The sequence below is a fragment of the Sinohyriopsis cumingii genome, chromosome 9 (assembly GCF_028554795.1).
Source record: "Sinohyriopsis cumingii isolate HCF-2022 chromosome 9, ASM2855479v2, whole genome shotgun sequence".
Classification (NCBI taxonomy): Eukaryota; Metazoa; Mollusca; class Bivalvia; order Unionida; family Unionidae; genus Sinohyriopsis; species Sinohyriopsis cumingii.
Window position 1 is genome coordinate 48,235,173 of NC_142969.1, and position 127,845 is coordinate 48,363,017.

Sequence of the window (127,845 nt, forward strand, 5' to 3'; positions counted from 1 at the left end):
TCTAATGTGTAGATTAAAAATGTTGAACATGAATCATGACCAAAAGGCATATCGAGTTAATTGTGCTTTGTTCTCTATGTGTACTCTCGCCATATACGCATTCATTTATGTGCGATCGTTTGTAAATGTCTATTATTTCTCACCTTTTTTGACATCTAATTTCCCATTATGATGTATTCTTTATACTGTTGATTGTACAATTCGTAATATACTTGTAAATAAAATATATGAAAATCAATCAATTAATCAGTCTAGTTGATCTGTCCTACTTTTACTGCCAAGCTAGGCGCTCAGCATTAAAAAGTTAGTGTTGTGACTGGGCAGCCTGGTGTCAGGATAATGTGATTGGATGGGAAATCATGCTACATGTCTGCGGCATGATGACCCAGTGCTAGACATCGCTATAAACTGCCACACTGCGGATATCCTAGCGATATGACAACAAAATCCAAATCACACACACACACACCGTCCAAATTCTATCAGGCGTGACCGGGGTAACCGAGTGGTCAATGGCGCTCAGCTTTAAAGATTACTCACATATCTCACCTCTGTCCGCACGAGCTCCAGTCTAGGCTTAGCCATTCTGGGTATGTCAGAAAGCTTACCAGTAGCTTCCTGTGGTTTTGTGGTTCTTCCCAGGGTCTTCCCAGCATCTTCCTCCATCAAATGTCCTGGCCACCTTGTATAGCCTACCATAGGCACAAAATCCCAGAAGAAGAAGAAGAAAAAAAAAACAATCGATATGGCGCAAACATTTCTAAAACTACTTTTGACGTCAAAATAAATGACATGGTAAGGCCGTTGTATTATACTACTGGTGTTGTGTCTCTCAATACGATTTCTAGTACATTGGCGAAAAACTAAAATCTTCTACTAAATTTCGCTGAAGCTCCGTTTTCCTCAAATACCACTCCACGTTCTCATTTTAGCTTTAGAGGGTTCTCTAGTCCTTCACACGTCCTCCGCGATCCAATTAAAAGAAATGGCCTTACGTTTCTGAGTCAACAACATCCAACGCTTTGTGAATATCTCTCTCTCTCTCTCTCTCTCTCTCTCTCTCTCTCTCTTACTACTAGTACTAATACATTAAAAAAAGCTGCCAGTGTTTCCTAACCTTTGCCGTGAATTTCCCCGACACAAGGCCGAAATAAATATCGGTGCTAGTGATAAACTGAACAGCTTTTTCTCCAATCTGTCATCATCAATTCTTAAAAACACTGAGTTTACAACTTAAAAAGAAAGCCCTGTGTTGTTTCAAAATATCAAGGAGATCGAGACAAACAAACGACGGGGAGACAGACGAAAGAGACGATTAATGTGACTTGCTACAGACTATGCACTTTGTGATATTCAAAATGATTAATTCTTCCATCTCATATGTTACAGAAAAGAAAACATATTAAAGGAAAGAAAGCAAGCAAGCAAACAACAAGGATGTACGTGACTTTTGATTCATAATCAGACTTCCCTGTATCCATTGTTATATCAGACTTGTAATCTTTGTTATAAATAAATAATAAATCCTATCTTCGATACATTGACAGTTGGGGATTGTACGTTTTTCAATTTATAAGGTTTTATGGAAATTGGGCGTCATTCATGGAGCACAAATTGGATATGATCCATACATCACTCTTCCATGTTCTATATATCGATTTGTTCTTCAGCAAGAACAAATTTCGTGTATACACCATCTCCGTTCGGGTTAATTTGGCCTATAAAATGCAAGGCAAACAAGCGTTAGTGTCATTTCCCCTCATATTGTTGTTCCGAACATGATAGCTGCAAACGATACCGATCAGAAGTACTTTGATTGATAGGGCCTTGATACTCGTTTTAGTCAAAGAGACAGATTGACATAAAACAGTACCAAGCTAGTGCGAAGCGGCACAGTAACTAATTGAACTTTGCTGCAGTAACAACTGAAACACAGAATTCAGGACGGCATCAGAAGTAATATACCGAAAGTTTTACTTGATATTTTAAACTGTATTGGTGCTATGCGGAACATATTAGCAATGTTCTATTTCAGGTAAGGAGCTGGCGTGATTTCACACAGGTAAGTGCTACTTTTTCAACTTTTTGCAATGTCCAGAATCTGACATTTACACAAACATTCAAAATTAAAAATTAAAATATAAATTTTTAAGGGCTTAATGGTATGCAGATGCGCAAAAAGTATTTATTTATTTATTTATTTATTATTTATTTATTTATTTTTAGATTAGGGTAATAAAAACCTAAATCATTTTAGCTGCTACACCCCTCAAATTCACAATAGTTGCAACGAATTACAATTCAGATTTTGCAATAAAGTAAAGAAAAATTATTTATTTATTTATGTACTTTGTGCTTATTTATTTATTTATTTATTTATTTATTTATTTACTTGCGCTTACATGCAGAAATTGGACAGATGATTTTTGTCGAAGAGGCGGAAGTAGAGTTCGAAAATTAAAAACAAAACAAACTGAACATGGCAATATCTTTTCATTGTTTTGTGCCTTAGCATAAAATAACAATATGAAACAGTGTATGAGTGTGTCTAAAAATGATTCATGCCCTGCTCGGTCATCTTCGACGGGATTTTTTTAAAACTAAAATATTAACGGCAGAAAAATTGTGAAAGTTATTTAAAGCCACTTCAACGACAGTGGCTGACCATTGCAGATATCCACATCTTTTAATGCTTATTCAGATATCAGACAATGACACAGGAGAGATAATGTTACATCTGGCATATATACGACACAACTCTTGTTTGGATTACATGTACCAAGTCCAGGAAGAAAATATTTGAATTTGTCATTGTACATGAACATTTTGTTTATTTGACCTCTGACATTCTCCAATTGACACAGATGAGAAACCAAGAAAAGCATTCCTTCCAAAATTCATTGACACAGACATGAATATAACTATAAAGTTTAAGAAATGTTATAAGGGAAAGATGGACGGACGGACACAGTTTCACGGATGAAGTTATTTAAAACCGTATGGATAAAATGGATGTTCGAAAAGAGTTTTTTGTATTAATCTCACAATATCCGTGAATATTTTAATCATCCCACCAACCCACCCGAAAAAGAGAAAATAGTAAATACAATAACAAGTTTACTTGAAAATTGGCCTGTTGCTGGAAATTTTTTTTAGACCACATGGATTGCTTACGAATAAGGTGATAATTGCATAATCTTCTAATTTAATTATGCAAATACTCACACAAACACACACAAAAAAACCATAACAACATTCCTTCATTTTTAAAAATAAGATTTTACGAAATATGAGTAAATCTGTTTGATTTTAGGCTGCTGAGCTTGGCAGCGAATTACGTACTGATTTTGAGGGGTTTAGGGAGTTGTTTTTATTTTATTTTTATTATTATTATTTTATTTTCATTATTATTATTATTATTATTATTATTATTATTATTATTTTAAGCAAGCGTTGTATGTTGATGAATACTCCTTACATAAATGTGTGGCCTTGGTTTCTTTTGTTACCTGTTGCCTTTTTTAAATACTAGGTACAAATTCAAAAGAAAAATGTTCCTTATTTTCTGTTATTTTGTTATAATAAATTCACATTTATCAGATATCGCGATATTTTCTTAGCGTATTTAGGCAATGTGATATATTACGATTCCGTGTCGCCAGGGCCGGCGCCAGACCCGGCCAGACTATCTGGCGCCCTAGGTAAGGTTAGATTCTGGCGCCCCCTTCCCCCGGAAAATATCAATTTCAGAATTTATAAACAATAATTTTTTTTTAAAAAAATACGCCCCCCTGAAATCAGCGCCCTAGGCGGCTGCCTAGTTTGTCTATATAGTAGCGCCGACCCTGCGTGTCGCTAATTTGCAATACGAATAATGGTATGTTGTGTAAACTCCCTGTAGCAGCTTTTGGATTATGATCTGGAAATAAATATTTTACTTTGTAAACGAATATAGAACAAATTTGCATCCTAGGTATTAAGGACCTTTACCCTTTCAACGTTTGCATTTTATTTAAGATGGTTTTGACACAACTCTGGCATCTTTTAGCTTTCATATTGTAATGAGAAATTATTAAGTTTTATTCAAAACGGTTTATATTCTGAACATTTTAAAAAGTATGTTTAACTTCGGTATCTATACAACCTTATTATGATATTTGCTTTGTCGAGAAGGACCATATATTAACGTTTATTTCAAAGGGTTTATCTTCCTACTATTTTCAAAATTGTGTCCCCCCTATATAAGTACATAGATTAACACACACACACACACACACACACACACACTTGTAGGATGTTAGTTAATATTTGCATGTAACAAAGAATCGTAACCGTTTAGTTTCCCCAAAAACTTTAAAGACAATAAATAATGTACTATGTTATATCGCTAAAATTTCTAATAATGTCAAGTAGTTGTTCAACATCCATTAGGAAAGTATTTATGGATATACATATCGCGTTATTTGTATCGCGATCCTTATCGTATCTTAACTAAATCAACGACACACACATCAAGTATTAAAGATATTACACTTTCGGTGTTTATTTCTGTGGACATTTTTATGCAGGCGTATCCTCTAGAAAAAATATTGGTAAATTTTGTAATTTAAATGTTTTGATGAACATCAAAAGAACTTCGCACATGTTTGGAATACATACGCTCAGTCGATGAACAAAGTGTGTCGATTCTGAAATGACGCATCATTTTCGGTAACTGGAGTTCTTGATCAATTCCAGAGTCACTCTATTACGTATTCGGTCCATATAAACTTAATTTAGAAATCATGATTTTCGCGGTCGGCGCATTCCTGAGTCAACTAACAACAAAGTCAGTCCATTACAGACTAGGTCACTACAAAATTAATTTAGAAAAGAACAAACAAATCTCTTAAGATCGCCAATGTTTCACAGCGAACATTTAAATTTAGCATTTACCATACATCACATTTAATAGCAACATAAATCTAATAATGTGTGTGTCATAACGAATCAGTGATTTGATTGATAAATAAACAGATATTGTTTGATATTTATTGTAAGGATCGCAAACTTAACTGAAGTTCAGCCTTTCATCAAATATAATTCATACCTTCTATTTCTATTTCATACACTAATTTCAGCGATATAAATTTGTCAAGGGACAATCATATACAGAAGCGCTGAACATAAAGAAATAAACAAAAATTTTAAATAAAAAAAATAAAAGATCGTTGACAAAGGACATTAGATTTACGTTGCTATTGAATAAATCGTAGACCAATAATCCGAATACGTAACGGGCCGAATACGTAACGGGCCGAGTACGTAGTACGTAATCGGTCGAGTACGTAAATGGGCCTTTAAAGGCAAGGAATGTTGGTGGGCCGTCTTTTTTATGGGTCATGAACTCCCTTAATGATAATTTACTAATTACATATTTACATATTATTCAGAATACCAAGGTATTAGCGAACATCCATACAAGATATTAAAATACATCATTTGACCAATCATTTAGGTAGATATGAATTTTAGAGCAAAGCCTTTATGACTATAGGTGTCTTTCTACACATTAATTTAATTTAATTATGCATCCTTAATTGTGGGATCCAAGTTGAAGCGCTTTCCTCTCGTTTTTTATTATATATATATATATATATATATATATATATATATATATATATATATATATATATATATATATATATATATATATATATATATATAAAGAAAAAGAGAGATAGAGATAGAATTATTAATATACACCAGACAGAACGGAAAGTGCTATCGATTCCTTTTATTTCATGGTGTCAGAACTCCGTTCGTGGTTTTGGGCGATTGCAGTTAGTATAATGTCAATGAAACGTACGATCAGAAGAAGAGAAGTGTACTGCTACTGCATGTCTGTCCAAAATCTATGTTATCCAATCCGACTGACGAAAAATTTTACCCGTTAGCACAGTCGTCCGAATGCCCATACCCACCCACACCAGATTGTATAAAATTACATGGTGCACTATACGTCTTTTGATTGTGGCTTCCTCACACACACACACGCGCGCGCGCGCGCAAATGCAAAATCCTACAGACCGGTGTCGGCACTAGGGTTGGTGTCACCCAGTGGGGTAACTCATGGTGTCACCCCCATGGACCCCCTTCCTCCACAAATATTCAATTTTGTTTATAGGCAGTCATGTGCGGCAACTCATATGCAACCCCCATGGACCTCCTTACTGCACAATTTTTTTTACAGACAGTCATTTTGGTGTCTCTCCCTCTGATGGTGTCAACCAGTGCAGTCCGCACCCCCTCCCCCGTACCTCCTATTGATGCCACTTCTACTGACCTTCGTGTTCTTTTGTGGCGTTTCTCGGGTTCTCCGACATTATGAATCTTACACACGATAAGATAAGTTATATTTTGCCTACGCTATCGGGTCTTTGTCGTAGGAGCGGATCATCGAATGTTCATACACCTCTTCGGACCCTTTTGGCTATGGGGAGGGAGCGGAATGTTTCATGAAAGGAGCAAATTATGCGCATTCTCAATGCCACTTTGTTCCAAATGCAATGTTTTGAATAAATGCCGTGTGGGAGAAGATATTGGTTCTTATCAGTTGGTTTCAAGTAAATGTCCTTGTAAAGTTTATTTTCGGGAAGTCTGTTTTTGTGTCTAGTAATAAGGATGATATAAAAAAATGAACAGAAATCCAGTCGCAGAAAACTTCTCTTCCACACTCTTTATTTAAATAACATCATGCTTAACGCAAATGCCCAAAACCGCAAATGGAGTTTCCAAACCAGGAATTAAAATGAATTGTACTGAATACGCCATCTTTAAAAACGTACGGCTAAATCATGAAGACTCAAAACGTGCACCTACATTTAAAAAAATAAAGTCAATATTTTTGTAGAACACGTATTTGTCAATCAACAATTGGTCCACTTAGTTCATTATTCATTAAAATGCCTCTAATTCCTACATTTAAAGTTTTAATTGGTATTGAATATTATTATTATTATTATTATTATTATTATTATTATTATTATTATTAATATTGCTGTTGTTGTTGTTGTTGGCAGTAAAGACAGTTAATAAAGATGCAATGTACGGCTACATCATTTTATATTAAGAAATAGAGGGCGCATTTTTGGCTTCTCCTTGTGGATATAAAAAAGAACTAGACTGCCATTTTATCTTCAGACCAATAAGACGCGGCATCCACAATTTTGAAATAATACTTACATTAGATCTATCATCGTGTAACGTTGTGTATTTAACCCCTTCTTTTGAGTTCATTGTGTGTTTTGTTTGTCTCTGTTGTTTTGTAATCTTGTCATTGACAAAGTCTCGGTCAATGTTGAAAGCGCTTCGACTAGTTAAAATAGGCTCGCATTGTTCGTTGTCAGTTTTATACAGTTATCTTAGCCAATCCCTTATACACACGATCTCTTCTTGCTGGATCTAATCCACATGAAAGTACCATTATTCGCCATATTATGTGCGTATTGTGTGAAACATTCTCACTGTCTCTGACACAACACAATATGTTAGTGATTAAGATGCTAGCCATGTTGTGACGAAACTAAATTAAGATTTACAACTTACGAACAATAAAACAACCAACCCCACCCTCCTCCTCATCCTCCTACCCCCCCCCCCCAAATAAGTATATGCATTCTTATTAATATTTTTATCTTGGTCCAAATAGTTTGAAACACTGTTTATAAAAAATACCTAGGAAAATAGGGAATAATACAAAAGTTTGAAGTTTTATTTCGGATCAGTTCATCCGAACAGGGTACAATACAATTGTTTTGTCAGACTTGTTGATCCTAAAGTGTATAATGTAGTTATTCAGATCAGTTGATCATTCAGATCAGTTGATCCTAAAAGAGTACAATATAGTTTTCATTTCAGATCAGTTGTTGGTCCTTGTAGTGTATAACGCAATTGTTATGTCAGCTCAGATGATCTTAACGGTGTACAATGCAGCTGTTAACCAGATCAGCTGATCCTTGTAGTGTATAACACAATTGTTATGTCAGCTCAGATGATATTTGCGGTGTACAATGCAGCTGTTAGCCAGATCAGTTGATCCTAAGAGTCTAAAATACAGTTCTTATGCAAGATCAGCTGATCCCTACAGAGTATAATTCAATTTTTATGCCAGTTCGCTTGATCCTTTCAGAGTACAATGCAGTATTTGCCACATTTTATCAAGTGTTACACAGCTTACACAAAGAAATATCCACAGTACTTAAAAATGCCTAAGAAATTATAACATCGTCATCACCTCTTTCCAACACTCTTTGATGGCAATTAAGGATTACATTATTTTCTTTGTTTATATAGAAAAAGCTATTTTGATTTATTTTTATTTTTGTTTTTATTTTTATTTATTTATTTTATTATTTTTTTTACTTTTTTGTGCTCTCGTGGATTTGAATAATTGTTGCCAAAAAAGATTAATGTTATAAATATTGTAAGGAACTTTAACACAATGTGTTCGTGGCGTGGTAGCTGTAATATCTATGTGTGACCATAGCATGTGAACTTTATTTGAGTTGTCTTAACATATTTTATGGTTCCATTCTTTAATGCAATAGATGTTAGCTTTGAAGTCTCTTTAATAGTTCCGTGTATAGTCATTTTAAATGCAGGGCTATAATATAAGCTAGCTGCTAGACACACACACACACGCGCGCGCGCGAGGAACGCCATTGACTACTGTAAGCTCACATTAGACTCGATAAAATGCATGTTTCTTTTTAACAGGGTAACATCGGATAGAACATGTATCGTGAAAAGTTGGGGTTTTTTTCTAAATGATAGCCGATGTTTTTAAGTTGCCTCTGATGTCAATAATTGTCCATCAAACCGACTTTAATCCTGAATGTCCTCTTCTCCGATTCTAAACCCTCTTCACTCTTTTAATGCAGCTAAAATTTCAACTCAGCAATCATCGTATCGAAAATTGCCTTGAATGAACAGTGCAAATCTTGTTGCGTTCCATTATCGGAAATGTAATATTTACGATGGCTGTCTCCAGATATTGTTAGTGTTTCTGTAAAAATAAATCCATCGAAGCTTCTATTTAGGCGAAACCAAAATAAAATTCACTGTCTGTGTCAACTTATTTTGATTGGTTTATATATGGCAATACATCAAAATTCAGCTCGCTAGGAGGTTCTCAATACACGCAACCCCACATAGAAGTAAATACCAGTAAATTGGCATCAAGTTCTAAAGCGCTTTTACGATGAGTTTGAGGAATTCGATAATCAATATCTTTGACCGATTGAATTATGAACGAAATCTTTGGAATGCGAAGAAATACCTCCACGCGCGTTGTAACTGCCTTTTTTTGAGATCTCCCACCATGGATTAATACCGCAGACTGAGTCTGGTGACGGAAACAGATAATTGATTAAAAACAAAGTTGGTAGAAATAAAATTGAGAACCGTCCTTTTTACCTGGCGCAGGCGGTGTTTTGGATGTCCATGACAGGCAATCAGTCTCATGTTACTGGCGATACAAGTGTTATCTTTGGCTTAATGTTGTAGAGCTGACAAAGTTAATGATCTATTGTTATTCTTAAGAACTTGTCTGACAAATGTATTTCATTGTGCACAAGACCTGCTTACGATAATTAAAACTATCTTTCTTCTTTCAGAATTATGGAAACATATAGAAGTTTGCAATCTAATAAAAAATAAATCATAGGTGAGAACATTCTCTCTCTCTCTCTCTCTCTCTCTCTCTCTCTCTCTCTCTCTCTCTCTATATATATATATATATATATATATATATATATATATATATATATATATATATATATATATATATATATATATATATATATATGTCTGTGTGTCTGTGTGATTGTGCGTGATCAGATAATTATATTACATAATGATTCTACCCTCGAAATTTGAAGAATGTATGTTTTGAATCTACGACAGCTTATACAATGTGAATGACTATAAGGGGTTTTGATTCTACAACAGCTTATACATTGTGAATGACTATAATGGGTTTTGATTCTACGACAGCTTATACAATGTGAATGACTATAATGGGTTTTGATTCTACGACAGCTTATACAATGTGAATGACTGTAATGGGTTTTGAATCTACAACAGCTTATACAATGTGAATGACTGTAATGGGTTTTGATTATACAACAGCTTTTATTATATGCTCATTTTTTTCCCCGTTAACTTTACATTGTTAGAATCGTTCAATATTCCCCAATACTGAACGTGCGCGACAATACACATATAGCATTCACGTGAATAAAGGAACTACTTTCCATTCTAAAGAAACAATGACGCAGACGCCAGCACTTTTGATTTGTAAACAAATCATATACACTCGCGCAAGAGGCTCTTTACATTGTGGTTGTTTAAATTTGTTTATGAATGAACTAAAACATGTTTCGTGGACTGCAAAAAAAAAACCCAGCTGTTTTGGCACATTCCGCGTTGATACAATGTTACGGATTTAGGCTAGCTACATTATGTAAAAGACGGAAGATTAGGTCCTTACAAATAACATACAAGTGACAAGGCATATATTGTCTTCTTTATCTGGTGATAAGAATGGCAAAATAAAATATACTTACAGTTTTACATCCTGAATTTCCTCAAAATTTTTTTTCTTAATTCTGCAAATCCGAATTACATGAGCCATGTCATAGGTTTTCAATCTGGATTACACATTTCGAAATTGTCCTGTAATTTCGATGATAAGTGCAATTGCATCCTCCTTACTGCACTCAAAATGAAATAAGCATTAAATTCCATAGCGCCTTTTTGATAATTGCAATTGAAAGACTTCATATTTTTCCCACGTTATGATTTCAAACATTCAATGACAGAAACAAAAACACATTTGCAGACGTAAACACGCTTCTCCCGCGCCACTTCAATCCAGTGTATTTCATATATAATTTGCACTGATGAATCCAATCCAAAATCACAAACTTTCGTCGAATCGAAACAAAATACCAAAATATATTCATTCCAGATCAAATGGAAAAGTTGTTGCAATGAGCATTCATTCACAATATGACTGCAAATTTAAATTTTAAATAGGCACGCCATTTTTTTTTCGAAAGTTATGTCGAGCGCGCGACTAAATTCAAATTTATCTGGGCGGAGTTATGTGTGCATTAATAAATGATGTCATCGTGTAATGACAAATATGTGCTTGTGTATTTAGTTTGGAATACGGCATTCATTCATTTACGTTGTTTCTTGTAGTGTATTTTGTTTATATAATTAAACCTTAGGTAGAATTAAAAAAATGAGCATATAATAAAAAGGTTACTGCATTTGTATGGGAAAATATGAACTCGTTTTGTCGGAAGGATATACTGCACTCACAAGTTCGTGCAGTATTCCATCCGAAAACTCGTTCATATTTTCCCATACAAATGTAGTAACCTATAAATACAATGTGAATGACTATAATGGGTTTTGATTCTACGACAGCTTATACAATGTGAATGACTATAATGGGTTTTGATTCTACAACAGCTTATACAATGCGAATGACTATAATGGGTTTTGATTCTACGACAGCTTATACAATGTGAATGACTATAATGGGTTTTGACTCTTCAACAGCTTATACAATGCGAATGACTATAATGGGTTTTGATTCTACAACAGCTTATACAATGTGAATGACTATAATGGGTTTTGACTCTTCAACAGCTTATATAATGTGAATGACTATAATGGGTTTTGATTCTACAACAGCTTATACAATTCGAATGACTATAATGTTGTTTTTTTTTAGTATTTGCTAGCTTTAGCTTAACAATTCCATAAATTTGTGGGAATTTTGTTTCAAAGTATTGTTGTGATGTTCTTGAAGATCCTGGAATTACAAGGAAAACCGGGATAAAATGCAAAAGCACACACACACACACACACACAAAAAAACTGCGTAGGACGATTCCGTATTCATTATGATGTTCACATAAACACTTGAACAACCCCAAAATGTGAATATATTTGATACTGTATGGGTCTGCTCTTTGTAACAAATATATGAAATTTAGATTGTCAGCACATTATTCATGCAAAGTAAAGGTAAACCGACTTTTTAACGTTTCTTTTAAGATGAATTCCAAGAACCTAAATTCGATTGGAAACCATCCTAATCGTATGTTTAGTTAACGCGGACAAAGTTATGTGAGTGTAGGTATTAATTAATTTATCCACCTGTAGTTTTTAATTATGAAGTGCTACGTGCTGCTGTTTTGCTTCTTCATTTTACTGTTCTTGTAGAAATATATTGCCGTCATAATTAAGAAACGAAATAATTAGGAACCATTCACTGAAATATCAGTTTTGCTTTTCCACTTGCGCAATTTCATCTTCTCTAAAAGAAATTACATAACTTGTAGTTTAATTTCTGCCTTTTTATTTAATTACTTGCTTTTATCTTCAAGTGCAATTGACGGATAACATCAAGTCATTAACCCGATGAAAATGGATCCAAAGAGCTCAAATGAACTCTCTTTCACAACTATTTCCACGCTGTATTCACACTCTTCCAGTCTTCGCTTCGCTTCTGCGCAACCGAATAATCATCTCTTTGACCTAACAACCCAGATCAACGCAGACGTTACGTCATTTGCAGCTATAGACAACGTTACGAATACGTCTTATGTTGGGGTTGATACTGAGAAAAAGTATGACGAATACCTTGAATATATTGTTGCCTTTTTCATTCAACAAAAAGGACTATATCTTCTTACTCCACTTGGACTATTTGGAAGCATCGCCAGCCTTGTCACTCTATCGCGTATGAAACTATTTTTTACTTCCGCCATGTACATGGCAGCTCTGGCAATCGTGGATGGAATTTCACTCATGATTAAACTGACGTTTGTGGAGATCAAACGCGCACAAATCTCAATAGGAAGCACAGCGTGCGCCTTGTTTTACTACAACGGCACGTGGACACAGCAGTACTCAAACTGGATCCTCGTTGCAATGACATTTGAACGATTTATCGCCATAAGGTTCCCGCTAAAGGTTTCCAAATTTTGCACAAAGAGAAATACCTTTACAGTATTGTTGATAATCTTATTTGCAATAATGATATTAAACTGCCACTTTTTGTGGACGTTTCACGAAGTTCCGCATCCAATTTTCAAATATGAATGCATGCCAAGACCAGAGTATGCCCCTTTCTTGGCAAAGACATGGTATTGGATTGATGGTGTGTCCTATGCCATGTTGCCGTGTCTTCTGCTTTTGATCTGCAACGGCTGTATCATCCATAGGATCAGGACCTCAACGGGAAAGCAACTGGATCTTACAAATAACATGCACATCAATGCTGGAGAAAAAAACAAGCAGCAAAAGCAAGTTACTATCATGCTACTATCGTTATCTATTGTGTTCATAATTCTAACATTACCAAATTGCATCTTCTTCATCGTCAAGGATGAAATAGAGATCAACAGTAACTATAAGATAGCTCGTTATTACTTCATCTATAATGTGATATATTTTCTGTCTGACATCAATCAATCAATCAACTTTTATTTGTACTGTGTCGCTGGAAGAAAGTTCAGGCAGAAATTTATTGAAGTCTTTACGTGTAAGGAAAATCGCCGACATCATTTATCACGTCTTTATGTGTCAAATGACATGGGTAGACGGACAAGCTCCCCTGTTTCTACCAGCGCAGTAACGGGGGTCACACGTGTTTCCACCTCACCTGCGTCTGATAATCCATCAGTAAAATACTGAACTGTACTTGGCAAAATTAGTCACTTGTAGGTTTTACATAAAATGTATATAATTTGTGTGCAAATATGCTTTTTATTTATTGACAATTTATTTATTATCAAAAATATACGAGTGACCTGAAAATAACAATTGTAGTACGTGAGTTGTCAACTTCTTTTGTTACCCGTATAGCAATGATTTCCATAACGCGGATGCAGGTTAAGAAGAAAACTATTGGCTCCTGTTGTTTAACATTATACAATTGCACAGTTGGTTAAGAAAAGCTCTGTATAGCGCTCATGCAATCGATTACAACCGCGGCTTGTGTTGGCGGAAATTTGGAAATAACATAATGAAATTCGCAGATTTTTATAAGAAATCATATATTTTGTAACATTTCTCTTAGCAAAACTATTTCCCAATAAATAACAAATTATACGATGTGTGTGTGTGTGTGATTCGGATTTTTAACGTAGCTTTAACAATTTTTCAGTCATATCGCTACGATGTCTGCAGCAGGGCAGTTTATAGTGATGTCTAGCACTAGGTCATCATGCTGCATACATGTAGCATGATGTCCCAACCAATCACTTTATCCTGACACCTGGCCGATCAGTCCTAACACAAACCTGTTACTGCTGAGCTCCTAGTGAAGCAGCTGTTAGTACCATTTTTTATATGTCTTTGGTATGACTCGGCCGTGGTTCGAACCCGCGACCTCCCGCATCCGGAGCAGTCCAAAATATACGATGAAATATTAATAAATTAACATCTTTGAAATTGACTAATGGTGACAGCACTGTAAACAATTACCAGTTAAAGAGGTCTTGTCAAGTGAAATTCGCTTTTCTAATTTTTTTTGTTATTTTTTTATTTTTTATTTTTTTAATTCGGCTTCCGTGTAATCCCTATAAATGTGAAAGTCCTTCCATTCAAACGTGAAGAGAGACAGTAGACTGACATGACCAATCTCGCGAGAACTGAGACTTACGGTGAGAACCTAATGAAGTATTTATCCAGTAGCTATGACAACCTTTGAGAACTGTATGGTCCAATAGTATGAGAATACAAGCTAATTAACAACATGTGAAAGCTGCTGAAATCACAGTGACATCTGAGTGTAGAGTTAGTCTAATTTATTCTTAAAATCACTCACAGTGGTCATCTCCTACATATTTTTTGTTGTTGATTGACATGCGCATTGTTCTTCAAAATATGTTGTGATACATTCGAAAATAAATCACAAGTTTTAATAAAACGCAGACATCTTGTATTTTCCCTTTCGTTTGGGTCGATCGTGTTTTTATTTGTTTTCATTTCGGTTAAAGGTTTTCCGTAAGCGTGCCACTACCAACTGTTTTTATTGGTAAAGACTATATCGAGCTGTACCATTTCATTAGCATGCGATATCGATAAAGTGTATGGAGACATTTAAGCTCCCTATCTTGATGTATTTACCGATTATATATATTGATGCGTTTTTCCCTGGCGCCTTTTGAGCATAATTCTATACACGACGCTTTTGTTCGCCAGTGTTTCCTTACGATTGTTACGGACGTTCTGACCTTAAACCGGAAATAATTTTGCCGACACACGAATTCGTGAGGATTGCACGTCAAATTTATCTATTTTAAACATCTGACGTCAATTTATTGACTTTAATTTACTTCTTCAGATCAAATGTCTAGAAATATTCAAATCGGTTTGATGAATAATTGTGCAGGATTATAATTCGTGTATCAATAAAAGTGGCCTGTACCCCATTCACTGTTAACCCAAATCTGAGTCTCCCTAGGTATTGAGCTTTGTTCCTTTGTGGCTTTTCTACTACTTTCCAGTTTCGAATGTATACACTTCCGACATGTCATGCAGTGAATTAGTTCTACAACATAAGACACATCACCCGATATTTTTGTTCGGGGGGGGGGGGGGGGATGGGTCTTTCCGCCTAACAAACGGAGCTCTGAAGCGTGTTTTGATGTCGACTAACTGTAACGAAAGTCAAATTTTCAGGAATATCACACACAACTGGCAACCAATAACGACGCTTTTCTACAAAGTAAAGTTATAATGTTTCTGTCAGACTTTACTTACTCTGATGTCTTTTCTCTAATGACCGCTCCGGTGACCTAGTGGTTGCGCCTCGGATGCGGAGGTCGTGGGTTCGATTCCCACCCGAGTCATACCAAAGACTTGCAAAAATGGTACTAACAGCTGCCTCGCTTGGCGCTTAGCATTAAGAGGTTTGTTTTAGGACTAGTCCGTGTGGTGTCAGGATAATGTGACTGGGTGGGACATCATGCTACGTGTTTGCGGTATGATGCCCCAGTGCTAGACATCAGTATAAACTGTCACACTGCAGACATTGTAGCGATATGACTGAAACATTGTTAACAGTTAGATATAAATAATTCATAAGTTATACATGAAAGCCGCATTAAGAGAAACGACATATTGTTTTGCACGATTGCATGTGAGTAAGATGTGGTCAGAGATTGATGTGTTAAAATTAATAAATATTTTTTTTAATGTTTGTTTTGTATATTTCAAATATACAAATTTATACAACAATACTTTCAAATATGCCAATTTATATAATGCATTTAGTAATGACAATGAAGATATAATCGCCTTATATCCTCATAGCAAAATGGTGAAAACAAAACCAAATGAAGAAGGAATAAATCTGAAAAAAGATTGTATTCGGCTTAATTCAGAGTACCTGTGAAACAGACCTAGAATTTATGGAAAACCTAAAATTTAAAGCAACAAATGGTAACTCAAGTAGTACAGCTGTGCGAGTTGTTGTATCATCCGTAAACATATGGAAACAAATCGAAAGTAGCGTGTTTACAACGTGGTCACTAACCGTACGAGGACCGGATTTCTCATACTTGTACATTTATGGAAAATTCGACAGTAAATCGTTTAGGAAATAGGTTTCATAGCCTCTGGAGGATCAAATTATTGATCGACTTTCTGTTGTGCCACAGCAAAAACTGAATTTTATTTTATGAACATTAAAGATTTTGTCATCAACATAAACAAGGAATGAGAAATTATGAAGTAAACTAAATTTATACAGAAAGCTAAAACACAATAATAGAACCAGGAAGAGGGTCATTGTCCAATTATTAATGTATATAACTATTTTAACCACCTTTTTGTACCTCTGCAATCATCAGTTAATTTCGTTTGCTAGCTAGCTAAATCAAGGAATTAATTTAGTTAGAATAATGAGTAATCCTAAAAGCAATAATTTAGCTCCTAATATATTTCAAAATCAACTTCTAAAGTTTAGATTGTATTATTATTGCCAGGATTTTTAGGAATAATTTTTCATAATAATAATCAGATCATTAGGTCTGTGCTGTAACAGAGCCAGTTGGAATAATTCTCTCAAAGTTCACTTTTTTTTTCAAGTATAGATTAACACACAAATCTTAATTGTTGTCAAGTAGAATCTGCAATCATGTTCATAACTTTTAAATGACTCAGAGTATTTTCGTTATGATTTGTTTTTGAATGTACGTATGAACTATTTTTATGTTGGGTAGCTTACTAAAGAAGCTTTCGTTTTCTTCCTAATTGTTTTGGACTCGTTAGATCAACTGATGAAAATGGTTTATTGAAGCAGAGCTATTTGGATTTATATTTCTCTACGAATTGTTCGCGTATGAAAACAATATTTTAAATACATTTCACTATTTTATTATTAAATGTTTGGTTTAAAATACATCTTGTGTTAAAAACTAAATTAATTTAAAACATCTGAGGTCCTAAGAATGTCTTAAATTTATTATTATGTGTTAAAAATAATGTTAATGTTTTGAAAAAAATTAATGAAAAAGGTTACTTTTAAATTTTTACAAAATATTTTGAAATTTAAATTGAAATAGACTTTTGAACAATGAAGGAACAATACTTCTTTAGACAAAATAGTATACAAATGCTTTGCTTCAGGAAGAGTATTTTTGGGCTGTACAACTTAATACCCCAGTGTGAGGCCACGTTTCGTATTGCAGAAGTTTTTATGCTCCGCTCAAGATTGTGTGCTCTCTTTTTGTTGCTATTGTGTCAAGCATCTATAAGCGTACATACATTTCTTTTTATTTTGTGCCTCATTTCGAAATTCGTTTATTTATCGTGTGCATGAATTCCACAAGATTCAAATCCTCCCTAGAATCATCATGATTTATATGCTGTTTCATTCGTTGAAACAGCAATATTTAATTTTTTATTTCATGTCAAACTTTTAAACTATTCGAGCTAGTCTCTTTACCTGCGGAGTGTATTTTTGACCTGTTTTCCATGTGGCCTATTTTAGATACTGAAGTAGTGTTAAAGATTAAGGAGGATAATTGTCTGATATCATTTTCTTGTTCTTCTAAAAATGGTAAGTTATTATTTGAAATGCATACATTTTTTAGTGTCGATTACCTTTCAAAGCACAAAGGCCCTTTTTGACACACTTAACTACGTTACTTTAGTTTCTTTACTGTTCAGATTTTCTCAATTTTTATTGTTAGTTTAGAAAACATTACCATCAAAAACTAATAACCTAAGATCATCTGCATCAATCTGGAAGTAACTTATAATAACGCCGCTAACACAAAAATATCGATCTCCGTTTTACTCTAATTGTTAAGTTCAATATAGGATTGTACCATTCTTATGTTCTGTAAAATTGTCATAATCGTAATTTCATTTGCACTGTTTATTTACTTTGTTGGTAATGGACTTTATGGTAGTCTGTGTAATTCTGACGTTGGTTTATATATATATATATATATATATATATATATATATATATATATATATATATATATATATATATATATATATATATATATATATATATATAACACTCTAATTAGTGCTGATCTGTGAGTTTATATTTTGAATTGTAATGTTCTCATTTCCCTACACGACAACATTAAATCGCTGAAAATAAATAATTGGTACAGGAGTCATTTGCATACACTACCCATATCATTTCCCTGAATACTTTTGCAAATATGAACTACCCCTATCATTTCCTGCATACTTTGCAATAATAAACTATCCCTATCATTTTCTGCATACTTTGCAAATATGAACTTCATATATGTGAAATCTTCGACTAATCATTTCGTGACTTTGTGGACATTTTGGCGAGGCAGTGGAAATATACGAATTGGTCTTCTTTGGTTTCCTTATAGCCCCTAGAATGTAGCATTCCTGTATATTTCGTTCTGCTCATATGTTTGTTGATAAACAGTTTAGTTGCCATAGTGTAACACTCAACACGCACAAAACAGTTCAACCAAATTTGGTTAATGTCAAGCAAGTTGCATATTTAGGATCCTTACAAGATTCTGAGTTCAGTATTTGTTAGATTACTATGGAACCAAAGTGTAGCATAAACATATATCAAATGAGAGTGCTGCATCATGGGATATTAGCATTATTAGTATACAGTTTCGAACTCTATGATGTAGTAAGAGTATTGACGGGCGGGGACCGAGGGGATATATCATCGCAAGATGCCTATTTAAAAAAAAAAAAGAAATCTTCATGCTGAACAGGACCAGAGACCACTGTATAATGGAATATGTTGAACTGATTTACTACGGAATACGTAAAGACTTGCTTTTATGAACTATGATACTGGCAGAGTCGTTGCATTGACATCAAATTTTGTTCAGCTACAACACCTCCGAGTGGTCTATATACTGACCTTAGTTTATTCAAAGCCATTCCGTTACCTTGGTTCTGCCGGCTATATTTTCCAGCGGTCTTTGATGATCACAAGGGCAAAGTCAATGTGTACTCTTTTTTGGTCACATAAATTTATACGTGTTAAAATTATTGAAAGGGTATTGTAATTTCACAATCCAACAGAATGAGATGAAAATAACTATAAAGTGTTTGTTTGAGCAGTCGACATCTTTGATACTGGAATATGTTTCTTTTGCTGACCAACAATGTCATAATAATTCATGTTCTACTGAATATCCTACAAATATGACAATTGTATATCGCCAGCCGAAGCGCATATGCATCCTATTACAAGAAATGCAAAACTGGCAAAATGGAATTCAACTAAAATGTAGTCAAACGTAATTATACGATTATGTCGTTGATTATAGACTAATCTGTCTAAAGAAGATACTAAAAGGTCCGATTTATCATTCTGATTGAACTGTCCATTAAAAGGAAACAAAATTATTTTGCATTATTTATTATCAGACAAAATAAAGTAATTTTGTCATCTTAAACCACTCTCTCTCTCTCTCTCTCTCTCTCTCTCTCTCTCTCTCTATATATATATATATATATATATATATATATATATATATATATAGTGACCTGTTAGTTGAACTTCTGATATTTACATTTACTTAACTTTAAGCATATATATTCTTTCAAAATAACATGATCAAGATGCAAGATATCGAAATGGAAACAGTCTGACAACCGAAAAATAGCAAGAGTCCAATGTGGGCCTAATCTAGCTCACCTGCCTTACCATTTGTACGGTTGACTCGTGTACTAAGCAGGGACCTAAGTTATAGGAGCATATCACACATAAACTATCTTCCAAACTTTATTTCATGTTGAGTTTGCCTATTTTACACTATCCTGATTCAAAAAATCTTTCTAAAAAATAAATACATAATGAATATGCACAATCTCTTGCGTTTAATCAAGATCTCGATCACATAAACATAGTTGATGAAAAGACTGTTTTGCAAGTTTGATCAACAGTCTAGCGTAGAAACACATTCAGCCAATCAGATCGTACGTTTGGATTACACACGTTGCTTATCAAGTACGAGATCTTGATGATGCAGCTTGAAGTTTATCAAAGTCAGATCAAATCTATGACAGGCAGTCAAATGCAATATCACACCACTATTAATATACCTGGATCCCACTCACTTTGAAGTTGTCAAAAATCTTGAAGACATAAACCCTAATTACAGTTTTGATAAAAATAGAATCAGAATTATGGCTTCAGTGCTGCTAATAGCTCAATTTATCAGATGTGTGGTCAGCTCGTTGATATGCATGGCTCTCGCTTAGTTATCGAACTCATCCAAGATGGTAATCATATAAGAATATATTCTATGTTGATCAATATTATAAGGAAATATGGCCACTAGAACCGTAACAGGCTCAGCCAGTCGGATACAGAATCACATCATTAGTACGAGTGGATCTCGCTCATTATGGAAACTCGTCTAATAATCAATGTTCATGTATATAATCCAAGTTGACACCTGACATTTCCGGGTCATACGATACCAATGTGACCCACGACCATTTTCAAAATATTTTAAAATATAAATAATAGACTCTTTGTGAAATAATCAACAAAATGTTGACAAAATAAAACAAAAACATGAAAACATTTAAAGGCTGGTATATGGGTACGAGTGAGTACTACCATCTGTATTTTAAGAAAGGTACCTGGACCACCAACAAATGACTCCACGTAGGTTTTCATATTTCAAATGTTAATACTATGAACAGCGCATTATATGCTCACACATTGTATAATAGTCCTCTCTGTGGATACTTTACATTTCTGATTATACCCATTTTCTTCTTTAACAGCAATTTGGTATTTTCCCTTTTCATCCCGAAATTTACAGGCTTATTTCTGACCTTAAGTGGAACAGTTCTCATTGTTTGGACACTCTGTGATACAGAACTAATTCTATCGTGCCGAAAACAAGTTTTCAGTCAGTGACTTTGACCTTAGACCTTTTGCCCCTAAATCAATAGCCATCTTTCTTATCCCAAAGTGTAAACCATTCACTAAGATAGGTAGATGCAGATGATGGAGGACTCACGTTATTGTAATCAAACGGTTTTCCTTCTTTCACTCAATGACCTTAACCTTTGACCTTTTGTCCCAAAACCAATAGACTTCTTCTTTACCCCAAGTACAAGCCATTCACAAAAACAGCTAACTGTAAATAAGGGAAAACTCGCGAAATTGAGCTGAAACGGTTTTCATTCTTTAAGCCAGTGATTTTGACCTATGACCTTTTGAGCCCGAAATAAGGTTCTTGCTTAGCACCAGTACAAGTCATCAGCAGTTTGGTAACTGTATGTAGTGTACAACTAAGGTTGTTATGAGCAAACCAAATTGGTAACAAACAGAAGAGCGGATATCAAAATTTAGTATAGTCTGATAAATCAGCCCATAAACACGTTCTGATACTAACTGAACTTTAAGGGATGATCTCGCCTGTTCCTTAAAATGTGACATTTCATATAGACACTCTTGTCAACACAGTTCGGTGCACGTGACTGACACTTACAGGTATTTGTTGCCTCTTCTGAGTCAAAGTCGATTAGTCTTATTATGGTCGTATAAAATCCCAACAGCAAATACAACGATTCGCCATTTTCAAAAATATTCACTAAAAGCAATCATTTTCAAAATTCAACAAAACCAAACGAGACCTTGACTTTTAAAATAAAAATTTCCTTTGCCACAATTTACAGTCTCTGCTCAAGAATTAAATGTCTAATAGTGTTAGTCTCGGGAATTTGCCTACAACTGCATATAGTAATAACCCAATACCGGAGATAAGGAAAGTAAATAATACCAGGGTTGTAAACAATGCAAATTAACACCAATAACAGAGTTTTTGAATCCCACTTAATATTTATTTAAGGCACACTGCAAGAAACCTTCAGGATACCTTTAGTAGAATAAAATAAAACTCGAAATATCTTACAGCATAAACCAAGGTGCCACCAAGGCATTGGAAAAATAGTTAAAAACACCTTGCATCTTTGTTATCTATTTGGTTTTCCTTTAAAACTGTAGGTTTCCTAAAACAAAATTTGAAGCAAAAGCAAATATGTAAAATGCATATGGCAACACAAACAAAGATTTAAATTAACTAATCTAGCAATTTACATTCTACAGTTCTAATATCTTTTCTTTATGTTCTCGTAATAGTGATGTGTTAGGACTGCCCTTATATAAATTAAAGAGAGAATCAGAATATTTAAAAACAAACACCAAACCCTCGTTAAATGCACATATTGATGCAAATTGCATAAACAATAATGCAAATGTTTCTCAGATAATATTTTACACAGCATAAGAGGAAACTGTTAGAGAAGTCGTTAGAGAAATATTAAAAGAGTATATTGTAATCCGTTGTAAGCTAGCATAAGACGATATTTATAAGTGTAAGAGAATGCCATTTTTATATAAAAATCGGCATGGTTTATCTCTTTTGCTAAACAAAGAATAATACAATGTATCTGACTGATTGAAAGTTTTTGTTTATCATACGGATTGTTAATTGGCTGTAAAGTTAACTATTTTAAGTCATTCCAGGAAAATGATAATAACAATATGCACCATACATTCATCAGAACCTAGAAATTTTGTCATGTTTCATTCATTGTAAGTACACTGTGTATTTTATATAATTTATTTTATCCTTGTGAAGAATCAGTGTTGTTTTGCAAAATCTAAATCTAAAATACCTCTTGACTTTGAGTAACGGTTAACGTGAACGTTTCGTTTTTCATTAGCAATTTGTCTTTGATCTCTTAACTACTTATTCTACCAATAGCTTTGTTTATAAAAAATGTATTCAACAACGGAAAAAAATATTTGGAAGGGTTTTTACTCTCTTCAATTCACTCAGCTCTAATTGCAAGTTTATCCTTTCTTAAAATTTTGATGTTCTTTCTGTATTGCTGAATTTAACTACCGTATGAGAAAAGACTATTTATAACTTATACATTTTATTAACAATATTTTCTCCATATTTTCCCTTTCCTTTATGTTATATGTTTCAAATGACTTAGTTGTGCCCCTTATTTCCATTATTAAAATTTCTAATAATAGACGATACATATGTTGTTATACGAAAGGAGTCTCTCTCCCCAGCGAATCAAACACTTGTGTGAGGTTGGCTGGACGTATCTTGTTTTCCCCCATTTCTAAGGACTTCAAGACAACAGTCCTTGTCAAGTGGAAGGTTCCATAACGCAAAGACTTAAAACAATTTTCTTCTAATCAATCAATGACTACAAACTTTACAAATGCATGGTTTTTCCTTGTTTCACATTGGCATCGCTTCTAGTGTTTTCCCATTTGCATAGCTTCTTCGCTAAAAGTCAATTAAAAAAATCACATCATAGAAGATCATTACACACTCACCCTACATGTTCCATTCCACCACCTGCTTTCACAACCACTATTAATGGTATTTCAAAACATAGATAAGATCCCTTGCCAATTATTATCAGCCCCTGTCATGAATATTTCATACTGAAGACACAGACAAACAACGCCTCTAAATTAAGATAGGAACCATATGACCAACCAAATGGAAACATTTTTTCGTACCAAAAGGAAACATTTTACCATGCCAAAAGGAAATATTTTACCTTTCCAAAAGGAAACATTTTACCATGGCGATAGGAAACATTTTGCAAAAGTTAAATATTTTACCATGCCAACAGAAACATTTTACCATGCCAACAGAAGACGTTTTACCTTGCCAACTGGAAACAATTTGCCATGCCAACAGGAAATATTTTACCATGCCGACAGGAAACATTTTACCATGCCAACAGAAAACATTTTATTTTTCTCTGATACCATCTCAAGCTACTAAACACCTATACCCATTTTACGCAACTAATCGGTGCTATCGTAAAGTCTCGTGAATACTGTACGTGATGACGTCTGTTCCTAGAAAATGGCTTGAGCAATATCACTTTTACACCGACTTCCCCTAATTAAACGACTGATCACTAAAATCTAACAAACTCACCAACGTAAAACAAACGGCACATACCCTAGTTTTATTACAATATCAACATATCGATATGTAGTAAATAAAGTACGTCTTAAAGGTCAATTGTTACATTAAAACAGCATCTGAAAACTGTCAGGGACTGGGAATGCCCAATAGGAGAAAAGATTAATACATTCAAAGAATAAAAATATAATATTGTGTACTTTAAACATACTAACCTTACATCAAAGTAAGAGCAACATGCTGAGAAAAAATGTATATATAAATATATATTTTACTAAAACGAGCCATATTTAAGAGGAGTTTATATATGTCTGTTATATACATACACACACACACATAGATAGATAGATAGATAGATAGATAGATAGATAGATAGAAGATAGATAGATAGATAGAGAGCGAGAGAGATAGATAGATAGAGAGATAGAGAGATATATAGATAGATAGAAGATAGATAGATATGTAAGATATATAGATAGATATATAGAAGATATATAGATAGATAGAAGATAGATAGATGGATAGATAAATAGATAGATCGATAGAGAGAGATAATAGATAGATAGAGAGAGATAAATAGATATATAGATAGAAGATAGATATAAGATAGATAGACAGAAGATAGATATAAATAGATATAGATAGATATAGATAGATACATACAGAGATAGATAGATAGATAGAGAGCGAGAGAGAGAGATAGATAGATAGATAGAGAGAGAGAGAGATAGATAGATAGATAGATAGATAGATAGATAGATAGATAGATAGATAGAGAGAGATATATATAGATAGATAGATAGAAGATAGATACATAAAATATATAGATAGATATATATAGAAGATATATAGACAGATAGAAGATAGATGGATAGATAAATAGATAGATAGAGAAAGAGAGAGATAAATAGATAGATAGATGGATAGATAAATAGATAGAGAGAGAGATAATAGATAGATAGAGGGAGAGATAAATAGATATATAGATAGAAGATAGATATAAGATAGATAGATAGACAGAAGATATATATAGATAGATACATACAGAGATAGATATATACATACAGAAATAGATAGATAGATAGATAGATAGATAGATAGATAGATAGATAGATAGATAGATAAATAGATAGATAGATAGAGATATAAATATATTTGATAAATAGATAGATAGAGAGAGAGAGAGATGGAAGATAGATAGATAGATAAATAGATATATAGATAGAGAGATAGATAGATATATGATATATAGATAGACAGATAGAGAGAGAGAGATAGAGATGGATAAATAGATAGATTAGAGATAGATAGTTTAAGATACACGACGAATTTTTTTTAAAAAAAATAAGCTGGACTATATTTTTCTTATTTCTGAATATCTAACAAAATTAGTATTGACATGAAAATAAATTCAGGCTACAGATCGGCTCAGATACAATTAAATTAGTAAAACAAAATAATGTGCACTGCCTGTTTTTAATCTTGGCGAATTACATAAATTTGGCAGATATCTACCATTACAAGCGAAAATAAATCTTGATAACAAGCAAATGGGAAGAGTGAAAACTTTAAAGCCGCAATGCGGACGTTGTTAATAAATTTCATCATTCTTCCAATATAACTAAATTTTCGATAGGAAGGAAATTATATGCTAAAAATATTTTTTTTAAATACCTGACATTAACCGTTCTTTGAAATAATCAAGATATTAGGTGTAAACGAGGTTCAAATATTTAGGTTAGAATTATGAGGGTATTATCTCTACAATCAGTCCCCGAAGTCGCTCGTAATTCCGTTATTTTTCGTGAGTGCTCCAAAAGCATTGATGTAATACATTCAATAAATTCCGTTAGTGACTAATCTATTAAAAACCCTACTCGCACGTGGTGGACAAGTCGATTCGAGAGGGAATAAAAATATTGTTTTTCGCGGAGCTGAGAAGAAAAATCGTGCATTAGATAAAAATAAGACTCGGATGAATATCGGTAATTAGCTGGGGCTCTTGAATACTTTGAAGGGCAAACTTAAGCTGACGACGAGCCCAACTATTGCGGATTTCCCAAATGATTGGTAAGTGTACAACAAGGACCTGCAAGCAAAATGTTACGCCTCTAAAGAAAATATATCCGTAAATGTTAGTCCAAGTACTGCATCATATCAAAACACAAACTGACAATAGCGTATATATATATATATATATATATATATATATATATATATATATATATATATATATATATATATATATATATATATATATATATATATATATATATATATATATATATATATATATATATATATATATATATATATATATATATATATATATATATATATAAATATAAATAATATATATATATTGTTATGTATATTTTATTTAATTATACCTGATTTAATATATATTTATTTCAATTTAATTGTTTGTCAGTTTTTTGTAATAAAAGAAAGGTATTTTTCATTACATGCTATTGTAATGTATTCATTAGAGATGATACCTTTTTCAAAAAATAGTTTGACCTGGACTGTTCGTTTTGTAAACACCAGGTGTTGATCTAGTTCCTGACCTTGATTCAAAATTAGTAGCAACCACGTAAAAAGGTTCTATTTTTTTAAGCTGATTGGTTGTTGTCGAGGTCATGATGGGACTACCTGTTTAAGATGTAAACAATATTGTTTTAAATTCTATTTCTTAGAGTAAAATGATTGGTTTTCGTCAGGGCCACACTGGGGGTACGTGTATTGTAACAAGTGAATCATTTCGACGAGGTTCTATATCACTCCTGGGTGATTCGGCCAATGCTATCCCTATTCAAAGTTTAAATTACACAGGTGATTCTCAGAGTCTTTTATTGTCATGTACTTTACCTTTTTTGAGATTTCTTTTGCTAATGAGAGTGTTCTTATTCAGGAAGTAGAGTGCGGCTATGTTAATGTTCCTCTCCATTGTGTAAATTTGTCATCAGACTTAGTCTCAGGACCCTTGATAGTTGGAACCGTCTATGTTTTACCCGTTGAGGGCATTAATTTATTACTAGGCAACGACCTAGCTGGAGACAAGGTTATGGTTAATCTACTTGTAACTGACAAGCCTTGCCTGGATCAGAAATTCGATCCAATTGAAAATAAATTCCCTAATTTATTTCCAGCTTGTGCAGTTACCAGAGCTATGGCAATGAAAGCTCATGAGAATGATGTCGATAAGGAAAGTATTCCTTTAGCTGACACAGGTATTGGTCACTTTCACTCCTTATTTGGATCAATCAGAAGGTATTGATCACAGTGATCCTCTTTTAACGACTCATTCTCTTTATTCTAATGAGAGTTATAAACGACAATCACTTGTCGTCGAACAGGAAAAAGATCCTGAGATCTCCTGTTTGTTTCAAAAGGCCACTAGTGAAACTGAAGCTACTGACGTTCCTGTCTGTTATTTCATTAAAATGGAATTCTAATGAGAAAATGGAGACCTCCCAATGTGCCTGCTGATGACGAATGGTCAATGAACTATCAAACTGTAGTTCCGAAACCTTAAACACAGGAAATACTTAGTCTGGCCCATGTAACTCCATTGGCTGGTCATTTAGGGATTAATAAAAACTTATCATAAGATTGTAACTCACTTCTATTGGCCACAAATCAAGAGTGATGTTAGTAAATACTGTGGATCTTGTCATACCTGTCAAATGGTAGGAAAACCAAATCAGTAAATTCCCAAGGTTCATCTACAACCTATTCCTGCCTTTGACGAACCATTTACTAGACTTATGGTAGATTGTGTTGGTCCCTTACCGAAGACCAAGTCAGGTAACCGGTAGATTGTGTTGGTCCCTTACCTAAGACCAAGTCAGGTAACCGGTAGATAATGTTGGTCCCTTACCTAAGACCAAGTCAGGTAAACGGTAGATTGTGTTGGTCCCTTACCTAAGACCAAGTCAGGTAACCAATACCTGTTGACCATTACGTGCGCGTCATCAAGGTTTCCCGAGGCAATTCCTTTGAGGAATATTAAAACTTTGATAAAGTCATCTACAATGACAACTGGAAAAAACATTTAGCAACAATTTGGAAATTCTTTAACAGACTCACTGATGCATGTTTGACAATTAATTTATCTAAAAGTGAGTTCTGCCGTGCTAGTGTAAGTTTTCTAGGAGACATCGTGGGACATGGACCAAGTAAAACCTATAGATGCTCAGGTCAAGGCTATTTCAGAGTGTCCCGTGCCTGTTAATAAAAAGCAACTGATGCGATTGTGGGGTATGGCCGGATACTATCAAACATTTCGTTCCAAGTTTTCTATAATTGCTGAACCCCTAAAAAATGTACTGAGTAAGAAAAACAAGTTCTTTTGGACTGACAAATGTCAGGAGGCTTTTGACAAGTTGAAAGTCATACTCAAAAGCGCGCCAGTTCTTACAGCTCCAAATTTCACCCAATCATTTAAACTGTATGCTGATGCAAGTGATGTTGGGGTTGGAGTAGTTTTGATTCAAGAAGATGAAAATAGTATTGATCATCCAGTGTGCTATTTTTCTAAAACATTAAATAAGCACCAAAGAAATTTTTCAACAATCGAGAAGGAATGTTTGTCTTTGATGTTGGCATTTCAACATTTTGAAGTTTACCAACCCCCTTACTTTCATCGGAAAGATGAAAACTAAAACTCAAAGGCTACTAAGGTGGAGTTTGTTGTTACAGGAGTATAATCTTGACATCAGGCACATCAAGCGAAAAGATAATTTAATAGCAGGAGCACTTTCCCGTGTTTAACAATGTATTATTTAATGTACCCTGTGTGTAATTTATATGAGTTCTTTTTAACCTCATGTATAATTAGTCTGTGGTAAAAAGAAAGCTTTATGTATAACTCTTTCTTTTTCTTTATGGGGGAGTGTTATGTATATTTGATTTAATTATATCTGATTACATATATATATTTTTTAATTTAATTGTTTCTTTGTCAGTTTTAATTTTTTATCATTACATGCTATTGTAATGTGAATTTATTCACTAGAGATGATACCTTTTTCAGAAAATAGTTTGACCTTGACTGTTCGTTTTGTAAACACCAGGTGTTGATCTAGATCCTGACTTTGATTCTAAATTAGTAGCAACCACGTAAATAAGTTCTAGTTTTATTTTAAAATGATTGGTTGTTGTCGAGTTCATGATGGGACTACCTGTTTAAGATGTAAACAAATTTTTTTAAAATTTTTATCTCTTAGAGTAAAATGATTGGTTTTCGTCATCGCCACACTGGGTGTACGTGTATTGTAACAAGTAAATAATTTCGACGAGGTTCTGGAACATAATCACGTGACCCCCTTTTGCGTTTTAGAATACGATATAGCCTTTGTTTTGGAGAGATATTCTCAGTGTTAGTTGGGCTCTTACACTGGAAGTTGTATGTTGTGCTGTTTGGAGTTATTCCAAATTACTTGGATTCAAAAGGATTAATTCTTTTTGACTTCAAAATACGTGTTCTCATTTAAAATTCTTGAATAAGGACAGTTTGTAAAAAAAATTATTCAGATTTCCAAAACCGGAGTGATATTTCTTGTTTCTACAAGGAACTGTAGACTTCAACACTACAGATCACAGCATACGTCATCGTCTTCCGTCTTGGATTCTTCGTCGGGACTCAAACGTGAAATCATTAGAACATTTTGTTAATAGGAATTCAAAAAATGTATTCTTGGATTATTTTTAGATTTGATTCTATAAAACCCTAAGTTCATATTGTTTTAATTTTTACAGAATTTTTCCAGGGAAATAAATTATAATTTTTTTCTTCAAATCTTGTAGTTTTCGCTCTTTCTTGTGTTACTGTTTATTCGAGCCTAAACACGTAACATAAGAATATATATATATATATATATATATATATATATATATATATATATATATATATATATATATATATATATATATATATATATATATATATATATATATATATATACATGTGTGTGTGTGTGTGTGTGTGTGTGTGTGTGTATAATTATTTAATCTGTCAAATCCCTTTATCAATCTAAGTGAAATCTTGAGCTCTTTGATTTCTTTAGTAGTCTTTTACACATTTAGTGCTATTTGAGAAATATTAATATTTATTGTAGATTGTCTGAAAAAATGTATGAAACTATGAACTTTCAAAAAAAAATCATTGTGCTTTTGACTACTTAATATTTTCGGGCCGGTCATTTGCAATTTTCATCGATCAGTCGGTCGTTATTGACATTACTTACAGTCTGACTGAGATGAGTGGCGATATGTAAATTTTTAGGGACATCTACACGTTACCAGATTTTGCTTTAAATAATCATTTCCTGCCATAAGATTGGTCTCGTGGGCAGATGAGCTAATCATTTCCTGCCATAAGATTGGTCTCGTGGGCAGATGAGCACGATTACAGTCCAAGCAATTTTTAAGAAACACGCTAAAACACTATAAGCGGGCTTCTAAGATATATATATATCCAGACTGTCTTCTTGAGTATGGTAATCCCATGGGAGAAAATGGAATCGAAGATCAGTCCAAGTTGTAAAATGATGGTTTACACTGATAAAGACATGGTCTTAATGCCAAACATATTTCAAATGAGGGAATTAATCTCTGTTTAAATGAATTCCCCTTAGAAAGACTAATTACAATGCGCAATCCATTTGTATAATACACAATTGTAAAGCTACTTGAAAATATCTGATAATGTTTATGGCGTGTAAATGAGTGATACACTCCTTCGACCCAAGGGACGCTTCATTCTGAGGCTAATTCGGTTACCGTTTGGCTCCGGAATGCGCCATATTAATGTAAAATCAAAATATTAACAGTACTGTATAAACCTTTGAGGATTTTTCCAAATCATCAGCAGTAAGCATTCTCCATGTCCGTCCTAACCTATATGTATAATGTACAATCATGAAATATAATTTAACATCGAACAATTTAATCAGGAAATTTTAACAGAACAAGGAAGCAATTCCGACAATGGAGCAAAACGACTTTGAATTAAAGATTAGGGGGTTCTTGGTAACAAAGAAGGAGCACCACGATAGGACATTGTCCATGGGCGCCACTTGAGGGAGAATGGAAGAGCTGAGAAAAAAGTATCTCTAGATTTTCTACGATTTTCTGAGACGCAGATGTACAGACCAAAATCTGCATTACCACGTTCGATTATTCCAGTGTGTCATCCTGTGCAGACTATCTTTTGTGTTTACGACTTTCCCTCACCAATCACTTTTACGTTTCCGCAGGACTCCTAGATGCTATTTTCTTGACAGCTCAAAGGCAATTAGTCAATTAGATATACGCCTCTAGAAGAATATTTAATCGCAACCTCTCAATAATTTCTCCATAAACCATGCTTATCTCAATCATACAAGTGCTAACGTGCAAATGCATCTACCTAATCAAGTGAGATCATGGACATAAAGGTATTAACATTATGTTTTTATAACTTTTTGAATTAAAAAGTACAGTTACAGCATTGAGTATATAAGATTGCAGGAACCGCAGGTAATGTGCGTGACCTCTCTTGAAAGCTGCCTGACCGATCGCTTCTTTTATTTTTATTTTTTTTTTTTAATTTTTATTTGTTGTTCCTTCGGGGAAAAGTAGTATGATTTGCTTTTCAGTACTGGTCCGCCAATATATTCTGAAACTGACAAAATCTTCCAGTGTGTGTGTGTGTGTGTGTGTGTGTGTGTGTCAGACTCTGAAATATAAACGCCTGTAGTTGTTGGTCTTTTAATAATTTGTTCTAAAGTTTAGAAACTTATCTTCTTCTTGTTTTTTAAAAGCATCCATTAATAATTAAACAATCTCAGCCTTATAAAAGTGGAAATGTTAATTCATTTCTATTTTGCACCGGTAATTCTCCCAAACGAGAGAAAACATTATTACATTTGCTACCGCTGCTACGGTTTTTTTAATTAAAAATTCGTATTCGAGGGTAAATCATGAAACATAATTTATTCCGTCCATGTTTGACAGATACCATGCCCGAAATATTGACTCGCACCAGGCATATCGTAGTGACGCCAAACAAGTAACAAAGTCCGAATAGAACAATTAATCAAATCAAACATTGTTTATAATACTGACTCCACATTAGTGTAACAACCGATTTTTTGTAAATTACAAAATTTCCATTCTTGTAGGCATAATGTACATAGCTCGGTTTGTTCTTTTGGACGTTCAGTCATTTTGCATACCTACCTATCTACCTACCTACCTGTCTAACTACCTACCTACCAACCTACCTACATAACTACCCACCTACGTAACTACCTGCCTGCCAGACTACATAATTACCTAACTATCTACCTACCTCCTTACCTACCTGCCAGCCTACCTACCTATCTACTTACCTACCAACTTACCTACCTATCTACATATATACATACACGCCCGCACGTACGCACATACATGCATACATACATACATACACACACACACACACATACATACATACATACATACATACATACATACATACATACATACATACATACATACACACGAACACACATACATACATACATGCATGCATACATACATACATACATACATACATACATACATACATACATACATACAGTCATACATACTATGAATAATGCGATGCCATAAAAAATGAACGGTTTTAATTTAGTTTTGCTTAAACATTCAGAAGTCGCGCCAATATAAGCAAGTATGACACGATTGTAGAGATCTGGTGTCAAAGAATCGAGTTTAGGAAAGGTTTCTCAAAGACTTCGTGGGAAAATATATTTCATCTGAATTGACTGTGGTTATCGATTCCTGACGAGGTCCTTCGTTTTTAAGTATATTTAAGGGAGACCGCGGGAGAGATCGAATTGAACGTATATATTTGTACGATTTATAATGAAGCCAAATTGTAATTTATTGCAAACAGAAAACCAGAATATCGTTTTCAGCGTTACATGGATGATATAAGAAATAAATCTTTCAAATAATCTGTAGATATTGCCAAGATATGTTGTGGTTTGATTAGTTACTCATAATTCTGACTGCCAAGATAGCCATCCTAGTCTTCCAGTTAACAATCTCTTTCATGTTTTTCATCGGGTTTTTTGTGAAATAATATTTACAAGTAGCTTGTGGTAAATTGTTAGTAGCTGTTGTCATCTGAGTTAGTATTAGCGCTCAAGGTTAGAACATTGAATCATGTTAGAAAGTTATATAGTTGGCACATCAAGTGCAAATTTAGCATTCATATCGACTTTTTGAGAATTACACTACCAATCCAGATTCGAATCTTTGAAAGCAACACTATAAACCACAATAATTTCTTGCCGTTAAATTTGAATTTAATACTGTTGCAAAGATATAATTATTATTACACAATATCATTATACAATCTTTACAGTATAAAGTATTTTCCTGAAATAACTTCCGAGGTAAATTTCCAAAACGTTCGTCCTGTACAGTATATTGGAGATTCAAAATAGGCATTTCAGTAACAAAATTGAAGAACTATATATATATATATATATATATATATATATATATATATATATATATATATATATATATATATATATATTGCATGACAAATTTTCCAACATACTCATGTATCATGCAAGGTCAAAAACGTTATCATTCTTAATGGAAAAGATAAAAGTAAAACAGACAGACGGAAAAATGTTTGCGAATAACACACACACACACACACACACACACACACACACACACACACATATATATATATATATATATATATATATATATATATATATATATATATATATATATATATATATATATTACTGTAAAAGAAACATGGTTTTGCCTTTAAACAGCTTAAATATATATTCTTAATTGAAGCGTTTTAAAATGGCATGAAAATCTAATCGAGACAACAGCATAACCATTCGATATTGCTGATTATGCTTAACCGTCTTTACAAAGTTTCATCAGGAAGTCACAATAATCTGAACGTGGTTAAATATGTTTTAAAAAAGTGTAAAAATGGCTAAAATGGACAGGAAATCTAATTTATCCAACGACATATCATACAAACCTACCTACTCCATTTCACGTTTGTACCTCAGGTGGTTTTTGGTCAATTGTAATTACAGCGTTTAAGTCGAACAATTTCATAAAGTCAACACATGTGTTTAAAAAGTCGGAAAATTTGCGTAACGGACTGAAGATCTATCAGACAACCCCCAGGTTGGCAACTACAGATGATGGAGAAGGCCAGTTATAGGGCATTTATCAGACACAGTGACCTTAACGTCCGACCCACATGCAAGCTACCCGCAAAATATAATTATTTTAGTGTGATTGTGTGCAACCTTACTAACATGTTTCATGGGACAGACGGACAAGGCTTGCAGGCAGTGGAAGCATAAACAAAGACAAAAAACCTTAGAATAGATCAACAACTGAAACTCTGCATTCAACAAAATACGTTAAAACATACATAAGTGGGAGGTAAACCAGCACCAGTTTTGCTTTACACTTCGTTATTTTAACCACTGTGCCACTCACTGCCAACGGCAGCATTCGAGTGGCACATAATAGGCGAACGTTATCAATTACTGGGTCAACCAATATATCGCTCGCTTCAACGGATGAGATTTAACATAGCTATAGAAGCGGTTGAAATTAATATTACCAAACATGATTTAATGGCATTGGACTGTATGGCGCGTTAAATGTTGCAAAATGTAATATTAGTGTTTCATGTGGAATAATTAATCATTTAAATGCTATAGTTACTCATTCGAATGTGATGGTTCTGATCTGTAACTGTTATTATGATCATTCATATTCAACAATTACGTGCATTTTTACAACGTACGCTTTCATTTTACCATAACAAATAAATTTGGCATAAAAACTTACACCAACTGAATCAAATTTTATTCCAGAATGCATAATTGTTTTGCAGTTTAATGACTTTTGTTATAAATGAAAAAGAAAATCCTTTATATAAGTGATAACCTGTATATATAAAAAAATCAAATTTTATTCCAAATCGCATCAATGTTTTAGAAGCTGAATAAATTTATTGCAATTGAGTAAGAAAATTCTGCAAGAAATCTTGAAATGTTTATTGTTGTTGTTGTTGTTGTTGTAGGGTTTAACGTCATTTTTCAGCACACGATAGGCTATACATGGCGGCCAGTATTAATGGTGGAGGAAGAACCCGGGAAATCCCCGGAAATAACCACCGACCCTCGAGAAGCTACTGACAAGCTTTCTCACATAACCACATTGGCCGAATTCGAAACTCGAACCCATGCAGAGGCGAGATGGCAATGATCCGTAGCGGAGAGCGCTTTAGACCACTCAGCCACTCGGAACCCCTTGAAATGTTTAAAAATATTCAACAGTGCATATCAATTGACTAACAATATATTCCATATAAATAATAATTATTTCAATTAAATTACTTTAGAATTAAAAGACTGGAAACTACAGCTTCCACTCCCCGGATGTTAAAAACGTTAAAATTAAAATAAAAAACGTAAAACAACGCATTTTTTTCTCAATAAATAAAAAACGAAAAAAAAAAAAAACGTTCCAGTAGATTTTAGGCAACACAAAAATCAATATTTTACTTATTTACACGCTACATACCAGTTTTAAAGTTTCAGTGATACAAATATGAAAAAATGTCAAAAGTTTTAAACCGTAGTCCAGATAACATTGAAATTTTTTTTCACTCAATGTCGTTATCATCATCTGACTGATCTGACCACTTTATAGTTTCCTCCATATAATTTATATTGTCCAGCTTTTCCTTTAGGCGAAGATTTGCATGCACAAACACTACATCTCGCACTCTCTTGCACTGCATACGGTTTCGCTTTTTCGTGTGAATGAAGTCATATAAAAAACGTAAAAAAATATAAAAACGTAAAAAAAGCGTTTTTCGAGGTAAAATAAAAAACGAAAAAAAAAACGTTTTTATCATCTATGCTTCCACTCCCGGATTACTGATGAGTTGCATTTTTCCCATAAAAATAACTACAGGAATTGTGAACCATTTCATTATGTCAGGACCGGCGCTACCATATAGGCAAACTAGGCAGCCGCCTAGGGCGTTGATTTCAGGGGGCGCATTTCTCCAAATCAACAACAGTTTTGAAAAATAAATAGATAAATTTCACTTTTTTTAGGGTCGTTTTTTTTTGTCCTGGTTTATTTCATACAGGGACATATAATCGGGTAGATTCAGTCTGACCGAAACACCAGGCTGACCGGAACAAGCAAAATGAGTGAGTGAAAATCGCGCGTATACGAAACGTAATTACGTTGGCGTGTTTCTATAGGCCACGAGTTTTTCTTTGGAATCACGCGTATACGAAACCGTCAGTTTGCCGCGGAAATCAAATTGAGAGGGGTAACTCCTTATTTTAATGGTATAAACAAGGAAAGAATTGGGCAGACAAATTTTCCCATTTCATGAACTGGGCAATTTGACAGATTGGCCGTAACACACACACACACACACACACACACACACACACACACACACACACACACACACACACACACATACATACATACATACATATATATATATATATATATATATATATATATATATATATATATATATATATATATATATATATATATATATATATTTTTCATCGTGCCATGGCGGAAAAAAAGAAAAAAAAAACTTTGGAACCCAGTACCACAAACGAAAAGCAGAACAAATTAAAAACGCTATCAAAGCAAGAGGTTTTTTTCCTGAAATACCTTCGTCCAGAGAAAGCAAAACAAGAACACGATGAGTGTGCTCTTGCTGAAATTAGCACTGGGGACACTGAATGTTGTGAACCTACTACACATGATCAAAGTTTTTCGGGGGTGTCCGGACATGCAAATGTTGAAAAAAATTTAATAAAAATTTATTGATTATAAATTTTGAAATTGATAGTTTCGGGTGGGGGGGGGGGCTTGGGGGGGGGGGGTCGCCAGAATCTAACCTTGCCTAGGTCGCCAGATAGTCTTTTTTTTTTTTTTTTTTTTTTTTTTTTTAACCCCGTAATAGGTTGACCAGTGGGTCGGGGAACCATCCCAGGGTCACCTTACAATCAAACATTTCTGGTTATCAGATAATCTAGGGATAATAAATAATAGATAGTCTGGCGCCGGCCCTGCATTATGCACACACACACACGCACACACACACACACACAAACACACACACATCAAGTAGTTCACCATTCCCCGAAGTTTGGGGATGGCTGTAGTAAACAAAAAAGCTCTAGAATTTTCTGTAAATAGTGTGGGCAACATAGTGTCAACATAGTGTGACCAGCATAATGTCAACATAGTGTCAACATTGTGTGAGCAACCTAGTGTCAACATAGTGTCAACATTGTGAGGGCAACATAGTGTCAACATAGTGTGAGCAACATAGTGTCAACATTGTGTGGGCAACAGAATGTCAACATAGTGTGAGCAATACAGTGTCAACATTGTGTGGGTAATATAGTGTCAACATAGTGTGAGCAATATAGTGTCAACATTGTGTGGGCAATATAGTGTCAACATTGTGTGGACAACATGGTGTCAACATTGTGTGGGCAATATAGTGTCAGCATAGGGTGAGCAACATAGTATGAACATAGTGTGAGCAACATAGTGTCAACATTGTGTGGGCAACATAATGTCAACATAGTGTGAGCAATACAGTGTCAACATTGTGTGGGTAATATAGTGTCAACATAGTGTGAGCAATATAGTGTCAACATAGTGTGAGCAATATAGTGTCAACATTGTGTGGGCAATATAGTGTCAGCATAGGGTGAGCAACATAGTATGAACATAGTGTGAACAACATAACGTCAATATAATGTCAACATTGTGTGGGCAAAATAGTGTCAACATAGCGTGAGAAACATAGTATCAACATAGTGTCAACATTGTGTGGGCAACATAGTGTCAACATAGTGTGAGCGACATAGTGTCAACATTGTGTGGGCAACATAGTGTCAACATAGTGTGGGCAACATAGTGTCAACATAGTGTCAACATACATATCTTCTTGTGATGACCGTACACTCAGCTTCACAGCTGTCTACAAAAACAAACCATGTTTAAAAATGGTCTGTGCTTATAACTGAAATCTTAGGGCAGAAACCAGTTTTCTAACTTCAGTCACACTGAATTCGGCAATTTACTTTTTGACCCCAATTTTATTATACGGAACCCCTTTTTATTCTTTCGGTCAAGGTTACCCTTGACCATTAATTTCTACGGACTGAAATCAATAGGATTCTTCCTAACCCCAAGTACAAACCATACATGAGATGGAGAATTCATGCTATTGTAAGAAACCATATTTCTTCTTTTAGGCACAGTGTCCATGACGTTTTCCCCAGACATCAAAAGAATTTATCTTTACCCCAAGTGCAAACCATCCACAAAGACTGGCAACTGCGGATGACGGAGAAGGCCAGTCATAGTGTATCTATCAGACACATTGACATTAAAGTCTCGCTTCTTAACTTCTTAATCCAACAAATACTTCTTTATTACCACATGCGAACTACCCACAGAGTTTGGTAACTGAAACCAGGCTTATATTTTCAGTGTGTGTGTGTGTGTGTGTGTGTGTGTGATTCGGATTTTAACGTAGCTTTAACAATTGTTCAGTCATATCGCTACAATGTCTGCAGTCTGGCAGTTTATAGTGATGTCTAGCACTGGGGCATCATGCCGCATACATGTAGCATAATGTCCCACCCAGTCACATTATCCTGACACCAGGCCGACCAGTCCTAACACTCATCACTTAATGCTGAGCGCCAGACGAGGCAGCTGTTAGTACCATTTTTGTAAGTCTTTGGCATGACTCGGCCGGAAATCAAACCCACGACCTCCCGCATCCGAGGCGGACGCTCTAACCACCAGGCCACCGGAGGGGTTTATCATTTCAGTCACACTGGCCTTAATCTTTGGTCTCGAAATATATAGGGTTCTTCCTTACCATAGGTCCAAGTCACCCACGGGGACTTGGCAACTGTAAACGGAGAAATCGAATTATTGCAAGGAACTCATTTTTTTTCTTTGGTTCACAGTGACCTTAATGTTTGCTGACATACATCTTCTGGAAATGAACTTAGTGTTTACCAAGTCTCGTGGCAATCGCTTTAAAGCTCTCTGACTAGCTGCACTAAAAAACGAAATTGTATCATACGCTCCAATGGGCTCCAATACAAACAAGGCAATAATTCAACCTAATAGTGTGGCAGCAGTGATTTTTCAGTATACGCATCTTCCGATCCTGATCATAATGTTTACCAGGTTTCATGAGGATCAGTCAAATGGTCAGATAAATCAAACCCTCTCCCCAATATGTGTTGATAGTGATGGACGATTTGTGAGTCTGATTTAACCTATTCATAAAATCGATGAATTTTCTGCAGACAGTTGTGTCCACAGAACATCGGTGTACATCATAGACACTTACCGGCATTTCTCGCAACCACCGGTTGAATGGTCTTTTTGGCGAAATGTAAATACCATTTCCGAATCAAATCTTATGTTTGACTCTTTGTAAATTCCCGTGAAACAAAACAGCCCTGTGTCCTGTGGGCTCTTTTTAATTTTGTGGCTACATACGGCTGTTACAAATTACCGTTATGTGTATCATCTGTACTCTGGTGTATTCCGGAGGGATCTGTATGCAGTAGAAGTGCACATTTTAATGAACAGGTGACATCAGATCCACAAATCGTGTCAGCATCAGCACAGGTATTTATTTTTCGAGAGTGGTGGGATCTGATTTATCGGACTTACCCATCAAGTACTGCTGGACTAGTTGAAACAATTGTCTCATACAATGCATTAAGCTGCATTACAAAAATGCAACAAGTTTAATGAAATTGCTGCAGCAAATGAATTTGATGATAGGCAAATCTACCGGTGACACCCCATATACTTAACAAATTCCTTAGCAATCCATCATAAACTGTGAGATTAGTTGTGCTAAAGAGATTATGCCATACACTACATTAAACTAGAAATAAAATAAGAAAAATATATGACAGCAAACTAAATAATTGTTTCAATTACAAATTGTTCTTTTAAAAAACATTAATCAATTTTAAACGAGTAAAGCTAACATTACTTTAGCAAAAATATTCAAAAGAAAGTAGCACTTGACACAGAGATGATATTCTGCTTAATTTCAAAATCATTTTTATTTCTTGGTCTAATTGTAAAAATGATGATGCCTTTTTCGAAGTTTTCTTGGATTTCTAGCAGCTCAACAAAAATGCATTTTGAAAGTAATTTTAAACAACAGCCCCTCACAGGGTTTGATGCTTTACATGCTTAAAAGATTTTCCAAGAATTCAAGACAAGATCATTTATTCCCTTTAACAGGTGGGTGTTACCTCAATCTTTGATACTCTTCGTCAGTAACAGCATTTTCGAGTCACCTGCTGTAGACGTCAAATTGTTACCAGTTTTATTTAGGGACAACAATACGTGATTTAGGACCAAAGTGACATTATAACAAGTCTTCTGGTAGTAACCCACGCTGATATACTCTCCGTTTTGGATAAGCAACAATAACAAGAATTTCAAGCTGTCTGCCATATTGTCCATACTAGACATCAGATTTCATTCGTGATCAACTAGACATCACAAAAAGTCTTTTGGTTAAACGCACAATATCAATGTGACCAGCCAGTCTAGAAGTAGTAATAACTAGATTTACAAGATGACCATTGTGGTAGCCATATTTGAAGTAAGATCGGTGCCATTTTTATTAAAACCAGTTAGACATCATAAGAAATCTTTCAATGAATCCCTTATCTGACATTCAAGAGTAGCGATAACAAGAATTTCAATATGGACACTGTGGACGTCTGAGCAGCACCATTTCAGGTAGGACTTATCAGACATCATGAGACGTCATTCAGTAGAGACCACATGTTGACATGACCTTCCATTCAGAAGAAGTATCAAGACTGTGGCGACCATACTAGATGTGCATTTAGGACAAACTATATATCATAAGAAGTCTTCTGGAGAAAACCCTATGGCAATATTATTTTTCATTTTGGAGAAGAGGCGATAACAATATCTTCAGGATGGCTGCTATGGTGGCCGTATTTAATATCTGATCGTCGCCATTTTCAACAAGACATACAATTTCTTCTGATGAAAGCATTGTATTGATATGACCATACAGTCAGAAGGAGTAGCGATAATAAGATTTTGAAGGTGGCCATGTTGAATATCAGATCGGCACCTTTTTCACTTAGGACCAGGCAGACAACATAAGAAGTCTTCTGGTGAAAATCTCATTTCAATCTAATTTTCAATTCATAAGGAAATTCATAGAAAACATGTCCAAGATGGCTGCTGTGGTGGCCATATTGGGTGTCAGGTAAATACAAGTTATTTTAGTGAAAACCTTAAGTCGCATATTACTTTCCCTTCAGAATGGGAAGCATTATGATTTCTAAGATGGCTGCATTGGTGGATATAGTGGATGTCGGATTGACACCATTTTAATTTAGGAACAAGCAGATATCGCAAGAAGTCTTTTAATGAGTCATCCATGTTGAAATGAACATCACATCAGGGGGAATAACTATAAGATTTTCCAGAAGGCGGCTGTGGTAACCATATCGGAAGTCTGAGTATCAGCATTTTCATTCAACCTTTTACTTTAGAGATTTGTCGTGGAGGAAAAAGAGCAGAAAACTGTCTTCTAAAACCTGGTGGAATATTATGCAAGGAGACTTGTGCTCAAGTATGGAGGTTTAAAAAGTTTAAACAGTAACCTCCAAATTTTAAAACGCATATCTAAACTCTCATAAAGGTTCAACTTGTGGGAACATTATTGGCCATTAAATCTAATTAAAAAACAGAAACATTAGTCACATTTCTAAATATTTCATGCTATATAATAATTGTATCTTAAACATTTGTAAGATGTGCCTTGTGGATTACGGGTTGTAGGATAGGCTTGATGTCTCCGCTCTAGATGTCGTAAGTGCCAACTAAATGGAGGTGCTCACCCGTCTGGCTGGAGGAGAGAATCATGGTAGCTGAGACGAGGAGAAACTAATAGTTGCTGATCCAGTGCTAAGCCCTACATTGACCTCGACATCGTGTTTACGGGTGGTAAGATGAACTCGGTCTGATCAATCGGCTAGTCACACAGGTGGGGAATGCAAGTGAGGAAACCTGTTGTGTGCCACAATGAAAATAATTTTTTTAAAAACATCAGGAAAAAAATCAAAAGCTTTAAACAATGGTGTGAGACCTGTTTTGAAAAGGACCATGAATAATGCAACTAACTAGAGTCAGGGAAATATGTCACTATTTCTCATCATTGAATCAAATGATGAGAATCAACGGCTAACCAAGCTATCAACTTTCCTGATAGGTAAAGCAATTCTAGGATTGACTGATGAGCTCAGGAGTGTGACTACAGTCAGTGCCAGATATAGGCATAAGCTAAACAAGCTACAGCTTAGGGCCTCACAGTCTGAACTCGCAGTCTGAAGGGGTCTCTCAAATTTATTTTCTATCAGATAGGGCCTCTACAGCTTCCCATAGCTTAGGGCCTCGCTATGTCTAAATCCGGAACTGACTACAGTCAGTTTGGACCATAGCTTACTGTGGCCTAAGTGGTTAGACCGTCCGCCTTGGATACGGAAGGTCGCTGGTTCGAACCCCGGCTGGGTCATACCAAAGACTTCTAAAAATGGTACCAACAACTGCCTCGCTTGGCGCTCAGCATTAAGAGGTTAGTGGTAGGGCTGGTCGACCTAGTTTCAGGATAGTGTGATTGGGTGGGACGTGACAATACATACCTGCGGCATGATGCCCCAGTGCTGGAGATTACTGTGAACTCCCATGCTGTAAAATGTCGTGTCGATATAATTGACATTTTTAAAGCTACGTTCAAAATCACACACACACACACACACACACACACACACACACACACATGCATAGCTCACTCTGACAATCTACTTCTTTCTAAGGATGAATGTATGTAGCTTTGACGCTGTGTTTTATGGTACATGTACACAAAGGAGACCATGTAGTGCCAAATAAAGGTGAAATCTGAAAACATTTAAAAAATGTATTGCACAAACCTTTAGGAAGATAAACCCTTCCAAGAAAATGTACACATTAAATTCAAAATAGCATATAAATGCAAAGATGTTAAAGCTTGCCTCTAAGCCATTAGTGAAATAAACATTTTTTCATACAAGCCTCTTAAGTACTCTAGTCATGCGATGTAGAGATCTACATGGTTGCAGTAAGACTGAGATGCTCTAATATCTACGATCTCAGAATGTACGTTTCCCTCAAGTACTCACATTCCAGTGTTTGACGTCACCCCCTTACCTTCTGTGACAAAAGCTGGGTTCTTGAACATCGCAGTTGACCCTCTCTTTCCTAATTATCTGCAGTGTTTTAACTGCCTGAAATGTGGCCAACACAAAGATGATTGTAGGAAGAAAACTTACAATGAGAAGAGGCACTTGCATGTTTAACATGTTTGAAGAAGATGAAAAATAGCCCAAGTCCAGGGTATCATGATTTTACTAGTGACTTGAAGTTTTAAGATATTGGAAATTGTGTAGTACGGGAAATTAATAATGCATGGAATTTTTTCTACGTTTCTTAGACAAGGAATGATTACATGAATTCCTAAAGAGGACAAACCAAATAATTGGAACCCTTTATTCTGATATTCGTTCTCAATATATATAAATTAATTTCAGGTTGCATTACAACCAGGATTAAAGAGTAAATTAGATTCACTGATTCCTGCAAATAAGACGTTTTTGGGGTTTTTTTGTTGTTTTCTTTTAAAGAAAAAAAGAAGCTACGTTGGAGAAAATACTAGTATAATATGATACTGAAGAAAACAAAAACTATACCTGGATCATATCACTAACGGAATTTGAAACGATTTTATTTCTTGGAGATTTTGGGCATATATAGAGAAGTTTCGGAATTGCATTATTGTGATACATCAAGACTTAATACTATTCCTGGCTATTCTTACATCAGCATGTTCAAGATTGGAATTCATTCGGAACACAACTGGAGTCCATTCGGAATGCTCTATACTTTGAACTTGTGATATCACTTTTAGGACTATTGGGATTTAATTCACAATATCGTAAATTCGTTTTAAATTTTCACTTTTGTAGTCAAGTGAAATAAATTATTTGTTGATTTTTACTAAACTTATTGGTTTTGGCTCTTTTCTGTTACTTAGTTTAAGACCATAGATTCCCAACACCAGTATTCTTCTGAAGCTAAAATTACTCTTAAATATAGAGAGGACGTAGAGATGCTTGCAGGAAATTAATAAAATCAAAAAGCCTAACAGTGTGACAAAATCGAAAAGTATACAGGGCTTAGATATTCTGCAAATTGGATGGCAGAGACTTTACTCAAGAATTTAGAAAAGTTGCTGCAAATAATAAGCTCCGTTGGATTCAGTTTAGAACTACACCTGGAATTCTGACAACAAATCTTTCTTTAAATAAGTGTGACAGTTGGTAATGCAAAATGCTTTCTGTAATTATGTTAAAGAAAACCAAACATCAATTATTTTGGAAATGTGACAGAGAAAAAAAAATGTGGAAAGAGTAATTATATAAATTTGCTAAGAAGATGAACATATGATACTTTTAAACTTAAAGACAATTTTAAAAGCAAAAGACATTTTAATCAGCATGATACGAACAAGATGATCTTGAAAAGCAATGGAGAGAACAGAAACCGTTAATGGTCGATGAATGAACAGCACATTGACCAAATGTTAAACAGGGATAACGACATTCACAGTCAGTATGAACCATCAATACCCGCATATAAGTTGAATCCAACTGCAAAATCTACAGACCCAAATCTGCCATCATATAATGCATTGCCAGATCTGGGTCCGTGCAGTTTGTGAAGAGTGATCAGTAGAACAACATAGACCCTGATCTGCCTGTATATTATACGAATGTAGATTTTTAGGGTATATTTTGTTTGCAGCTGGATTAAACTTACAAGCAAGTATAAAAGGCAATATAAATGTACTGTATTCAAAATAGTGCCGTTGTTTTGGTTAGAACTCAGAAATAAAGTTTCAGTCCCCGCCCCCCTTCGAATATAAAATATTAAAAATGTTGAATAGTTGGTTCCTAGTAAAATCATCATAACAGCTTTCTTCAAACACTAAATACGCAAATTAAATTAAAAATTGAATTCAAGGAATATAATTGCAATATGCTTCATTAGAATATGACGGAAATATCGAAAATTTATCAACACGTATATAAAACCAATTAAATCAGACTCGTTATTTCAAGGCACTCTTTTGATGGAAAGTCGAGGTACAACCATTTCATATGCTCGTATACAAAATGTAAAATAAAACAGGTGATGAAGGTTGCAAAGATTTGTACAAATTACTTTTGAACTCGAATGTCACACCCACCTGATAAAAAGAAGAGCAACATGAGTTTAATTTTGATAGTGATTTTTGGACAAATATGTATTCCAAAGTATTCAAAATAATAAACAAATATATTGCATTGCATGTAATGTAATGTATTGTATTGTATTGCATTGCATTGCATTGTATTGTATTGTATGTCAATAAAAAAAATCTTCATCACAACTACGGTATGCAGTCTCAAAAATGACTCTTGTAAAATGTGCGCTTGGAAAGCGGTGACTGAGAACGACTCTTGAGAGATACCGGTACATGGTAGATTTAAAATCACAATCTCGACTGTGTGTGTGTGTGCAATAAACTGAAACGAACAGTGCGAAACTAGTATCTAACTAGCCTGAGTGCTTTTGACTCTTTAATGGGTCTTTTACAAAGGCAAATACAAAACATAGTCAAGACAAACGAATAAAACAGAAAAATGGTTATGTTTGCAAAACTTTACATGGCTGTTTCTACAGGAATTAAACCTTTTAACTTTACTATTTCATAAGTTAAAAGGTTTAATTCCTGTAGAAACAGTCATGAAAAGTTCGCAGACATAACTGTCTTTTTCTGTTTTATTTGTGTGTGTGTATATATATATATATATATATATATATATATATATATATATATATATATATATATATATTACAAGTGTTGGGATGGTAAGGGTCATCTCGTAAATATATATGCAATCTAGATACAAGAGAGAAGATAGAAGAAATGTTATTTAACGTCGGTGGCCTGAATAAATACATAAAAACACTAGCTCTGTACGAGCTATTTTATCGGCATAACAATAGTATTTCATAATTCAACAGTCATGTACACAATCCTTATTATAGTACAAAGTACACATGTAGAAATTACAGTGTCGCTGTTAACCGAAGACTAAAAGGCAATGCAACATTAGATAAAACACAATACAACAATAGATAACAGATAGTACAACAGTAGATAACAGATAATACAACAGTAGATAACAGATAGTACAACAGTAGATAACAGATAGTAAAACAGAAGATAACAGATAGTACAACATCGAATTAAACTACAACACATTAATAGACAAAATGCAGATGCACGATTTTTTTTTTCAACACGTTTAACACACCACACAGAGGAGTACACTTAATAATGTAAATAACATGACTAATTTATTATTTTATTGTTGAAAAGCATGCACAATGTCAGTGATTACAGCTGATTAAAAGACGAAACAATACAGTCTCTCATAACTAATATCAATGGCAGACTGTTGCCCATGGTTTTGTGTTAGCTTAGTTCGCGGTGAATCCCTTTTATGATAGCTGCGTTTTCCTTTCCCGTGTTATTTATAATTTAGTTCCCTGATGCAAGTGAGGCCAGAAACGACATGCATTTATTTCAGTGGCGTCGCTAGCGGAGTGCGGACCGCACCGGGTGACACCATCTCAGACGGGTGACACCAAAATGAAAAATTGCAAATTTTACAGAGCACACACTGCTCGGTCTAGTCGGATTTCATAAGCGGATAACCGATCATAGTTAAATACATGACTAGCAGGCACAGCAGTGGCGTCGCTAGGGGGATGCGGTGTGTGCGGACAGCACCGGGTGACACCATCAGAGGGGGTGACACCAAAATGACATTACTAAGGATTCTGTATGGTCTGTTACGGAAGGAGGACCATGGGGGTGACACCATGAACTACCGCACTGGGTGACACCAACCCGAGTGACGCCACTGATTTATTTATAACCACTAAACTTTGTGTCTTATTTCTGCAAAAAAAATATATAATCTCATTCTCTTTCTCTCCAGTGCACTAAATGTATGTATTAAATCTGCTTTTGTTAATCGGGTCAATTTAGTGCAAAGTCGTCAATCGTCGCTCTTGTCTGTTAGCTAGCGTGTGTATCTAACTGTAACCTTTTCCATGTTGATGATTGGATACAAGTATCAGAGGTCAGAGTTGAGGCGGATCAACCACTGACTTCTACTGTAGCACGTGGAAAGAGACGATAACGATGGCTACTGGAAATTTAGGTATTTTTCAGCAGTATCTTCCATTTCACAAGAATACTATGAGTTTCTGTTTTTGATTGATAACGAAATTTTAGACTGTCATTATAATTAAGTTCTAGTTTCTAAACGTTTGATGCAGACTGCGTACTGTGGAATCACGTTTCCGCGGATACAGGTTCTCAAATAAATAACGATTAAGTGCAAATATTCGAACATTCGCGTACCTTTTAGATTGATAAAAGGGGGATCTAAATATGTTAACCTTTCTCAGCATGAACGCAGTAAGTTGGCCATAATCTTTGGCGGGATATTTTTCCCGTGTATTGCAACGCTGTCACTTGTTTCCGCGAATATTGCAACTGGTCTTAATAGGGTACAGTCTAACGCGCGGGATTCGCAATAAAGTCTAAACAAATCGTAAAATGAACCGAAACCATGAAATTGTTGCATTATATTTTCAAGCCCTTCCTTGATTTCTTTACTAAATCTCACCTTTATTCAATACACAATCCTCTTGTTTTTTTTTTTTGTTTCAAATGGAGGGGAGAACTTTCCCCCTAAATTGTCAGTTCAAGAAAGGTCCTGACTAGCGACATTTATGTAGAACCATTTTACAGTACCATAGTTAAAAACATTATCTTACTGGAGCTATTTTACGGACTATAAACAATTAGTTTTAAAATGACAAATGCTATACACAAATTATTATGACACATATTTACATAATTATTTACATTTCTGAAACTTTATTTCATTATTTTTACTTATAATGCTATCATCTTCCTACTTTGGCTAAGCAGAGAAGCTTTTGATAGATGCTCCCTTCTTCATTTCAAAATTTCTTTCATGCAGTTTTGTCCTGAAGTGTTCCTCCAGATCATATATGCACGACACCACCACTTTAATGTCTTCACTGCATATTTTACAAAAAGCATGTGAAGATCCTAACTTGGATACATCTACAGTATCAGGGAAGACTTTAATCCAATCAGCCTGAAACTTGCCACAACCTCAGTCAGTTTCTTCAAGCTTGCATTTCTTTGAGTTATGCTCAGCCATTTGATGGATGAAATATTTAAACTAGATGAGAGAAATAAAAATAATTTTAAAAAAATTTTTTAGATTTGACATGTGATAGAGGAAGATCTTCCGGTTACAAATATGTTACAAATTTATATTTGTCTCCTAGATATTACGCCAAGAGCTATCCAAAAATTGAAATCTAGAAGAAAAAAAACTTTACAAAGTAGCAGTCTGTAAGTTTATACCTTGTAAGCTGTTGATCGTTTCTATTAAAATTGTGTATCTGGTGTTTGAAAAGTTATGAACTTGCTTATGGTGTGCCGATTTTGGTCACAAACTTGATATAAATTGGCAGTGTTACATATTTCCAAGTCGCTCAGTATCTGTACTACGTCCGTCATTATGGCAATGCATCTTTCTGTTTGCATTACCTATCTGACAAACTTAACTCTAAAACTATAACAGCATGATAAAATGCCAGTGCTAAAATCAGTAGAGTATTTATTTTTATTGAATATACAATTTTTAATAAATCAACTTTATCTCCACACAGAAAAGTCGGACGAATTACGGTTACACCAACATGATTGCTACACTATGTAAAGTATGAAAATTGATGCAAACATTATGCATTTGATAGCAATAAGTATAAATAATAAAATAATATATAAACTAAGAAAACATACTTACTACACAGGTAGTTAGTCCATATTAGAAATCCAAGTGGTGTCTAATCTCGAAGCGATAATCAACAAGATCTTCGCACACTGGAGTTGAACCATGAATGAAACTCGTTTCATTATCAAAGGAAAAGTGCGCTTTTGAGTATGATTTGATTGGTTGTTTCAGGCCACTATAGTCTTACTGAATTCCTGTGCTAAAAAAATTATGCCAAGAGTCCCAGATGCACACAAACGAAAAAAAAAATTTTAAATTTAATTTTTTTTACTAAAAAAACCTATAAAAAACAGTTGTACGGTCATATACTGACGAAAAAGGAAAAACACTTTCAAAGTACGGGTAAACCGTACAAGTTGAAACCTATGCGTATATACATACAATCATTCATATATACATGCATACATACATACATATACATGTACATACATGCATACATACTTTCATACATATGACCGCTCCGGTGGCCTTGTGGTTAGAGCGTTCGCCTCAGATGTGGGAGGTATTGGGTTTGATTCCCAGTCAAGTCATACCAAAGACTTACAAAAATGGTACTAACAGCTGCCTCGCTTGGCACTCAGCATTAGGGGGTTTAGTGTTAGGACTGGTCGGCCTGGTGACAGGATAATGTGACTGGGTGGGACATCATGCTACATGTCTGCGGCATGATGCCTTAGTGCTCGACATCACTATATAGCTGCCAACCCTCATGATTTTAGCATGAATTTCACTCCTTTTTCAGCGATTCACACCACAAGCAAAAGATTCACGAATTCTCCAGTGCTCTATTATTTTAAATCTTTAATAAAATAACAAATTTTCTGTTAAGCGATCGTCGTGATATTGGCAGTTGCCAAAATGGTCCGGTACTGCTGGTCGCGATATTAGTAGAACTACATCCAATTGGTACAGTTGGCCCGGTAGCAAGCATTTTAGCCTATTTAAATCTATATGTATAAGAGTAGTTTTACAGATGCTTTTGAGAGAAACTTGGACCTAACCGGAAATTTGCTCCACGCATGTGTCACCAACACTGATTTGAATTACCGTTCGGCATTGCATGTAAGATCTTGAAAAGTGAAGTTTAATTTGGAATATACAAAAAATTGGAAAGATACGACAAAAATCCTAGTCACACATGCACACACACAAAACTGGCCGTGGATTCTGTCATTAAAGATTGATATTCATCATGATTTTTGCACACAGTGTGCGACAAATTTTAGTATTGGGCATGGTGGCATAGACGATGTGAGGAAGCACATCAATTGCAAAAAACACGTAGAAGCGGGGAAAATTAAGAATTCGCAGATTTCAGCTCAGGACTATTTTAAGCCATCGACGGAAGACCTGCAAGCTACCAGCGCTGAAGCATTATTTGTGAGTTTTCTTGTTGAACTCAATCTACCTTTATCAGCTGGAGACCATGCTAAACATTTGTTCCAACAAATGTTCCCGGACTTGAAGATTGCTTCCAAATGTTCCTGTGGAAGAACCAAAAGTGCTGCAGCTTCTGTGCATTCCTCACAGCAACAGAGACAATGAAAGAGTATTTTCTCTAGTGAGGAAAAATAAGACAGTCTTTAGGGCCTCCTTAGGTGCAGAAAATTTGTCAGCAATTTTAGTCACCAAGATCAACCAGCACACAAGAAGTCTGAACTATTTTGAAAACAGATTTACGATCAAGCAGTTGAGGAAGTTCAAGTCTGCCACAGTATCATGTCTTGATAAATAACCAGAAGAACAAGTGAAGTTTATGAATACCATAATAAATAGAAATGCAGATATATTTCTGCATATATGTAGTGTTTTAGTTTTATATTGCGATCTTGATATAGTGTAGTATGGATGGTCAGAGTGGCTGGAGTGGTCAGAGTGGATGGACGGTCAGAGTGGCTGGAGTTAATGTCATGGTATTTTTCACTACTTAGTGTCCAGATTCACTAATTTTCACTAATTGCAAGCCTGGAAGGTTGGCAGCTATGCATACATACATACACATGTATGTACATACATACATACATACATACATACATACATACACATACATACATGCATACTTGCATGCATTCATACATAAATGCATGCATGCATACACACACACACACACGCACACACATACATAAATAGGGGGCCCCAAGTGGCCGAATGGTCTAAAGCGCTCTCCATTGCAGATCACTGCCATCTCACCTCTGTCTACGTGGGTTCGAGTCCAAGGCTTGGCTAGTGTAGGTACATGGGAAAGCCTGCCAGTAGCTTCTCATGGGTCGGTGGTTCTTCATGGGTTTTCCAAGGTTCTTCCTCCACCAGTCGGTTATACTGGCCGCCATGTATAGCCTATCTTGTACTGAAAATTGGGTTAAACCCTAGAACAACAACATACATACATACATATGCATGCATACACACACACACACACACACACATATACATACATACATGAATACACATACATGCATGCCTACATATATACATACATACATGCATACATACATCCACATGCATGCATACATACATGCAAACATGCATGCATTCATACATACATACACATACATGCATACTTGCATGCATTCATACATACATGCATACATACATGCATGCATGCTTACATACACATACATATGCATACATACATACACACACATACATACATGCATGCTTGCATGCACATACATGCATGCACACATAACATGCATGTATGCATACATACATACATGCATACACATACATGGATGCCTACATACATACATACATATATACATACACACATATACACACACACACACACATACATACATACATACATACAAGCATGCATGCATGAATGCATGCATGCATGCATACATACATACAAACATACATGCATGCATTCATACATACATACATGCATGCATACATACATACATGCATGCATACACACACACATACATACATATATACATGGGGGGCCCCAAGTGGCCAAGTGGTCTAAAGCGCTCTCCATTATGGATCACTGCCATGTCACCTCTGTCTGCGTGGGTTTGAGTCCAAGGCTTGGCTAGCGTGGGTACGTGGGAAAGCCTGCCAGTAGCTTCTCGTGGGTTGGTGGTTCTTCCCTGGGTTTTCCAAGGTTCTTCCTCCACCAGTCAGTTATACTGGCCACCATGTATAGCCTATCTTGTGCTGAAAATTGGGTTAAACCCTAGAACAACAACATATGTGCATGCATGCATACATACATACATACATATGCATGCATACATACACACACATACATGCATACATACATACATACATACATGCACATACATGCATAAACACATACATATATACATGCATACACATACATGCATGCCTACATACATACATGCATACACATACATACATACATACATGCATACATACATACACACACATATACATACACATACATACGTACATGCATGCATACACATACACATATATACATACACATACATACATACATATATACATACATACACACACACACATACATAAATACATACATACTAGTTTATTAATGTTATGTAACTTGTTATTAAATTTTTTGTTTATACAAATCCCCCCCACAAAACTCAGTTTAAAGACTTAAGCATAGATAAATCAATTTACATGAATTAATTCTACTAAAAAATTCCATGCAGTATTAAAAACATGCATGCATACAGATTTGAAATACACAAATTTACTGCACTAAAAACTAATAATTTATGAGATTATTGCAGCAGCAGCAACTTTGTGACTTGAGGCTACATCTGCAGCATTTACATAATTCTCTCCTGGCCCACGTCTTTGAGAAGGTGTAAAAAAATTAGAGTATATTTTTAAAAAATGATTAGGGAGAGATTTCCAGTGTTTAGGTGCTGTATACCTAAAGGATTATAGCCCATACCTAGATTTTCTTACATTTATGTAAAATCATTATGTATATAGATAAACAGCAGCAGTTTTGTGCCCAGATTTTGAATTATTAATATAGCCTTGAATTCGAATGGCAGATTTATTCAGAATTCCATGCACAGATATTGTGAAATAGTTGGAAATCCTGTTATCAGTAGTTGTTTGATCTCTACTGCAAAATATGAATGAGAATATAGTCTCGTAAACAATACAAGTATCAGGGATCAGCCACTTTAAATTTGGAATGGGGCTGAGATTTTCTTTCCAAATGGGATTTTTTAATTATTTTAAATTGAGCTAATCTTTTTTTTCTTCAGCTATTATGAGAGGTAAAATTGGTTCTATTCTTTTCTCATCATATCAGAGGATTTATTTTTTCAAGCTAGTTGATGATTTTTTTTTTTATTTTTTTTTTATTGCAGGCTGTTCACCACCAATCTGTTTTATCTGTCCCAAAAAGCAGGACACGCTTTAAATGCTTATCAACATCAGTTTTGTAAAGAGAATATTGATAGAGCAGTTGGTCACTAGATGACATTAAGAACCTGTTGGAAATATTAAATTAAATGGAATGAAAACTTTTGTGTTGCTTGCAAATACTCTTAAGAACAAAAAAAAAATATACGGTGTACTGGCTGACATCAGGACCTGGAGAAACATTGCTTTTAATGAAATCAGATAAAAAATTTAGTTGAGAATGTGACGTGATATTTTTCTGAAGTACACTATTTTGAGAGGCAAATGTGCAAAACTAATTCAAGTATCATTGTTTAGCTTCACTGGTCATATGATCTGTTGTCTGTCGTCTATGCGATCGTTACCACAAATTTGTATCACTACTACTTGGAGGAATGCCATGAAACTTGACTTGACACACACACTGTTAGATTTGTGTTATTTGGATCAATTCAATTCATGCTCATTTTTTGTAGCAAATGGAAGCATCTATTTTTACCAGCTGTATGCTCTAGATAGTACACAGTTTCCATAACTGCTCCAGTGGCCTAGTGGTTAGAGCATCGGCCTTGGACAGGGGAGGTCATGGGTTCGATCCCAGGCAGAGTCATACCAAAGACTTACAAAAATGGTACTAACAGCTGCCTCACTTGGTGCTCAGCATTAAGAGGTTAGTGTTAGGACTGGTCGGCCTGGTGTCAGGATAATGTGACTAGGTGGGACATCATGCTACATGTCTGCGGCATGATGCCCCACTGCTACACATCACTATAAAACTGTCAAACTGCAGACATCACAGTGATATGACTGAAAAATTGTTAAAGCTATGTTAAAAATCCAAATCACACACACACACACACACAGAGTTTCCATAATTACCTTATGTCAGTCATACTTCATGAAAGTAACATAGAGGTATGCCAATATTCTTTCCATTGTGCACGTTGCAAATGCAAACAACTTCATCTTTTACGTGTCCTTTTTTAATAAGTATGTAATAGCTATAGATGAAAAGTCTTAAAGACATAACATTTTCCCAAGAAGACTTGACTTGTTATGTTGGGCAATTTTTGTGCTATACCCTAAATATTTGAAGCATTTTGCTCATTGTAACATTCTTAAATTGTACAATTTGCAGTCCAGAAGATAAGAATTTAATGAATCTGGTACTTGACTTCCTGGTTTGGAATTAGCTGCTTTTTAAAAGAAAATGGTGTATTTTATAAATACTTAAGAATATAACATTCTAATTCCAAACAGAATCTTAATTTTTTTATTATTTTGAGTATAAAATATTTCCTCTTGGTATTCCACTTTGGAAATGAATTCGTCTGTGTTCTTACTAAGATTTTGTGTTCTTTCTATCAGTGATCATCAGGCATGTACTCTTCATTGATGTCCAAGCTAATCAAGATCATCTGGACATTTCTGTCAGCCAATGAAATTGATTGTCTTATACTTGTTTGGCAATGAGTACACACTATTCTGTGAGTTTTGCTATATACACTTGATTCAGTCTAAACTAGACCATAACAATTATTTATCTGTATTTTCTTGGGTCTTCTTTTTAGGTGTCAAATTGGTGCTATGGTTCAGGGGCATAGCCTAAAATGAATCCTGTATATGCATGGAATATCTAACACTTGTCCTGAGAGCACATTTTCAGGCTCAAAATTGATGCAAGCAGACATAATTTGCTAGTTATAAGTGCTAGAGCGCTACCTGGAATAATATGAACTAGAAGTTTCTTACTGGCCATATTTTTTTAAAATATCAGTTTTATTTAGTTTGTTAGTGGACATTAAAAATAACATGATCTTTGCTAGTTGAAAATATTACAGCTATCAAATTGCTGTAAGTGCTGGGGAAAAGGTTCATTTTAGGCCCTAAGTTTATTTTAATTGAATGCACCATAATAAAACCTAGACATTGCCAAATTTGAATTCAGTTAAAAAAAGCTTTGTGCAGTTTTAGTCACGCTGTCGACATAAATACTCTGTTTGTCTGGAGCTCTGACAGGTACATGTGGACTGAACATTAGTTCAGTTGCCCATTTATTTAAAACGCATCACAAAAAAATTGAGCTATTTGTGCAAGTATCAAAGTATACCATTCCTGAAATCAGTAAAGTTAAATTTTCTAACGTAAACAGTTTAGGGGAAGGTCATTGAGCATGTGTCATCATGCCAAAGGTATATTAAGTTCACCCGTTGTCAACGTTTTTGCACTGACGTGTATGGTAACAATCAGATTGCTAATTTGATGAATGAAGCAGTGCGAACATATTGATGGACTTGGCTACTATCATGAGAGTCTGGTTACCATAGATGTGTTCGGACCTTAAACAGGAAGCAGCTCCAACTTGACTGAAACACATATTTGTGAATACTGCATGTCAAATTAATCTGTTTTAAATGCTTGACATCAGTGTATTGATTTTTATTGACATATTCAGGTGCAGTATGTTTAAATATTAAAATTCATCAGATGAGTACTTGTTAGATCATAATACTTATGGTCCCCATCTCCTACAATGCAAGATGTCAGCCCCTTCCCACACCCCATTCCTGCCCCACCTATCCAGGACTTCTTAGATTGTAGAACTGTCCACTCCCCAGTTCACCAGGTCTGAGTGGCCATCTCTATTGATCCCTTGTCAATGTCTATGGACCCTGTAAGTTGTATGTTACGGAGACAGTGGTATTTGTGGTACCATGAAATACTAACGAATAATAAAATTGTACCCCATAAAGTCAGGATTTGTTTACATTTGTGTAGAACCCGTATGTACCGTCAAATCTGTTTACGTGCAATGTGTTAATCCGTTAATGATGGTGATGAGTCGAGGAATAAAAAGGCTGTAACAATGGTGGATTTGAGTAACACGATGGTGAATAATGGTTTATGTTGAACCAGTGATCATGAAAACTTAACGTAGCATCCACGTTCATTTCAGTACGCTGATACTTCCATCCAAACCTTAGATTTTCCTCCTTGTTGATTTTTTTAAAGCTTCCTTTTATAGTTGTCTTTTTACCCGGAGGGCTGGCCATTTAATGTTAAGGAGCAAAGATTTTTGTGATAAAAAATGTTCTGTCTTTGAGACAGCTCCCAAAAAGTATCTCTGTTCTCTTTTTTAGCAATGAAAGTCATTATATTCATCCTATTACTAGAAAAAATTATCATGGGGTAAAAGATAAAGAAATTTTCCAACTGAAGAGAAAATCCCAGCCTCTCACTCCCTTCCAAAATTCAAATGTTTGGCTCCTTAATAATAGGTGGGCTTGACAAAATGGGGTCTCTTGTTCTTTTTTATTTTTTATTTTGACTAATAACTTTCCCATTTTTTTAATGTACAAAAATATTTGAAAATCTTGCAGAATTATCAATTGTTACTCTTTACTATTTTTTCTCACATTTGTGTACACATCTATCACTTGTTCATGTGTTGCAGACCTGCCAACAATTATGATTTTGCTGTTAGTCTTACAGAAATGACCCTTAAAATAAGAAGCAAAAACTACAGAAATATGATTGTTGTGGTAAAATCCAGATAATTGGCTAATTCATGTTTGAGTTGGATCCGGTTTATATAATAGATTTAATGGAATTAGTCCAGCAACCAGACTAACTTTGCAGTAGTACCATAGGCACTTTACACAGCTTATATCGTTTCATGCAAAGTATCTGCATGATCAAACTGTTGATTATAGAATTTTTTTAAAAATGGCATCCAGCAAGCAATATGAAGACAAAAGGGAAAATAAGCCTCTTGAAAAATGTTAATTATCAGTACAAACGAATAAAAAAGAAATATTCAGATTCTTATGGATAAAATTAGGAAGGAATACAATTACGTTTATTGGACATCACATGTCGATTTGAGTATGTCTCATGGCAGGAGATAAGATTGCCATTGTCAAGTAAAATTGAAAGAAAAGTTCGAATAATTACATCAAGTTGACAGATAGCCACAAGCCGTTTAGCTGCATGAGGTCTGGAACCTAAGCTTTTGCAACTGTTCTGGAGGTAAATAAGAGCTATGTGTACTTCACAATATGTTCTGTTGAACAAGTTTACCATCGCTGCATCAGCTTAGAATACTATTCTTTTTAAATACACATTTTCCAACTTTACATTAGCAGTACATGATACTTTGTTATGTCTTTCATAAAAACTGGTTAGACTTATGGAAATAATTAAACTGCCTTAACGAGACAGTCTTGTTAGGATTGGTAGGTCTGGTATTGCAATGCAAGTCCAGAGACAACTGTACACAAAATGGGTATTTTTTTTGTAACATTTTTCTTTGCAGTGCAGGGTGATGACTGATTAGTTTTAGTTGTCATTTAGGAATAGAATTTATTGCAAGATTTAGAATTTTCTATGATTTTAATAAGCTAATTTTCTATGATTTTGATAAGCTAATTTTCTATGGTTTTGATAAGCTAATTTTCTATGATTTTGATAAACTAATTTTCTATGATTTTGATTAACTAATTTTTTTTTTGTTTTGATTTATGAATTTTCTATGAATTTAAATTATTTCACATTAATAATTGGGCCCATTTATATTGGATCTGAGACCTATTTTGGCCCTATAGGACTTTACTGGCAACATAAAAGTGGAGCCAGTAAAACAGCTAAATGTTTCATTAATTATCACCATTAACACCTGCAATGTTTACTGTCAATGATGCAGGAACTACCCATTCCCATTAGAGAATATAATTCCACATCACCGCTTACCATATAGACTTGCTTATAAGATGAGTCAAACTGCAAACCATGCAGACCCAGATCTACTGTTGCATGATTCAATAGCAGATCTGGGTATGTGCAGTTTGTTGGGAGTAATCACTAAAACAAATAGCAAAGACCCAGATCTGCAGGCACATTATGCTATGGCACATCAGCATCTTTGTTGCTTGCAATTTTACTCGACTTATAAGTTGGTATAATTGGTAATAATAATAATAATCACTGCAATTGGGTCACAGGAACTAATCTACCTGGAGACCTTCAGCACAATTTGATAAATTTGGTTAATAAAGAATTAATTTAGTCTGAAGATCAAAGAAAATTTCAAGTCAACACAAGCATAAGCACCAGTGAGCACATAAACCTGTACAAAATATCATGTTTGATTGAAAATTGAACTGTGACAAAAATGTGTAAGTAGAGAAAACACTGATTATGAAAAGAAGATTGCCAGAATCAAGTCTTGGGGCACTGGGAATGTTGTTCTATATCAGTGTACCAATATATTGAAAGCTCTTTTGAAACAATTCCTTCTTTGACCTTGGCATAATGTAATTTTTATTTCTAACAGACCTATAATTTGGAATACCAAAGTCCATCAGCATATCTTTGGTGAACGGTATAACTTAGCTGGACGGGACAGGCAGTCCTTATCTGTCAGGAGCTGGGTGATTTACCTGGCTACTTTCACTTTACACCTGGCTACTTTAAAAAGAAAACATGTATCCCCCACCTACGTTGGCATCTCACGCTTCAACTTGAAATCTAAAGGAAGGCCTACAGGAATGGCTTTTCTGGACATTTTATACATAAATTTGGCCTTTCTTCAATACATTTGTAAAATTGTTGAAGATTGTCTATAAACGAGTCAAAATTAAAATGATGCGCCCTTTTTTGTTGCCTATACTATTTTTTGTTTTTTTGAATTAAAGATAGAGTATTACCCCAAATTGCTTACAAAGTTGAAGTTATGGCTGTTTATAAATTTTATAATTTTTTTATATAAAAGATAAATCTTTACTGAAAAGGAATGAAAACTTCGATTTTCTTCAGAAGCTAAAGATAAGAATTAACTTTTTGAAATATATTTAATGTGTCTAGTCCAAGTTAGATTGGTATCTACACATACACCAAGAATTTTATTATGGTAGATCATATAAAGCTTTCAGCTATTTATCAGTCATAGATATGAGTGCATTTTCACACAAGTAATTCTTCTGATAGCCAGTCAGATATGAGTGCAGTTTTGATCTAATCATCATGAAAATTATTGTACATACTTGATTAAAGACTACTGTAAATGTCTGGTAACTTAGAAATGGGTCCGTAGTTTTTAACATGCTCTTTCAAGAGGACTGTTTATTTTGATTTCAGGTAATTTGGTTTGTGTTAGTGGTTTTTTTTTTTAGTTTTTCAGCAGATATATTAGGCTTTACAAGGCTGCCAGCATATTTGGTGGGGGAAGAACCATTGGCACATGGGAAGCTACTGGCAAACTTTCTCACATACCCATGTTGGTCAACCCATGACGTGAGATGTGAGTGATTTCACCTCTGTCAATGTGGTAATTTAGGAAAACAAGGATATTTAGAGATGAGTCTAGTTAAATTTGCATTATTTTTCAAGGGGACTGTTCAGTAGTATTTGTTAAAGATGTGTTTAGTTATTTACGTCATCTTTGAAAGGGACTGTTCAGTAAAAAAAAAATCTGGTCATTGGGAAAGACAAGAAAGTATAGAAATGGGTCTAGTTGTTTACATCATCTTTGAAGTGGACTGTTTGGTATTATTTTCTGTTTATCTTTCTTAAAATAGACAATTTCCACATTGAGTTTTGGTACCACTAAGAAGAATTTGATCCAGACAACATTGAGTTTTGGTAACACTAGGAAGTATTAGAGGCAGACAAATCATTACAGATTGTGTGTACATGTAGACATTTGTGTAAATGTGGCAGCCCTATATCCTCTTGTGTTGGAAATTCCATTTTATATCCTCTGATTAAACATGGGACGGGGGGATGAAGCTATAATGATTACATCAATTTATATGTAGTTGAGGTGGTTTCTACAAAATAGCTTTGCTTGCTTTAGGGTTTTATTGAGGGGTGTGTGTGTTGTCTCATGTTACTGTGGCTGAAATTAAAAGGCTTATTGATTTTGGGACTAAAAAATTTGATTTTCCTTGCTGCATGACAAGTCAAGTTTTCCTTTCCAAATTCACAGCAAATTTTATAAGTAGGCTACACCTGGGCAGGTGCAGCTCTCTTTTGAGGTAACCAGTCAAGGTCACTGGAGTTGATATTGTGCATTTTTCCTTTCTTTTCGACATGTTTACAGGATGCAGTTTTAATCAAACTTCATAAGGCACCTTCCTGCTGATTCCCTGGCCTAGAGGTCAGAGGTCATGCTCCATAGAGTTAAATTGCAATTTTGTTGAACTTCCACATGACAAGTGCACTTTCCTCCAGTTCCAACACCCAACGTTTGTATGTCTGTCTCAAGCTGGGCATATTATATTGTGATGCTGTCTTTGTATTGTATATTTGTTAGCATTTTCTTGCCTGGCTCATGACTTTGAAATAATAATGATAATAATGAAGCAAGAAAAAGTACACGTGTTATTTTCAGTTAACTGAAACCTCACAGTGTTCTTTGTTACAAATGTATGCAGTATAAGTACAGTACCATAGTTTTTTGCAACATTTGCATTTCATAGCATTATGGTTGTTATATTTCATATGCAGCTTTACTGAGTGTTGCTGACAAGACCGGACTGGTGGAGTTTGCTCAGGAGTTGTCTGCCCTTGGACTTAAGCTTGTGGCATCAGGTGGCACTGCTAAAGCACTTAGAGATGCTGGTCTTGAAGTCAGGTATGTTGACATACAAAATTGTATCATCCTTGTCTTGTAAAAGTGCAAGAAACTGTTTTCTCCCTTAAAAATAAATGATTTTGCACATGGAAATCAGACAGAGACAATTTGATGTTAGCTTATCGTGTGACTGTCATTAATATTAAATACCTCAATCAGATCTTTTCACCACTTTATTTCTTTATCAATTTCCAACATTAAGCACTCATTAAATGACCATTGGGTAATGGGATGCTTTCCTTTATATTCATTATAAGCATTCTTCATTTAGCAAAGTTGTATGATTGCAGACTGTTTCATGCATTCATTGGTATTGTTTCTTATAAAATGCAGTTCTAATATATACGACTATTGCCTTTCAATATGCTGATGATGAGGAAAAGCAAAATCTTTATTTAGTAAAAGTTCTTAATCAAACACATGTTTGTTGAAACATTCTGTACGGGGTTGGTTCATAGATTCAGTTCTCATACTAAAACATGCCTTGATTAAAGACTCTGCGTATCACTGTATGAAAATGCCATAAATGGGAATTCACCTTTCTGTGTGAAAATTAAGGAGAATTCACTAATTAGCAGATATTTTTCTTAAATTGTGGTTATATTTTTATATGCGAAAAGGGAGCAACAGAACTCAGCTGGCAGAACATCTGATTCATAATTCAAGAATTGCAGGTTCAGTACCTGCCCTGGCCAGAAACTTTGATGTATCACTTGTTCTGTCGTTGAAAACGGTAGATAGGACCTGGAAATTTTAATCAACACTATGAAATATCAAATTTAAAATTAACTCGTACAATTTTTTACATTTTCTTTCCAAACGACATTCCTAGTACACTGCAATTAACGATATGTAAGGAAATTTTGATCAATGAAAATGTCACTTACGCCGAGTGGAGGCAGTACTTTAATAAATAAATACAAATTAAATAATTTTTTTATCAATTGAAATTTGTGTTCTGGTTCCATTTTTTAGTTCCATTTAAGTGTAATTGTCGTAAGTGCAATGTGTCCTCTTGTAATTAAACGTAAAATGTGTCAATCTACCATAACAGCTATGTCTGTGAGCGTTTTTCTGAGAACCTAATTAAGTGCTGACCGTGTTTTGATAACTGACTTGCGGAAGTATTTATTGTATTGTTGCACTGAATTAAACGCTGGCCTCCTTTATATTATCGTGTTAATTATGTCTTTTGAATAAAAAAAGGAGGTGGAATAAAAGAAAAGTTAAAAGGCAAAAAAAATCGGACTAACTTAAAATCTAGCGGCATTGGTCATACGTTGGGTGAACTCACTTCATTTGATCAATCGAACACTGTAATAAATGTTATTGTGTATGTAACAGAAACTATCTTAAATTAACTGACTCTTTCATAACTGATCAAAGATAACAAGGCAGCAAAGAGAAAAGAATACTTCGTAAAATAAAGAGCTTGATTTCACAGATACGGACCATTGTGGGCAAGCAAGTTTCAGAGAATTCTTGAACTGGCATTTAGAGATATCCTCAGGGATGATAAGAAATTTCATTATTACTTCCAGTGAAATCACGACATTAACATTGTACTAATTGAACAATAAATAATTGAGTTTCAACGTAGATGTGTCACAAAATAAATGTTGCGTGTTTTTGAAAAAAAAGGATCTTGTTTGGTGGTGTATCAACAGGTCGTCTAGTTCACAAATTGTGTACTACCGATTTGGCAAGATACTATTAAATACCACTACAGGAACCAGACTCATCAAGAAAACAAAAAGCAGTGACATAATACACAGATTTTTCGCGTACACATGATGGTTGTTCAAACCAGTTGGAACGATCTTTCATATGTTGGATATTTTGAGAGAGAAAAAATGTTATTTAAACAGAATAACGAACTTCATTAGAAAAAGCGCATTATTAAAAATTATTATTGACGTGATTGTAAAATGAGGATTCAGTCATTAAACAATCCAGTTCCCTAATGGCCTCCCCCTCCACATACACACACACAGTTTTCTCGATGTCAAAGTGATTTTTTTCAATTTTTGGAGGTCTTTCTGTTACTTGCGCCTCGCTTATACTGCAGTCTATGTTTGTGGACCCCATTGTGTGCGAGTTATCAAGGGAGAGGTGCACTTGAAAAATCCAAATCACATACACACACACGCTATCTGTACAGACCCAGATCTACCATCGCAATGCACCAGTAGATCAGGATCTATGCTGTTTGTTAGAAATAATCAGTGAAATAAATAACATATACCCTGATCTGTGGGCGCATTATGTACTGGCAGATTGGGATCAGTGTTGTTTGCTCTTGGCCTAAACTTACAAGTGAGTATAAATGTTACATTTAAATCTTTAACAGTTGACTGTTTTCTGTTTCCCACAGTGATGTCGCAGACCTCACAGGAGCTCCGGAGATGCTGGGAGGGCGTGTCAAGACTCTTCATCCGACTGTGCATGGTGGTAAAGATACTTGTGTTAATGCCACAGAAGTATAGGAATCGTATGGTGTTTGCAGTATTTAAATAGTTAAACAGATTGAATGATCCATGATTTGTGCTTAACAGTATATCAGCACAGGAAAAACTACACTAGTCTCGTTATAGCTCTCACTTGTTATGGGCGCTTTGGGAAAGCATGTCATGACATCTTTGCCTTACATGCAGGTGTCCCCAGAGGTACAAGTCAAACAGTCAATATAAGCTAGTGGAGAGTAAATATGACCATGATGTTGTGAAAGTGTTGAAGGATGAGTCGACTGTAATCAGAACAACATAAGATGTTGCAGAAGCAAATTATTGGTAATGTTAGGGACCAACCATTTATTTTTCTGAGGGGTTTATATTTTGGAGGGGAAAGTATGACCCTCGTATAGCTTGAGAAAATGCACTCTTGCTCTGATTTGTGAAAAATCTAATTCCATGATATTGGAGTTTTTTTAATCATGAGATGAAGGCAAAACACTGGACCTTCAGCAGATCATTAAACAGTCTGTCCCTTATTCTTGGTACTTGGCCAAAATTGAGTGTAAACATGTTCCTTTATGGATGTTAATAATATTTGTCTATTAAATAGAAACAATATGAATATGTCATTCTTTTCAACTTACAAGTTTGGCAGGTGATTTAGAAAGGGTTGTGTTAATATTTGTCAGTTTCATTTGTAAGTTATCTGGCGATTTGAAATCTGTTCATGGGCTATGGTTTGAGGCATGAGTTTGAAGAGATTTATTTTCCCAAACTAATGCAAACTAATGCTGGCATCAGACAAGAAATCTTTGAATTGAACTGGCATGTGGCCACATAATTTCATTGCCAATTTCCTAATAATCATCAGCTAATTTATTTAATCCCCATTCTCATAATTATGATGTAGATGACAAAATCATGCAAATCTTCCTTTGACATCACATCTGCATGTGTAGAAAAGATCTTCCTTTTCCATGCATTTCTTTACTCTTCATTAACAATATACTGAATATTAAAAACCTACGATCGTCTGTATTTTTATTATGGACATGCTTCTGTTGCACATGATTGATGCACCGTTGTGTATAGACTGCTCAAGTGGCCTAGTGGTTAGAGCATATGCTTCAGAAATGGGAGGTTGTGGGTTCAAACTCCAGCTGAGTCATATCAAAGATGTTTTAAAATGGTACTAACAGCTGCCTTGCTTGGTGCTTAGCATTAAGAGGTTAGTGTTAGGACTGGTCAGCCTGGTGTCAGTATAATGTGACTAGGTGGGACATCATGCTACATGTCTGTGGCATGATGCCACAGTGCTAGACATCACTATAAACTGTCAAACTGCAGGCATGGTAGTGATATGACTGAAAAATTGTTAAAGCTACGTTAAAAATCCTAATCACACACACTCACCAATGTGTATCAGTGTATCCCACAGAGGTGTAAAACTGAGGGTAAAAAAAAACTTGGTGTCAGAACTGGGGGTTAAATAAAAAATATGGGGGTCAAAAATGTACTGACAAATTTTCATCTGACTTGTACTTTTTCAGCTTGAAATAGGATATTGCAACTTACACAATATTCTCTCTCTCTCTCTCTCTCTCTCTCTCTCTAAACATGCAAATAAACTAACAAACAAATGCATTGTCCATTCAAAGAATAATTTTATTTGTTCATTTTTCTTTTAAAGTTGTACATTCCTTATTATCTTTTTGAAGCAATATTATAACCAACACCTTACATACAAGCCAATACAAAAGCCTAATAAATCTTTTTAGCCAAATGGCAGTCAATTTTCTGCCTGTCATAAAATGTGTACTATCATCGATTTCATTGTACTTCGTCCTAGAAAAATTTATCCAAAAATCTAGAAAGCTAATGATTCATCTTGTTTCTAATAAGTTACACTTGAATTTTAAGATCTTTCGTTTATTGCAGCAAAGTTAAAAACCAACAAAATCTGCAATGACCCCACTGACTGTGCAATCCAAATAAACGCATTTGCCTCTGCAAGTTTACTTATTTCTTTGTTGTGAAAGAATGTCTTGGGTTACAATGTGTTCTCCAGATATCTTGTGGCGAACGATTCTTAAAAATTCTTAAACCCTGCCGCGAAAGAATTAATCACTTTTGCAGTCTTCGCAATCACTTGATCAGAAGTCACACCGGTAATCCAAATGGATGTGCCATATTCCAGTCATGGGAATTATTTTCTCCTTTTTTTTTTTAAAGTTAGATCCACAGTTACTCTTTTGTGTTTTGGTTCTTTCACTTTCTTAGTGCACGACGTTTTAATCTTGTGACATATGGGCCATCTTTTCCTAAAGCACCCATATTGTGGTTCATTATAATGTGATTCTGGATATAACATGGTACCAATATGGACCACTATATATATTTCGTTTTTAAAACATTATTTGACAAAATTTTGGTCATGCATGGGTATATCATGGTTCAGTATATACTGCTATTCTCATTATAGTGCAGTTTCATATATACTGCAGTTCTCACTTTAGTGCAGTTTAGTATAGACTGCTGTTATCACTATAATGCAGTTCAGTATATACAGCTGTTCTCTCTGTAATGCAGTTTAGTATATGCTGCTGTTCTCATTGTAATGTGGTTTGGTATATACTGCATCTCTCATTGTAACACAGTAGTTCATGTTTGTAATTGCATACCACCGTGTTATGTACCAAATCATAGTATAATGAGAACAGAATAATGTGTCAAACCATGATATATTGAAAACAGTTCTATACACTAAACCATAACATAGCCGGAATAATCACAATTTTTAAAATAATAATGTTTTAAAAAGGATATAAATATGTAACACTAAGCTTTATAGCCATTGCAGATCACTGACATCTCATGTGGGTTGGAGTTTTGGGATCAGTCAGTGTAGGTATGTGAGAAGGGTTTATCCTCCACCAAATATACTGGCCATCAAGTTTAGCCTATCTTGTGCTGAAAAATGGCGTTGAACCCATAACATTGAAATCATGAAAATTGATATCCATGGCAAGAAATGAACTGATGGTACACTTGTGCTACCAAACTTTACGAGGAATACATTATTCTGCTTTAGGACATGCCGAAGATGAGAAAAGTCTTTAAAGACTTTGTCAAATGAGTAGATCAATTGCTCATAATTTTAAATGCTTCACAGAACCCCTATACTTCAACAAGATTCTGATTCAGAGCATCATTATTATTTAGTTAAAGTGCTGACAAGTACAACTTTCATACTTATTATTGCTACGCATTTAACAAAGGAATAGTTTGGAGCTTACAAATTGGTCCATTGTTAAAACACTATATGGTCCATTGTTACAACACACTATGTGGTCTATTGTTACACAACACTATTGTCTGGTGTTAGTAAACTTTTGTACAACAGTTAATGATTTCATTACACACTATGGTCTAGTGCTGATATAAATTTGTTCAGCAGTAAAAAAAAACATTATTTCACAAAGAAATCAAAAATCTTTTAATTACTTTAGTTTTTATAAAATAATAATACTTTTATGCTGTATTTTTGTGATCTTTTTATGATCTGTTCAAGGTGCCCTGACCTGATAGTTATGTTTTATTTTTGCGATCAGCACTCCTGTATTTTTCAGTTCAAACTGGAACACTAATTTATGAATTATCTACCAAATTTGGCTTATAAAAATGGATAAATATATATGTAATAAAAATGACTCATTGCTATTGAGTAGATTTGCCAATATCATCACAGAACAAACTTTTTGGGGGAAAACATTAAAGGCTGCTTAAACTCTTACAGTAGTTCAGATTTAATTTAATATTAATCATTGGTTTTATTTCTTCAGGTATACTTGCCAGACTGACAGATTCTGATCAGAAGGATCTCCAGAATCTTGGAATAAAAATGATCAGGTAAATTTCAGATGAATTGCCCATGCAATTCTTTCCACCACCTGACAGTCTGACTTTTGTATTTTCAGACTTCCAACTGACCAATATATTCAGGGCTCAGGCTAAGCCCAGACTGTTGGGAGAAGTATTTCTCCCTCCATTGGCCAAGAGGAAGATGTTCTTGAACTCACATGGATACTTAGTTTAGATCATCAGTTAATTTCTTCTGTCACATAATTTTTATTTGACAGCATATTAACATTTCACTTTATGTAATTCTAATTGGTCCAAATAAGTCCATGAAATTCTTGCTTAGTATTTTCTTTACGGATTGGTTACATTCATGAGAATTTTCCTTATCCAGTCTTCTGGACGTTTTTGCATTTATTGTTACTACTAGCATTTGGCGACCATTTATCGAATTCATTGCCCAAGGAAAAAAGGTCACATGTCGGAATATGGACAGTTTACCCCATAGGGGCTCATTAAAAATAAATCTAAGGGTATTGGTGAATGGATAGATGGGGGTGGGGTGGGGCAGAATACTTGTATCATGGGATACAGTATAGGAGTAAATAAACTCATCTCTATTCACAGAAGAACGTGCACATATACTGGTCTCCTGAATGATAAAAAGCTATCCAACCACATCATTTTATGCAGTAAAATAGCTCCAGTGAGCTAATATTTTTTTTATGTGATGCAGTTCTGACTCTAAACAAAATGTATCATCATCTACTACTCTTTCAGATCAAGTAATGCAAATATCAAGTCACAAATACATTACAGAAATCTACATTTTTTACATCCAGTAAGCATCTCTTTTACTTGAATATCCACCAACTGGAATGCTTAGTAGTAAGCATTGTAAACATTTTCATTGAAATCATTGTATATGGCGTGTTTAACCTAACCCCAGATAACTATGTGACATCACATGGAATTTCCATTGGTCATCCTTCGTTGAAAAATGATGTGTCAAACATTACATTTATTTGGAAGAACGATTGTTCTTTGAGTTATAATTGTAAAGAAAAAATTAGTTTTTAAATGTTTTGGGTTATAGAGTGGTGTATTAATTAATCCAGCTAGCTTTAGGGAGTACTTCTTTACACACAAGAAAAAGGAAAGTTGCAAAGGCTGGACAGTATTCAACAAAATTCCATAAGTTCAGTATGAAATCAGTGTCCATTTGAGATGCACTCAAATTTCAACAATGTTTTTATGTAAATGTAACTATGCATTTTACATGTACTACAAAAACTTCTGGAGTTTCCAATACTACCCCTAGTTTTATCATATTTTCTCTGTGCTTAGAAGAAAACAGCTAATCAGCATGAATCAGATTTCCAGTATAAAATGTTAACCTTTAAACATGTATGTATTTTACCTTGTCAAAAACTGTTAAGATGTGTTGGACCTAATTTGACAGTTCATCATAAATGGCTTGAAGTTGTACAAGAGATGCTGATCTGCCATTAAAAAAATTTGAAAAAAAACTTTAACTTTTTAAAAACTGCTCCACAGAATTTTACCAAATTTGACAGCATCTAAGTCTAGAAGTGGTTTCAAATTATTGCTGATCTGCCATCACAAAATGGCCAGATCGCTCTGGTGGTCTAGTGGTTAGAACATTTGCCTTGGAACCATGAGGTTGTGGGTTCAAACCCTGTCCGAGTCATACCAAAGACTTACAAAAATGGTACTAACAGCTGCCTTGCTAGGCACACAGCATTAAGAGGTTAGTGTTAGGACTGGTCAGCCTGATGTCAGGATAATGTGACTGGGTGGAACAGCATGCTATATGTCTGAGGCATGATGCCCCAGTGCTAGACATCACTATAAACTGTCACACTGTAGACATGGTAGCGATATGACTGAAAAATTGTTAAAGCTACGTTAAAAATTCTAATCACACACACTGGTAACTGTTACTGAAGCTAGAAAAACTCTTAAGTGACCTTTTTGCAGAAACCACCTAACATGATTTGACCAGGTTTGACAGAAAGCACAATGGCTTAAAGGCCCTTCATTATTGGCCAAATGATGCTGATGTACCATCAGATATTGGTAAAGTTCATTGTTCCTGATACTTGGATTTTAATAACAGCATTATTGACTACTGGTATATCATGCTGAGGAAATGGGAGTTTAGTGCCTTTCCCATGGACACACTAAGGGCTGTTCCAGTAAAATATACAAAGCAAAATATACATGGGATCCAGAGAAAGCACTTTTAATATAGAATAGTCACCCATATATGCATTTAGAATTTTGTATTGTTTACATATTAATTCTTTGGGTAATCTGAGTACCCTAGCATATATTTTTTGAAGAGTGCCTTCCCTGGGTACCATGTATGTTTCAGTTGAATAGCCCTAAGAGAGCCAGTTCACACTGGTCTGGGTAGGCATGCAACATGTGCACCTTGGAGTCTGAGTCCCCCACGCTACCAGTTGAGCTACCATGGCTTTTCAAATATTGATGAAAGTACAGAATGTAGAGAAACCTTTAAACAGTTGTTTTCAAAACATGCATTAAACAGCATTCTACAGAAAGCATCATATTGACCCATAGTTCTTGGCAAGCATACTCTTGCATTCAGCTGTTATGTAGATAACTATGGTGAGTGAGCTCAGGCTCACTTGGGCCTCTTGTTATATTATTTTTACAAAACGAAAACCTCAACTTATGTGTGTTTGGTAAGTATAATGATTAAATGTTGTTCTGTTCAATATTTTCTCTGCAATATAACTGAATAGCTTGGTTGGCATTGATAGAATAGAATATACAGAAATTTTTACTTGTATGTGTGCGATCCTGTCTTGAATATATGAGGAAAGGTAAAGAGTCTCTTGACATGCCCTCATAATTTCTTTTGCAGTGTTGTGGTCAATAATCTATATCCATTTGCCAAGACGGTAGCCAAGCCTGATGTTGAAGTTGCAGAAGCAGTGGAGCAAATTGATATTGGTATTTATCTGCAGCAAAATATTACCAAAGGGGACAATAACCTCATATTTGGTTGTAGTTTTACTTTTGCAGCTAGACATGTCATCTGTTAAATGAAGATTTAAGGACAGTGAAAACTATTATTTTATATCTAAACATTCTGAAAAAATCCTATTTCATTGTAAAATTGTGTGACTCCTGCAAGTCAGAATACATAATTAAATTATTCATATTGAATACATAATGAAATTATTCATATTGAATACATAATGAAATTATTCATATTGAATACATAATGAAATGATCCATATTGAATTACAGCATTTTAAGAGTGAAAATTATTTTCTTTTTTAAATTTGGTGTTTAAAACCAGTTAATGCCATCATTAATTATTCTTGACTGTGCCGTATATTTTGAAGTAGTTAATGATAATATTAACATGCAGTCAAAGGTATATTTTGAAGTAGTTAATGATAATAGTAACATGCAGTCAAAGGTATATTTTGAAGTAGTTAATGATAATAGTAACATGCAGTCAAAGGTATATTTTGAAGTAGTTAATGATAATAGTAACATGCAGTCAAAGGTATATTTTGAATCTGCAACTATTATAGGTTACTGCATTTGTATGGGAAAATATGAACAAGTTTTTTGGATGGAATACTACATTACCTTGGGAGTGCAGTATATCCATCCGACAAAACGAGTTTATATTTTCCCATACAAATGCAGTAACCTTTTTATTATATGCTCATTTTCTTATTCTATCTAAAGTTTAATTATATAAACAAAATAAACTACAAGAAACAACATAAATGAATGTATGCCGTATTCCAAACTAAATACACAAGCGCAGATTCATCATTACACAACAACATTATTAATGCGCACATAACTCTGCCCAGATAAATTTGAACTTAGTCGCGCACTTGAAAGAAAATGGCATGTCTAGTTAAAATTGAAATTTGCAGTCATATTGTAAATGAATGTGCATTGCAATGACTTTTCCATTTGATCTGGAATGAATAGATTTTGGTATTTTGTTTCGATTCTACAAATGTTCATGATTTTGGACTTGATTCATCTGTGCAAATTGTACATGAAATACATCAGATTGAAGCAGTGTGGGAGAAGCGTGTTTACATCTGCAAGTGTGTTTGTTCTGTCATTGACTATTTGAAATTATAATGTGGAGAAAAATATGAAGTATTTCAATTGCAATTATCAAAAAGACGCTATTGAATTTAATGTTTATTTCATTTTGAGTGCAGTAAGAAGATGTGATTGCACTTGGAATATAGTCGAAATTACAGTACAATTTCAAATAGTGTAATCAAGCTTGAGAACTCATAACATGACTCATGTAATTCAGATTTGCAGAACTAAAAAAGTACATTTTGAGGAAATTCTGGATGTAAAACTAAGTATGGTTTTTTTGCCATTCTTATTACCAGCTAAAGGAAACAGTTTATGCCTTTATAGCTTGCGTGTTATTTGTAGGTACCAAGCAATTTTTATGAAATCTGGTGTCTATCGCAAAATCTAAAACAATGTTGAAAAGTTAACGTGGAATGTAGCAAAGCAGTTGGTATGTTGCAGTCCATGAAACATCTGCTTTAGTTCATTCAGAAACAAATTTAATCAACCAAAATGTATTGCACCTACTATGCAAATGCACATGATTTGTTAACAAAGTAGTTCCTAATACACTATTGAGCACACGTGTCCTGCGCGTGGGTGCAATATGAAGGTGTGCAATATCGTAAAATATTGAACGATTCTGATAATGTAAAGTAAATGGAGAAAAAAAAGAGCATGTTATAAAGCAAAATATTGTATTCAGTTTAGAATAACTAACAATTGTGCAGTCACTGGTTCTGTATGGAAACAGGTGCAGAACCTCTGTTGGTTTCTTGACAGTGAAAAGGTCACACAATCGATATTTTCTTAGCTCCATGAATTATCAGTTTCAGGATATTTTATATTATACATTTTCAAGCTTTAACTAAATAGACGTTGAAAACATTTGTTACTTAATGCATTATAGGAGGTGTGACTTTGCTCAGAGCTGCAGCCAAAAATCATGCCAGAGTTACTGTCATTTGTGATCCCAGCGACTATAAAAGGTAAAACTATGTTAAAATACAACAAGTATTTGGTGGATATCATTAGATGAAACCTGCCTGAACAGATACCTGTTATAAATGATACCTGTTCAACAGGGACCTATCATTATACTTTTATTGTCATTTTAATCATTATTTTATGGGTACCTGTCCATAAAGAACAATTGTATATTCCTTTCCGTGTCCTTTATTGACAGATTTTATTGCATTCTGTACCATTATTTCTCCTATGCAGCATATTTTTAAAAACCGGTTCCTTTCATTTTGGGTTTCTTAAGCAGAGTATGACTTTACAGGGGGTTGGTGTTTTCTCACCTTATTTTGCCATTTATGTTTTTATTTTGGTCTAACTTTACTACATGTAGTCCATACATCAAACTACGTGTGTTTTGTTCCAAGTCGGAAAAAAGATCAAGTTTGATATGGCAGAGCAGTACGTTAAGGCTGTCAGAGAGATATGTCAAGGCTGTCAGAGAGATATGTCAAGGCTGTTAGAGATGTATGTCAAGGCTTTCAGAGAGATATGTCAAGGTTGTCAGAGATATGTCAAGGCTGTCAGAGAGATATGTCAGAGCTGTCAGAGTTTTAGTTACAGCAGTTAAATATAAATTGGTCTACATATATTAAAGTTAAATTGAGGGCATCTAGAGGGAGCCATGTTAGTTCAGTTGGAGCAATCGACTGGTAATACAATGGTCTCAAGTTTGATACCAACCCAGGTCATCCCACGTTGGCTGTGTCATTGTGTCCTTGGGAAAGGCACTTAGATCCCATTTGATCAGTATAATATAGATATTGGTGCATTAAAAGTGCTATTACAACGAACAAAACAAAACATAATCAGTGTAACTGGGAACAAAATCATTGTAACTATGAATTTCTACAAGCAGATGCCAATAAAATCACCTAAATAATTCCAATATGGGAGCGCAGTGCAGATTAAACATCCATACTGAATGCCAAATCAACCATGTAGGATGAAATCTAATAAAATATAAAGCTTCAGTGAGGACTCACAGGGTTATCAAGTTCTACTTGTATTCACGGGCACATATATGATGCCTATATTCAATGCTACATACATTATATTTATTGTCAACAATATAAATGTTTGAATATGTGAGTCTACTAGATCCTCCAAGACTACTAGGTAGATTATTATGAAACTTCATTCCAAGGTCTACATGGTCCTAAATGAACACACTGACAACCCCCCCCCCACACACACACTCACATCAATATGGTCACCAGGGCAGCCATCTTGAAATAAATTTGTATTGCTTCTCGTAAATCAGAGGTAGGATTGTCATAGAACTTGATATGTCTATACTAAGGGCAGGACAGTCTGAAATTAAATTGTGTCATAGATATAAAACATTTATAGTAATGGTTTGTTCTACTTATATTCTTAAACAGAAGGATGTCTCTGTTGTGCCTTTATCATCTGTTATCTGGGTAGGAATGTCTTACAGATTTATCATCTGTGATCTAGCTAGGAATGTCTTACAGATTTATGATCTGTGATCTGGGTAGGAATGTCTTAAAGATTTATCATCTTTGATCTGGGTAGGAATGTCTTACAGATTTATCATCTGTGATCTAGCTAGGAATGTCTTAACAGATTTATCATCTGTGATCTAGCTAGGAAAGTCTTACAGAGGGAAGGGGCAAGAATATTGACATTTTGGGCACATTCATTAAAGAAAGAGGCACAAGTTTGTCATAAAGGGACTTGTTCCTGAGGATAACATTCAGAATGTCATCTTTTTGAAAGTAGGAACAGTCAAAAACGCCTTTAAAAATCTATCCTACATGAAATAAACAGACATATAAATGCCATGAGTAGGTATTTTATTGACTTGAATAGAGGCAGAGTGAAAGGCTTGAGATGGGCAGATGGGAGGGGCAGAGTTTCTAAACAAATTTTGGTTTTTAATTTTTAATTGTTTAAGTAGCATAAAGGCAAGTATTATGACACTGAAAATATATGAATGTATTGCATTTTTTATGCAGAGTTATTGAAGAAATGAGGAAATCACTTACTCGAGACACAAGTCTTGAGACCAGACAGGAACTGGCTTTAAAGGTAAGGGGATACTGAGTAAATGACTTAATGGCTTTAAAGGTAAGGGGATAATGAGTAAATGACTTAATAGTAAGGTAGGGGATAATGAGTAAATGACTTAATGGTAAGGTAAGAGGATACTGAGTAAATGACTTAATGGTAAGGCATGGGGATACTGAGTAAATGACTTAATAATAAGGTAAGGGGATACCAAGTAAATGACTTAATAGTAATGTAAGGGGATACTAAGTAAATGACTCAATAGGACTTGTGTGATTATACATTGTGTATGCAGACTGAAGTCATTGGTATCTGCCGACGTGCAATTTTGACTTGTATGGATTTCATATTAAAGCGATTTCATATGATTTTTAAAAACATGTATTATTCTTTTAGTGAAGTTTAAAAAAACATAATGACATGATTTGTCTTAAACAAAACAATTAGAATTTGTAAATGACTATTGATTTTTTTTTAAAATTTATTATTATTTTAGTGAAGTGGCTATCAGTTTTTAAACAAATTTAATATTATTTTAGCGAAGTTAAAAAAATAATGAAATTATTTGTATTAAACAAAACAATTAGGATTTGTAAATGGCGATTGATTGTTTTTAAAACATAGTATTTGTCTAAACAAAACAATTGGGATTTGTAAATGGCTATTTTTTAAAATTTCATTTGCTTTTAGTGAAGTTTAAAAAATAATGAAATTATTTAAAAAAATATCAATTAGGATTTGTAAACAGCTATTCGTTTTTTAAAACTTTTAATTGTCTTTTATTGATGTTTAAAAAATAATGAAATTATTTGTCCCAAACAAAACAATTAGGATTTGTAAATGGCTATTTTTTTTTAAATTTTATTTTCTTTTAGTAACGTTTAAAAAATAGTGCAATTATTTTTCTTTTAAAAACATTTAGGTTTTGCAAATGACTGTCATGAATGGTATTATTTTAATTGATATATATAATTGTCAGTGAAAATTAACCGCTCGGTGACCTAGTGGTTAGAGTGTCCCATCGGATGCAGGAGGTCATGGGTTTGATCCCTGGCCGAGTCATACCAGAGACTTAAAAAATGGTACTAACAGCTGCCTCGCTTGACATTCAGCATTAAGAGGTTAGTGTTAGGACTGGGCGGCCTGGTGTCAGGATAATGTGACTGGGTGGGACATCATACTACATGTCTGTGGCATGATGCCCCAGTGCTAGACATCACTATAAACTGCCACTTGCAGACATCGTAGCAATATGACTGAAAAATTGTTAAAGCTACGTTAGAAATCAAAATCACACATCACATCATGTCAGTGAAAATTAAAGGCATTGAAACCAAAAAGTCTGAGTTATGTATTTTCAAATTACCCAGCCACTCTTGGGAATGCAGATATTGCACAAGTCGGAGGTTGGCTGTATTTGTTGGAGTGAAATGATATCCCTGTGCCACATATCACAATGCACAACAGGATTACCCTATTACAGTATTAATCAGTCATGTTAATAACATATTACAGTGTTAATTCATTATGTTAATGTATTTTGTTGTTAGTTATTATTTATGCTAAAAGAATATTTTAGAGTAAATGTCAACAGTAATGAAATATATTTCTTAGGAAGTGAGTCTTGGTTTGTATTGATTCTGACCCTGCTACAGGGATGTTGATAATTAAGTTAAGAAAATATTGGTACAATATACATAAATGAATTATTTTGTTGTATAATTTTTTGTGCTATATTTGTGTTTAAGTAAAAGTCTATCTCCTTATCTAAACTTGAAGAAAGTTGGCAAATCAATGAATAGAACTTGCATGGTGACTATTACCATTCACACAAACTTTAATTTTGTTTGTTGTTTCAAGGCCTTTAATCATACAGCAGAGTATGACAGCATGATCTCAGACTATTTCCGTCGTCAGTACAGTGGGGGCGTGTCACAGCTACCGCTGCGATATGGGATGAATCCTCATCAGAAACCTGCACAGATCTACACCACACTCCCAAAACTTCCATTAACTGGTAAGATTTTAAAATATCACTAAGATGGCTCCAGTCAATGGGCTACCAGGAAAAGAATCTTGGATATAAAATTGTTAACTTTAAGACTTTCCTTTATCCTTTCTCCTTCGAATATATTACACAAACACATTAACATTTGGAAAATGAGCATGCTACCTCCAACACAACAAAAAAAAGACAATTTGTGTTTTCTGTCTAAATCTTATAGAAGAAGGGCATGTCTTGAGGATTTAGGTTGCTAGATTCATCCATAAAAGCCTGCCTTTAAGAAGACTTAATTAATCTTCTTAGCTGGGTATAATTGTCACAGATCATGTGACTGTTGGATATACTGTTTTCACATTGAAAACAGGTTACCTTTCACATTTGGATATACTGCTTTCACATTGGAAACAGGTTACCTTTCATATAGGGAATACAGTCTTTCTTCCCTAGAAGCCTGAAGTTTAGTTAGGGTACTTAACATTCCTGCCTCCTGTTACCTAATAATCTCCTAAAACTAATGTGACTGGAGAACATATTTTTTGGAGAAGGTCAACTTTTCAGTAAATTATACTTTTCCAAGAATACTTGCCTGACCATATTACTTTAAAATCCTTTCAACCATGTGAGCATCCTTGTTAATGTATCACTCACCTTAATACTAGCGACACCTGGTGGTGGTAAGGGGAGATAATGGGCAGGAGTTTATGCTTTTTGTTTCTATAATTTTTATGGAGAAGACAGTTTTTTTTTTCTTTTTGGGGAGGGTTGGATTCAGGTGACAGCTTGTTTTCCTTTCATTAATGTGTTTGTGTACCTATTGTTGAAGAAACAAAATTTATTGAAACATTTGCTTCCACATGTGAATAATAAAACACGTAGAATAAGACATCATTTGATCTGAAGTCGAATTATTTTCAGCCCGTGTGACTGTTTTACACTTAACCTCTCTCTTGGGTTGACATGTATGGGTACATCACAGATTGTGTGAAAGCAAGACAGTGTAGGTACATCATAGAATGTGTGAAAGTGAGACAGCATGGAGCATGGGTTGAAAATGAGACATAAGGTGTTCGTATCATAGAATGGTTTTTGAAAGCAAGAGACAGTGTGGGTACATCACTGCATGTTATGAAAGCAAAATAATGTATGTACATTATATCATGTTGTGAAAGCAAGATTGTGGGTATATCATTCACAGTCTATTGTGAAAGCAAGATTGTGGGTACATCATGCACAGCCTGTTGTGAAAGCAAGATCGGGGGTTCATCATTCACAGCCTGTTGTGAAAGCAAGATTGGGGGTACTTCATTCACAGCCTGTTTTGAAAGCTAGACACAGTAAGGGTACATCAGAACATGTTGTGAAAGCAAGACTGGCTGTGCAAGTGAGACAAGGGGAACAGTGCAGCATGTTGTGAAAGCAAGACAGTGCATAGATCACAGCATGTTGTGAAAGCAAGACAGTGCATAGATCACAGCATGTTGTGAAAGCAAGACAGTGCATAGATCACAGCATGTTGTGAAAGCAAGACAGTGCATAGATCACAGCATGTTGTGAAAGCGAGAAAGTGATGGTACATCACAGCATGTAAAAACAAGAGAGTGTGGGTACATTACAGCATGTTGTGAAAGCAAGACTAGGGGTACATCACAGAATGTTGTGAAAGTGAGACTGGGGTACATCATAGCTTGTTGTGAAAGCGAGACTGGTACATTACAGCATGTTGTGAAAGTGAGACTGGGGTACATCACAGCATGTTTTGAAGGTGAGACAGCGTGCAAACATCTCAAAATCTCAACAGTTGTAAATTGAACAGTATTAAACACACAAAAAGCGAATGTTTTATTTACTTTTTATTTTTCTCAATCCTGTCTAGATGGAAAGCTCAACAACCACATTGGCATCTGTGTGCATATCTATCTTTATGTCTATCCACATTCAGTTGTAAAGTGTTTACTTTCCAAAATAAAAGGCAGACACAACAAAATGGAGTACTTTCTGTTTTATTCTAATTGATGATGATGGTAAGAATCGGGTGACAGTAGGCTGTTAAAGGGTGACAGATTAAAATGGATATTTTACTAATATCTCAAAGTCATCAGTTGTTTGATTGCTTATTTAAAGCCACTAATGTCTCTGACTTCCAATTTCAGTTCTGAATGGGTCACCCGGGTTTATCAACCTGTGTGATGCCCTAAATGGTTGGCAGCTAGTGAAGGAACTGAAGCAAGCTTGTGGGATGCCGGCAGCTACATCCTTCAAACATGTCAGCCCAGCTGGTGAGTAGTTCTCTTCACACTAGATCTGCCAAACTCGTATGACTTCATTTTAAGGCTTACTGTATGAGATCCAGGCTTCCACATTAGACTGGTACAATGCCTATATGATTTCATTTTAAGGTTTACTGTATGACATCCAGGTTTCCACATTAGACTGGTACAATGCCCATATGATTTCATTTTAAGGCTTACTGTATGAGATCCAGGTTTCCACATAAGACTGGTACAATGCCCATATGATTTCATTTTAAGGCTTACTGTATGAGGTCCAGGTTTCCACATTAGACTGGTACAATGCCCATATGATTTCATTTTAAGGCTTACTGTATGAGATCCAGGTTTTCACATTAGACTGGTACAATGCCCATATGATATTGTAGCATAGTCTGGAAATGTCCTCCAGCAAATGAAAACACATTGAAGATGAAGGGGACAGTCACACTTTTAAAAGAAGTAATGGACCTCCATGGGTTTTGGAAATGTAGTTTGTGTAATTGAACTCGAGGTTATTAAGGCAGAAGTGTGTCTTACAATATTTTTAGTTGAACATAATGTTTTACTTTGCAGCATTGGACCACACTTCTAAACTTTTAAAACTTGTGTTATCCAAGTTGACAATGTCAGCACATGATAGTTCCTTACACCTTATTGAAAATTGGTCAAACTTTCAGAAGATATTGACTGAAGGTCTCTTTATGGTTGGCAGGTCTGCAGGCCAACGCTGGTCTATTTATTGTGCTCTCATGGAAGGAACAATATGCAGACAGTTTTTAAGTCTCTTCCAGAAGAAGAAAAGATCGGGCATTTCTAGTGCACATCTACAAACTAGAGGAAAGCTATCATAGTACCCCATGTCAGCATCCCATGTAATAATGTTTTACTTGGAATCTTCACATTCTTAAGAGTTACATCCACATCCTAAAAGTAGATCACTGTGCTGTGTACTTCATGCTTCACTTGATTTGGTTAAAATCTTTTGTTTTTACTGTTAACACTTGAATTATTATTCTAAAGGTCACTGCAACCTACAGTTCACATTTGTGCTGGATCGGGTTACATTTTTTGCATTGAGTTCATGACTACAGAAGCGTTTTTACTTTTTGCATGCTGTGTTCATACTCTCTTGTCTGGAATCATGACAACATGGTGAGAGAAGGGATCTGAATGAGTGCTTCTGTCATTTAGGTCGTTATATTCAATAGCTTACACTTCACTGACTTGGGTTAAATTTTGTTTGATGCTCATTTCTGGGGAACTGTTCAAGTTAGAATCCTGTAATTAATGATGATATCCATCTCTGTTATAACAAAATGTCTTGAGCAATATTTAGTAGTAGACTGGTTTTAAGTTTTTGCATTTACCTTGCATTTAAAGTTTTGGGCATGCAGTACACAGTCTGTGTTAACTGGAACTTTGAACTTTGTTGAGGAAATGCATTTTGATATGTTCTACATCCTTATTTCAAAAGAGGTCTTGATGACGTATATTTCATACTTAAATTCTGTGTTAAAAGTTCATTTTTTGAATGCTGTTTATGTTTCAATCATTGAACTTGATATTTAGGTGCAGATCTGTTAGTGCTCTCCCCTTACAAGCAGAGTAGGTCACTATAAATTACATTTTTATGGTTTATTAACATGGGAAATGTAATTGTGTTTACAGCCACATAGATTCTTTCTTGGTGTATACAACCTAGCTTACTGAGAAGATCCTTTATGATCAGTACAGTTGGAAGTAAAAATAAAAATGTTTCTTGAATGGAACACTTCTCATATTAATGACTGTACACTGCATATTGTTTACTATCAGTAGGTTAACTGCATATTGGGGGCCACGAGGGGCTGAGTGGTCTAAAGCGTGCACCATTTTACAGATCACTGCCGTCTCACCTCTGTTTGTGTAGGTTCAAGTCTCAGATTTGGCCAATGTGGGTGTGTGAGAAAGCTTGCCAGTAGCTTGTCATGGTTCGGTGGTTCTGTCTGGGGTTTTCCAGGGTTCTTACTCCACCATTTATACTGGGTGCCATGTTTAACCCATCTTGTGCTGAAAAATGGCATTAAACCCTACAACAACAACAACAACTGTGTATGGTATATAGAAATTATTATAAGAATTAGAATAGTGTTTACTGTTCGCTGCATGTTTTTTTCAAGAGAGACCTAATTCTGTAGTGGCTAATCAAGGTAATTATTGATGCATGAACTATGCTTGTACCATAGGTAATTAAGCCTCTTACGGTGTCTAGTTGGTCCTGTATGAACAAAGTATTGATCTAACAGCCAATATGGTTACCATGGCATCCATATAGAAAATTCTTGATATCGCTAGTCATGAATGGATGGTCATGTTGACATAATATCTAGTTGGTTCAGATATGAAAATTGCACCTGTCATAGTTTGAATATGATTACGCTAAAGGCCATCTTAAAAATCTTATCAGTACTCTTCATGAATGTATGGTCAAATCACCATGGGCTTCATCAGAAAACTTTTTATGATGATTGGTTGGTTCCAAATAAAAATTGTGCCAATCATACATCCAATATGGCCTCTATGGCAGCCTTCATGAAAGTCTTTTTATCACTTGAGATATAAGATATCTTTTCTGTACAGAGTAGTTAAAAAGTAGAAATGGCCCTATCTTGGACTCGTGGAAATTATTTTCAGCCAGTAGAACAGCAGTTCCTTTGAGATGTACTCTCTGTTGGACTGTTGTTTTGATATCATAGAATGGATTTTTCACCTGGTTGTAAGGCCAGGTAAGCTTTCATATGGCCCTGTGTCCACATTCATCATGCAGTCATCCATTAACAGGTGCTTGTTACCACTGATACAATTTCAGTTTGACTTGATTTGTATCATCAAGATCTTGCATGAGTTCAGTAATGGGCAAGATCCATGCATATCAATGAAATGACCTTGCATCTGATTGGTTGACCTTGTTACCATTCTGTAAACTGGTTTGGAGCAAACTTGGAATTGTGTGCTTTTGCCATCCAGATCATCGACCAATTCGTTGATGAGTGAGATGCGCACATAGTAATGAGATGTCATTGAATATGATTGGTTGAGCTTGCTGCCACTCAGGGAGTTACATTTTGAATCCAGTTTTGATCAAGCTTGAAATATGCTTATAATGGTTGATCTTGCATCCGATTGGTTGAGCTTATTATCTATATGGAAGCCATAATTCTTACCAAATTTTGATCAGATTCGGAATAAAATCTTATATTATTGAGATCTTGGATGATTCCGAAAGTTAGTGGGATCAACATATTAATGAGGTAGTCATGCATGTGACCGGTCAAGCTTCTTAACACTTTTCTGTTTGTCCAAGTTTGTTACCTCCTCTGGACATCAAGAAAGATTTTTAATTAGTAAGGCACCAACATTTTGCTATTAAGATCACTTTTGTGTGAATTTATTTTTCTGTATGAGAATTAATGTTTCCAGTGGCTATTGGAAACTACCTGGAAACTTCATAGAGGTGAGCTATGTAATCATTGATTATACCCTGATAAAATTGTTTATTATCAGTAACATGGATAATTCAGACTAAATCCTGAGTGCTTTGTGTTGACTAGTGCAATTAAAATTGTATTGGTGGCGAGTTTAAAAATGGCCTTTTAACCCCCACCCCCCACCACACTTTAATGTCTAAAACAGCTCTTTTTAAACTTTGTGGTTGTTGATTATGGCTGCAGCAGGTACCAAATTTAGGACTGGAGTACTCGTAAGGCATATTCAACTTGACATTGTGGTTGCAAAACAGCACTATCTCTGTCCAGGTCAAGAAGCATGCCTATTTAAAATAGAAAGTAGCAGACTGTGCTGTAGGCCAATATTTTAGCTTTAATTAGGCCACAACTGTACAGTCTGCATAATTATTCGATTAAATGTAAGTCACCTGGAAGTGTACTCCATTATGTTTCTAAAGTCCAGTGTATATACCTCACTTGTGCATGATATACAAGACAGCTAAAGAACCCCAGTGGCTGCCTTAAAATATTCAAAGAAGATCCAAAGTAATATGTCAAGACTGTCAATAAAAGTTGTCTTCTCTTTTTGTCATGTACTTGAGTCCCAAACTTTACTTAGATTTTCAAGTGTTTCTGCACTATTGTTGACAGTTTGAATAATGATTGCAACAAATGTGCAAAGCTGCCTTGATTGGCACTCAGCATTAAGTAGTTAGTGTTAGGACTGGTCACCTTGGTTGGCACTCAGCATTAAGTAGTTAGTGTTAGGACTGGTCACCTTGGTTGGCACTCAACGTTAAGTAGTTAGTTTTCAGGACTGGTCACCATGGTGTAAGAATAATGTGACTGGTGGGACATGACATGTTTTAATGTCTGTCTTGATGTTGAGTCCAAACTGATCTTTTTCTGCAATTGCTTGAAAGTTGCTCATCTTTTCGTGATTCTTGTCATTGTGTTCACGTTCAACATAGTATTGATTGAATGGACTGTTTTCAGAATAAGGTGGCAACATTTACCAAAATTTTTAACCATGTACTTGGTATACAATAACTGAAATGATATAGTTTAATCAAAATAATTCCAATCTCTACCTTTGTCACAGTCTGATTGCAAAATTAATGTACATCTGATGCAATTATTTTATTTGCTGTATGTCTTTAACCTCATGTAATGACGAATTCAGTTTGTAATGTAAGACATCTTTAATGAATTCCATTTTACCTCTGGTGGTCTAAATGCTTAGCACATCCGCCTTGGATGCCAGAGGTCATAGCCTAGTCATACCAAAGACATAAAAATGGTACTAGCAGCTGCCTGACTTGGCGCTTAGCATTAAGAGGTTAGTGTTAGAACTGGTTTGCCTGGTGTCAGGATAATGTGACTGGGTGGGACATGATGCTGCATGTCTGCGGCATGATGTCCCAGTGCTAGACATCACTATAAACTGCCACACTGCAGATATCATAGTGATATTACTGAATTTTTTAAAAATCTATATTAAAAATACAAATGACACACACACACACAAAATTCCATTTTATAAGACAAATCATTGAAAACATTCTTTAACTCATTCTGATATTGTACCTCATTGTTGTTGTACACGATAGGCTATATATGGCGGCCAGTATTAATGGTGGAGGAAGAACCTGTGAAAACCCCCAGAAAGAACCACCAACCCACGAGAACCTACTGGCAAGCTTTCTCACATACCCACATTGGCTGAATCCGAGACTCGAACCCATGCAGACAGGTGAGATGGCAGTGATCCGTAACGGAGAACGCTTTAGACCACTCTGCTACTCGGGGCCCCGTACCCCATTGTTACATAGATTTCTGTGAAGAAGTGAAAAATTCAACCTGGCATGTTTCATGGACATGCTTGAATAATACTTTTGTAAGATCTACTTTGACTATGAAACTGACATAAACTTGAAACATCATGAATTCATGAATTATAGCTAGTGATTGTAGTGTGTTTAGTGTCATCAGTCAGTTTGCTTCTCTGTCATAAATATGTATCTCCTGATTGTGTATGTGTATTGATGTAATGTGTAAACCAGTGTTTGATATTGTAATTGTTTGTGTGTGTGTTTAGTGTTTTGGTGTTAAATATTTGGTACAGTGATGTCCAATGTCTATATACATGTTGTTTTGTTGTACATATTGAGTTTGTGAGTTGCTTGCATGATGGTGCCTAATATGCATCCACCGATTTCTATTAGCAAGTTCCCTGTTCCATTATATAGTCCTCCAATAACTCTCCAGGAGTCAACTTCAATATTTCTGGGTCCTATAAGTTACTCAACACTTTGTAAATGACATCAAAGAAAATAACTATTGTACATTCCGAATACTACATGGCTCTGGTAAGTTTTTAGGAATTACATTGTGATAGTTTTTAAAAAAATAATTCCATGCCTTCTCATTTTGTGAGTTTTTTGTGCATGAGAAATTGGTTTACTTTTGATTTTTTTTATATATTTCAGATGTATATGTTATAGATCTTCTGGTGATTCTTTTTCATTGTCATGACCATGTCTAATTAAATCCCAAGGACCCACGGATGTGTAACTTTATTTCTCCCATATAGCCACCCACAGAAGTGTAACATTGTTATTTCTGCCGTATACCCACCAGAGGTATTACAAATGATCAAATGGATATGAACTAAATTATATTTGTATACTTTTCTACCAGAGTTTTACTTGTTAGAAGGCCCCCTTTCGACTTCGAAAGCAAACCCAGTATTTTAGAAGAGCTATACCATTTTTATCATGGCTACCTGGACCCTCTTAGCTGACTTCTGCTTCAGAGGACAGGATTAAGTGTGTAAAAAATGGTTATTCCTTCTGTAGTAGATTTCAGTCTTTGATTTCTGAGCAATGGCAGATTCATCATTGAATTTTAAAACCTTACATTTTTTCAAATGTTTGCTGATTTTTCAATAAAAGCATACAATCTTATCTCATTAGGTGCTGCTGTTGGTGGACAAGGCATGAGTGATGAAGATAAAAAAGTATGCATGGTGGATGATCTGGAAGAGTTGTCTCCCTTGGCTGAAGCCTATGCCAGGGCTAGAGGTATTTAACAATTTTTTCTATGCCCCTCATCTCTGTAGTCTGATTGGTTGATATTTTGTGTGTGTGTATGTATGTAGTAGATGCACATAAAAGATTAGCATTCACTGTTTACTTGTAATTATCTGGAATATACTCGCAAACGTATGCATCAGTTTTCTTTTTCCCTTACCCCTTAATGCATTTCTTTCCGTCACTATAGATTGATAATGCCGGTATATTTTGAATTTCTCTCAGCATATTAATGTAAAAATAAGTTTTGAATTAATAATGCAGACAATAATAATGAGGACTTTGTATAGTGCCTAATCTTTAGAAGCTCTAAGCACTTTACAACATTAGACAACACCTATAACATAAAAAAGTCATATATATTATTACAGAAAACAAACATCATGAAATTAGAAAACATAAAAACATGCTGTAAATATTTAAGGTAGGGAACATTACTAGGTATTTAAGTTTGTTCTTGCAGTCGAAATAAGTGAGTTTTAAGAGCACTCTTGAATGGGATCACTGTGTCTTTTTGTCTAAGTAAAGTGGGCAATTCATTCCACGTTGCTGGGCCTGGTATGCAAAAGAACATTGTCCATATGACTTCGTTTTCATAGTGGGAATAATGAGTATAAAATTGTCAGAAGAGGAGCGTAAGTATCTTGTTGATGTGTACACATGGGTGAGGTCAGGTAGATATTTTGGACTGGAGTCCATCAGTGAAATGTAGCACAGAGAACAAATTTTTTGTGTTTGATTCTGGATCAAATGGATAGCCAGTATAGAGTACAGAGCAGCGGGGAGGTGTGCTCAGATCCTGGTACTCTAAGTATGATATGAGCAGCTGTATTTTGAATTTTTTGAAGTTTCTGAAGTAGATATTGAGATGAACCAGACAGAATTGAGTTACAATAGTCCAGTCTTGAAAGTACTAATGAACATACAAGTATTTTAGTGGCATCAACTGAAAGATATTTGCAAATGGAGCTGATTTGTCTCAGCTCAAGATATGCAGCCTTGCGTATGTTCATGACATGCTGGTGCAACATGAGAGTACTGTCCAGAGTGACACCTAGGTTTCATACTGACTGTGAATTTAATGTTGGTGTTACTGATATTTATTGTTTGAGGTAAAGGATGTGACTGAGAAAGACTTTATGTTGTGATCAGAATGGCCTCAGGTTTATCATCATTCGTCTGTAGCTTGTTACATAACATCCATGATTTCACATCAGATGATGATCTATGACACTTGAGTGCGTCTGAGTGTATAGAATGAAGAGAACAGGTCCAAGAAGAGATCCCTGTGGAACACCACAGCATAGATCAACTGGGCTGGAGTGTATTCCATTTGCAGACACAATTTGTGTCCTCTTGACCAAGTAGGACTTGAACCACAGTAAGGCTGTATCATGAATGCCAAATACATGCTGGAGACGGTGAAGTAATATATCATGGTCTATTGTGTCAAATGCTGCAGACAAATCAAGGAGGGTGAGGACTGTAGTCTTCCCGCTATCCAAAGCAGAGAGAAAACATTAGATTATGACAGTGTGTTATCTTGAATTTTTCACTGCAGATTTTTTATTCTTAAAAAACAAACACATGAACATCTTAATACATGTTTAGTCCATTACTTTAAACTAAAAATAAATAAAAAGTTTTACTTCAGCTTGTACACATTTACAAGATCTAAAAATAACTATTGCTGGGTCTGGAAGTTATTGTGGTACAAGGTCCAGTACTGATCTTATTTGGCTACAGACCTGTCCTATGCTACCAGTACTAGTTTGTCAGTCCTTTAATATTTCTGAAGTGTTTCTATAAGTTTAATACAGTGTGCTGTTTGATCATTAAAACATCTAAAATGAGTCATACATGTTCTGTGATGCAAGTGGAAGTTGATCTTTCGTTAGTTAGAAACTGGTGTTTTAACATTGTTGGATCTCTGCCAATTAGCAACCAAGCTGGGGCACAAGTCTAAGTCTAGGCTTAAGCTTAATCTTTGTCATTCCGGCATATGTCTTTCATCAACCTTAGCTAAAAACCAAGGATCTTTTCTATAGATTTGCTGATTGCTCTGTATTTTTAAGTATTGGTTGCCCAGGTGACTGAGTAGTCTAAGGCACTCAGCTTTACGGGTCATTGAGATCTCATCTTTGTCCATGTCGGTTCAAGTCTTGGCTTGGCATTGTGTGGGTATGTGAGAAAGCTTGTTGGTTCTTTACAGGTTCTTCCTGGGTTCTTCTGCCACCAGATATACTTGCCACCATGTATAAACCTATCATGTGCTGAAAAATAAGTCTTGAACCTATGAAACCAAACAAAACTTTTTAAGTACTATCTATTGGTGGGCAAATAGCAATCACAGGGTATTCTTCTTCTAGAGCAGTACCAATTGTACTGCAGGAAAACAAACAAACATTCCATGGCCAAAAAAGGACTGTGTCTGTATTTAACTGTGAAGAGGTGTGAAAGGGAGTTGATCCTCTTTTCTACTTGATCACTGGATATTACAGATGGTGGGCAAATAGCAATCACAGGGTATTCATCTTCTACAACAGTACCAATTGTACTGCAGGAAAACAAACAAACATTCCATGGCCAAAAAAGGACTGTGTCTGTATTTATCTGTGAAGAGGTGTGAAAGGGAGTTGACCCTCTTTTCTACTTGATCACTTGATATTATAGATGGTGGGCAAATAGCAATCACAGGGTATTCATCTTCTACAACAGTACCAATTGTACTGCAGGAAAACAAATATTCCATGGCCCAAAAAGGACTGTGTCTGTCTCAATCTGTGGAGAGGTGCGAAAGGGAGTTGATCATCTTTTCCACTTGATCACTGGATATTATAGATGATAGGAAAAATCAAATATAAAGCTAAAGTTAAATATTGTGCTGCAAATGTAAATATTTTCATTAAAAACTAATAGAAGCATGAAAGATAAATATTAAGCTAAGCTGATTTTTTACAAGTTATGAATCATATTAATTGAAAACATGTCATTTTCTGACATATATGGTAAATGAATATCTAAATAAATGATAAGTATGCATATGTCTGAATTTTTAGTGCATATTAATTTTGTTACTTTTTCCTGTATATTGTTGCCTTTTCCCATATTAAAAGAAATCCAAGCATTTTTTAATCTCTGTTGACCACCATTTGAATTGGCTGAATAGTGATTGTAGCCAAGATAATGTAAAAGTGTTTTGAACTAAAGATGTACTTTCTTTAACAGGACGACTTTGTCTTGTCACAGTCGGCTGAATGTTATTATGTTTCATTAAAGAAAATTACCGTACCCCTAGTTAACTGACATTGGCATTCCTTGGCTGCCATCACTTTTCAGTCAACTGAAATGGCAGTCATTTGATTATACCTGGATTTATTTTGGTAAGGAACAAGGCAGACTTGATATTGTCTGACTAAAGTAATTAGATTCTAAACTTTACAGCAGTGTTAGCTTGGGTTGCCAGATGTGTGAGATATTCTTGTAAATTTAACCTATAATTTTGACATCAGCTGAGAAAAAAATATGCTATACAGCACCGATTGTCCACACAGCAAGATCTAAATTACCCCAAACCAACATCATACAGTATGTATCAGGGTCAGTGTCTTGCATGGTAGGACTAAGGTCAGACTTGGTTGCTGGACAATTGCTTGGATTATGTGAACTTGGAAAGTGTATGATTATACTGGTCTGGCCAGAATAAGTTAGAAACAAAAGTTTCAGATACTGCATTATTCCATATTTTGTCCATGGGGTGGAGCACATTATGTTCATCCATACATACATCCAGCAGTCTTTTGATCCATTCGTCTAGCACCAATTTCATTTCTGCACAATAATTCCATGATCTACAGCTATAGACCATTTGGATCACTTACACCGATGATAAGAATGAAACCTACCTAATTGGGGAATGCAATGGTCAAAGGTCAAGATAACAGTGACTGAAATAAAAATGGTTTGTGCATAATAACATTATGTTCTATCGTAGACAGGATCAGACTTTGTGGATGTCTTGCACTTGTGGTAAGGAAGAAGCCTCATATTTTGGTAGTCAAGAGGTCAAGGTCATTCACCAACAGAGGACAAATGGTATTTGCACAAAATTTTCAGTTCTTGGCCATATACATTCACCAAAGTTTGTGGATGAACTACTGTACATGTTGAGTATAAAAGCATCCTATAGATTTTGGCATCAAAAGGTCAGAGTTCAGTGTTACTGTTACTGGAGTGATTTGGTTTTGTTTCACTGTGTCCATGTTTTAGCATGAGAGTTGATGACAAAATATCTTCATCTGTTGATTTTGTTTCATTGTGTCCATGTTATATTATGATAGGTGCTGATAGAATGTCTTCATTTGGTGATTTCATTTCCTTGTCTGATGTTTGTGACGTGACCACAGCCAAGATTATATCCAGAGAGGTAGGTTAATTAGAAATGCTTGTATTTGTTTCAGCCATTTTTTTGTGATGCATTTGATGCATATTTTTTATTTCCCTGTAAAAAAAAAAGTGGTAGGACGTAGGCGTAAATTATTATCTTTGGCCAACAGTAATTCAAGTCCAGCTAACTCATTCAATTTTGCATAATAGATATTCATTTTTGTTTATGAACATGCTTCTAATTTGTTTTAATTGCGCGGGGTGGGGTTGCTTAAATTTTTAAATATGTAAATGATGTTTTGTGCATTCTTTAAGATGGCCTGATTTTGGTACATTCTTTTGGTCCAAATCATACAGGAAATTCGGTGCTTGCAGTGCCATTAATCCTCAGGCAAATTATGACCTGTATTCATGTTGAAAATGCAAGAACAATGAATGAGAAGATAGCATGAGCATCATCAAATCAGGAAGTGTACACTAAATACAGACTGGTTTTCTGTCCTATTTATCATCTATGAACTTCTATCAAGTTCACAACTCGTAATCAGAATTCTGTATTAGATCTTAAAAGAAATAAATTCAGCAACAGGAATTTTACCTTCTCAAGCTGTTCTAGAGATGGCAACTGAGTTATTTTCAGAGTTTTATTTACCTCTTCAAAAATATTGATGGAAATTCATAGCAGTGTAAGCATTTATTACAAGTTTTAAGATGAACATTCCTGACTGATAGCAAGAATTGAATTCTCTTTGTGTTTTGACAAGCAGAGTTATCTCCCTTGAAAATGAGGACTCTACTTAAATTGATACCTATTGCTGCAATTTCAGCCAATATTGGGAGGTGGTGGTGGTGGTGGGGGGCACTGAGGAACTACCTAGGTCAAATGGTGTGAAACCATTCATAATTTTGAAATGATTCTGTAAATTATATGCATAAATAAAACAAAATTTGCACATTTTCACAATGTTTACATATTGTTTGAAAATTAAATTTTATATTTTCATTTCTTTTGAATAATGCATATAATCTTCACATTAATTTGAATCAGAATCTTTACAGATGGATGTATTTTATCTCTGAATTAAACTTGCGTAAAATGGGCATAATTGTTTACTTGAAGACTTTGTACATAGATCTGTTGTATCATTTTAGGTATCGGATGGAGTTATCGCTGCTGGCTATCAGCCAGAAGCACTGGAAATTCTGAAGAAGAAAAAGAATGGAACATATTGCATCTTGCAGGTGCGTGATTGAGCAGGAATATGTTAAAGAAAGGTACTGGCTTGGACAACTGTGAAGAGAGGAACATGTTTCACCTCTGGTCATTGTTCAACCATCTTGATTGTTCTTTGTTTATTGCCATTTTTCACCACATGATACACTTTACATTTCTGCCACTGTATATTTGGTGGAGGAAGAACCTAGAAAACCCATGGGAAGAACAGACCTACAGGAAGATAATGTCAAGCTTTCTCACATACCCACATGTTGGCCAAGCCCAAGACTCAAACCCATGTGGACAAAGGTCAAATATCAGTGATCTGTTTATTGAGTATCTTTGACCACTGGTCCACCCATGGCTCCAGCCATTTTGGTTGTTGTTGTTGTGGGGTTTAACGCCATTTTTCAGCACATAATAGGCTATACATGTTGGCCAGTATTAATGGTGGAGGAAGAACCCAGGAAATCCCCAGAAAGAACCACCGACCCTCGAGAAGCTACTGGCAAGCTTTATCACATACCCACATTGGCTGAATCCGAGACTTGAACCGCCGCAGACAGAGGTGAGATGGCAGTGATCTGTAACGGAGAGCGCTTTGGACCACTCGGCCACTTGGGGCCCCTCCAGCCATTTTGGTAAATTTAGTTTACAGCCAAAAGAGAAGAGATAAGACTAGACAATAAGTGGTTAGTTTTTGAAGTTGTATACTTAAATGCCTGTGAACATTTCCCATTTGATTAGCTTCTCTATTGGCCACCACAAAATTATACCCAATTTGTCAGACGATAAGCCCATATTTGATGATAAACCCACCCAGCCACCTTCGTTGTCTTTGTGCATTTGTACACGTGTCTCTTGGGTGCTCAACACCATATCAGTGTAAGCACCATTTGGCACTTCTGCCGACAAGATACTTTTTCATGTCCTATTTGTTCATTTCTCCACAGGCATTGTTTTAATTTCCTGTATCGATGTCCAATTTAATTGATTTTGAGGGTTTTGTATGCATCACTAGTGAAGCCGTGCTTATTGTAGTGTCGGTGTAAGTATTTCCAATTCATTCATTGTTCCATTTCATTGTTTTATTTATTTATTTTCTTTTTATCATTTAATACTGCATCTAGGGGTTGGTAAATGTTGACATAGAAAGGCAGCATGGATGGCTGCCCCATTAGATTTTTGTGGTCAAACAAGGTTTGGAACTTGGCAGAACGTCACCAGACCTATAGCGCAAGGAAGAATTGCCACACTTCTTCTTCGTCTTCTTCATAGGACCCCAATGTTCCCAGGAATGGGCTACCATACTTTCTGGTGTGCAAAACCGGCCTCTAACTTGGGTATTTCCTGTTCTGTGGAAGCTGCCTTCTTCATTGGAAGCACTTCCATCTGTGCAGAAGTTTGATGACAGAGGTGGCTGTGTCACTTCCAATTGTATGCAAGTTGCCTGCATTAGTTACAGCATTTCATGGTGTACAGTAGTAGCCTGGTTCAATAAGATGGGTGTCCACTGTTACAGTAGGTTGTATGAGTTTTGATTGGATAAGAGTATAAATCTGGGTGTATCAAATTTAGGAGGTTCAATGTTTTTAGAAAAGTATGGTACCCACTAGATTCATTCAATCGAACTCTCACATGGTCACATGAGATCTCCACTATTTGAGGGTCCGATGAAATGCATCATTATTCACAGCTCCCAATAGAAACTGCTCCAGTCAAACATTATACAAGTGAAACTTGCTGTCTCAGTAATTATTTAGACATACTTTCTCAAACCCTTCATGTTAAAATTTCTATTTTTAAATGACACAGTTGAGCTTCATTTAGTAAACAGATACAGACATGTGAAGCAATGCTCAATCATCCAGTGAAAATCATTGTTTGCACAGCCCCTCATCAGCCAAATTTGGGACAGCATTGTTCTGGTATTACAGGGAATTCTCCGTTCTTATATCAGTCAAACGTTTGGTGAATTTCTTACGGAGCCACTTGAGAAGTCTTGTTAGATGAGATTAGTTACCTACAAGAAATATCGGTCACAAATTTAGTTGTATTTTCTGGCAGATGGATGCTGAGTACGACCCACCTGAGATGGAGACGAGGACCATCTTTGGACTCCAGATGCAGCAGAAAAGGAATGATGCTGTAATTGATGATGGCTTGTTCAAAAATATTGTCACCAATAATACAGATGTGAGTATATTAAGGTATAAGATTTACATTTGCAGACCTGCCAAAACGTTCCTGATTAATCTGGAAACATCCCAGATTCATATGGCAAATAAAATTTATATTTTATGCCAAAAACATTTTTGTACATTCCATGTTTGGTGAGTAATTTTCGATCCTTTTCAGTCGGATTCTGTCTATCTGTCAAGTCGGGTAGTTAAATGTTCTTCATTTCCAGTATCAACAGCTACTATTGTGAAGTTGATTTGAAACATGTTTAGTTTGCTTTGTGTTCAGGTTAGTAAAATGGATACATTTTTTTAATTAAAAAAAACGTAATTTGGACAACAAACATTAGCCTAAGACAAAGTTTAAGCATAAAGTCCACTACAGAAAGGAGTACACTGAGGAATTTCCATTTATTACCTTTCAAGTTCCAAAGATCATATCCTGTCCCTCTACTAAGATTTCATTTAGTTGGCATGTCTGCATTTGTTTTTACAGTTGTTTGATCTAAATCAGTAACTGACAACATGGGAACTATTTTAATTTCAGAATTTATCATGAATCAGATTTGAGCAAATTTATTAACTTCTGTCATCACTTGTAGCTTTCTTGCGATGTACCTATCACATTGTAAAAGTAAAATTGGTTTACTGAATTACACTGAGACTGCCTTATCATGAAATACATTAATGAAATGCAATCTGTGACAATATTTGTCTTATATCAAAAATGATTTTATAATGAATGGGCTTGTCATGAGGGAGTGGTGTTTGTAGTTATGGGGATATATATATATACACACACACACACACTGCTAGACATAATTTCCTGAAATTTAACATGATGGTCATATTTTTGTGAAAATGTATTATAAAAAAACAATAAAAATGTGATATTACAATTTGTGACAAAAATGAAAACATTGATATACCTAATTATTAAATTACCCCAAAATTGGCTATTATCACTTCTGGATTTGCAGCTGCTTTGGTGATTGTATTCTCCTTCTGTCATTAACTAGTTTCCTCTCAGATAAATTATTTATTACAATTATGTTTTTTCTGTAAGAAAACTACGTTAGAATTACACCCAACAATGGTATTTTAATCCACCCTGCTGTTTTAAAATTTAATTTTTATTTGACAACAGGCTTATTTTCTACCATAATAATACATGACACCTAACTTCTCCTACCTCTGAATCCACTTTTTTTGGAAAGACAGATAAGCATCTTTCTGTATATACAGTGTATAGACAAAGGGAAGCGAATCATACATATTACCTCCCCTTTCTGCCCAATAGGTGGCTATTGTTTATTCCAGTTTTTACTTCCACTGTCAAGCTGTAAAGGACTCACGGTACTAATTCCACTCCAATGGTAAACATATGGAAACACTGTCATATTCAAAATTCAATAACTTAAAATGTATGGGTGCTGATAATGACACCTATAATTTTTCGTGCACATCTAACCTTGGTGCAAGCTTATGTGTGGAGAACACCATATGACCCGCGGCAATTTGTTTACATACATGTGCATGAAACACGTGTTATTGATTCTGCACCAAATGAATCAGGTGCTACTTTCAGTATTGAGTACTCCTGAGTCAAGCCTGTAAAAATGCTAAAATTGCATCAGTAGAAATTTGTCAATATTTTTTTTACATTACATATAGGACAAGCTCTCAAAAGATATTTTTCCTAAAATTTTAATTTTCATTATTAACCAATTATGGACCACCAAACCTGTAAATACTCTATCATTTCTTCACCCATTTCTAGACTGGTTCACAGTTCTTCCGTATAATTAGTACCGTGTGTCCTATAACCAGATTTAATTTTTTTTGAAAAAGTTGTATTTTACTCCTTGATATTAGAGCATAATTGTAAGAAAGAATTGGCCATGCTTGTGCATGGATAATAGTGCAATAGCATTTTATGTGATACCAATATCTATAGTTAAATTGCATCCGCATCACATGTTGCTGTGTTGTATTGTACTTATCAATGGCTTATTCTTGTTATTAAAATAATTGTTTTCTGCCTTTGTATCTTCATGTTATCTTTCTATGGCATGCATGCTACACAAAAGAAACACAAGCATGCTGACATCAGCAAGTATGACATCACAGGGTATCAAATTACATGACGCATTGTATTTTCATCTCTCACTGGCTATAAGACAAGTTTTAAATGTTTTAAATTTCAAAATTGCATTTCTTTTCTTGCTGACTCTCACAGAAATAAGATACAGTGCATCCCTATTCACATCAATCAAACAAAACAAATAAGTGTGCCACATGACAGGTCAAAATGATAAGAGGCCATTGCCCTTTTGTGACTGAAACATATACACACACCCATGAAGCATCAAGAGATGCTGACATTCCAAACTTATTTAAACTATCATCACATGTGATTCATGACCCCCAAATGTTAATAAAAAGGTATAAAAGCCAAGGAAGAGTTCCATAAGCTTTATTATACTGAATAATTAAATAACATAGTGCTACTTTTTAGTATAAAACTATGGGGAAGGGTGAATAAGCAAAGAATAGACAGAGTAATTTCTTCAAGCCTGGTAATGTTCCCCACAACGGGGGTGGGGGGAATGTGTATCAACCCAAATAACACATCAGCATGAGGTATGTTACATAAGGACAGCAAGAGACAAATTTGAAAAAGCTATCCAAAGTTCCTATAATGCTGACATTGATGTTGGAGACAGAAAGTGTATGCACAAACTGTTATGACTCAAGCTATTAAGTATGCTGGAGGTGGAGAAATGTGTGAAAAACTTTGCTATGCCAAGACAAGTTCATGTCTCTATGCAATATGCAGACACTGATAAAAATTGTCACTGAATACACTACTTGTTAAATTTAAGTAATAGAATTGAATTGCATATTGAAGTTGTCTAATACATAAACATATATCTACATTTACCCAAAGCTCATAAAAAGTTAAGAAAAAGTCTCAAAATCATTACTGTGGCTACTTTCCACTATAAGCAGTGTTAAATTACTTACTTTTTAATATAAAGCTGAAAAAATGCATACATTATTGAACAAAAGAGAAACAAAGCAAACATTGCAATCACTCAATTACAGTCAAAGGGGAGGTAATACACCTTGAATTGGCAAACCAAATAGCAAGCTCTAATTTACAGCTAAATGATTCCTTACTATTACTTGATGGTAAGAACAGAGCAATGTAGGTTTAATAAATAGCTTTTGTTTCAAATATGAAACCATATTTCTGACATGAAGCTTGTTTTCATTTATTCACAACAACATATATGGTGAAGAAAACCCATATCACTTAGTGCACGCAGTAATCAAATGCTGAGATTTGGAATAATGTGTTCTGAGAACACAAGTTGCAACACCCTGAGTATAAAGGTTTTCTATCATGGGACTTGGTACATGAAGAAAAAAGAGATCTGGTTTGGTGGGAGAGAGCAGTATGTTCACCATGCAGTTATACATCAAGAATGTTTCAACTGTATGAAGGGAGGTTGGGGAAGAAAAACTGCCTGTGTAAAGAATGCAATACAGATAGGACTTTTGCAGACTTATATTGGGAATGAAGGGTTGAAAACTATTATTTTAAGTGAAAATGTCCCTCCCTGCTCCCTCAACAAAAGGAATGCAGAAAAGTTCCAATACTGTTTGCCCAAAAATGTAATGTACCAATATGAGAAACATGCTGAACATAGAATAGGTGTCAAGGAGTTTAATTCTAGGATAAGAAATAAGACCGGTATAATTGATATTCAATGTGACTCGACATATAATAATTCAATTTACAGGTTGAGGCAATGCAGCATGTGCAGTTTTGTGCACAGTCTTTATTTTTACAATGTTCTCTGCTTTGATCTGCTGAGTGTGTCTCTAAAGTTAAATGATCAGTACTGATACATAAGTGATTGTGACATAAGTGGCTTACATATAAAATCTACCCCACCCCACCCCATTTTGGGGAATTATTGCATGTGTTAAATGGTATTTAACCATACAGGCCAATCTATGGGTACCATCATATGAAATTCTGCCATCAGGCCATACTGTGCTCTTTTCCCTATGGCCTGAGCTATATACTTCCACTCTCCAGTGTATAAAACCATCCCCATCTGTCTTTTGTATAGAATTTTTCTCCAAAATCACATGCAAACCATGATAAAAAGACTCCATTATCACTGTCATATGTAAAAACCACCAAATTGATACCCTGGATGCACGTGGTAACCATGGAAACAACAAACTCCTATTATGGTATAGGTCGCATATAGGACTCACGGTACTAATTCCACTCCAATGGTAAACATATGGAAACACTGTCATATTCAAAATTCAATAACTTAAAATGTATGGGTGCTGATAATGACACCTATAATTTTTCGTGCACATCTAACCTTGGTGCAAGCTTATGTGTGGAGAACACCATATGACCCGCGGCAATTTGTTTACATACATGTGCATGAAACACGTGTTATTGATTCTGCACCAAATGAATCAGGTGCTACTTTCAGTATTGAGTACTCCTGAGTCAAGCCTGTAAAAATGCTAAAATTGCATCAGTAGAAATTTGTCAATATTTTTTTTACATTACATATAGGACAAGCTCTCAAAAGATATTTTTCCTAAAATTTTAATTTTCATTATTAACCAATTATGGACCACCAAACCTGTAAATACTCTATCATTTCTTCACCCATTTCTAGACTGGTTCACAGTTCTTCCGTATAATTAGTACCGTGTGTCCTAAAGCTGTCTCCATATAATCTTTTAATCTTGTACTTAAATATCAAATCAACCATCTTTTATTTTTAGTGGTATAGTTTGTCAAAATGTTGTTTTATTTGGTCCATACAACATTTTTGTGATTCCAGTGAATTTTTTGTATTATTGTAATTGTCATACTGATCATTATTGTCACATGTGATTTTGATCAGTACCATTCAGTTTTACCAGAGAAATTTTCTGATGCTGTTCTTATCAGCTATTTGACTTCTAAGTCATTTTGATAATGTTGTTTACATTATTTAAATTTACATTTATTTGTTGTATGCACTTATTTTGGTCCTTTTCTTCATGACAGATGACAACCAAGTGCAAGAAGTATAAACATGTTGTAGAGAATGCACACAAGAACTGTCTATGCATACAATTGCTTTTTCTTGGGTACGAAAAGACTTGGTCATTCATTTTCAAATAACAGCTTAAAGGCAACAAAAACAAATACGTCGCAAGACATTTAACATGGATCTCACATCTGAATTGTTGATTAGTCTCATGGAGGATGTTGAGATGCCCTTTCCACCCCCAACACAGATGCAGAAACAGCATTGGAACATATTGTATCTGTGAATATGGCAGAATCATTGATTACTCTCATGGGTGATGTCGAGAAGCCCTCTCCATCCCTCATAGATTTGCAGAATAACACCAGAATATATTGTATCCATGAAAGCACAAGCATTTCCAATCATGCCTTGCAATCACATTTGATCAGAATGACTCAAAAGGCTTTGTTGTCATCTTGTCAATGAATTCAAGTGGCATTTATTTTAATCCCCCTAGGAATAAACTTAGAACCACACCAGTGGGGTTTGTTGGGTCCCAAGAATAGGACCACAATCATAAGACATGAGGGCTTGCACTTATTTACCCCATCCATGCATGAAAATTATAAGAAAACAAGCCGAATGTTAGATTTGGAGTTTGACCAGTACAGTATGGACAGACAAACCGTACTGATATGGTATGGATGAATCGTCTATACCAACCATATTGCACCAACAGGCCGCTGCACAAAGCATATGTCATCTTTGCTACTCTGTTCTGACTGCCAACCAACTGGTCCAACTGCACGAATGAGCTAAGTTTAATTACATTGATTAGAAATCTTTTATCTCCAGCTGGTGAGCTGGCCATCTAGGCAGACTGCATAACCAGTTGGCTGTAGTCCAGTCTTTAGGACCCCAAGCCATATACCATCTTTGGTACACTGTTCTGACTGCTGACCAGCCAGTTCAGTCATACAAACAAGTTATGTTTGGCAAGCTGGCTGACCAATCAACTTGACTGGCCTTCCTATGAAATTCATAGCATCCTGACAGTATATCCAATGGGCAAAATGATGATAAATGCTGATGGTACTTCATGATCACTTGTAATTGCTGCAGGTGATAAAATTGAAAGGACGGAATATAACCAATCCAAGAATGTTATTTTTTAGGAAAAAGAATCTTTTGAGAGCTTGTAAATGAAACAACTAGAGATGTTTTATTGATGGAATTTCAAATTTCAGTCATTCAATGGTCTTGAGTTTGGAACACTCATGACTGAAATTTGCACCAGACTTTTTGGTTCAGAATTGAAAGCACAGGTTTCTAACACATGCAGGTCCAGAAAATGCGGCGGCTCATATCCTTTTCTCTGCACAGAAGCTGACATCCAGGTTTCATCTATACTGATAAATATAGGTTTGATCATGGGCGCTCAGAAAGTTTGTAATAGAATTTTTAATATCATGGTGTTTGCATAGGTTTGTTATGGGAACTGAATTAGTACCATGAGTCCCATAAGCTGTGTCTAATGGCAGCTACCTAGGGGAGTTAATCCATACGAGTTGATTCTCACTGTTTATATAATATGTAAACAGAATGGTTGTTTTTCCATCTTTTTCAGAGGGCTGGATTCGGAGAAAATTATCCTAATGCACTGTGATCAGGCTAGTTGTATCAGAGTAACATAATTTACTAAAGAATTTGTTTTCCTTAAAGTCAGATTGTGAAGTTTTATTTCATCAAAGTAAGTCTTGAAGGATGATAATAAAAGTTATTCTTGCTAATATCTTTTTTCATTTATTCAAGTCTGTCATCTCTGCACAATAAAAACCAAGACTGGCCTTGATATTGACTCTACAATGTATCTGTGATTTGGATTTTTAACATAACTTTAAAAAAATTCAGTCATATTGCTACAATGTCTGCAGTGTGGCAGCTTGTAGTGATGTCTAGCACTGGGGCAACATGCCACAGACATGTACCATGATGTCCACCTGGTCACATTATCCTGACACCAGGCTGACCAGTCCTAACACTAATCTCTTAATGCTGAACTTCTAGTGAGGTAGCTGTTAGTTCCATTTTTATGTCTTGGTATGACTCAGCAGGGGTTCAAACCCATGACCTTCCACATCCAAGGTGAATGATCTAACCACTAGGCCACTGGAGTGGTAGACCACAAAATGAATCTTTGCATAATATATTGTTTAAAATAAGTGATGATAAGAAATTGTAGACAGTTATGTAATAGAAGAACATGGTAAATATGTAAGATCACAAAGTAAAAATCTTGCAGCACATAAAACATTATGAATTAAGCATGACCTCTTCTATCTCTCAATTTTTTTAACCTTGCCCGAGAGCAAATACCTTGTCAACTACAGCTTGCCCAAACCAAGTTTGAGCTTGTGTGTCAGGCAATTGTATTTGCAAAGTCCTTTATGTATATTTCTCTGTCCAGTGAGTTATATTACATTATGCATCTAGCTTAGTTTCTCATTCTATTCTTTGCAGTTTTGCTATACCATTATTGGAGTTTTTACTTGTCACATTTTTCTCCATTGCTTTTTCATTCCAGCTGTCAGAGGGAAGAATCCGAGATTTGATAGTAGCCACTATCACTCTGAAGTACACACAGTCTAATTCTGTCTGCTATGCAAAGGGTGGACAGGTAACCAGTCTGCATTTTTGTTGAATTCATAAATGCATATGTTACATTTGTTAAGTATTGTAAGGAAATTTATGGTGCATTAGAATTATATAAACAGAACAAATGTTACAAGAACACCTTTTCACCAAACATTTATAATTTACAATAAACACCAGATATAATGCCAACCTTTACACCACAACACTTAATCATGTTCAGTCCAGGTCCCTGTTTTCATATTAGACTTGTTGGAATTGGTCAAAGAACCATACTAACTTGAAAGGGGTACCTCAGACATTTTAATCTATGCATATTGTTTAAGCATAACACTTGCTTGATATAGCTTTTGTCTGTTATAGTATTGCACTGTCTAAATATATCATCTGACAAACCAAAACTCATTGAAGGTCAGTGGAATAATCAGTCTCTCGAAAAGACGAAAAATTTGCACAGAGGTATAAAACAGAATATTCGGATTCTTGGCTGTGCTGGGAAAAATGAAAAAAAACATAAAGTAGATAGTCTCAGTGACTTACTTTTCTTGCTCCATTGATTACCCTAAATGTTTGGCATTTAGCAGTTTCTGTCACAGTTGTATGCTGAATTGTACGCTGAATTTGGAAAGTTGATTCCTCTTGGCTCTTGGAAGGTACTTTTCACCATGGGTTAAAGTGGCCTACTTTTCTTGCTCAAGTGCCATTGGAAGGTTTTTAATTATACAATGCTGGAGCAAGCAAGTCTGCATTCTGCATAATTTTTGTTTTTGATAGCTTTAGTGGTAATAGACCAGGAGAGCCTATGGGATGGTCTGCCATCCATCTTCCATCTGTCTGTTTGCACAAGGTTTTTTGTCACTATCCCTAAGCCTAAACTACTTGAAGGATTTCCATGAAAATTTACACACACACATTCATTCCATGGTCTACTTGGTCCAAAATGAAAATGGTACCATTCAGATATACATCTTGAAAATCTTGTTATAACTACTTCTCCTGAATGGATATCACATCAATATGGACTTTTCACTAAATGACTTCTTGTTGGTTCTTAATGAAAATGGGACTGATCTGATGTCCAGTATGGCATCACAGACGCCATCTTGAAAATATTGTTATCACAACTCCTTCAAAATGGAAAGTCATATTGACATGGGGTTTTAACCAGAATACTTCTTATGATGTCTAGTTGGTCCTTAATAAAAAGAGTGTTGATTTGATGTCCATCGTGAAAATATTATTATTATTCCTCCTGATCGTATGATCTTGTCAACATGAGGTTTTTACTGAACATCTTGTGATGTCTGTTTGGTCGTAATGTTACCGTTTAGACATTCAATATGTCTGCCATAGAGGCCATCTTGAAAATCTTGTTATCACTATTTCTTCTGAATAAATAATGATATCAGCATGGGGTTTTTACTTAAGACTTCATATGATGTATAATTGGTCATAAATGAAAATAATGCCAACCTGATTTCTATTATGACTGCCACATTGCCCATCTTGGAAACCTTGTCACTAATTTATTTTAAATGAATGGTGATATTAGCCATGGGATTTTTATTATGCCTAGTTGGTTATCAATTAAAATGACTTGTGATATACCATAATGGCCATCTTGAAAATCTTGCTATCACTACTTCTAGATGGCTGATCATATCTGCTTTGTGCCTTCATCAAAAGACTTATGTCTGGTTGGTACTAAATAGAAATGGTGCCAGTCTGATATCCAACACCGTGGCATCCATCTTGAAAATCTTATCATTGCTCCTCTAAAACAGGGTGGCCGAGTGGTCCAAAGCACTCTCCGTTACGGATCACTGCCATCTCACCTCTGTCTGGGTGGGTTCGAGTCTAGGATTCGGCCAATGTGGGTATGTGAGAAAGCTTGCCAGTAGCTTCTCGTGGGTCGGTGGTTCTTTTCGGGGTTTTTTCAGGTTATTCCTCCACCATTAATCCTGGCTGCCATGTATAGCCTATTGTGTGCTGAAAAATGGCGTTAATCCCTACAACAACAACGACAAGCTCCTCCAAAACAAAATCATTTCAGCACGGGGTTTCCGCCAAATGACTTTTGTTGGTCCTAAATGTATATGTTGCCAAGTTGACATCCAGTACATCCTTGACAGCATCATGATATAGCAATAACCATGTAGGTATAGAATCATGGTATAGAAATTACCATTTATGTACAGAATCATGATATAGCAATAACCATGTATGTGCATAATCATAGTATAGCAATAACCATGTATGTATAGAGTCATGGTATAGCAATAACCATGTATGTATAGAGTCAATGTATAGCAGTAACCATGTAGGTATAGAATCATGGTATAGAAATTACCATGCATGTACAAAATCATGATATAACAATAACCATGTAGATATAGCATCATGATATACCAATAACCATGTATGGACAGAATTATGGTATTGGAATAACCATGTGTGTACATAATTATGGTATAGCAATAACCATGTATGTACATAATTATGGTATTGCAATAACCATGTGTGTGCATAATTATGGTATAGCAATAACCATGTATGTACAGAATTATGGTATAGTAATAACCATGTATGTACAGAATTATCATATAGCAACCATGTATGTACAGAATCATGGTATAGCATGAAACAGGCATGTGCATCTTGCTTCAGGGCATGGGCCGGATATGTGATTTTTAAAGCCATAACCCTATGAAGTAAATAAGCTGATAATACCAGATTTTGGGCCAGATCTGTGCTAGGGTCTGCATGCTGTACATGCCTGACTGAAAATGTCACAATTATGTAAATAATAATGCTTAAAAAGGGAAATAAACATGATACTTTGCTTCATGTTGTTTTCTCTCAACCCATATTGTAATTTGATAGACAATTACAGTGGTTTAATTTTGGTCATGGGATACTTGGAAGTACTGTATTATATCCAGAATTGCATTTTAAAGATGTGTATTATGAGGGAGACCTGAATCTGTTTTTATTGATCAGTGTGGTCAGAACTTGCTATAGCACCACCTTCATTAAAATGCAAAGATTGTCGAGGAATTCTGGCTTTATGGCTGTTGGCTATACTTCCATTTACAAATATAGACAGGGCCGCGAGTGGTCTAAAGCGCTCTTTGTTACAGATCACTGCCATCTCACCTCTGTCTGCGGTGGTTCGAGTCTAAGATTCAGCCAATGTGGGTATGTGAGAAAGCTTGCCAGTAGCTTCTCGTGGGTCGGTGGCTCTCTCCGGGGTTTTCTCTGGTTCTTCCTCTACCATTAATACTGGCTGCCATGTATAGCCTATCATGTGCTGCAAAATGGCGTTAGACCCCACAACAACAGCAACAACAAATATAGACTTAATTATTCAAGTCATTCTTATATCCCCCAAAAGTCAGATAACATAAATTCTACTATATCCAAAGACAATAAAGTTGGTAGAGGTTCCTAAAGTATTTAGTCCCTTAGATAATCTGTCAAGCACATGTTTGCCTAACATAATTTTGTAGGAGAATGCTTTGAATGTTTGCATGCAAGTCACCCCTGATCTCTGTTATTGTAGGTGATTGGTATTGGAGCAGGACAGCAGTCCAGGATTCACTGTACCAGGCTGGCAGGGGATAAAGCTAACAACTGGTCAGATTAATCTCTTTGTTTCTCGCACTTGCTCTAAATCTTATTGTTTTCATAGTTTTTATCATTTTTTGTCATTGAAGTCAAATTAATTGCATTTGAGCGACTTAGCTTGCCATGTGGAGAATGTGTAAGTATTGTTTCACATGAAGGATGTAATTTAATGTGAGTTTCAATGGCATGATTGGATTAAGAATTTCATCCAATCAAATATTCTATCATTTGGTTTTTTTTAAACAGAAATAAGTAACGTTTTCCTTATATAATTATTTTACTGATCTTAGTTATTGAAGTAAACAATTTGAAAAGTGGACAAGTAATGGCCAGTTTGAAAATTGGACAGGCAATAAGCAGTTTCAGACTTCAACAGGTAATAGTCAGTTTCAAAACTGTACATATTCCATGCAGCCAGTTTCAAAATCATATATATTCCAAGCAGTCAGGTGGAAAAATCTTAAACAGAGCAAGTTGTTGCATACCACTGCTCAGTTCAGAATCTTTATTGTATCGAGCCCACATCACCCTGCACTTAGCTTTCCAGAACCTCTGTGCAGCAAACTGTTGTATATCACAAGTAGAAAACAATCAGAAAACTAGAAGAAATGTAACACAGAACTATAAAGTATATGTGTCGTTAAAAATCACACTTTTCCTTAGGACTCTAATTATTTGGTGGCTTGATCCAAGAATTGAGTGATTGGTCTTTTTTGTGTGCTGCAGGTGGTTACGTCATCATCCTAAAGTGTTCGGGATGAAATTTAAGAAGGGAGTTAAGAGAGCAGAGATGGCAAATGCAATTGACCAGTATGTACTTGGAACAATAGGAGTGGTAAGTTTTCATTGTAAACCCAAAATTAAATCAAATTACTCCTTCAAAACAAAGTCTTTCGTACTAACTAATTAGAAAAAACTCTTTATGTAAGATCCCTTAGAGTTCTTGGAGTATTTTTGAACAGAAGTTCTTATATTTCATATATGCAGTCATATTGAATTGCATTATGTTGACCACAATGTTAACAAGTATGAGCATGTATGGAATATACTGGAGATGAAAGATAAAGCGCCATAAAAAATACACAACTCTTACAATTTATTCATGAGAAACATTTGTGTAAGGAAAGAAGAGGCTAGAAACATTTCCTTCCATCTGCAATTCTTTTTTAGAGCTATGTAAACTATTGATTTTTTCATTATCTCATGTCTTGCATTAATAGGCGATATAATATTACACTCACTTTGAGGTGAACAAGACGTTTTATAATCCAGTGTTTTGATGTGCAGAGGACTACAGTGTGATTGCTTTATTGGTTTATAAAATTTTATATTCATTGAAACAAGGGTCTCTAATTGTTTTGTTAAATAATTTTGAGAACACAATTTAATATTTGCTTTTGAATTGTATAAACTTGTAACTTAATACTGTGATAAAGTCACATAAAAGTCAGTATTGTCATGAATGTGACATGAGCAATGACCACATGACATGAATAGAATATTACATATTGTGTTATATCATGTACCATCAAGTAAAAAAACATCTTTTACCATGATCATGAAATATTTTTACTTGCTTGTGAAAATATTGAAATAAAAAATAATAACAATGATGTCACATAAAACAAAGATAGAAAGTCATATATAATTAAATTTCCTTAATAGCCATTTGACCACAAGATGTTGCTGTCTGTTGAATAAATCTGTATTGTACAACCTATGATAAATTTAATCTTATATTTGTGTTAATTTTAAAGAAAATTTATTAAACTCTTTGCATAATTATAATTTGCACTTGCCAAGGCCAGTCAGAAATTATTCAACTAGTTGTATAAATTTCAGCATTCAGAAATCATTATTCATGTAAGATCCTCACTTCTTCAGATTGTTTGTTAGATGACCTGATCATGCATCATCATGTAAGATCCTCACTTCTTCAGATTGTTTGTTAGATGACCAGGTCATTCATCATTATGTAAGATCCTCACTTCATCCGATTGTTTGTTAGATGACCTGGTCATTCATCATCATGTAAGATCCTCACTTCTTCATATTGTTTGTTAGATGACCTGGTCATGCATTATCATGTAAGATCCTCACTTCAGATTGTTTGTTAGATGACCAGGTCATGCATCATCATGTAAGATCCTCACTTCATAAGATTGTTTGTTAGATGACCTGGTCATGCATCATCATGTAAGATCCTCACTTCTTCAGATTGTTTGTTAGATGACCTGGTCATTCATCATCACCTAAGATCCTCGCTTCTTCAGATTGTTTGTTAGATGACCTGGTCATGCATCATCACATAAGATCCTCACTTCTTCAGATTGTTTGCTTGATGGACCTGGTCATGCATCACCATGTAAGATCCTCACTTATTCAGATTGTTTGTTAGATGACCAGGTCATGCATCATCATGTAAGATCCTCACTTCATAAGATTGTTTGTTAGATGACCTGGTCATGCATCATCATGTAAGATCCTCACTTCTTCAGATTGTTTGTTAGATGACCAGGTCATGCATCATCATGTAAGATCCTCACTTCATAAGATTGTTTGTTAGATGACCTGGTCATGCATCATCATGTAAGATCCTCACTTCTTCAGATTGTTTGTTAGATGACCAGGTCATGCATCATCACGTAAGATCCTCACTTCAGATTGTTTGTTAGATGACCTGGTCATGCATCATGATGTAAGAACATCAGTTCTTGAGATTGTTTGTTAGATGACCTGGTCATGCATCATGATGTAAGATCCTCACTTCTTCAGATTGTTTGTTAGATGACCTGGTCATGCATCATGATGTAAGATCCTCACTTCTTCAGATTGTTTGTTAGATGACCTGGTCATGCATCATGATGTAAGATCCTCACTTCTTCAGATTGTTTGTTAGATGACCAGGTCATGCATCATCATGTAAGATCCTCACTTCTTCAGATTGTTTGTTAGATGACCTGGTCATGCATCATGATGTAAGATCCTCACTTCTTCAGATTGTTTGTTAGATGACCTGGTCATGCATCATGATGTAAGATCCTGACTTGTTCAGATTGTTTGTTTGATGACCAGGTCATGCATCATGATGTAAGATCCTCACTTCTTCAGATTGTTTGTTTGATGACCTGGTCATGCATCATGATGTAAGATCCTCACTTCTTCAGATTGTTTGTTAGATGACCAGGTCATGCATCATCATGTAAGATCCTCACTTCTTCAGATTGTTTGTTAGATGACCAGGTCATGCATCATCATGTAAGATCCTCACTTCTTCAGATTGTTTGTTAGATGACCTGGTCATGCATCATGATGTAAGATCCTCACTTCTTCAGATTGTTTGTTAGATGACCTGGTCATGCATCATCATGTAAAATCCTCACTTCAGATTGTTTGTTAGATGACCTGGTCATGCATCATCATGTAAGATCCTCACTTCATAAGATTGTTTGCTAGATGACCTGGTCATGCATCATCATGTAAGATCCTCACTTCTTCAGCTTGTTTGTTAGATGACCTGGTAATGCATTATCATGTATATGTTGTGTATTTGTAAACAATTGCGGTTACAAACTACTCAAAATATGCCAGACCAGTTTAAATCAATGTTGGCACAGAAAACCTCAGTTTAAAAGCATTTCAAGTTTAAACAAATAATCATATTCTGTCATCAAATATGGCCACAGTTACTAAACACTGGGAAAACTTGAACAGAACTTGATCACCGTTGATAGAAAGCAACCAGGCATAAAGAACTTTCAGATTTGTACAAAATTAGAAAGAACAATATGCTGTCCATGAGCAATTGCTATGTTTAAATTCTTTTAAAAAAACTTTTACTTCATCTAGATCAACACTCGTGACAGATTTGTCTTAGCTAGATCACTTTTAGCATTTATATAGAAAGTGCCATTCTGCCTTCAAATACAACTGCCATTACTGGAAGTGGAAAAAGATTGACACAACTTTATCAAGAGATAGATTCCTAAATTCCCAGATTTTCTGACCTACTGCTCTTGTATTTGACTATTAGGCAGATTTCAGTCAAGTGAGTGATCTCCAGCCTTCTTGGGTCTCTTGTTTACTACATGGTCCTGACCGTTCCTCTTTCAGCATTGTTGCATATAATACATGCCATTTGGCATTTGGGCTATAATTATAAAGGATGTATATTTACGATGATTAACATTCTTGAGAACTTAATAAATTATTCTAACCTTTACTTCCACCCAAGAGTTTTTGTCATTTGTTATACACTGTATATACTCGTGCATAAATCAGATCCAACTAAAGACAAATTTTGTCCAGATCTGCCATTGTATAAAGCACCGACAGATCTGGGTCTTTGCAAGGACTAACCAGTAGGACAAACAAAACACAGATCATGAAAGGCTGGTCCATTATGCAATAGCACATCAGGATCTGTTTCCGATTCAAATCAACTTAAAGGTGAAGTTCTTACGGTATTTCAGAATTCTATGTCTCCATGTACCTTCCAAATGAGAAATCTGTATTTTATAATTGTTGACAATTTCAGGATGTGGACAGACTATCGTGGGAAAGCTTGTTTGAGGATCCACCAAGTTTATTAACAGAGGCAAGTAGTGAACAAGTTCTTTGAACATTTTAACTGATGAAAATTTGTTTAGTCGGCAGTAAGTGGTTGGGCATGTGAATTATCAATCAGTTACTTTAATTGGAATCAATTATTTTAAAGCCTTAATCAGTTTTCAAGGTTTGTGACATATTTAGAACTACAGAATGTGATGTTTACGATTATTCTTAGTGAATATCATTGATACTACCAAAGTTGTGCATTCCATGGGAACATGGAGCAAAGTGGGTTACAGATATTTTTTGACTCGCATGTCACTTTCAGTATGCATTTCACAGTTTACAAGTATTTGTTTTGAATTTTAGAAGAAATAAAGGAATATTTTTTATTCATTTTATCTGAGCTGTTTTTCTAGCCCATTGGTTCCCGACATATTTTGGTGCAACCCTAAAAAAATTGGGGATTTTTTAAGCCTCATGACACCATTTCCACATTTTGACCAGTTTTGCGACCCTGAAAAAAAGAATCCTGCCAACCCTACAGAACATCCCTGCAACCCTGATTTGGGTCACCACCTGGGGGTTGTGAACTGCTGTTCTAAGCCTTAAAGTGAAACCATTATTTTGCAATATTTATTTTCATACTCCAACTTCTTTTTTTTCATTTTGTAAAAAGACAAAAAAATCCCTTTTTTTTATAGACTTGCATTTGTTCAAGAACATTTTTGATGGATGGATTTTTATGTTAATACATGTGTTTTAAACTAGACTGTAACTGATGATAATACATTGATTGTATATTGATCGGACCGCTCCAGTCGCCTAATGGTTAGAGCATCTGCCTTGAATGCGGGAAGTCATGGGATCGATCCCTGTCCAAGTCATACTAAAGACTTTTAAAAAATGGTACTGGGGACCCCAAGTGGCTGAGTGGTCAAAAGCGCTCTTCATTATGAATCACTGCCATCTCACCTCTGTCTGATTGGGTTCGAGTCTCAGATTCAGCCAATGTGGGTATGTGAGAAAGCTTGCCAGTAGCTTCTCATGGGTCGGTGGTTCTTTCTGGGGTTTTCCCGGGTTCTTCCTCCACCATTAATACTGGCCACTATGTATAGCCTATCGTGTGCTGAAAAATGGCATTAAACCCTACAACAACAACAACAACAACAACAAAAATGGTACTAACAGCTGCCTCACTTGGTGCTCAGCATTAAGAGGTTAGTGTTAGGACTGGTCAGCCTGGTATCAGGATACTGTGACTGGGGGGGACATCATTCTATGTATGGAAAACAAATCGCAATTTGCGACATTGGCAAAGGCCAGCGCAATCCCTGGTCATGTGAAGAACAACAGAGATGTTATCTAGCAATGCTCTGCACTTGAAAACACAATTATACACATATAGGAATGTGAGATTATACAGTTATCTTCTCTGTACATTGCAAAATTGCCAAGATCAGCTTAAAATAGCTAATATATTTACACTTTAAGCATGGTTACTTAGTTTCATTTATTACGTACATGTTGGGTACTTGGGACATTGCTTCATATTTTTGTGTGATGCTGATGTTTGTCTGTCCATCCATGTCATGCCTTGGTTACATTTTGCACTTATTTTTGAGAAACTTTGGTGGGACATCTGTGTTCCATGAATGCATGTATAGGTTTAAGACTTATATAAACCTGATATATATATATGAACCTTTATTCAGTGTCATTTAAATTACAGAATGAGAGGAAGGAGTGGATTGCCAAATTGAAAGGAGTGGCTCTGAGTTCTGATGCTTTCTTCCCTTTTAGGGACAACATTGACAGAGCCGTGCAGGTACAGTAATTTGTGAGATTTTGGTACTGTAAAGGGGGGGGAGGTGTTGGTACTTTAATGGCAGAGATGTAGGTACAGTCATGGGGGGACATACAGGTACAATAATGGGTGACATGTATAGGTCTTAAGTTGCATTGGTTTTGCTTTGAGTTTTAAAGCACATTGGACCTTTAGCAAATTGGTCCAACATGTATTCTGAAGTAATGTTGTATTTCTAGTGCACAAATATAAAATCAATATAGACAGTACCTAACAAAAGGACCATTATAATTGCAAGACAAATCTAGGCTCGAGTTCCTCAGTTTGGGGGTTTTCCTTAATTTTCAGACTTTTTTATCGATTACAAACTGGCTGAGACCTGCAAATTGATAATATCTGTTTGTGCATCTGTCTGTCTGACCCATGCCAAAATCTTAATTATTGTTAGTAAATAGTTGTTTTTCTTGTGACTTATTGCTTGCACAGTCATGCAACGCATTAGATGTTTTGGAATGAGTATTTTGCTCAATCGATAACTCAACTACAGATAACTCAAAAATGCATTAATAACATGTTGTCAGGCATGATCCCATTTTTAAAAAATAGAAAATACCAAAAGTAATGGCCTCTATTTGTTGAACATGACTGGCTTGAAACAGCTGTTCCATTTTTTAGTACCGTTTTCATGATATTTGTGCTTGTTGCCTGTTTTCATCTATGTTATTGTGTTCATTATGTAATGGCTGTAAAATTCGTATGTGTTTCTTCATCTCCTTGTTTTGGAAACGAGAACAATTAGACTTTTTCTTAGCTGTCTTGCTCCACTGTTTTTGAACAAACTGCCATCACGTGATACTCGCCAGTCAACCCATTTATGCTACGATGGACCCTCATTAATTGCTTTAAATGATCACTCCATGGCTCTCCACTCTACATTGTACTCTAGACTAAATGAACTGGGACTACATTTATCATTACCTAAATGTAAACAGAAGCGAAAAAAGAAACGTTTCAAAGCTGGCCGGCGTAGAACAGGAATAATTCCAGTTACCTCCCTTATTTCGGGTCAACAATTTAAAAAAAAATTTGACCATTAATTTAGATAACCTAATTCAAATCCCTATTAATTCGTCAACCTATGTGTCTACTATCCAAGAAATACCTCTATGCATTACATTATTCAATGCCCAGTCAGTAGGACCACCGGAAAAGCGCACAGAAATAGTTAATTTTATCAATGACCAAAATGTTGACATATTTTTTTCTGACAGAAACATGGCTAAAAACATCAGGTGATGAACCCAAGTTTGCAGATCTAACACCCACTGGTTACTCCATCAAGTCGTTCCCCCGTAATTCTCGCGGAGGTGGAATTGCTGTCATCACAAAGAACTCCATGATAAAACGTTTTAACTACACCACAACATTCAATTTCGATCACACATCATTTGAACTAGTCCAAACCACACTCACACTGGAGCAAAGGTCAGTCCATTTTTTCTGCCTATACTGCCCTCCTCCTAGTAGAAAAAACAAGCTGGCTGACTCTCTCTTTTTGGAGCAGTTTCCGAATCTCCTGGACTATGGAAATTCGATAGGTGGCAACCTGATTATTCTTGGAGATTTCAACTTTCACTTTGACTGTCCCGGAAACTCAAATACATCAAAACTCATAGATTCCATTAATGTTTTCAACCTCAAACAGTCAGTTAACCATCCCACCGATAAACATGGTCACATTTTAGACTGGATTCTTCATAGACCTGATGATAACATTCTGCGGTCCTCCCTGGTATCCCATGACCTTGCATCAGATCACCTCTGCATTATATGCCATCTGGACGTATCAGTCCCTAACCCTCCACCTTTATCTGCTACTAAAGAGAAACCTCCGTATGATAAATAAAACCAAACTAATACACGACATCCAAGCTAACCTAACAACTTGCTTACTTCCTACCGCAGAACAACTCGATAACTGTCTGTGTTCATTGCTTGACAAACATGCCCCAGCTACCAAGTGCAGAGTATCAATTCAAAAGTGTTTTCCATGGTATATCAGTGTTAGAGACCAGCTTCGCACTGCTAAAAGAGACTGCCATAGGGCTGAGAGGCTCTGGCTTTCCACCAGACTCACTATTCATAAGCAAATCTATGAAGTCACTAAGAAGAATGTCACAAATACAGTCCATGCAGCGAAATCAGCCCACTACACTACTAAGATGATGGAAAGTTCCAGCTGCAAAGAGCTCTTCGAGATTACTAACAAGCTAATGTCAAAGAACAAATCAACACCACTTCCAACTACCTTCTCTCCAGTCATTCTTCCGGACATGTTTGCAGATTTCTTCCGTGACAAAGTACAAATCATTAGAGATAAGCTTGACACCACAATTTCAATTGACTCATCGTCACCATACAGTTGGAATACAGAATTTGAGCGGCAACCATTAGCAGCATTTGAACCTGTCTCTACGGATTTTGTATGTACAATCGTGATGAAGAGTGCACCAAAGTCATGTGAACTTGATCCAATTCCAACATCACTGCTGCTTGAGTACTTAGATCCAGTATTGCCTTCACTAACTGATGTTATTAATACCTGTCTCTCATCTGGGGAATTCCCATCATTTATCAAAACTGCCATTGTAAAGCCTCTGCTGAAGAAACCAACACTAGACCATAGCGATTTAAAGAACTACCACCCAGTTTCTAATCTCCCATTCTTATCAAAAATCTTAGAAAAGGTTGTTCTATCCCAGCTTGTATCTCATCTAAATTCAAACAGTCTTTTTAGCAATGTACAATCTGCATATCGCCCTTGCCACAGTACTGAAACTACTCTTCTAAAAGTAGTTAATGACATTCTCTCTGCGTTAGATAGCGGAAAGATTACAGTCCTCACCCTCCTTGATTTGTCTGCAGCATTTGACACAATAGACCATGATATATTACTTTACCGTCTCCAGCATGTATTTGGCATTCATGATACAGCCTTACTGTGGTTCAAGTCCTACTTGGTCAACAGGACGCAAATTGTATCTGCAAATGGAATACACTCCAGCCCAGTTGATCTATGTTGTGGTGTTCCACAGGGGTCTGTTCTTGGACCTGTTCTCTTCATTCTGTACACTCAGCCACTCTCAAGTGTCATAGATCATCATCCAGTGTCTCACCAATTGTACGCTGATGACACCCAAATGTACAAATCTAGCCACCCAACTGAAGTTGATGCTACCATCCAAGGTGTAGAGAGGTGCATTTCTGATGTGAAATCATGGATGACATGGAACAAGCTGCAGATGAACGATGATAAAATTGAGGCCATTCTGATCACAACACAAAGACTTTCTCATTCACATCCTTTACCTCAAACAATAAATATCAGCAATGCCAACATTAAATTCACACAATCAGTACGGTAACCTAGGTGTTACTCTGGACAGTACTCTCACATTGCACCGACATGTCATGAACATATGCAAGGCTGCATATCTTGAGCTGAGATGCATCAGCTCAATTCGCAGATATCTTTCAGTTGATGCCACTAAAACACTTGTGTGATCATTAGTACTTTCAAGACTGGACTATTGTTACTCAATTCTGTCTGGTTCATCTCAATATCTACTCCAGAAACTTCAAAAAGTTCAAAACACAGCTGCTTGGATCATACTTGGAGTACCACGATCAGAGCACACCTCCCTGCTGCTCTGTACCCTACACTGGCTATCCATTCAATCCAGAATCAAACACAAAATTTGTTCTCTGTGTTACGTTTCACTGTCGGACTCTAGTCCAACATACCTATCCGATCTCACCCATGTGTACACACCAGCAAGATACTTACGCTCCTCTTCTCATAATCGTATACTCATTATTCTCACTATGAAAACAAAATCATATGGACAGCGTTCTTTTGCATACCAAGGCCCAGCAACGTGGAATGTATTGCCCACTGAACTTAGACACAAAGACACAGTGATCACATTCAAGAGGGCTCTCAAAACTCACTTATTTCGACTGCAAGAACAAACTTACAGACCTAGTAAGGTTTCCTACCTGAAATATTCTCAGCATGTTTTTTATTTTTTAGTGTTTTTCTAATTTCATGGTGTTTTGTTTTTGTAATAATATTATTATATGTTTTTTTATCTTATAGGTGTTGTCTAATGTTGTAAAGCGCTTAGAGCTTCTAAAGATTAGGCACTATACAAAGTCCTCATTATTATTATTATTAAAATCACTACCAAATTTGGCAGTGTATGGCAGTTAGTGCCCACATATTTTGAAATCAACATTATGAAATTCCCGTTTTAATAAGAAATTTTCAAGAAGTGTTTCTTTTATTGTAACAGTCCATTAAAATAGACCTGCTTTGTTTCATCACATTAATTGTTGTTCACCTTAGTCTGTAGAATAGTAAGTATATTGCTTCCATTTTTATGTAAGTTTGAACTGCTTGTATTTGTATTATAATGTGTGTTTTGCTGTGTAAACACTTTGAGTTTGATGCAGTAAAAGTTTTGATATGATTTGTATTTGCCATTTTCATGCTAGATCTAATAATTAAATATTTCAGTGGCCTAGTGGTTAGAGCATCCACCTCGGATGCAGGAGGTTGCAGGTTCAAACCCTGATCGAATCATACCAAAGACATTATAAAAATAGTACTAACAGCTGCCTTGCTAGGCGCTCAGGATTAAGAGGTTAGTGGTTGGACTGGTCGGCCTGCTGTCAGGATAATGTGACTGGGTGGGACATCATGCTACATATCTGCGGAATGATGCCCCAGTGCTAGACATCACTACAAACTGTCACACTGCATACATCATATCGATAGGACTGAAAAAGTGTTAAAGCTACATTAAAAACCAAATCACACTCACTCAGACACATTAAATATTTCCTAATTTATCTGCCAGTACAATGACCTTGGCTTGTAGAGACAGCACTCACCTTATATTTGTAATTGACAATTTTCAGCTAAGACTTTTAAAATACTCATTCCAAATATAAGTTTCTTGTAAAAAAAAGAAAATACATCCTTGCAGAAATAAGCCATTTGTGTATCCTTTAACAGATTTCACTGAATGTGTGCTCAAAATGTCACTTGCAGAGCACAAATTCAGTTTCCACGTAAGCACCATAGGTGACTGTAAACAAAAAATAGAGTTATACGATGATTGTACTAGATGACATTAGACAGTGACATTTACAGGACACAATGAATCTCAAAAGTGTTCTCTTTACTTTCGTTGTTTACTGAAGGTGTATGGAATTTATTACAGGATATTGGCTATCAGATTATTATGCACTGGTGACTAATATTAAAATTCATGGATTTGTCGTATAAATGAATTTAAAATGTCAAGCATTATGGATTTCTATGGATTTTATTATTAAAAGATGGACAAAATGTACATTGTCAACTTATTGGTGCTATATTCCACATGATAATGTAATTAATTATCTAAAATATCTATCCTTAATTTACAAAGTGCAACTTCAACTTGATGACGATAAGTCAACCCAAAACAAGTTTCAGCGTTGTTTCTTGAAATTAGTTATTGCCTTTTTGGAAAAAGAAATCTTGTTTAATTTTGAATGCAAACAAAATCGTTTTAGTATGCTTGTGAGCAAGACATGGGAAATTTATTCTGAGTGGAAAATGTTTGTACCATGGACTTGGCAAGCCCTATCCATGTCAAAAATCTTTTCCTTTTGTTTTATACTTCTGTATCCTTCCACACTTATGGGTGTGATTCTATTCAAAATCCCACATAATGTTAGCTACTTTACATTTCAGAGTGGTGTGGAGTACATAGCTGCCCCATCTGGATCTACCAATGACATGGGAGTCGTCAAGGCCTGTGATGACCATGGGATTGTCATGGTCCATACCAACCTTCGTCTTTTCCACCACTGATGAATGCTTGACAGCGTCAAGTCAGCAGAAAAAAATGCATTAAATGCATTATGTATAAACCTAATGCAAGAGCACAAGAGATTGGTTTCCTGCTTGTACATCTACATGTCTTTAGTTCCGTACATTTTACCACAAAAACTACTGGTCCTAACCATGAAATTTTACACACTTTGCCATGGTAACGAGTAGATGATCTGATTTGATTTTTAGACCATTTCAGCAATTTTCAGAATTTTTTTACACATTTTTTTTTAATGATTTTGCTTCAACTATTTCAACTAAAACCTTGTTAGTATGATCAAACAAAATCTCTTTGAGTTAGACCAATTATATTTGGTAGGCATATTTTGATTCATTTGGAGATGTTCAGATTGGATTTTCAGGCAGTTACAGAATTTTTGATTACATGCACATTTTTGACATTTGGGACTTCACGAAAAACCTCGTATGCACAAGTTTGCCAAATCACATTTGGTAGACAAATGAAATTTGGTATGCATGTTTGTATGTGTGAATAGATGATACTTTCTATGATTGTAATTTTTTTTTAAACGTTTGGTTTTGAATTTTTTGTGACATGTTTTGCAAACCCAAATCTAATTAATACTCATCTGTTATTCAGAACATCAGTAATCTTTTAAATAATCCAAAACTATATGTATATAGCAGATATGACATTTGATTTCTAATTGGTTAGAATTACTGATTTTTAGCCTTACTGGTCATAAATACTTATTTACTATCCATTATCTGTCCTGCTTCAAGCTTCTATTAACACCAGGTTATTATTGGTTCTGCTTCTTAACCGCTGGGAGGCCTTTGACTGAAATGAAAATGGTCACAGTGGCAGCCATTTTGAAAATCTTGCTTTCACAATTTCTGATGGGATGGTCATGTCGACACAGAGTTTTCACCAAAAGACTTTTTTTGATGTCTGGTTGGTCCTAATGAAATGGTGCTTTTAGTATGGCTTTTAGTATGGCTACCATTAGTGCTTTTAGTATGGCTACCATTGTATCCATGTTGTAGAAAATCATGTCATAACTTCTCTTTCTGAATGGATAGTTGTATTGACATTGGGTTTCACTTAACGAGTCTTGTTGGTTGTAAATGTTAGTGGTGTAGATCTGATATCTATTATGGCTGTCATGAAAATCTAATCCTGAATGGATGGTCATATTGGCATGGGATTTTTATGAAAAGGACTTCTTATAATGTTTGGTTGGTCCTGAAAGAAAACAATGCCAATTTGGTATCCAATTTAGCCATGATGGAAACCATTTTGAAAATCTCATTATTACTGCTTTACTGGAATGGATGATTGATATCAGATTTTTAGTTAAAAAAAAGACTTGTTATAGTTTTGGTCCAAAATGAAAATGACAGATCTGAAATTCTGTAAGGTCATAATGGAATTTTGAAAAATATTGTTATTACTATTTACCTGAATGAATGATCTGCATGGGGTTTGACTTCAAGCATTTTTATGATGTCCAGATGGACCTAAATGAAGCTGGTTTGACATTCACTATGGCTATTGTGGTGGCCATTTTGAAAATCTTGTTATAGCTGCTTATTTGGAATGGATAGTTGTAGCAACATAGGTTTTCTCCAAAAAAAAATTTTTCTATGACATAGAGTCAGTCGTAAATAAAATTGGTTTTTGTCAGATCTCCAACATGATGGCCATCTTGAAAATCTTGTTATTGCTAGCCCTGTTATGATACTGATGTATGTGCCAATGAAAAGACGTGGTTTTAGTCAGTACTCTGACTGGCTTGTAAACATGATTGTAAAAAAACGTATGAATAGATTTGTATTATTTTACCCTGTTTGGGGACATATCTGAAGAATATTTTGAATGTTATCTCTTCAGTAATTTTCTTCTTCTTCTTGTAAAAGTATTGCTTCTAGATTAAACCAAGCTTACAATGTGGTTACATTTTTCACACTGTCATAGACAAGTCCATTGATATTTTATCCATGATAACACGCTCGAGGTCATTGGTCATGATCAGCTAATTTTCATCACTTAAAGATATATTGTGAACATGTTAACTAAGAAATAAGAAGATAGGTTTGTTACCACATTTAGTAAAATAGAACAGGTTTGTTACCAAATGTAGTAAGTTAGACTTTCCCAAGAATATCTGAGATTGTTTCAAGTTGAAAAGATCAAATAATCTTATCTTGGAATCCCTTAATTCTTTTTGGCCAGTAGAGCATCAGTGCCTTCATGGGGCTCTTGTTTGTTTATAACTTCTGGATGATAAGCATTATTCTTATTAATGACCCCACAAACTGATACTTGGTTTGAAGCAACAAGATTCCTTTACAAATCCCCAAATCCGTAAATCCAGCTACCAACAGAAATGTCATGGGGGGGGGGGGGGGCAAAATAAACATCTTTGAAAATAAATTAATCTACTTTACTACTGTATTTTTTATTAGCAAAAATATTTTATTTTACTGTAAAGAATAACCTTAGGCTTGTAATCTACTTTGACTTAAGCATTGTGTAACAAACATAAACACCATAACTTTATCAAATATATGATTGTTAACATCTTGTAGTACATATGCACTATGTTGGATTGACACTAAAGGCAGATACAAACTTACATCTAGGATCCAAAGTGCAAGTAACTATCCCCAGTCCTTCAGATCTGAGGAGAGAAGCACCATTTAAAATGGAAAATGAAATTGTTTATTTAGTACTTTATGCATTAATAATGGTTGAAAACAAAAGAAGAGATAATCATATCCATTTTGGCAATTTTGCTGCCGTAAATTTGTCATCTGCATAGTACTAATATCTTTTCTTTGGTACTTACATTAGTGTAATAATAAAGTGGTATAATGCTCTGAAGTAACTCGTACAAACATTTACACATTTGATGTGTGGTTTATTTAGTTAATGGATCACGTTGCCGTCTGTACTCACTTACAAAAGTAGTCCAGCTGCAAACTGCACAGACCCATATCTAACATTGTATAACGTGCGATCTAATATGGTTCTCAGCAGTTTGTTAGTAGAATAAACAAAATAAACCCAGATCTGCTGGAGCATTATGCACTGGAAGATCGGTGTCTATGGTGCTTGCAGTTACATTGGACTTTTAAGCTAGTATATATGGTAATAACTGGGTTGTAAATGATTAGAGACTTCAGAATTGTGTAATTTGAATATTTGGGATTTATTTAGCAATCACAGAAGTGTAGACAAACAGTTTGTGTCATAAATATTGAGTTAAAATTGATCAAAAAGTTTTCAAACTTCATTTTTACAGGTGTATCATGTACAAATAAAATGGGTGTTGGGATAGATCACATGACTCATTTATTTCTCAGCTGTTGTGAATCTCATTATATTTTTTTTTTTTGTGCAAGTTTATTTTCCTATCCTTTCTTGGACGATTATGCTGCCGATGATTATATTTTATGATATTAAATAGTTCTCTTTGTCACCTTTATCATTTATTTCTTTGTCATCTCCACGCCTAAGGAAAAGATATTAGTTGCACTCTCCTAATGTACATCTATCCTGTCTGTCTGCATGTCTGCTACAACAACTCCTAAACCACTAAGTGGAAATGCACAATAATTTGAAGTTAGGTTGCCTTTGTGTTAACCTTGTGACAGAGGAAGGGTCATCCTTGACTCCTCCTACAGTGGTAAGTTAAAGTGGAGGGAGGTCAGAAATTCAGTGTACACAAATTTTAATTACATTGACGTTTTCTGGCCAGACTTTGTTTATACAATCTTTGTAGAAAGATGCACGAGGGATTTTGCATTGTGATCCTGTGTCACCATCTTGTGGGGGTGGGGTGGAAGGCGATTTGGATTATGTGATACAATGCAATGTGATTTTCAATGTCAGGCCATTGCAGGTGATCTCATTAATTTATATATAGAGTATATATGTACTATATTAAAGTGAGATTTTTAAAAACAATTATATATGATAAATGCTTGTATTAAATATTGATGTTTCAGTAAATCCTTGAGTTAGGAAGTAATTGGGAAAACCATTGCCAGAATGATAATTCCCCAAAGCTGATTCCTGTCACATTTTGTGGCCCTTTTTCATTCTTTGTGGGGAGCATATAGTGTCATTCAGACCTGTCACCCTATCATGATATTTATTTCCAATCATGATTTTTTTCTTCTTCAGGACTTCGCAGATTGAAACCAAATTAGATGTGAGGTTTAATATATTTTTAAAAGTCTAAATTAATTTTTATTTTATTCATCGAAATTTCAGATAGTTGTGCCCCTCAGTTAACATTGCCTATTTTCCCAAGCCAGAACAATTTAGTTTTCACTTAAAAACCTTTTAAGGACTTTTTTTTATTTTATTAAAATCAGATTTGGCACAAGACTTAAATATCATATGGCCAAAGGTCAGCTTTCTCTTTTCTTTCAGTCTAAAGTTGACTGAGTTATGTCCCATGTTTGATGGTTGTTCTGCAATTAGTTAATGCCCAAAAACAAATTAAAGACTTCATGGACTGAACTTAAATTTGGCATAAGACAATATAACCAAACCTTAGATCAGCTTCACCCTTTGACTGGGTACTGTTCCCTGTTGGAAGTTTTCCATGGCATAATGAATTCTTTTTACACTAAATATCATTTTATGGTCTTAATTGATAGAAATTAAATTTGGTATGTGTTGGTATAGCTATGTCCTAGAAAAGCTTTGATTTTCACCACTTTTCTGTATAATTATTACTTAGTTGTGTCCCATGTTGTACTTGTCAGTATTACTTTAGGATGATTTGTTTTGGGGGGGAGGTCTGCACAACTACTACAATAATTAATTAATGACTACATGAATATAAACCATATTAGGTACACATATTCACATTAAAACAACCTAGGCCTGCTTCAGCCTTCACCTGTTGGTAGGGGTAGGGAAGTTTATTAAATGAGTATGACCTATTATTTGTAAATGTTTTCCCTCACAAAGGTTTTAAATTTTTGAATTTCATTTTTATGTACTTTGTACAAAATTAGTTTAATGTATACCAAAATGAAAGTTGATTCTTTAAGGGTCTTGACTTAATTTACTATCCTTCTGAATCAGAAATTGTACTTTTTGATTTCTGCACATTAGGTAAATCTTTTTTCACACTTATGCATAAACATTTTCTGAGGGATTAAATAAGTTCTGGGCATTATGTTTTAGATTCTGGGTGGACAAAACTGGTCAAAATCACTAGAGAGCTTAGTATCTGATTTTGGATTTCTACACAATAAATCTAAGTTTCTTAAAGCAATTTCTTCAGTCTACATTAGGGTCAGTGATGGGGACATTATCCAGTGTTTATCCAGTCATGATCAATTTGACATTTGCATTAGGGTTTTTTGTTTGTTTTGGTTTTGTTAACATTTTTCTTTGGCCTATATATCTTAAATCCTGTGATGGGTTTGTGTTTAATCCTTAAGAAGCTGAGACCAGTATGCTCACTCAACCTTTTGACCTTTGGGTCAAGGTCGCATTTTATAGCAGTGTTTTGATCATGAGCTTGACATACATTCCGTTGCCTTCGTTGTTTTTATTTTAGCCTCAGTAAAATAGTATTAATCTATGTCCCAGTCTGATTTAAGGGTTTCGTTTTTACAGAATGCTATAGGGGCCCCGAGTGGCCGAGTGGTCTAAAGCGCTGTCCGTTACAGATCACTGCCATCTCGTCTCTATCTGCATGGGTTGGAGTCTCAGATTCAGCCAATGTGGGTATGTGAGAAAGCTTGCCAGTAGCTTCTCGTGGGTCGGTGGTTCTTTCCAGGGTTTTCCCATGTTCTTCCTCCACTATCAATACTGGACGCCATGTATAGCCTATCATGTGCTGAAAAATGGCGTTAAACCCTACAACAACAACAGAATGCTGTATCTTTTTTTGTTATAGTTCTTGATGTTTAAATTTATTTAGAAACGTTTATACAGTTCTTTGTATTTATGTTTTTAGAACTGTACCCTTTAATCAACACCATATAGCTAATAGGCTTTATCCCTAAAGACTGATGGCCAGGGAGCTCAATGGTAACGGTCACATTATTTATTTAAAATTTAGGTGGGCGTTGAAAGGTTGAAGTTTTTGGATCTGGCAATACTATCTGTTATTGCCAAGGGTGGATGTCAAAACATAAAGATGTTTTTCATGGGATATAAATGACAATACTGGTGTGGAATTCAATAGATCTAATGTCAAAGTCACAGATGTAAGTTTTTAAATGAAAGTTAATGCAATGTAACTATGGGTAGACATAATTCTTACAACCAGAGCCGAAAAATGTACATGTATCCTTTGGGATGATGGCTCCATGTGCCAAATGTCAAAGTCATTTGTTTTGTTTTGAGGTGGTAGATTTTAAGATTTGTATCTTCTGTGTATTGTTTAAAAAAATTGTCACATACTAGCAGAGGAATGGAGTGGTTCAAAGGTGAAATGTCAAGGCCACAGTTTTTTAGTCATGTGTTGTGATCACTGCATCAACATTTTCATGAGTAAGATTATATATATATATATATATATATATATATATATATATATATATATTATATATATATATATATATATATATAAATATATAAATTTCAGTGCGTTATTGGGAAAAAAATACGTCAGGATTGGAACCAGGTAGTCCTACATTCAGTATATTCTTATACTATTTGAATTTCTTTATATTTACAGTTTTATAAATTTACCTTTAATATACACTATATAGCCATCATAGTGCTGATGAGCCTTTACATCTTAATACATAAACTATATAGTTCAAGATAAACATTTTGGTCAGAATTGGATTTATGAAATAAATTCATCTTGTAACACTTGAGGACGATGACCACGAAACTGTAATCATATATTCTGTGTTATATATTCTATGATAGATCTTAATAATCCATTGAAAGCTAATTTTTACACCATTTATGGGCAAGAGGTCACATAAAGTAATATTTGCCATTATGCATATTTCTTAAAAGGTGAGTTTCCATTTAAATGTTCAGGTTTTGGTTAAATTTTCTAAAGGGGTTCCTCCCAAGGAAGTTCGGGTTTTATTTGCAGTTTTCATTTAAACCTGGTCTGGTCAAGCATGCTAGAGACTTCTTAATCAATCTTTTTACATGGCTTCAGTTTAGAATAGCTGGCACCCTACTCATTTTCGAAGGCCTGCGGGTCAAAGGTCAATGTATGTGTAATCGGTAATAGCTGCATGTCGGTTAACACTCCTCTTATAGCCGTTTTGTACAACAAGCCCTAAATATATGGAATAAATCTGTAGATTAATTTGTTTGTTGGTTGTTTGGGTCAGTGATGTTCAAAGGCAAATCAACACAAAAAAACTTATATCCTGACCAGGAAGTAAGAGTAAAGTGCCTTACCAGGGCGGCCAACACGGTCTTGCGTTGGTAGGATTCGAACCCACGTCCTTCTGGATGTTAGTCTATTACGCTTGCCACTGAGCTACTGCGGCTTGTACATGTTAAAAAGTTAATAAGTTCCTGTTGTGCATGCTCAAAATATAGATGATCATATTTGTGCTCTTGCTATCGATGATTGTCAGATGCAAGATTAATTTACGTTAGACAACTAAAGTAAACATTTGCTGTGATCACTTTCAGTGTGCATGGTAAGGATTTGACGCTCAGCAAATGATCACTAAGTTAATGACATTTAGATTTTCTACGCCAGGCGCACTAAGAATAATTTCACTTCAGTGACTAGAATTTAAAAACAATATAAAAACATTCAAGTACAAGTCAACAATGTAAGTTGTCTGAACATATTAAGTACAAATAAATGATTTTATCCCATGACCTTGCAAGCCATTCCCACTGAGCCAAAGATAACGTCTGTATTCGATGATAATGATCACCAAATGTTCAGAAGCGCACGCTTTCTTATGCTATAAGTAAACTGCTCAAAGAAAGTCTAGGCCCCCGAACATGTTTTGTGTATAAATATGGGCTAACGCTTATCTGTAAACTGCAATGTTGGTACCTTCTGTTGTCGTTTATTTTAAATCCAGGCAAGAGAAGAATAAACACAAAGGGGGGGGGGGGGCTTGAAAATGAGTTTTAGATTCTTTTGAGCAATTTAGTAAAGAGAAGGTGACTTATCCAATTATTAGACGCAGTTTTGTATTCACTCTCTGGGATGTTGTTCATAAACTGGAAAACTACACTTTAACTGTATGGCGGCTTTTAAATTGTCTGCCCTTCAACGAATCTCTCCATAGGGATTGAGCCAAAAATCACGTGGGGCTAACTTAAGGCTGTTTGAAAGATGTGGTAAGCTTTTGGAATCTGCTGCATCACGACGGTGGATTTTTGGTCCAATGTGTTGTCATTGAGTTCATGAATACCTCTGGTACCGGTGCGATTACAGATGGTTCGGTAGTATTCCGCAACTTTTTGGCAACACTTAAGAGTCATACAAATATCCAGTAACACTAGCAGAGTAAGACGCGGGTAACTGGACGACTGGCGATTTTGCATCGAAAAATATTGCATATAAAACTCTCGTAACAGTCCGACTACATCGAGCTGTGTGTGGTTTCTGCTAGTTTTCTCCGATCTCAACTTTATTATTTCCATTCGAGTCGAGCTCAGGCAAGTAAATCCACGTTCCATCAACTGTAACGGTCTTATTCAAATGTCTCCTGTCACGTTTCTCATGATTGGCGAGTAGCTGTTTTGCGATTTTAAGCGGATTTTTTTATCGGCTGTCAACTAATGTGGGGTCCATCTAGCCCAAACCTTTCTGAGCTTCAGATGATTATTCGGTAAATTAACAATGGCTGATAAATAAATTCCCCGTAATAATAGAAATATATTATACTGCGCATCGACCATTGCCACCATCAAAGCTGTCATTTCTCGCTCCCCAATCGTGAACAACGGTTTTCCATGGACAATATTTTAAACGATGAAACCACCTCAGACTTGTACGATATGGCATCGGTAAACTTGATCCAAGTCGGCCTTGACATCAGTCGGAAGGTACCCGTGAGTGCCAGAAATTTTACAGTATGCTCTTTGCTCAGTAGCAGAATTGTTCTTCCACATTTTGGACGTCACTGTCATTTACTTACGTTATTTCACACGCATACAGGTGTCCGGCTTGCCGCATATAGTAAACTGAAGATCTTGTTAAGGTATTTTTTTTTATCTCGATCGATATTACATTTATTGACATGTAATAATAAATAAAAAGTTAAAACAAAATAACCAGAACTTTTCAGATGATCCCCGCAGGTGCCGTTGCACACAGTTGTTAAATGGTTCTTAACAACAGACGCGGTTGCAGTCACCGATAACTTACGTTCGACTTGAAGAGTTTACACGAGTCAAGCGGACCCGCTTTCATCTAACGTGAACTCTGAGTTAAAAACAAAGATTAGATTTCGCATGATGATTATTCCGTAGTTATGATTGGCTCTTTACATTAAACGTGCATTTTTAAACGGGTGCATTCTGCGGCATAAAACTAAAGTACTGACCATATATATCTTTAAAAAAAACCTAAGGTACTGACTATATATATATTGTTTTATAACACTAAAGTATTGATCATATATTGTTTTATAACGTTAAGGTATTGATGATATATTGTTTTATAACACTAAAGTACTGACCATATATTGCTTTATAACACTAAGGTACTGACCATATAGTTTGCATGGACAACTATTTTAAGACATAAAAAGAAAATTGTGATAACAAAGAAAAACATTTTTAAACGTCAAGTTTAGAAATTGTGAAATCCACATGCTCGAGTTTGTACATTCATTTCAACTCGGAGTAATTTTCAACACTTGTATATTTTCCCCGTGCATTTCACAGGTTTAGAATTGTGGAAACTCCATACTATGTTTGCAGATCAGTATCTCTCGCCTCTCTATACACCAGCTTAGAAACGCAAGCGTTAAGTTGGATTCATTTTGTACATACGTCCCTTCATATTCAGTTCTAAATCGTCTTTCGTCCACTTTGGGGCAATAAATATTTTATTGCAACCGGTGAGACAATGCGTGATCATTAATTTATATTTCTATACCCCAGCCTAAGAATATAGCGGTGAAGTAGATTTTGGAATGAACGTTTGTTCCACTCCAAAATTGGACTTCAGTAACCTACAATCAGGGTCGATTTAACAGTATTCCAATAACGTACCCGTGCTCAAAACGTTAACATTATATTGCTAGTGTGGACTTCAGTAACCTACAATCAGGGTCGATTTAACAGTATTCCAATAACGTATCCGTGCTCAAAACGTTAACATTATATTGCTAGTGTGGACTTCAGTAACCTACAATCAGGGTCGATTTAACAGTATCCCAATAACGTATCCGTGCTCAAAACGTTAACATTATAATGCTAGT

General features: G+C 35.2%; 2 protein-coding genes across 2 annotated transcripts; both read left to right on the forward strand.

Moving 5' to 3' along the window:
* The first annotated feature begins 12,486 nt into the window (after positions 1–12,486).
* LOC149791760 (G protein-coupled receptor daf-37-like) lies at positions 12,487–13,758 on the forward strand. The gene has a single exon (XM_089969472.1). The coding sequence runs from the start codon at positions 12,487–12,489 to the stop codon at positions 13,756–13,758; it is 1,272 nt and encodes a 423-aa protein (XP_089825598.1).
* A 34,147-nt stretch (positions 13,759–47,905) lies between these two features.
* LOC149791761 (bifunctional purine biosynthesis protein ATIC-like) lies at positions 47,906–120,920 on the forward strand. The gene is made up of 19 exons (XM_089970262.1): positions 47,906–48,040; positions 61,583–61,709; positions 64,084–64,160; positions 68,005–68,071; positions 70,935–71,023; positions 73,050–73,128; positions 75,142–75,214; positions 77,054–77,210; positions 79,349–79,474; positions 85,929–86,036; positions 90,386–90,471; positions 91,584–91,673; positions 93,715–93,843; positions 101,475–101,567; positions 105,105–105,178; positions 105,896–106,004; positions 109,707–109,766; positions 111,453–111,548; positions 117,334–120,920. Exons 1-19 carry the CDS (start codon positions 48,022–48,024, stop codon positions 117,451–117,453), a joined length of 1,779 nt encoding a protein of 592 aa, XP_089826388.1. The 5' UTR covers positions 47,906–48,021; the 3' UTR covers positions 117,454–120,920.
* Positions 120,921–127,845: the final 6,925 nt, after the last annotated feature.

Excerpts from the sequence above, each read along its gene's own strand:
- LOC149791760 (XM_089969472.1), top strand. The coding sequence starts at position 12,487 with ATGGATCCAAAGAGCTCAAATGAACTCTCTTTCACAACTATTTCCACG.
- LOC149791761 (XM_089970262.1), top strand. Across the intron at positions 93,844-101,474 it reads TTGTCACCAATAATACAGAT|CTGTCAGAGGGAAGAATCCG; the intron begins GTGAGTATATTA and ends TTTTCATTCCAG. Across the intron at positions 111,549-117,333 it reads ACATTGACAGAGCCGTGCAG|AGTGGTGTGGAGTACATAGC; the intron begins GTACAGTAATTT and ends TTTACATTTCAG.